Below are 103735 nucleotides of genomic sequence, written 5' to 3' on the forward strand. Positions count from 1 at the left end.
ATAATATTTAAATGCATTGCTATGCTGAGTGAAAGGTGATGGTTCCTAAGGAAAAACACCAATTATTTTATCCTAGGGAAGACAGAAAGAATAAAAAATGTCACATGTCCATCAGCACTGCAGAATACATTTGCTCATCTTTTATCAAGCACAGTAAGGTATGAGAAATGTAAAAGGTGGCTTTTTTAAAAAAACATCTTTTCTTTTTAGACATATGTGGCTCAGAAAGCATTGAGTGACTGACAATATGGAAGCACGCCTTCAAAGTTACTTCCCAAAGATTCAAATAAAAATTGATGCTGCTTATGAAATTCCAGGAAGAAGGAAAGTATCTTTTGACTGGTAAATATCATGCCTCAAACTACCTATACCTAGAAATGTCTATATCTAGAAATGTTCCACCAACTGATACTTAAGTGTTTCTTTCACTCCAATCCTTTAGTCTCAAGTATTTAGAATTCAGCCAGAAATTTAACACACACAGATGTACCTACACCCTACCATCAGATTATCACAAGATTCAGGATATTTTTTCTGTTCCTAATTACACAGTATAAAAAAGATGGGTTTGAATTACAAATGCAAAAATAACCCTAAAACCTAACCTGTAAATAGGGCCAAAAGATAAGCCAAAACACACAGATAAGCCAAAAGATAAGCCAAAAGATAACGAACAGATAAGCCAAAACACACAGATAAGCCAAAACCATTACTACACAGTATTAATAGGAATAACTGACCTACCCCATTGCTTTACGTTGCCTTCATATAGATTTGTGGTCCAGTAAATCTGTGTCATGCACAACTCCATTGACCATGACCCAATACACCTGTTATTCCCTTTGCCTCAGTGAGATAAATTTCTTAGCCTTCCAAATATTCTAAGAAAATTATGGGTGAGTGAATCTACACTAATGTCCTTTTTCTCTTATGGGTTTCATGTATATTTTTGCTGGCTTTCAAGTACATGCATTTAAATATGAATACACAAAGATCATATTTTCCATCAAGATGAATGCTTGGTTTGGATGTCAATACTCAAAGACTGTGCTTTCATAAGCACTAGAAGGCTGCTATCAGCTTGCAGTGTTTGAAACAACCCCCACTTGTGTGCATGCAACTTTGTGCATGTACATATTTGTGCAGCTTTCTTGGTGCACTAACCCCTGTAGGTTCTGTTGAAAGATGGCAGAATTTATACATATGACACATATCTGGAGAAATGAGATTTGTTCATGAAAACATATTTCTCACTTGCATATATGCCACATGTCTGAAAATCAGGCACTTAATGTTCCAGTACTCCTGTGCTTGACCTCTGATAGCTTCCAGCACAGACACAGCCCTCAGAAATACTGCTGAGACACTATGACTATGGGGAAAGTATATAAACTTAGCTAGACTAGATAAGAAAGAGCAGTTAAAACCATGAGCTAGGCTTGTGGTTACATGTTCCACACAATTATACAGGAGGTTTTTCCTGTATGGGGACACAATGAAAAGCCTAGTTCATGACTGTAGCTGCCATCCACTTGGTAATGTGCAACCCTTAACCACAAGCCTAACATGTGACTTCCACTGCTTTTAAAAATGTGATCTGTTTTGCTTGGGTATTAGAGGACAAATTATATGTTTCTAATTTCAATGAGTATACTGCACTGCTTTAGTGTGTGTGTGCAAATTCCAGAAGGGTTCGCAGCTCTCATGCACACTTGTGCTTGACATTAAATGTTCAAGGGTCTTGCTTGGTTTGCTCTCCCAACCCCAGTACTGAAAATACTTTATGAATATTTACATCAGTGAATTCTTCTCTTCAATGTTAGTCATTCACATAGCCCAAAGGAAGCTGTCAGATCCTGGCTGTTTATTCCAAATATAGACATAGAAACGTAATTTACTGGGTGCAACCTCAGAAAAACACCAACTGACCTCACAGTTCTTCATGCTTCTTTGAGTTTCAGGCATGCCTAAGCTGGATGCTGAAATGAAAACCCTGTTGTTTTCACACCCATACAGGACAATAAGCCAGGATCACTCAGTTACACCAACAGAGAAACAAAACTGATCGCTTTGACTGAGACAGAAGTGAAAATCATTCCAACTTCATGACAAGGAGATTGATCATCTCCATTTTGTTAATGTAGAAGAGCACAGATAGGTCTAATATTGCATATGTCCATTTCAGGCTTTTCTAAGGTGTCTGATATCATAGCACCTGGCCACCTATGTCATGAATGGGTAGCGGTGAAATGCACAATTCCGTATTAAACTGAAGTACCCAGTGAGGGCATCATGATTCACATAAACTGCCTTCCTAGCATTTGATGCAGGTACATTTCCTAGTCAGTGTAGGGAGACATAACAGGGCTTTTCCACTGCTGATATAGAATAGTGCTTATTTATACAGATCAGGATACAGTGTGTGCAGATGGCATTCCTTGCCTGCTCCAAAACGTAGTTCCTACATGCTGCTTAGGGTCCAAACTCAGTCACCCCCTTCCTGGTGTTTGTCTTAACAATGAGTTATGACAAAATCGACCACTAACTCCAACTCATTTCTCCTACGTTCCTCCCCTTAAGAGTGGTCCTCCCCAGCCAATGGGTCCCATTATATCTCTAGAGAGAGCTACTTTCACCTCCCTTATATCCAGGGTGGATTTAACAAGTCATGTGTAACAGTAAATCAGCAGCACTCAGTTACCATGTTCCCACAGAATGAACATCTACTGAGCGAGTAGGTGTCAGTGTTTGAACCCTACACAGCCTTAGGGATCTGAAACCATCAAGCTCTTCTGAAGGTCTTTTTTTATTAAACCTAACAGGTGAACTGGGAAACAATTTGTTCCCTTTACATACTGCTAAAACTTATCTCCCATCCTGATCGCAGCAATCTCCTGCTCACTGAGCATCACAAAACCCAGGTCTCCCCTCACAGTCCATGCAAAATGCTGCTGCTAAGTTCATCTCTCTTTTCTGCCGTTCTCACCCCCTCTTTGAATGCCTCCTCTCCTAACTGCATCAAGATCTGCCATTCCCAACTTATCCACCATTTTCTCTTAGTGTATCACCCCATTTCCCTGCCCATGGAACCAGTCAATGTTCCCCCACTTATCCCATAACTTCTCTGTGCTTTCTTCCACACTGCCCCCTATGGTTGGAATGACCCTTCCTGAGCACTCTCTAGGAACCCATAGCTCAGCCCCATGCTCTTGGGCAGAATATTTATCCCCATGATTCTTCCATCTGTGGTTCATATATTCCTTTGAAATAAGCCCAATATTAGATAACGCTTTAGCAGCTTTAGTCTCACAAAAAATTCAGGGGAATGTGGAGTAGGAGTAGAGAGGTTATTTTACCTCTGTATTTAGCACTGATGTGCCTGCTGCTGGAATAGTGTGTCCAGTTCTGGTGCCCCGAATTCAAGAAGGATGTTCATAAATCGGAGAGCGTTCAGAGAAAAGATCCACAAGAATAATTAAAGGATTAGAAAACATGCCTTATAGTGACAGACTCAAGGAGCTCAAGCTGCTTAACTTAACAAAGAGACAGTTCAGGGGTGACTTGATTACAGTCTGTAAGTACCTATGTGGGGAACAAATATTTGACAATGGACTCTTCAGTTTAACAGAGAATATAATACAATCCAATGGCTGGAAGATGAATTTGAGACAAATTTAGACTGGAAATCAGGCATAAATATTTAACAGTCAGAATAATTACCCATTGGAACAACTTACTCAGGGTCATGGTGGATTCTCCATCACTGGCAATTTTAAAATCAATATTGGATGTTATTGTAAAAGATCTGCTCTAGGAATTTTGGGGGCTAGTTCTGTGGCCTGTGTTATACAGGATGTCAGACCAGATGATCGCAATGGTCCCTTCTGATCAAGCCCACCAACAAAACCAGCGCAGGAGTGTAGCTAATATGTGCTATATCTGTGGCTTTCACCTAATACCACAGCCATTTCTGAGTGCCAGACACAGGAAAAAGAATGGCAACAAATCCTGCCTCTTGGCAGGGGGTTAGATGAGATGACCTTTGCAGCCCCTTCTAATCCTATGGTTCTATGATTCTAAAATAATTATTTGCATTGCAGTAGTACATAAGAGCATCAATCGAGGTTTGGGACTCCCTTATGCTGGGCACCATACAGACACACTGTAAAGAGGATAGTCCGTGCCCAAAGAGCTCACATTCTGGGTCATGACAAGACATAGCAAAGGAGCGTTATGGGGAGGACAAGGTAACAGTAAAGTGAACAGGTTGTCATACAACAAGCAGAGGTCTCAGCCCACCACTGGTCTAGCCATTAAATGTGAGCATTGCCTGAAATCAGTACGTTTTATCTCTAGGGTTGAGTTATGTAGCAAAACTTGGTGCCTCTTAGCAAAAATGTGGTAATTTGCAAATTTTGTCTTGAGTTTGGTTTTGTACAAAGCCAGAACAATGTGCTGGAAACTCATGTGATCCAAAACCAATGTGTTTCAAACAGCATTTAGTTAACACCCCTCATATTCTCTTGTGACAGGAATCTCAAAATGACCCTAAGTGAATAGCACCTCGGTTTTCCAGCTCATCCCAAACTGCAGACCATCTCTGACAGCATTCTGGTCTTTCATTTAGGATTGAATCAGACATGAGTCAGTGAGTCACCTACTCAGTTTGGACCACCATTCCTGCCATACTGTGGTATCCCCTGGACATCTCTCAGTCAGGTACTAACCCTAGTTTAGTTTGTAAAATGTGAGGGATTTACAGCAGAGGAAGTGAACGAAAGGAAATTTCATTACGATGTATTTTGGGATCCACCAACCTTTTCCTCTTACACATTGCACCATGTTCACTAGATTTCTCAATATGCCCAAATTATCTATCTTTAGCTCTAATAAACTTTCATTGCTGTGTTTTGTGGACTCATCTTGTATTATGCTGAACTCAAGTAGCTCATGATCACTGATACCAGACTCCCCTGTTATTCACATGTTTTCAGTAACTTCTCCTTTCTGGGTTACATTACTTATGATTACAGTAATAATACTTTGCATTTTAATAGCCATTTATGTGCTCAAAGCACTGTACAGCTACTGAATAATTAATTCTCAGATCTCCCCCTTTGAGTTAGGTAGGTAGGTATTGAAATCCCCATTTTACAAATGGGGAAAAAGGTGAAGAGATTTACCCTAGTCTGTACAGTGGCACAGTAGAACTCTTGACTCCTACCTAATGCTCCGTCTCCCACACGTATTTCTTTCTGGCTTCTTACTGTATTCTCTATCTCCCCCATCATGTCACAATTTCAGGGTTAACTGCACCTTTGACTCCCCTCCTGGTTTTCCTTGAGGGCATCCACTCAATGTTTTAGGCTTCCCAGCTGTCACCTCAGATACCCACATCTCTCTGCCTTCAGGCTGGAAGTTTAGTCTTGCAATCCCTCTGCACCTCACTTTGATTTTCCAGCAGGTCTTTCTGGGATCCAGCACCTGTAGTTAACTCTTTCTCCAGAGGCCACTACCCATCAGCCTTCACAAAGCAAACCACATTTATTCTTAGGGCAAAAGCATTACAGAGAAAAAAGATAAAGAACCATAAAAGAACCTACACACATGCTAAAAACTTACCAGAGGTCACCCCCAAATCCAGCATAGAATTCTGATGGGCATCAGTCTTTCAAACCCCACAACTGGTTTTGCCCACTTGGTTACAAATCAGATCAGTTTTTAGACCAGGAACCAGACCCCAGCAGGACAGTTCAGCTCATTCTTTATACACCCTGGACCTTTGAGCTCCAGTCTCCAGAACCAGGTAATCACTAGTCAGATACCCTCTCCTCAGGGGATAACTTGAAAAGGCTGGGACTTTGCATACCTTGGATTGTATAATTTGCATTAAGCACTCCCCAAGAATTCCCCAGGAAAGCCACCTAACACTTCTAGTCCCAAAAGCCCATGCCTGTCTCTGCATTTCAATATAGTCATCTGATCTCCTTATAATTCCCAGGTCCCACATCTGTCACAAATTATTCCTCCCTTTTGTGACCGGCTCTACGAGGGAAGTGGGTATCATCTCTGCGTAATAATCATACCATTTCCATTTTATATCTAAGTTACTTATTTTATATATTTCCTGATGCCAAGCGATGCCATACTGGAAAGTCTGATAACACTGTACCCATTTATTATATAACCTGCCATCTCTTTTCTTTCTGCCCTATTTAAAATATTGTACTTCTATTAAAATTAATTTTAAAAACGTAAAATAGGTCATTCTGTGCAAGGTAGAAGAAACACCACAGTCAACTGTGTATAAGGGGGACCCATGGGGCATTATCCTATGCAGCTGATTTTTGAACAGTAGCAATGTACAACAAACAATCACATTTTTCATAAAAGAGGGTACTGAGGTAAGCAGTGCTTATTAGATACACAGATCATTAACTCCATTAACTGCCACATTGTCTGCCACTCCTGTGCTGGCTTAGAGATTGCACCATTAGGGAATTAAGAGCCAGATTTTCAGATCTGTTCATCACCCATATTTGGTGCCAGATTTTCAAAAGCGCTCAGCATCCACTGAAAGCAATGAGTTGTTGGCCATGGAGTTCTTTTGAGAATTTGGCTATCACTGTTACCATCTCCAGAAGAGTGCTGATCAAAATTCCATTGTTCACCAGAATTATGAATTTTTCATGAATAAGGTTCCCTTTTCTCCACCATTCTTACCCTATCGCAACTATTCTAGAGTTTGCCAAAGGACAGTCAATTTGTAGTTCTGTATAGTTTCTTTGGGTTTAATCACTCATGCTTATGTGCTCTGGCTGTTTTTCCCAAGACATAATTTCGAATCAGTCTTGTCAGATATAGCCCAGAATTGGTATGTCGTAAAACACTTGTAGTCACATTTTAAAGCAATAAATATGTATGTTCTATCATCATCGAGCTAATCCCCAAAGTAACTCATATCACCACACTGGTTTCATTCCTCCCAGCCTTCCTTCCTTCATGTGACAGATAAGACCTGCATTCATGACCCAGGCATTCTCTCTGAAGAGATCCATATTTAAGTTTAAATATTCTGTGCATAGCAACTCTCTTGCTTTTTAATATTATAGAAACTCAGTGCACTTGTTACAATAACAGTAACTGTCATGATTAAATGAATATTGCACTTTGTTACTTAGGTTATGAATCAATAGGTTCTGATGGCTGAGATACAACTTGAGCTAATATGTATAGTGTATACAGTACAAACCAAAGATGCAGATCTTGTACTCCGTCAGAGACTTCCATTCACATTCAGATGGTAGCTCTATATTGCAAAAAAATCCCTTTGCTTGTAAAAGTTGGGTCTTCCTCACTTGTATTGTAATATTGGCCGGCTGGTTGCTGGAAGAGCAACAATGTGCTTGAATGAGGATCCCATTAAAATTTGTCTGATTCTCTTCCCAGCTTGTTGGGAAAGTTAGGACATTTTGCTGATCTCTGCAAGGACAGTTAAGCCTCATGACAGCCAAGAACAATAAATAGGGTGATTAAACACTGAGAGAAATGACACACCGGACCGAGCTCATCCCTGGGGCTACACCACCCAAGTCACTAGAGTTATTCAGGAGGTTAATTTAGTCTATTAAGATTTATTGGTTTTCAGACACTTCACACTTCTGCTATCATCATACCTTATCATGAAGCCCCACAGGATATGTTAATTATGTTGTGAGCAACTCTTTTATTCAAGCCATCTGCTACTTATGTAATTTCAACAATTAGTGCTTTTGGAGGGGCACATTCTGTGCCCCCACTGGGGCCTCATGGGCTGGAGGAGCTGTCATCTCCTGCTGGGGACCTGGGGACTGGAGGAGCATATGCCCTCCCTGCCAAGGCCCCAGAGGTCGGAGGAGAGCGTGCCTTCCCCATGAATGCACTGGAGGATTATGCGCCCTCCCTCCTGGGGCTCTGCGACCGGAGGAGCATGTGCCCTCCTCACCAGGGCCCCAGGGGCTGGAGGAGAATGCGCCATCTCCACTGGGGCCCCTCCAAAAGTGCTGGAATTTAAATTCCTGCACATGCCTCTGCAAAGGGCCAAAGTTGTCCCTAGCATAACTCCACTGAATTACATGGAGTTGCACCAGGCACAACTTTAGAATCCTATTTTAACCACACAATTACAATAAAATTTAAAACATTTGAAACACATTGGCTCTTTGTACCTTGTGTGGTTATTTACAGCTGTGCAAAGTGAGTGCAAAATGGATGTATAGCGCTACCAAATCAGACTTACACTCACACTTTGCACAGTCGTAAATGACTACTTAAAGTACATAGCATGATGACATCAGACTGACAGTCTGTCAGAGATCACATTCATACACACAGTGATAGCAAATATATTCATTATAAATGTAAAGGAAAATTAAGTTATAGGAATATATGAGTGTTGGAAGTTCCCTGATATTTTTCCATTCATTGGTCTTGCTATTCCATCAAGGTTTGAGCTCCAGTGATGTCATATAAGACTGCAAATTATGCCACCACAGGGAAACAAAACGAACCATGCTGCAAGGATTGGGGAGAGGCTGCGGGTGGTTGGAGAACTTCATGTTTCCTTTATTAACCATTAATGCAGAGATCTATACAGGACTAAAGTGCATAAAAGACAAACACATTGTTCCTGGTTTGTGGTCAGGGGATAATACTGGTGAATCATCATCAATGAACCATATAAAATTACTCTTTTCGTCTTCAACTTTTGGGTGTTGAATCAAAACATTTGAGTTAATGTAATATTCATTTTCCTCATAGGGACAATTATAGGGATAGAAACTCATCAGAACATTTAATAGCAACATGTGTTACCATGCCAAATGGCTTCTATGGTATGTGATTTGCTTGTCAGGTTGCTTTGGCTCACGATAACAGAAGCCACAAAAGCCAATATAAAGACCCAAACTCTGATCACTGTTACACTGGTGTTAATCCAGAGTAATTTTTGTGAAATCTGTGGAGTGACTACAAGTTTACAGTTCACTGACATAACTGACCTCACAGTCTGGCCCAAATGGGTTAATCTGACTATATAAACATAGTTGTAATTTTTTTTTAGTGATTCAAAAGAAAGACCAGCTATTGAAACGTCCCTTTCTCTCTCTGAATTGTTTCCCAATAAAATTATAACTGCTCATAGAAAGATAGCCGTAAAATTGTGAATTATAGCCCACTGCAATGTTATCTACTCAAGGAAATATGTCTATTGCTGAAGTGGTGCTGGAAGTGGTTTAACTGCAAGTGTAGACGGGACCTGTGTTCTTGTGCATATATTAATTAATTCTGATAGCATCCAGTGAAACTCTCAGGCTTATTTCCAGCTCATTTCCACCACCACCTATGTTGATTCTCTAGAAATGTTAAAACAGTGTGCAGGACAGGTTCCATATATCTATTATTTGTGTTACTTAAGTGCCTAGGAGCCCTCCCCACGAAGCAGGCAGGGCCCCCACATGGTGGGAAAAACGATACACTTTACCAGAGCCCAGAGGCCCTGGGGGGGCCCGGCCCAGGCTGTAACCCCCCTTACTATGAGGAAAAAAATGTTCATGGCTCATGAGATTGTATGTATGGGATAAGGGATTGTGATGTGTGTGTGTGTGTGTGTGGGAGGGGACCCATGTTACAAGTTTGTACTGGGCCCGAAAAAATTATGGTTGGGCCCTAGGGGCAGGACCCCTCTCTGCTATGTGCTGTACAAACACAGAACACAAAGATGGTGCTTGCCCCAAAGACTTTACCATATAAAAGGAAAGTTATACAAAAGAGTTGTCTCTCTCATTGCTATGGCAGCTAGCCATTCTGTTTGTTAAAATATGGTGGGAGGCCACTTACGCTCTGATTTTCTGAAACTTCATCTCTTCCTGTTTTTGTGAATATATGATATCTTTAGAGCTGATTGTGTGGCCCTTGTCCATGCAGGGTGAGCAGTTACATACGCAGTCCTATTGAAATTAGTGAGACTATTCATGTGAATCACTGTTTACCGGTCTGAGGACAAGTTGCACAACTGCCCCCACCTTTTTTTTTAAATATGGCCCTGGTAGAATTCCCCAGCATAGACTCCTAGAGTACAATGTGCCAGCCAGAACTTCTGCTGTGAGAAAGGAAACTCTGAGTCATGTTCATTGTGACCCTTCTGTGCCTAGGGCAGCCACCTGAGAATCCCAAGGTCAGACTGTAAAACGGAGAGCAGATTCTACCAGCACTGGTGGGTGGCACTGAAGCCAGACTTCCCAACTAGCCACAAACTGTGCTTTTGATTTCCCTACACTGGTTATCAAGAAGCCCAAAATACAAATACATACAGCCCCCTTTCCAGTCTCCGGCTCCCAATCAGCCACTAGGTCCAGTAAAGAGACCAGTTGTTTAAACTCTATGTTCTTTATTAAAAAGGATCCCTCTGACCCTAAAGGGTTAGCCACAGTACCAGATCAATATAAGTTTGGATCTTACCCAAAATACCACACTGCCAGCCAATCCTTTAGTAACTAAAACTAAAGGTTTATTATAAAAGAAAGAAACAAACCATAGGAGAAATGTTAAAGGCTTAAAGCAATCAGATACATACAAATGATTAAAAGTCCATATACATCAGGTTTTTAAAGGAATTGTGGAGTTTGCAGGCTTATATAGTTCCTCTGGTATACATCCAGTAATTGGATGGGTCTCAGTCCTTTGTTTCACAGCTTCAGTTCAGTTGTAGATGAGCTGATCCAGAGGTAGGTAGGTGATTGAAGCTGAATCCCGACTGAAAGACAAAATGGTTTTCCAGGCCTCCACCTTATATACCCTCTGGCACCAGCCACGCTGTCAGTGGAATTTTACAGGAATCAAAATGGAATCCAGAGTCACATGAGCAAGTCCTGGTGACTTATCAGGTATATCTCTGGTTTCTCCCCCGGTCCCTTGCCTCTGTGAAAGTTTCGATGGGCCATTAAGTAGGCGTTCATCCTGCCGCCATCCTGCCTAGGGTGTGTCTCATACAGCACAATTTGAAATACAGGTATATTAAATATATCCATAACTTCCACTACATATATCACACATGAACATAAGTATTATCATCTTACCTAACAGTTTTTAACCTTTCTAACAGAACCTGACATGGCACATCTCACATGAATTATTATGATTTTGACATACTGATGTTAGACCATATACTAAATGCACCCCCTTCCTCCCCCCCCCATCCCATCCAACCAGCGTGACATTCATCTTGAGGCTTTTCTTACTTTCCTTCATGCCATTCTGCTCTCCCTAGGGCCGGGGGAAAGTGAGATGGGAATATCTAGGAATCTTTTATTGGATGCTATTAAAATTAATAAAACCAAACTTGATTTTAGCTCCTAAAATTTCCAAAAGCAAAGGCCCGATAGCATTTTTCAGAATAAATTTCAAAACATTTTTGCCAGTCAGGCTAATAGAAAAAGAATGAATTAAAATGGTGTAACTGGATCTCTGATGAAAGCATATTCCTGTCCAGTAAATTAATTAATCAAAAACAATTGAAAAACTAGAAATGTGATGATTCTAGGTAGAGCTGGTTGGGATTTTTTCACAAAATTCCCCCCCCCCCCCCCTTTCTGGGCCCCTCCATCAGAAATTGATGATTCAGCAAAAACAGAACTTTTTGCAAAAATATATTGGTTTTGATTAAAATTTTGTCAGGAAGGTTTCTCAAGACCAAGATGGAATTTCTGGTCAAAATCAGAGAGAGTGAGAGACTCCAGAACAGTCATTAGAACAGATGCTAAGGAGATGGGAGATCCAGCATCAAGTCCCTGGTCCAAATCAGGCAAAGCAAAGATTTGAATGTGGATCTCCTACATCCTGACTGAGTACCCCAACCACTGGACTATTGTCTATGCAGGAGAGGGATGGGGGGAGTGTGTGTGTGTTCAACCCCTCCACCACTCCCAAAACAAAGGTGTTGGTTTTAGTGCACTTTGGCCAACTGCTGACTGAAACAGCAGTAGGTCAACGTGCATTAGAGAACATTTAGTGCCCGGCAGCAGCATCCATATGGCCACTTACTGCATGGCAGGCTACTGCACTGTAGCTATACACCCCAGTTTACCACACACTGCGTCTCTACGTAGACAAGCCCAGATCCAGAGTTAGGTCCCAGCCTAACTTTGAGCATCTGGATCTCTGTGACTGATTCTGACTATGCCTTATTTGCCAGAGCTTGTAATTAATTTTTGCATTTTTATTAATTGTATTGCCTTAGTGCCTATAGCCCCAGTCATGGCCCAGGAGACCATTGTGCTAGGCATTCTACAGACACAGAATAAAAAGAGGCCTCGTCACCCAAAGAGCTTACAATCTTTATTTTGTCATTTATTTTTAATTACAGTAATATAATTCCCAATATGATTCTATAATGACCAGAGGAAACACTTGAAATTATTTAAAATATGTCAATTCTTCGCAGTTTGATGCATGTAGCCAATTCTAAAAAAAAAAAATCCCAGTATGTAGTAAGTGCTTTCCAGGCAGAAAAGAAGAAATAGTCTTTGCTCCAAAGAGCTAACAGTCTAAGGATAGGTTGACGGACAAATAGGCATAGAATGATATATTCTTTGCCATTCTTCTTAATCTTTCTTTTTTGTATGGTTATTCTTTCTGTCCTCAATTCACAATTAAAAAAGCAGAAATTGCTTCTCAAAAAGAAATTCTCATATAACCGTAGGGTGTGTGTCATCACGAAATAAAGAGACTAGATGTCTGTAGATTATCAAGGAAGTGAAAAATAAAATGTTTAAGATTCAGATCTAGATGTCAGGTAGGTAATGTTTCCAGGAATGCACATCCTGTTGTGGTTTATTGCTTAATTTAATTATTGCAAAAAATACTTCTGTATTTAGGCATTTTATTTTATAGACTAAACTCACTTGCACTGCTCTATGTCCATTAAAACCAAATGACTGCAAACACCGTAAGAAGGTTGTGAACCCATAGGCTGAGAGACATTCTGCCCTATTGCTTAGTTAGTGGTGGCCCAAGTGTTTCTTCACTGTCAGTAGCAGGAGTGGAACCAGAGGAGACTTTAGGGTCTTACTGCTATACAATGTGCAGACTGGAGGATTTAGGGGAGGAGGTGGTCTGCTGGTTATTCCTGAAACTAGGCAGAGGAAGATGCATGCTGATCCAGATCCTCAAGGTATTTAGACACCTAATTCCTATTGAAATCAATGGGAGTTTGGCACCTAAATACCTTAGATGAGCTGGGCCACTGCCTCCAAGGCTTCTGGAGGGAAGGTGTCTACCATAAGAACATGAGAATGGCCATACTGGGTCTGACCAATGGTCCATCCAGCCCAGTATCCTGTCTTCCCACAGTGGCCAATGCCAGGTACCAAACTTTTTTCTGGAAGATAAGCCATGTAATGTAGTAAGTAATGGACGTGAGAGACCAGCATTGCACAATGTCTTAAGTAAAGGATTAAAATCAGTCTTGAACTTGATTTAGTCAAAGCACTATGAACCTATGTGGTTTTGTGGGCAAAACAGACTGTATATAGTTGCTACGCCTTTGTAGCGGTTACTTGGCACCTATGGAATCGGAGTGCTTGTAACTGCTGGCTAACTAGACTTGGGCATAGCTGCAGAAGATAGCTATCTGGAAGCACCAGTCCTTCCCCCCCTTGTGAACCTTTCAGTGTTTAATAAAAGTTAAGGTAAGTGAAAGCATTTTTCCATTTTGAAAAGTTACTATGGCCTGGTTTACACTAGAATATTAGATCAGTTTAATTATGTCAGTCAGAGGCCTGAAAAATCCACACTCCTAAGCAACTTAGTTAAGGCGACCTAAGTCCACACGTAGACAGTGCTAGAATTCTTCCGTCAACCTAGCTACTGCCTCTTGGGGAGGTGGGTTACCTACATCAATGGGAGAACCCCTCTGCTCAGCATAAGTAGTGTACACACTGAAGTGTTACAGCGGCGCCACTGCAACGATTAAGTGTAGACAAGCTCTATGTAAAAATAGCCCCTCCATACCCATCTGTTTGGTCCATCTGTGCAGTCAGAGTAATATTTGCTTCCTTTACTTCCCAAAATACATTTTTACCTCCTTTTGCACCAGTTACCAGTGCAGAACCAACACAGATATGGGAGAAGGAGTCCAGGCTGGCTGCCCTAGCTTATCCATCCCTAACAGAGCTAATTAAGTTCTGTGTGCATATACTTAGCTTCTCCTTCACAGCCCCAGTGAAGACAATGAGATTCTCCAGGTGTAACTGGGCACACATATTGAAGACAATGGTGGTGAATAAGTATAGTAGAGGTTGTCATCGGGCCTGCAGAGTCTTTATTATTAGAGATGATGAGCAAACTGGAAAGAACACAGCCTGTTTCATATCCCGGGGTAGAGTGTGTATGGATGGCAATTAGGAAATTATATATTTACTTGTAGATGGAGCTCCCCCTCCCAGGTCATTTTTTTATTGTTCATTTCAATAAAATCCAGATGGGTTCTTGTGATTCTTCATCATGTAAAGGGAAGCCGAGGCCTGTTAGGAGCTGAAGGATCCTATAAGTTGGGGTCACAATAGTGGGGAGGTTTGCAACTGAGGGTGACAGTTTCCACAGAAACTAGACCTAGGTTATGGAGTTCATGCTTGCAAGAGATAAATTTGACCACAGACTTCCCCACTTTCAGAAAGAAATGCAAACTCATTTCTTTGACTTACATGTTCCCCACAGACACAATAGCACAAACAAACCCAAACAAACTTTTTCTCCTGAAAAGGAAGAAAGAGAGAGAAATATTGTAACATTTTAATTTTAAATACTTTGAATGCTCTCAGATGCTGCCATGATCAGGATTATATAAGCAGATGGCGAGATGGCACCCAGGTTTAAGTTAATGCGTGGGAATTCCTGCGGGGTTGCATCTGATGAAATAAACTTAGTTAAGACTATTTATAGAGCACAACAGAGAAAGTAAATGAAAAATTAACATAACAAGTTCTTCACTTCAGCCTGGGGAGGAAGTTTGAAAATGTGGCACTTTATCTAAGCAATCTTTGTAGGCTCTTGAGTTAAACTTACTTTAGCCTCTGTGGCAAATATTGCAGACACCTGCCTGTAAATATTGGACACCTAAGCCTACTGTGAGTGTTAACATAAAGTTCCACCACCAGGGTCTTTCTAGCTAACCTCTACACTGACAGGCATAAAAGGTGCAGTAAGGTAGAAAGTACTAACAGTCCTTTTCACAAACCATCAGGTGTGGCTGTCCAGCCAAACAAGTCCTTCAAAATGGCAACTCCAGGTATCTCACTTTCTCCTTTAACAGGGGAACTCAGGTCATTGAATTAGCATGCTAGCAACTGTCCCCCACAGCACCTCAGATCGATTCAGTGCACGCAGACTCTAGCAGCACTCAGGTGTAAGGGCAAGCAACCCGAATGAAGCATTAACAGAGCTAACAGCAGCTTCTGTCCTCACTGGGGCTGGCGTACGGCTGGAGGAAGTCTCTTCCTGGGGCCTGCATGCAACTGTATCTCTGCTCCTGCCTGAGCATTAACCAGAGAAATGGCATCCTTTTGGTTGTGCAGAGGTGAACTCTTCCACTTTGATCTGCAGGGCACAGGGAACACACTCTCCCGGCCAGTGGGAGCACTACATGCACTTTGCACTTTCTTCCAAGGTTACCTAGGACTTTGTGCAGGGGTGCTGGAGAAGAAAGGGAGCCACTGGCAGTCCTTCTGGGATCTCGCTTCGCTTTGTGGCTTGCCTCTCATAGAATCATAGAATCATAGAATCATAGAATATTAGAGTTGGAAGGGACCTCAGGAGGTCATCATGATGAACCCATTCTGGAAACCAGACAGGGCCCTATCTAAGGGTAGTTTTTGCCTTGCCCTTATGTAACCATGCAAGACAAATTAAGATTTTTCTACTCTCAGATGGCCAGTGAAAGGGCCACCCAGCATTGCAGACCCTGTGCTGAGAGAAGCATAAGAGCTATTGTAAAGATGGTTTCCCCCCAAAAGCTCAGGGAGAAATTCAGCAGAACTGGAGTAGGGAGAAGATGGAGCCATGCCTCTCTCCTCCCTGCATGCACCAGCAAATAGATCTAGCAGGGCAGAGCAAATATGCTGTACCTCTTAAAAGTGGGGTAGTACATCAGTGCTGCCAGTGCTTCCTCTGAGGTGGTGCAGTTGCACCCAGTGTGTTTTAAGGCCTGCTCCAAAGCTTACCGAAGCCAATGGAAGTTCTTCTGTTGACTTCAGTGGGCTTTGGATCAGGCTCATAATGCATATCAACCATGATTCAGTCAAGATTTTAAGCATTCCATGAGTCTTCTCCTGTTCTTAAAGCTAGATACGTGCCTAATTACTGAATCTAGACCATAATGCATAAGGTAGCCCTTAAGATTCTTTTCCAATACCATTACCTAATTGTAAGTGATTCTACCTCTATTCTATTTTCCAAGGCCAAAATATGTATCAAAGACCAAAATGAGGGGGACAAAAATATTATTCATGCAGGACACTAAAAATACTGTGTGATTAGTTATCTGCTCTTCTTCTATCCTCCCTTTCATGATTCTGCATACATAACAAGTAATCTTCAGCAATAAAAGTGAGGGGACAGCAAATTTGTCATTTGAGAGTTATGGAGATGAGTTTTATGGAAGCTGAATGGAAGTTTTGCTTACTGCAAAACTTCCTAAAGCTTTAGAATATAGGAGCAGATTCTGTATATAGCCTTCATAAAAACAAGGTCACTTACAGTAGCTGATGTTCTTCGAGATGTGTTGCTCATGTCCATTCCACTATAGGTGAGTGCATGCCTCCATGCACGGTTCCCGGAACTTTTTTCCCCTTAGCAGATCCCGTAGGGCCAGCTCCAGCATCCCCTGGAGCCCGTCGCACATGCCGCGGTATATGAGGCACTGCTGGCCCTACGCCCCCTCAGTCCCTTCTTTCTGCCAACTCTGGCAGCAGGGACAGGGGGTGGGTTGTGGAATGGATATGAGCAACACATCTCGAAGAACATCAGTTACTGGTAAGTAACCTTGTTTTATTCTTCGAATGCTTGCTCATGTCCATTCCACTATAGGTGACTAACAAGCAGTACCTTGGAGGTATGTTTCCAGGAAGCGGCACCGTCGCCTGCACATAGCAGAACTTGATGCATGACGTAATCCACGAGGAGATGCGCTGGGTGGAGACAGGTGAGCCTTTCACCCGGTCAGTCACTATGACGAAAAGCTGCGTCGATTTCTGGAACAGCTTTGTACGCTTGATGTAGAAGGCCAGCGCTCATCTCACGTCCAGCGATGACTGTCCCGCCGGGAGTCACTGGACCGGCGGTGTCATGCACGTCCTCGGTCCCGGGTGCTCTTCTGTGCCTGGGACCGCCCTCTCGACACCTCCATCTTGGAGGACGACAAGGACTGCCTCCATCGCCGCAAGCCGTGCTGACGAACGGAGGTGCACTCCGAAGAGCTAGAGGTACCAGAGTGTCATCTCGGTACTGATGATTTACGGTGCTGCTTGCCTTGCGGCCCTGCAGACCCCTTCAGTGACCAAGATCGGCGCCGCTCCAAACTCCTCAATGCTGAGCCGGATTCCAATGACCGGGTTCCATCTCATGGACTGCATGGTGCCGAGTCATCCAAAGGCGACAGGGTTCTGCGCCGCCTCGGTGCGGGTGAACTCCTCGATGCCAGGTCCTCTGACGGTGACCGGGTTCTGTGCTGTCTGGGTACGGGCGAACTCCTTAGTGCCGGGGATCTGGAACGGGAGCTGTCCGCACACCGCCTGGCAGACCTCGACCGGTGCCACCTCCTGACCTGCGCTGCCTCTGGTGCCGGGGATCGACATCGGCACCAAGAGGGAGACTCCACGTCCTGTGTCGGAGCAGATTGGCTCGACGATGCCGACCTGGAGCGACTGCTGGGAGAACATCTCTGCTCTACCCTCTGTGGCCGTCCGGCGGGAGATCTTCCTCCCCGTACCAGGGATCTCCACAGCCATTAAGGGGGACCCAACACGGGTTTCCCCCGTGACACTAGCCCCTTCTCACTCGGCGGAGAGGGAGATGGAGGTGGCGTAGGTAAGGCCGACATGGCTCTTGCCTCCTGAAAAGCCTCCGGTGTCGACGGCGTTGGCAGGGGCACTCCCCTACTCCCAAGAGTTGGGAGAGGTTGCCTAACCGAAGATGCAGGCACCAGAGAAGACTTGACGGGCCGGGCCCAGTGCATCTCTGTGCTTGACCCTGCCTGTACCGATGGCACAGGGGAGTCTCCATGCTCCGCGGGCTGTTTCTTCCTCCTCTGTGCTGGCGATGTTGTGCGGTACTGAATCGAGGCCAGTGCTAGCGGTGTGCTCTGCACCAAGGTCACGCTCGGTGCCGAGGCGGAGCGAGCCAGCTCGGATGCCGGGTGGAGCGCTGCCTCCATTAACAGGGCTTTCAACCGTATCTCTCGGTCCTTCTGAGTCCTCGGTTTAAAAGCCCTGCAGATCTTTCACTTGTCCTTTCTGTGTGCTTCCCTCAAGCACTTAAGACAGCGGTCTTGGGGGTCACTAAGCGGGAAGGCCTTCCCGCAGGAAGCACACGGCTTGAATCCCGGAGACCGGGGCATAGCCCCACCGCTCTAAGTCCCTGCAGGGACTTGCCTTATCTCTAACTACTCTTAACTAAAACTAACTTAGAATAACAAACAAGTTCAAATAAGGGGAATAGTACTTGCTGAGAGCAAGGCTAGTTCCAGCAACCGTCATGGGCGGAAAGAAGGAACTGAGGGGGCGTAGGGCCGGCAGTGCCTCATATACCGCAGCATGTGCACGGGGCTCCAGGGGGCGCTGGAGCCAGCCCTACGGGATCTGCTAAGGGGAAAAAAGTTCCAGGAACCGTGCACAGAGGCGTGCACTCACCTATAGTGGAATGCACATGAGCAAGCACCCGAGGAAGAATTGCATTTTTTTTTTCATAAATAAAAATTTGAACAGTAGCTTTTCCTGGTGAATTTAATGAACACAGATATGAAAACATTCTTTAAAGCAGACTAAATACTCAGACAGTACAGCAAAAAAGGATTGAATATCATCGATCAAAAGAAATTAAAACAGTCTTTTTGTAATAGCAGATACACAGTATAATACTCTTCATAAGTGGGGCAAAAGAAACTTTTCTCATGATTTCATGACTTTTTATGGTAATTCTTTCTTCATGGCATCAACGTACACACTTGAAGCACTCTTGAACTTTTCATATAAGGACAGGCTCAAGTGTTGCCGAAAATAAATTTGTTGAGACTCTAGCTCAATCCTTCCTTCCAAGCACAGTGACCAGTGAACGTTCAACAATGAATCACTTGAGTCTACTTCACTTTTTCACCCAACTGAACATTAAAAACACTGAAAGGCAAAATACAGAAGTCGTCATATCAGAAATGATACGTAGTTCCTAGTTTCACTGTGAAATGCCTACACCACAAAAATTCCCCTCTCAGATGGTGGGACAAGTGTATAAGACCTATCTAAGAGTTGTTTTTCACAGACAGTAAGATCATGAGACTTTTTTATATAGTTTTATGATGTTTCATTGTGTGGAAGCAGCAACCACTATAATTAATATCACACAAGAGCTTTTATTTTAACCTCTTATAGCATTCAATAACTTTCACCTTTGAGGTTGAAATTTCCTGATTTGGGGCCAGATTTTCTGCTGTGCTCAGTTTCTGTTGAGTGCAGCACAGTGACAGGGGTTAGTGAACTGGTTATGGTTCCCTGCCTCTCTGCTTAATTTTTTATCCTTGCCCAGGTTAGAGCAGCCTGGGGGCTGCTCTAATTAGTGATAGCTGATAATGGGCTCATTGACTTTGGACTTTCTCTGATTTATGTGAGGAACCAGATCATCCCTGTGATGGCCCAAGATTGGCAGAGCACAAGGTTGATTACATCAGGATGTCTTTTAACCATCACCCCTTTCTCAGTTGTGCCAAAACACCGCTCAGACACAGGGGTCTTTCTATTAACTTCAGTCAAAGTAGACTGAACTGGGCCCTCGGGCCCCTCTCCTACAGTCACATACATGCTCAACATTATGCATGTGAGTAGTCCCTTTGTGAAACACAGCAGTTGCTTCTTCCCCAGTTACAGCTCCAGATGCTGGGAAAGCGGGAGTGGAGGGGCTATTTCACTTTTTCCTCCAGATTAGGTCCACTGTCACTAAGATGTGCACCCAAAAAGTGACAATAAGCCAATATTTGGCTTGAAGTACCCCGTACAATAAATCCATTGCTTTCTGTAGAATTCCATGGCGTGCAAGAGAGGCCAGTATTTGGCTCAGTAGACCAGATAGATGGTTTGACCCAGTTCTGCTCTCATTTATATTACTGCAACCTCACTGAAATCCACAAGGTTGCATCAGTGTAACCGAGTATGAATCCTCATTCTTTCTGATAAGCATCTGGTTTTTTCACACGCATACCATAGGATAGTTCTAGTCCTTTTATTTTATACCTAATAATCCATTACAGAAATTGTCTCTTGAGAGCCCATCAGATTTGGATAAAAAATATTGAGATGTCCCATAACCTCCTATTTCTACACATAGAAGGGGCCAGATTCTGATCTCAATTACATCTGGAGAAACCCCTCTAACTTCTGTAGATTTACAGTAAACTTCAAGGTAACTGACATCAGAATTTGGGCCAGAAAGCTTAAATAGAAAGTTTTACACTGGCAGGTATCACAAAGTAAGTAGTTTTAAGTGATTTCACTCACACGGCATTAACACGCATTTAGTCACAGCCCCTGCAGTCAATCAATACATGTAGAGTATCGAGCCAGAAAAGTGTTGCAATGTGTGTTAATGGCACCAAGGAAATTTTGGCAAGCTGAGATTGTACAGTAAGTACATTTATTGACTGAGATTAAGCTAACTTCCCTGTGCACCAGTGGTTTTAGCACCTGAATAGCATGAAAGGGGAGATAAAGAAAGATGGCTGCCTGCTCTGTCAGTGTGACATCAGCTAATTCTGTCAACAAAAAGTTTTAGTTAATGTTTCTTCATTTCCATATTGTCATAAAGACACCTTAAAAATGTTACAACAATTAACAAAACCACAGAGGAAGCCTAAAAAAATGACTCATGTAAACTATTACCACACACAGCAGTAAAGGCCTATATAAGCATTACAGCTGTGCTCATTAGACATAGAAGATCTAAGATTTTCTTTTTTTAGCAGAGATCATTCGATAACATTATGCGATACATCCTACTCTGCACTGCACTGTTCTTGCCTGGATGCCTTGCGCTTCCAGTTCCACTTAAACCAGAGCGATGGAGCATCAGCGACTTGAAGCGTCTACAGGTATGGTGCGAATGCAGCTATCTGTCGGGCTGTACAGCTGATCTGTGAATATACTGTTTTTTTGGTTTATGTCTACATTCTAATGATTGCGTTTTTTCCAGAAGAGCATGAGACATCATTTTATTTTTACCCTTGTGTTATGTAGTTGTTAAGTCAGCTCACAAAAACTAGATGGCGTAAAGTACAATTTTCAGAAGCCCCTAAGTGACTTAGGAGCCTAAGTCCTATTTGCAAAAGTGAATTAGGGCCAGGGAATAAATTCCAAGTAAATGGAATCCCTAAAACGAATAGGCCAAATTAAGGGTTAATCTGATGGGTGTGTGTATTTTATGTATATAAACATAGTATTACATAGTTCTATAATATTTCAGTAAAATTAAAATCATATTTTAATAATGAAGGCTTACACTATTTTAGATATGTCAAACTATAGCTATATCCTGCGCTCACATTTCTTCAAGGAGAGGCAAGACTAGTTCTATTTCCCACACTGATTGGACTATTCTCTGGATTCTAATGTCCAGTAAACTCCCATTAAAATAAACAGGACCACTTGATTCAGTGTCTTGCTATTATTGTGCAAGGCTTTCTCTCTATATTTAATCTGTATTATGCAGAGATGACAGGTTGTTCTATCGCACTTGGTAGACTGCAGTGTGGAAAAAAAAAAAGATGTATCCGTGTATCCAAGTATCCATGGTTAGAATATAAAGTAACGACACCACCACAAATAAAATGTTGAGGGAGTTTTAGGGTTGATGATTTCAGCTTATTGCGGGGCAAAATATTAGCTAAAAATATCCCGGATGAGTCCACAGCTCCCACAAACCCTTTCCTTCTGGTAAGACCCATAATAGTCCAATAGTACCAAAAAGGTACCGGATGATTTCACAGTAATGTTTATCAAAAATTGTCACAATGAATGGTGATTTATTGTTATCTTTATTAAGTACAAACAGTATGATCCTTTGTTCCCACCCTCCACCTCCTCTTCCCCTATTTTCAAGCCAAATACTGCTTGGTTAAAAATAATTTTCTGGGAAGTTCAAATATCCCAAGTCAAGCCAGTAAAGCTCACCTATATTTTTTTATTAAAACTCTCCCTCTTTGCCCATTACTGACTGATAGTCTAAGTTTGATCCTGCAAAGTTGCTGGCTGACTGCAACTTCCATTAAATATTAATAGGTATTGCAGGCTCTCTGCACTAGGATCTAGGATCTCAGGATTTAGGTCTCTGATACTTATTGGCCAATTGATTTTTAAAAGTATAATTGCCTCTAAGAAAACACAACTGCAATGTGCAGTAAGTAGATGATAATGGAAATACACCCCAAGTCTAATGTTTCTTTTCATTTTCAGAGTTATCTTGACAGGTTCTTTCCATCAATTAATAAAGCAGATGGTCATACCTTAGAAGAAAAAATTAAAGAGATGCAGAAATTTTTCCATCTGACTGTAACAGGAAAATTAAATTCAGAAATTGAGAAAATGATGAGTATGCCAAGGTGTGGAGTCGCCGATGTATTAAGTTACAGCACATTTCCAGGAAATCCAAGATGGACGAAGAATTTGTTGACTTACAGGTTGGTTATATTTCACTTTTTAATGTATTGTTTTGTTTTAATGATGCCCTCTTATTCCATACCTTAAATGACAATATTTTATTTTCTTGTGTTGCCATTAGGTTCCTTAACTATACACCTGATCTGCCTCGCTCTGTGGTGGAAGAAGCAATCAAAAAGGCTTTTAAAGTGTGGAGTGATGTGACTCCATTGCAGTTTCAAAAAGTTGCCAGACGGGAAGCAGATATCCTGATTCGTTTTGCGCATGGTGGTGAGGCTTTTTTTAAGAATCCATTAATTACATTTTTTTTAAAGCTGAAACTATATTTTAAAAGTACATAGGCTGATGGAAGAACCCTTTCTGTTGGCATAGGTAGTGTCTACACTAAAGTGCTGTAGCGTTCTAAGTATAGCCAACCCTTAGAGATCCATCCACAAACATCCCATAGCACAATCTTCTGATAGCATCTTCCGGGTGATGAATTTTTCACAATTTTCCTGCAAATCCTTGCCCTCTAGCAAGAAATTGTAGCCCTTCTTATAGACAGAAGAGGAGAGTCTACCTCTGGATGAGGATCTGGACATCCCATGCACCGTTACAGGGAATTTAACAGACGATACACTAAACCAGTGTACCAAATGAGGTGCAGTGGTTATCTAAAATCATTCACTTGATGTATTATAAGTGGTGCAAGTGGCATTACCTCTAATTAACATTGCCCAATATTGTCTGTTTTAGGATTCTGTCTTCAGATGCTTTTAACTTTGCAAAGGTTAAGCCATTCAAACTGTCAGCCTCAGGCTGAACTTTTATAGAAAGTTTCAGCTAAGATGATTCAGCCATTTCTGAGAACATGACCTCAATAAGACAGAGGTCCTGTGGGGATAAAATAGTATGCGATCATCTAATTAAAAACTATAGCATAATGCGCACACACACAAGGAGACTAAATTCAACTTGCACAGGCAACCTTAAGTGTCGCATTTCCTATCTTTTGAGTGCAACTTTGCAACCTTAACATAATTTTAGTGTCATTAATCTACAATTATTACAAGTAAACTCTAAACTTCCAGATGTGAAATCCAAAGTTTAAAATGCATCATTCTGTCAACTGATAACACATTCATATCTTTTCACATGCAGCACATGGTGACTCATCCCCCTTTGATGGAAGAGGGGGAGTATTGGCCCATGCCTCTGCACCTGGCTCAGGGATAGGAGGAGATACCCACTTTGATGAGGCTGAGAGTTGGTCACAAAATCATATAGGTAAAGTATTCCATGTACCCGTCACAAGAAGTTCAGCTCCTTCTAAACAAAAGGTGTTGGTATTTGCTTCCTATGACTGTTCAGAAGTTTCACCTCTGTCTCTATACATATATCTTGGGGGGTTCTGTAATTGTAACATACTTACATTTATGTTACATATAGTCCCTATATTCTAAGGAGCTCAAAGCACTTTACAAAGGTGAGCAAAAAATATTATCCTCCTTTTATAGATGAGTGCAGAAAATTTAAGTGATCTTCACATGATCAAAAGGTGAGCCAATAACAATTGCCAAAAGATGAGTCAGGAATAGAATTCAGGTCTCCTGACTCCCATTCCGAGGCTCTGCAATATTCTTACTAAAATATGTGGACATACATATTTTAATGAAATAGGAGATTATGTAAAAATAAATTAAAACTATTGGATTTCATCACAATGGAAAGAAAGATGCAAATTTCCCTGCTTGTGATGCTCAGTTCCATTATATGTTAAAATCTATCATTCATTTCACATAATTTTCTTTTATCTTTTTTCTGTATTTTAGGAACAAATTTGTTCCTTGTCGCTGCTCATGAATTTGGTCATGCTTTGGGACTGGGTCATTCAAAAGTTCGAGGTGCTCTGATGTACCCTTTCTATAGCTACCAGAACCCAAACACCTTCAAGCTTCCCAATGATGACAGACGAGGAATTCAGAAATTATATGGTAATATCAGCGGGAGATGTTAATTTTTATATAAAAAATTACTAACAAAGGTTCAGATTTTGCCACACTTTACACTGAGCAGTACCTTACTTAGCAAACAGCCCCACTGATTTGAATGGCCTACTCTCAGAGTAAGGTACTACTCAACGTGAGTAAGGATATCAAAATTTAGACCAAAACAACATGATTCACTTTATACCTCCCACCTGTCCTTTCTGGAGTCTGAGAGCAACGTCTCCATAGTGCAACAACAGCTAATAGAGTTGGAGATCCTGGCAGACTATGGGTTCCCTGCCCACCAGTGCCTTGCCGAAATCACTAAGGACGCCATTCTGCTAACCTCACTACCACGGAGTAGTACCTTGCTCTCCCAACCAGGCCGTTGAAATCAGTAGAACTACTTGCTGAATGAGAGATGGCTCAATGTACGTATGACAGAATCTGGCCCTCACTTGATCTTTCATGGAGTCAGATACTACTCCAGAGCTACAGTGGCAAAACTGCACCCTAAACCATTGAGCAAATCTTGCATGTGCCAATTGTGTGTGGACATGCCCTTCCATGAGAGACTTCACAAGGCAACACCAATCATGATATATATTTCTCTGTATTTTGTCTCTTAAACAAATACTTTAATATTTCCATATTTCTATTCCACAGGCAGGAAAAAGTGAAAACTTCTAAAGAACCATGATGTGTTTAAAAGGAATGAAGAATTCACATGCTGTTCTTTATTTCACATCAGAAATGTTTCATTTTATTTCTTCGGTGAATTAAAATGCCAAATGTTTGAAGAGCAAATTCTGCTCCTATACATTTACTGAGATTTGAAAACCTCTTTAAATATATTCAATATTTTCTGTGAAAATAAAAATTCTCTCAGCACTATTCTGCCATCCGATATTCTGGTCTGTCCTAAACTCTGGTGCGATGCATTTCACTGGTGGGTTCAGTGACTTCTGTATGTACAATACATATATACAGGAGAAAATTCTCAGTTGGGTGCTTAAAGTGCTTGAGTCCATCGAACTCCATGGTTTAGGTTCCCTGTTCCCAACCCACTCCCTTCTCCCACTCCCTGCTCTGTCCCTTCCCATTCCCTCTACATACATACCCAGACTCACAGTACCCTCCAGAGGGCTCAGCAGAAGTATGTAAGATCATAGAATTATAAAATCATAGCGCTGGAAGGGACCTCGAGAGGTCATCTAGTCCAGTCCCTGCACTCATGGCAGGACTAAGTAATATCGAGACCATCCCTGACAGGTGTTTGTCCAACCTGCTCTTAAAAATCTCCAATGATGGAGATTCCACAACCTCCTTAAGCCATTTATTCCAGTAATTAACCACCCTGACAGTTAGGAAGTTTTTCCTAATGTCCAACCTAAACCTCCTTGCTGCAGTTTAAGCCCATTGCTTCTTGTCCTGTCCTCAGAGGTTAAGAAGAATAATTTTTCTCCCTCCTCCTTATAACAACCTTTTATGTTCTTGAAAGCTGTTATCATGTCCCCTCTCAGTCTTCTCTTCTCCAGGCTAAACAAACCTAGTTCTTTCAGTCTTGCCTCATAGGTCATGTTTTCTAGACCTTTAATCATTTTTGTTGCTCTTCTCTGGACTTTCTCCAATTTGTCCACATCTTTCCTGAAATGTGGCGTCCAGAACTGGACACAATATTCCAGTTGAGGCCTAATCAGCGCAGAGTAGAGCGGAAGAATTACTACTCATGTCTTACTTATAACACTCCTGCTAATACATCCAAGAATCATGTTTGCTTTTTTTGCAACAGCATTACACTGTTGACTCACATTTAGTTTGTGATCTACTATGACCCCCAGATCCCTTTCCGCAGTACTCCTTCCTAGGCAGTCATCTCCCATTTTGTATGTGTGCAACTGATTGTTCCTTCCTAAGTGGAGTACTTTGCATTTCTTCTTACTGAATTTCATCTTATTTTCCTCAGACCAGAATGATCTGGACAAACTGGAGAATTGAATTATAATCCTATCTTCCAAAGCACTTGCAACCCCTCCCAGGTTGGTATTGTCCTTAAACTTAATAAGTGTACTCTCTATGCCATTATCTAAATCATTGATGAAAATATTTAACAGAACCGGACCCAGAACTGATCCTTGCAGAACCCCACTCATTATGCCCTTCCAGCATGACTGTGAACCATTGATTACTACTCTCTGGGAATGGTTTTCCAACCAGTTTTGCATCCACCTTATAGTAGCTCCATCTAGGTTGTTTTTCCCTAATTTAAGAGAAGGTCATGCAGGACAGTATCAAAAGCCTTACTAAAGTCAAGATATACCACATCTACCACCTCTCTCCTATTCACAAGGCTTGTTACCCTGTCAAAGAAAGCCATCAGGTTGGTTTGATATGATTTGTCCTTGACAAATCCATGTTGACTGTTACTTATTACCTTAGTACCTTCTAGATGTTTGCAAATTGATTGCTTAATTATTTGCTCCATTATCTTTCCGAGTACAGAAGTTAAGCTGACTGGTCTGTTCATGGTGAATGCGAGTTTTTTCATGAAGTTGGTAGATTTCTATTTCATACAGCTAAATTCAGTGCCTTCCATGGTGACTGCTCTGTAATTCCCCGGGTTGTCTTTATTTCCCTTTTGGTAGATGGGCATTATATTTGCCCTTTTCCGGTCTTCTGGAATCTCTCCTGTCTTCCCAGACTTTTCAAAGATAATTGCCAATGGCTCAGATATCTCCTCAGTCAGTGCCTTGAGTATTCTAAGATGGATTTCATCAAGATGATGCAGTGTGCACAACCAATCCCTGCTTCCGCACCGGAAAGTCTGTATCACTACCCAGAGTGTCTCCCTCCCAAAACTCTGTGGAAATCTGAGAGGCACATGCTGTTTAGGTACGCCAGGTATATGGCCTCATTCACTGCAGTGCTTGAGTGCTTCCCAAGTATTTAAATATAGAAATCACAATTATGGTACCCCATCCATTCTCCATTTTTATTCAATCCTTACTCGGGTAGGTTCCTGTTGAAGTCAGGACAGGATAAAAAAATGAGTAAGGGCCTCAGGAAATGTCCTATGGCAGCAATCCCAAACATTTGAAAGCTAAGCCACCCTTCAGGAAAAGGAAGTAATCACACATTGTGACACAGAGGCCCTGTCAGAAGACTGGGTCATAGGCAGTCATGCCTAGTGGTTGGAGCAGGAGTCAGACCTAGTCAGAGTCCAAATGCCAGACCCCAATGTCAAGGCAGAGTCAGAGCCAGGGATTGGAACCAAAGATCAGAGGCCAAATGCCATAGCCAAGGCTTGAGACAGAGTCAGAACCAGGAACCTGGGCTGAGGGTCAGAACCGGATTACACAGACAGGGAAGGCAGGAGCAGGGCTGGTTCCAAGGCAGCAGCAAGGCTGAATGGGACAGGACAGGAACAAAGCCAGGTGGAAGGCAGGATCTAGCCTGGAGTGAGGCTGGGTGCAGGGCAGGGTCGAGGCTGGAGCAGTGCCAAAGCAAGTCAGGAGCAGGGCTTGGAGTGAGACAAGCACAGGAAGGCAGAGAGACTCCGTGGGCATCTATGTTGAGCGGCCACTGATCATCTGCAGCTGTTGGGCTTAATAGCAAGCCACCTGACTGCCTTAGCCAATCAGGTGGGTCTGCTGTGGCCCATCTGTGCTGATTAGTTGCCTGGTGACTGGGCAGGCCCAGCTACATGCCCTCGCTTCTGACACACTCATTGGTGCCAGCTGGCAAAGGTTTCACTACTCTATGTCAGCAACTCCTATCAGGCCTGACAAGCTCACTACACCTCACACACTACTTTCATATCCCAAAAGGGGCATGTGCGGTGTCTAATAAAAGCATGTGTCATACCGATCCTCCTAACTATTGGGAGATGTATGTACGGATGACATTTAAGGCATTAAGACATATTTTCAGAAGATATATGTAAAGACTGTGTCCCAAGCAGGGTTGTCAGACAGGTATGCCACGCAAAGGAATGTAAATTCACCTATTTGCACAGGTTCACAGCTTAGGTTCACAAATGAAGCTTTGTAAGCCCACACAATTGAAGCCCATTTTGCATAGGGAGTCAACCGGAGTATGTGAAGATAACTTGGAGCCAGCACCCGAGGAAAGGATCCATGAGGGATGTTGACTCTGAGGACAAAAATCAATGGACTTTGGGGTATAAGAGGAAAGCAAAAAAACACCTTGTTTATCCTTCCCTGAATGCAAAAAGTCTTTTTGCTTCCTCAAGAAAGTTGTATCCTGGGCATGTTGATTAGTGATGCCAGGAGATTGCTTTAGGTGAGAAACTGCTGTAAACATGGATTTTAGCCCGTTGATGTTAAATTTGGACTCTAAGAAGCATGTTATGCTTTTTGGTTTATGTGTAACCAGTTCTGTTTCCATTATCCTGACTCAGTAGCTCTTAAATCTCAATCTTTGATAATAAACTTACGATTGTTTTACTATACATATATCTCAGTAGTGTGATGTTATAAAGGATCTGATCCTGAGTTCTACCAGTCAAGCTGTGTGTAGACTGTTCCCTTGGGGACAGCTCACCTGGTAATTTCTGTGAGTGTCCAGTGACAGGAATCTGACACTACAGGGGGACACTTTCAGAAAGGCATGGGGGCTAGGGTGCACTATTGTTAACTGCAAGGCAAAGTAAGGGCTGCCAGAGCCCTGAGGAGATTGTTTGTGTGAATAACAGACTGGTGGTGTGAGGGAGCTGAAATCCAGTCAAGCACAAGCAAATCTTCCTCTCGCTGGAGGAGTGTGGGGGGGGAGGGAAACAAGGTAATTCAGAGCCTTGGACACCCCAAGAAAGCGACACACATGCCTGTAACCTCCTTTTCCTCCTCCATGTGTCTTTTCATCTTGGCCAAACCTTCAAATATGTTTAAAGCATGTTCAAATACATTAAGGACTGTGATCAACTGTTCTCCGTGTGCATGGAAAGTAGGAGAAGAAGTAATCAGCTTACACTAGCAGCAGGGGAGATGTAGGTTAGATATAGGAAAAACTTTAACTACCCCAGTGGTTCTCAAATGGTGTTCCGCGGAACCCTAGGGTTCCGTGGGCTGATCGGAAGGGTTCCACAAAGAAGCTGTACCGCGCTGCCGAATGTTAAAAAAATCTGGTGCCGCCGATCAGCTGCTTGCGCACTGCCGATCAGCTGATGGTGCCGCCGAACAGCTTCTCGCGCGCCGCCGAACAGCTGATGAGGCCGCCGAAAACAACCCTGAAAGCGCGCCGCCGAATCAAGCAAACACCGCGCCGCCAAAAAGAGGAAGATTTCCTTGACTTTTCGACGGACGGTATGGCATGGGCAGGCCAGGGTTCCGAGGGTGGAGAGAAATTGAGAAACACTGAACTACCCTTATGTTAAGTAGAAACTCTGGAATGGGCTTCCAAGGGAGCCTGTGGAATCCCCATCATTAGAAGTTTTAAAGAACCTGTTAGACAAATACTTGTCAGGAACGGCCTACGTATACTTGGTTCTGCCTCAGCGCTGGACTAGATGACCTTTCTAGGCCCCTTCCATCCCTACATTTCTATGATTCTATGAACTGTAGAGTTTAACTGGCGAGCACCACAGTGAATTGACCCTCAGACCTTCTCACAGCTCTAGTCCAATGTGAATTAACAACAAAATGAGCTGATTCCTGATATAGAGAAGTCACAACACCAGAGAGCACAGCAGGACATACCCTATCACAGATATCCCATAACAGTGATTCCCTTGGAATGCATTGGGGGAAACCAGGGAATCCAATGGTTGCAGCGCACAAACAGGGTCATGGCTTAGAAAAACAGAGGCCTTCCCTCACCCACTATTACAGGCCCCTATCCTAAATCTGCAAGTAAACAGACGCAGTGCACAGATAGCCTTCTACCCCAAAATACAGGCTAGACAGGCGGGTAACTCACCAGAACACAGTCGTTCCACTTACAACCCAGAATTCATCAGCAACATTGAATTCCCAGAAAGACAAAGAAGTGGATATGAGTAAGAACCAGACCTCAGATCACTAACCACAGGGATTAGATCTAGCTTTGAGTGTATCCTGGAAGGGTGGTTAGAGACGCCAGAGGAGCACTGGGCTGAGGTCTTCTTCCATCTTAGAAGAGAAAGGGCAAGGGAGGAAACCGCTGCATCATGGTTACAGTGGACCTTCAGGAGGCCCCATTTTCTCTGAAAGACGAAATCAGGCCTCTGAGCAATTGAAACAGATACTCACTTCAGACAATTTAGTAGGAAATGTGTGTACAGTAAATACAAAAGCTGGGGTTGGGTTATTTACAGTTGATCTTGTTTGTGAGATAGAGGGTCAGCACCTGAAAAAGATATGTGAAAAGTCATCAGCATTTGTACAGTGCCACTTAATAAACACAAACAGAGTGGAGAATACTAGGGAATAACAATATTATAACATGGACCAGGAATGAGCTGTTGTATATGGAACAGAAAGCAATCACCAAAACAGGAAACACTATAAGAATAGGGGAGCCCAAGAGGGCAGGGTTGGGACCCATATTACTTAATATAATCACTTCTGAATTAGCAGAAAGTGTCAATTCAACAGGGGTCTCCACTGATCTCCTTCTGATATTCAAGGTCACAGGGAGATTATCTCCCCATTGAGAACTATAAGCAGGGACATCGCAGACTTCCTCTGCCTTTCACCCTCCTCTGCTAACTGCTGCCTGGTGAATCCTCACAGGCCTTGTCTCCCAGCAACTGCAGTGGGAATTATCTCCCAGCAACTGCAGTGGGAGATAGGATCAGCAGCTCATAGGATCGGGCAATACAAACACAGATAAAGGCGTTGGGTGACTACAGTTAAGCACCAAAATCTGCAATTGGATGCCTAAATACCCCTGACAGCTGCCTGCAGAAATGCCAGGTAAGGCACCTAAATCTCTGTCAGCATCGAGGTGCTTCAGATAGATATCTGGATGCCCAATCACGGCGTTCGGTGTCTAACTTTAGGCGCTCACTTTGAAAACTGAGCTTGAGTTAGTCATATTAAACCTCATGACAGCCCAATTGACTCAAGTTGAGGTGAAAGGGTTTAAAAACAAGGGAAATGACGTTTAAAGGCGTAGTTGGCCTTTGGTTGACATAAGACAACTTGATGCCAGTTGACTGAAGTTTCCAAACCTGGAAACCTAAACTTAGACTCCTAAAAATCACATGTCGGTGCATAAAGGGGGGGAAGGGTTAGTTGTCAAGTCTCCTTTTGGCAGCTAGTGGGCATTGCTGCCCTGTTACAATGGAGCAGGGCAAAGTAGTCATAAAGCTGCCCTAGGAATTCCCCCAGCATGTGCAAATCCCCAACACATACCGAGCGAGCATATATACTGGTGTGCCACCAACTCCAAGCTTCCCACCCGAGCATGTGGGGTAGGAGCTGAAAAGAGACAATGGCACAACAGAGTGGAGTGCATAGTACTCCAGCAATCCCCCCATGCAGTTACAAGACAGCATAACTTACAACAGCCCAGAGTCTAGTGCTCAGCTGTATTTTGGATCTGGGCCAGTAGCTGGCTGTTACTGTAGTCATGACCCTGGAGCAAGCAGTGTAATGTACATGCTTATCACTGGGCTTGTCCAGAGACTGCATGTCCATTAGAAAACGCTTTGAGTAATAAAACCAAGCGAGGCTATTTTACAGGGCCTGGTTCTTCTCTCACTTACAGCATCTGAGCAGTATGATAACTGCTAATACCGGCCAGTGTTGCAGTTGCCTCTCCTTCCCTCTCTCTTGTTCCCATTTTGGAGAGCGGGAGCGCCTTGTTCTCTTTGTCTCCTTTCCACTTCATTCCCCAAGCGCTTTGCCAGATCAGATGTCACTTGTTACCTGAGCTGCCACCAGCTGTACAGTGAGACTCGGGTCTTTCTGCAGCACCTGGAGAGCTGAAATTACAGAGGGCAACACTTTAGTGAATAGACTCTCAGATCACAGCTATGAGTGATCACAGAACCGTGAAGTACTTGAGCAGAATGATCAGACAGAAAAATCTGAAACTGGGCTCAGTCCTTATATTGCCATGGAAAATACAGGAGAGATTAATATGGCTCACTTTTCACATAGTCACCTGTGCCCAAAAGAGCTGGAGACTTGTCACCTCTGAGTACCGGGCTACAGAAGCTCTCCAATCCAAACAAAGATTTAGGCTCCTCCACTGGGACCCTTCCATGCTCCAGGCTGGGGGAGACCCTGACTCTACCCAAACCTCAACCAACTTTGCTGTAAATGGAAGAAGGTCCATTGTCTCAATACTTCCACTTTCAAGTTATTTTCCATCTCTACTCAGGAGCCATAGCCTGAGCTCACACAAACATGGAATTAAACAGAGGCCAGGTCCAAGCTGGTTTATGCCCGATACCGGGCACCCGATGGAAGAAAATCTTCTGGAGGGTAATTTGAAGAAGAAAGTGGCTACAACTTCCCCTCATCTGGGGAGTCCACAGGGAGCCAATGAAGCCCAAAGCACTGGAAGGGGAGATGGCATGACCCAGGACAGCCAGGAGATGCACTGACTCATATCAGACCTGCTGCAGCTTCCTCCTTCAGGGGAAGCTAAAGCTGATCTCTCCCGGGCAATCTGTCCTTTGAATCTGTCCTTTGAATCTGTCCTTTGAATCCTTTGAATCTGTCCTTTGAATCTGTCCTTTGATGTGCGGCTGATGAGCACCAGCGGTTCGAGTAGTGCTTGTCTCTAAATTATTTTATAACTCACTAACAAACAGGACTTCAGCTGCATTTATTACTTACATATCAGCAGATTTTCCATGTCCAGCCATTTCATATGCTGGGTATCCGTGTGTTCCAGGATGATGCCTAAATATATAATGTACAATAAATAAAACAAAATAAAAGAATAATAAAACCTTCCCTTGTTAAGTGCACGCTGATAATATTAGCCCCTAGGCAGGTCTTTGGCTTCTCCTATGGTGGACCTAAGTGTGAGCTGTGGGCAAGAGGATGCTAGAGAAGTTTAGGGTCAGAAATGCACACTGAAGAGAATACAAGAGAAATTTTTTAAAAGAATGTGTAAATAAAAACCCATTGGCTTTAAACAGTCTGCGTTCCTCTTGCCACTGCGGTCAGTTATTGGAGTCATTCTAGGCTAGTGTCTTGATCTAGTGCTCTGAGCAAAGGACTGGAGCCAGGAATAACTGAGTTCTACATCTCACAAGGTGACTGATAGATGACTTAGACCTCAATGCCTGCCTGCCTCACATGGGTGGGCTAGGAAGAAGAGGGCACAGGGCCAATGTCGACAAGATGGCATGGCCTGGAACCTTAACCAGCAGGTACTATGGGGAGATGAGCTGCTTGCCTCCCGGTGAAGAAGTGGCAGTAAGGAGCACTGAACAACACTGTGGGTCGTATGCACTTTGAGCTAGGGGTATCACTCCCAGCTCAATGAGACATGCCCACCCTATCTCCGGTTGAGCGAGCGTGCTAAAAATAGAGTGGCGTTAGGGCAACATGAGCAGAGGGAGGGGCTAGCCACCTTGAGAATAAACCTTTGGGCTTGGATGGGATCAGACCCAGGGTGGCTAACCCCTCCTGCTGCTCCTGCCGCTCTCTATTCTTAGCACACTAGTTTGATCAAGGCTAGTGCGGGAAGGTCTCATCAAACTGGGAATTATACCCCCAGCTCAAAGCGTAGACACACCCTGTGGGACAGGGTCCCAGCCTCTATCACTTGGTCATTGCTCAATGACTGCACCTGGCTTTCCCTGCAACAATCCCAAAGCACTTTATAGCACTTAATGAATTCCTCCTAACACCACATCTGAGAGGTAGGGGAATATTAACATTTCACTTATGCCTGAGAAGCTGCTGAAGCACACAGAGATTAATGGCACAAGTGGGATTTTTTTCTGTTTACCTCAATGGGAATACCAAAAGGGTCATTGGGCATCATCTCTCACCAACTAACTTGGCTGCAGCCGCCCGGATCTCTTCCCAGCTGCTATGGAAGTATGTGATGGTGCTTTTGTACAGGTTCTCCTGCAGCTCTGCATTCTCCTTGGCCTAGAGGAAATCAGGGACACATGAGTTCTCTCTGGCTAGAAGTGTGCTTTATCTATCAGCACATGCTGTTATGAACCACAAGTAAATAAGAGAAAGAACAGGTGACTGGGTAGCAGTGGGAAAAGTGGGAATCTGTGGCAGATTTACATTTCCCATCACCCTCAGTCCTGTATCCCACTCTTACAGTTACTTACATTGCCCAGCACACATTCCCCCACACCTTTACACCACCACAAGACATGGCAGTCAATAGTCTCTCTCAGTTCTACAGCTCACTCACAAGGTGTCTGCATATATCCACCTGGAGCTCTTCAGGCTTCAGCTCTGCTGTGCCACCAAGGTGCTCATTAATTACAGCTTGGAGCCTCTTCCGTCCCAAAAATGGGGCACAGAGATGAAACGTAGCTCTGCACTCCTGGAAAAGAGGGTCGCACCATATCATTATTCCCTACCGAGTCCTGTGTTCATTCAAATGCAGCTCATCTCCTTGACTGCTCATTTATTCCAGGAATAAAAGGAATTCACCTGTATGTAATGGGCAGAAAACATGCAGAAATGGCTCCAACAGAGGGAGAGTATCCACTGAACCTGGAAGTAGCACCAATGTCTTTTTGGAACAGATATATTCATGCAAGTTGCTTCCCCAGGCATAGCCATGGTTTGTCCTCTGTTCTGGGGCGGCAGTGGGCCTGGTGTGCAGACCCATGACCTATTCTGGACTCTGCTACAGGACCAGCCTGGCTGGAATTGACTCAGCAGGAAGGTAATGAACTGAGGGAAGAATTTGGGCCTCCACAGCAGGCAGGAATAGCACCAGGGAGAAGATTCCTTTTGCTTAGTAAATAAAGTCACTGTAGTTCTTACCATTGAAACCTTGGGGCTTGGGTCCTGCAGGTGCAGCAGAAGCGTAACCCAGCTCTGTCTAACCTGGTCAGCGAAATAGGCCTTCCATTTACTCTTTGCAGAGCGGGCCAGGACGCCAAACAGGACAAACGCCAGTGAACGAAGCGTGTCATCCTCCTGCAGCCAAGAAAGCCCCGTAGGTTGGTACCTAAAGGACACTCCTACCATGCACCTAGCACCACCATCTCTTCTAGGCTAGAATAGTGTGATTCCAACTACAGCTGGTCAGAAAAACTTGAATCACTTTTTGGTCAGAATCTGCTGATTCATCAAAATGTTTCTCAGAGACAGCTCACTTTTGACAAAATTCCTACAGAAGCCGGGCAGGGGTCCTTAAAAACCTTGCTGGTTCACCCACCCAGCGCCTTGTCAGCCCATCTAGCAGGCTGATGGCGATCCTGGGCTTCCAGGCCCCCAGCTTCTGAGCAGTCTGTCTGGCAGACTGATAGGGAGCCAGGAATCCTGAGTCCTGGCTCTCAAATTTGCAGCTCACGGACACCTCAAGCTCCTAGAGTTTCCAGCCAGCCCTGTGGGACAGGAGCCACAGGAACTGCTATGCAGTCCTTTGAAACATTCTGGAGACCCAGTTTTGAGCCCCAACCCATGGGTTCTGTTCACGTACATTGTCAAAGTAGGTCCGGATCTGTGTGGTGAGGTCTCTGAAGGAAGAACCTATGTCCTTCTCATTCAGCTCCTTCAGGACTTTGGCCAGTGCCTTCATGCTCTCACCAATGACTTCGGATTTGGAAGTATCATTTGAGGCCCTGATTAGTACATCCAGAAGAAGCTTCTTGTGCTTTTTCACCTGTACAAACATATGACATTAAAAACACATCACTGATCACACTTATATGTTTTCTTTTGCACTTATGAAGCTTTGGGAATTTCATATGTCCCACATAGACCTCTAGCTACATTTCAGACTAGATGCTAGCTACAATGACCCAAACTCTATGCCATATTACATCTGTCTAATCCTATTACTAGATTCCTATTTCCTTAGATTCCAAGGCCAAAAGAAACTATTTTGATCATCCAGTCTGACCTCTTGTATAACACATAACTTCCCCAATAATTTGTTAGAACATATCTTTTAGAAAAACACTCACTCTTAATTTTAAAATTGCTAGTGACAAAGAATCCACCAGAAGCCTTGGTTAATCGTTCCAATGGTTAATTAAAATTACCATTAAAAATGTATGCCTTATTAACAGTCTGAACTTGTCTAGCTTCATTTTCCCCCATTGAATCTTGTTACATCTTTGTTTGCTAGAGTGAAGAGCCTATTATCAAATATTTGTTGCCCATGTAAGTAATTACAAACTGTCCTCAAGTCGTCCCTTAACCTTCTCTTTGTAAAACTAACTAGATTGAACTCCTTGAGTCTATCAATAAAGGCATATTTTCCTATCTTTTGATAATTCTTGTGACTCGTCTCTGAATTCTCTCCAATTTATCAACATCCTTCTTGAATTGTGGACACCAGATCTGGACACAGTATTCCAGCAGTGGTCACATCAGTGCCAAATACAAAGGTAAAATAACTTCTTTACTCTTATTCAAAATCCCTCTGTTTATGCCTTCAAGGATCACCTTAGCCCTTTTGGTCACAACATTGCACTGGGAGCTTATGTTCAGCTGATTATCTACCATGATTCTCAAGTTTTTTTTAGAGTCACTGCTTCCAGAGATACAGTTTCCCATCAAATAAATATGGCCTGTGCTCTTCATTCCTAGATGTATACATTTACATTGGTCATATTAAAGTGCATATTGTTTACTTAAGCCCAGTTTACCAAGGGATCCAGATTGCTCTGTATTGACTTCAAAGAGAGTTTGAGAGAGAGCAGAATTTGTAAACCCTGCACAACTGTTTCCCTTGGTTTCTCTAGTTATGCTGCATTCTATTCAGTAGTCTATCTTACCTTGTCAGGAGCCCCATAGACTAAATTTCCAAGGCCTCTTACAGCCATCTGACGGACAATGCTGTTCATATCATGTGCTTTTGCTTCCAAGATGTGTAAGACAGACTTAAGGAACTTCTTCTCCCTGAGCATGGGATCACTCATTAGCTGAAATAAAATCAACATGTCTGTTAGCTCCAATATGTTCATTAAGACTGAGAATGTAATTTGAGCAGACATGTAATACACAGGAACTTTATTATTCCACACGAATGAGTAATACCTTAAAAACTTTCCTTTTGGGCTTTGAGCTTTCCTTTTGGGCACTGAGCTCCTCTTAGTGGCTGGGTATGGTACTACAGTCCTTTTCTCACCCCTGGTTCCCTCTGCCAGATGACCTTGCTGGGTCTTCGGTGACTCGGTCCTCCGGTCAAGTCCCAAAGTCCAAATGAACCCCTCTGGGGTAGTAAAGAACAGTCCCATTGCTCTCGCTAAGGTCTTCAGCCCTGGCTCTGGGCCCCTTAAATTCTGCCTTTTGTTCAGGCTCTCCATAAGCCTTGTCCCCTTCTTGGGTTTATGACACTGTGGCTGGTAGGGGACCCTAGGCCCGCCCACTACTCTGGGTTCCATGGACCCTATAAACAGCAGCTAGGCACTGATCAATTTCAGTTCATTGCTGATTCTTCCTACTGGGCCACTTTCAGCTTCATCCTCACTTCAGGATTAAGATTCTTAGAGACACTCTCCCTGCAAATCTAGCTTAAGCAAATGCAGCCAGAAACAAATTCTGGCTATCCCTCGAGCTCCTGTGGCCAAAGAGCAGCATTCTTCCTTTCCCATCCAGTTCCTTCCAGGAACTGACCTGCTAAGGCCCTTTTATCTGAATCTGATGAATTATGATTGGCTGTTTCCATGAGGCCTCTCTTGGCAGGCCTGGAGGATCCACCTTTGTGGTTCCTTTACTGGGGTAGGCTGTAGTAGGACCGCACGGCTGCCTGTAAGGAGCTGCAAAGCCCAGATACTGCCCTCCACAGGCACACACAGATTATTTTGCTTAGAATCAGATGAGCCCCTAAGATAGTTGTTTAGCGTAAGTGGAAAATACGATGCAGATGTTAGAGGAAGGATGTAGAGAGGGAGGATGGCCGAGTAGTTAGCACATTAGCCTAGGACTTAGGAGACCCATGTTCAATTTCCTGCTCCATCAAAGACTTCCTGTATAACTTGTATAAAATGGGAATAATCATGCTTCTCTATCTCATAGGAGTGTTGTGGGGGATACATACATTAAAGACTGTGAGGTACTCAGACACTACAGTAAAGAGAACCTAAGATGGATGTTAATATATTTAAATGTTGCTTGTTTTATAATATTAGGACTCTGGGTTCATTCAGAAGATCTGTTGAGTTAGAGCAAAATCAGGAGCTGTTGGTTAGTATCAGCACTAGGACTTGTCAGAAGAGGTTCAGTCATTCAAACCACATCTAAATCTCTCTCACTTTCCCTCTCAACCAGCATCAGTTGCTGTGTAGCTAGCATGGGCAATGACAGCAATAAAAATAACAGAGAGAGAATAACTCAGAAAGGTGTTGTGAAGTTCCTTGTGAGGTTTCCATATCAAGGAGCACCCATTTTACTATCTAAAATAACAATTACTCCTATGAACTCAACTGTACAACTCCCCAAAGAACGGTATACCACAGACAACACCTAATGGTGAAATTGCTCTTCTGAGCACTGTGTCTTACCTGGGCAAAGAAAGCTGTGCTGGTAACTCGCCAATTTTCTGTTGGGGAATTCAGCCATGGGAGGAGGCTCTGTATGATCTCAGGTGTTATTAGTTCAGATCTTAGCAGAACACTGGAAGACAAAAGGAAGCACTTATGGGATAGATTGCTCACTTCAAAAACTCGGCTGCTCTGATCTTACTACTCGCATATCTATGAGTGGGAGCTGTGTGTTTCCAGTCCAGGGCAACCCCCACAAAGTTATAAACTGAAAGTTCCCTCTCAGCCACTCTATTTGTTACTGATCCCCAAGAACAAAATGACACCTCCTAGATCTCTTACCTGACCAGCAGACACACCCCCTCATGGTGAGTCTCGGGATTCTCAAGAAGAACCCAAGTTCTCTGATTCCTGAGCGTTCTCACCAGTCTCTCATTCACACCCTTGAAAAGCACGGACTCTAATGCTTCGATAGAAAGCCTGAAAAAGAGAGGCACAGAAATGCAGCAGTCAATAGTAAGGTGCAGCCTGAGCAGAGTCAGGAAACCCTAATTACTTGTCAGGTGCGCTGTTCATTGACAGTTCATCCATTGACAGTAGCATGGAGACCAATGTCCCAGGAAGGACTCAAAGCCAGGAGGAAAGTTTCAGGCTCATAAGACTTGTTTTGCTAGGGACAACATTTTACAGTCATTTTTCCCCTATCTGCAAGGAGTATGGGCATTAGCAGAGTTCAGTGATATGGAAAAGGTATATGATCAGGATCCAAAAGCTGGGGGCATAAAGTGTAATGATCACAAGTGTGATGATCACTATGGACCTTTCTGGCCATATCTCCAGATATGATGTGACAGAGTGCTGAGGGGGACTAGCACTTGAGCCAGCACTCTGGTCACCATTAGTACAAATAAGGTCCCACAGAGAAGGCCTGCTTGGACAGAAGTGTACCTGCTTACCAGCCAGATAGGGGCTAGTGAGTCAATGAACCAATTAGCCCATTAACAGGGAAACTGTATAAAAGAACATAGGAAGGAGTTCTTTGAGAGGAACAGAAAAAGAGAAACAAAGAGACAAAAAGTTAGGGAAGCCTGACAAGGGAATTCTCTGAGGGGAAACACCTTGTGCCCCTGCTCCCTCCGCCTTTTGGAGAAGGGGTTAGAAAGTTGAGATACAATGTAAAGGTGCTTTGCATTGGTGGGGGGATTAAATCACTGTAAACAGACTACACAGTGGTGTTTACAAGCAAGAAAGTCTCAGAGTGGTCTGTGTTTGTGGAAGAGGTAGGGGTATACCACACCACTCTGTCACAGTTGGGGGCTCATCTGGGATTTGCCTGCATCTATGCAAGTAGAGAACCTGACGGAGAAGATGGTGTAGAGATTTTGCAGTTCAGGTGATAGAGGGAATGCTGCAATGGGTGGTGGAGCAGTAAAGAAAAATGTAGAAGACCCTGCAGACATTCCAACACTAATTGTCTTTGCTTCCCTGGTAGACTTAGCAGCAAAAGAGCCTGCAGGAATTTATACAGAAGCAAGCCCAGGTATAGCAACAACTCCTCCAAAGTTTGAGTCCTGAGCCAGAAAATGGAAATCGGGTACAGAGGATAGGACTCTGTAAGACGGAATCTGCAGACAATGCTGAGGCAATTTTGGTTACTTTTGAAAGAGCAGCTGTAGGACTTGGGTAGGGACCGAAAAATGTGGGCCATTTGACTAGCACCCTATTTAACCGGGGAAGTACAAGTCCCATATATGGCTCTCAGTTATGAGCAGGTGAGAGATTATGACATGGTTAAGGCATGCTGGACCACGTGGAGCCTGTCCACAGAAAAATACTACCAGAAATTTAGAGTTGACGGATTGACTGACGGATTACAGCTCTGTGCATTTACACAAAAATTAACAGATTGGGCCACTCATTGGTAAAGCCGGATACCCAAATTGTGTGGGAGATTATAGACTCCATGATTCTGGAAGTTTCTTCAGAGTCTCCCTGAGAACACCCGAATATGGATTAGGCAGAATAAATCAATTAATTTGGACACCACAATTATATATACAGAGGAATTTGCAGATATTCACAGGGTGAGTCAGTGGTTTAAGGGACTAGATCTGAGGAGAAGGACCAGCTGGGAAGGGCAGTGAGAAGAGGAGGGAGGAGCCCTACACTGTGTTTCCAATGTGGATGTGAAGAACATCTAAAAAGAGTTTGTCCATAAATGGACAGTGGGTTTGCACAATTTTGTGGTTGGGATGAGACCCCCTGACAGGGAAGAGGAAAGAAAATACCTACCATCTCAGTAATGGTAGGGAGGAGTCATCAACGGGACTAGTCAGCACAGTTTGCCAATCAGGCAGGAGTTACTGAAACCCCACTGGACACTTCCCAGAGCTTGGGTTGAAATTGAATGTGTACATGGGAACAAGAAATTCTGCGCCATGGGAGAGGTGCCCCTGGAAATCAAGGGGAAGTTTAGGCAGAAACATGTAGGGATAGTGGATGGATTGCCCCACTCCCTTCTACTGGGCACAGACTGGGATTCCTTCCCAGCAGGGAAACCAAGGCACATACAGGGGCCCAGGAGGGTGGAAATAAAACCTGCAGGGCCAGGTAAAGAGGAAATAAATGTAAAGGGGCTGGAAGAAGCCAGACATGAGATTAGAAACCACTGAGAAAATGAGGACGGAGAAGTCCCCCAAGAGACAAGGGGAAGGAGAAAGAAAACAAAGGTTGAGGGGTAAGGGTGATTTAAGATCATCCATTGGAGTCAAACAGTCATCAGAGACCTTCCCCCAGGATCTCAGGAGCAGGCATCTCTAGAGCACTTTGGAGGGACAGGGGAAAGAGAGGCCCAGGATAACCAGGAGGCAAAGGGGCAAGAACCGACCCCACCAATAAACAAAGAGGGCATAGGCAGGGAGAATAGCTCAATGGGCTGCCCTTGGTGTGATGACCTGCGGGCAAAGACCAAATTATATGGACCAAATGTGATTTTTGTGGGTGGAAGACGGATGGCCACTATAAAAGGATCCAAGATGAACACCCTGCAGGCAAGGAGGGGCAAAGGCCTAGTAGTACCTCCAGAAAAGGAGGTAGGGGAATAAACACCTTTCCTCTGGGAAATGCGGAGAGGTATGTGACAGAGTGCTGAGGGCTAGCACTTGAGCCAGCACGCTGGAGACTATTGGTACTAATTAGGTTCTCTCCCTCCTTTCCCACTGGAGAAGGTCTAACTGGACAGAGGTGTACCTGGTCACCAGGCCAGACTGGAGCTAGTGAGTCAATGAGCCAATTAGCCCACAAACAGGGAAGCTTTATGAAAGGACACAGGAGTGAGTGCTCAGGAAAGAAATAGAAGACTAGGAGAACTTGACAAAGGGAGTTCGCTGAGTAGAAACACCCTACCATCCGCCCATTTTGCAAAAGGGGTTAGAAAGTAGAGATGCAATGTCAAGGTCTGGAGACACGGGTATGTTTTGGTGGAGGGATTAAAATACTGCAAATAAACGTGCTTGTTTACAAGCAAGAAGGACTCAGAGCAGTCTGTGTTCATGGAAAAGGCCAGGACATAGCACATTGTCCCATCACATATAGATACCTAAAACGGGCCTGCACATGGGCCCACAGCATGAGCAGAATATACACTTGTGTCTGCAAAGGCAGCAATCACATAGCTAGGTACCCACCCAGGTGAACACATTCAAGTTTTGTGGATATAACTTAGGCCCCCATGTTTGAAAACCTGGCTCATTGTGGCCACTGCATAAAACGGTCTTACTGGGTCAGTCCAGTGGTCCATCTAGCCCAGTATCCTATCTTCCAACAGTGGTTGTTACCAAATACTACAGGGGAATGAACAGAACAGGGCAATCATCAAGTGATCCATCCCATCATCCAGTCCCAGCTTCTGGCAGTTAGAGGCTTAGAGACACCCAGAGCTTGGGGTTGCATTTATGACCATCTTGGCTAATAGCCACTGATGGACTTATCCTCCATGAACTTATCTAATTTGTTTTTGAACCCAGTTACTTTTGGCCTTCATAGCATCCCCTAGCAATGAGTTCCACAGGTTGACTGTGTGTTGTGTGAAGAAATACTTCCTTATGTTTGTTTTAAACCCACTCCCCTGCCACGTACAGAGTTTAGATCCTGGTTTCTTAGGAAAATTCAGAGACATCATAAAACCATTAAATCTGTCATTTCAGCACCTTGTTGGCACTGAATAAAGAAACACCAACAATAATAGAAACTAATAATACTGTGAGATTGGTGGGAAACATACATTAATGAACTACCAGAGCTGAAGTCAGCCGACGACTCAGGAATCTCTTAGTGCTAACTGGCAAAGGGCACAGAGTGGGTGCAGAGGGGTCTGGTACGTACATTCCAGTTTACTAAAATAGTGCCATGTGAGTTTCAAATAAAAGCTAGTGTCACACTGGTCATCAATATCACTGTGACACTCATGTACGGATGTCATGTAAGGAATTACATATATATACTGAAGATTGTGTTCTTAAGGTCTGTGTCTAGAGACTGGTCACCAGAAAAGGTGAAAAACAGGTTCTCTTTCAGGCAAGAAATGTTAGGTATCTGTCTGTGTACATCTCCATTAAGCATTGTATGGTACACAATGGGCCTCCCCTCACAAGTCTGAACTGAATGCTAATGTGAGCACTTCAAAGAAAGGAAAGCAAAAGGAAGAAGTAAACAGGGGGTGCGGACCGTATTTTGAGGTACACATCAAAGGTTTGTTCTAGTATATTTGGGGGACGAAGAAGACACACTGGCATCCTTCACCTCGGAAGTAAATGGACAGCAAGTTTGCTTCTTGAAAGATGGGTCTCCCCTGGCTTGGTTGAGAACTTTGGGTGAGAAACTTCTTTAGATAGGAGGCTAACCTGTTAGTTAAGTTTAGTCTTTAGGAGTGTGTTATGATTTTGTTTTATATATAATCATTTGTTTCCAGTGTTCTTACTCATGATCACTGGAATCTCTGTTCTTTGATAATACATCTAACCTTGTTTTCACTATAAATATACCTAAGTGCTGTGTATTTTGCAGAGCTGTATTCTAAAGTATAACTAATCAGCTGGTGTGTAATGTTACATTGGGAAGAGCAGGTCTGGTAATTCTGTGGGTTGTTCAGTGGACAAAGGGCTGGACACTATACAGAACAGTCAGAGGACTTGGAAGTTGGTGTGTGCCTATCACTGACCTGTACAAAGAGAGCAAGGCCTACAGAGACCTGGAAGGTGACTTTGTGTTGCCAGAGTCCGGTGGTTTCTGGGAGCTGACCCATAGCAAGCACAGAGAAGAGCTCCTTACGCTAAGGGCAAATGGTGTTGAGTGGTGCCTCACAAACCTGGAAATCTCTGGAAAGTGTCACACAACCCTACTGGAATTCTCTTTCTCTCCCTTCCTACTAGTTACCTGCAAGGGTCGCCCACGCATAGCTGTTGTCCTTTTCGGAATAGCCTCCTCCGGCTGCTCATCTTGGGCAAAGGCATCTCTTGTCCTAGGGTTCGGCTGACCTGCTGCAGGAGAACAGCAAACAACTCTGGGAGCAGCTCCTGCACGGCTTTGCTAGATTGCAATGCTGACACCACCTCAAAGATGGCACATGTTGCCTGAAAGGAGAGCATGGTTTAAAAAAAGAGGTCTCTTCTCAACACCGTCACAGCTTCTTCCCTTTTGATATCTGCTGTACTAAATTCTCACTCCTGCCACTAACTTGCTGAATGACTGCAAGCAACCATTTAACTTGTGCCTCAGTTTCCCACAGCCATAAAAATGTGTATGACCTACCAAGGCATTTTGTGAGTCCTAAGGAATATTTGCAAAGCACTGAGACATCTGGTTCAAAGACTGTCTAATTGCCAGATGTTATTAAGTAAATCAGCCATGTACTCTAAAGCTGTTCCACAGAAAGCAGAGCTGGAATCAGGGAAACAGTACAAGAGAGGAGAAGTACCTGCATGGCTTTCCATCAGCAGGACTGTCACAGGATGGAGAAAAGCCTAAAAGATGTGTCTGTCATCTAACTTACTGTGAGAGGTTCAGCAGCTGCCAATTGCCTGTCAGTTTCAGTCTCTGAGTTGATGCTGCCTTCTTGGCTTGTTGGGTTCTTTATTTTATCTGTTAGGATCTGAAGGACCTGAGTGGTGAACAAGGAGTCTCCACCCAGAGATCTCCACAGCTCAGTGGTGTCACTGCAATTTAACAGAAGTTACATGTGACCCCTGGATACTCTTGTGGCTCAGATTGAATGCATCATATTTAAGTAAAGATCACATTTTCTCCTTTATGATGCGTAAGTTAGGAGTGTTGTCCTCCTTATACACTCCTTATGTTTAAATATTGAATGTCCATTTACAGAACTAGGGAGGTGGTAGAATCTCCCCATCCTTAGAAGTTTTTAAGGTGAGGCTTGACAATGCCCTGGCTGGGATGATTTAGCTGGGGATGGTCCTGCTTGGAGCAGAGGGTTGGACTAGATGACCTCCTGAGATCCTTCCAACCCTAATCTATGATTCCATAACTAGGCTAAATGACATGATCTTATTACAGCCTGACCATTAATACTAGGCTTCAGAAGACTATTTATATATAAGGACAGGACACCAAGCCCCAGCCTCAGTTCTTGTTTTCCCACTTCCCAGTAAATATGGAATCATGAGCATGTGGCTCCCAAAGATCTATGATTTGGGAGGCAAGTTGATGAAAGAAAAAACATATTCCTACTAACCGGACATACAACTATGAGAACGAATATTCATGGCCATCCCATGTACCCTTCACAAATGTTGCAAAAGAGATACTCAGACAGAAACAGGCTAGATTCCGGCACTGATAACTCAGTTAGGAATCTTTGAATGAAATGATGGATTTGCTTCCAATTCAGTTTTTAAGTAACAAGGATGGCAACTCCATCTACCGAGTGAAGTTCTGATAATAATATTAGCCATATTCTTTCTAATCAGCCAGGGATTTGGACTTGAAGTTGTCATGCTACCAGGAAACCAACAGCCACTGCTAATTTCCAGGATGAGGATCAGGTCAGGTGTCTAGAAAGACATCTGTTTCCAGTTATGCCACTAAGATGGGTGTTTAGGATGCCAAAGCAGCTATTAATTAATGGAAACAGACTGACACTTAATTTCTCCCCGCCCTCCACCTTGACATGGTCTTGGACCTTTCTGCAGAAAGACTCAAGCTGTTAACCTTTAGGAATTATCCCAAACCATCTGCTGCTTAAACGAAGCCCTACATCTCCCATTGAAGCTCTGGAATCCATGTAAAAGTTTTACCAAGATGAAGAGGGTAGGTAGCGGTATATACCTGTCCATAGGCAGACATTTGCTGAGAAGGCTGGAGATCACTGCCTCGAGGTGATGGTGAGCTAGAATGGACACTGCCTCCACCAAGAACTGCCTCAAGCTGCCCTGCTGGACAGTAGGCATGCGGATATATATTATACCCAGGATATCTGGCACCTGGAAAGAACAAAACCAGAAAAAAGTGTCCTTTTTTTCATTTTCTCCATTCATTCTGCAGAATCAAAACCATTATTCAGCAATTTAGCAATTTGCTGCTTTTTTTAGAAATTTTTCTCTTTAAGAAATAAATATTCAAATGTGGCTGCATAACTTTAACCCACAAAACTTGTACATACCTCTGCCCAGAGCTGGCTGTAAAAATGAATATTGGCACACAGATATACATACCAGATAATTTAATGTGGAGGTGCCCAGCTCTGCATTAAATAAACCAGTTTGTGTGCACAAAAGAAAGCGTTGCATGCACAGATTTTGCAGGTGTGTTTTAAGCAGCTAAATCTGACCATTTGCCTCGAAGGATGCACAGTTCATAAACAATGACAAGCACAAAATTTGCAAATGCTTTAAATACAATGTGCCAACGCCTGGAACTATGAACAGGTGACTACTTCTAATATTCAATCCTAGCCTTTATCTTCAAAACACTGTGCAAACATGGCAGTTCTGCTGCGCGGGTAGGTGCTGTTCAGTGTCCTCAAGCCATTCACCAGCCTTGTTAGATTTGTGAAGTGCTCCTTTCATCTAGCTCTCATGCACTGGGCTCCAGAAAAAAGCATAAAAATAGTGGATCCCAAAGACACTATAGCTTTCTCCCTCCCTCCTTCTGTTCTTAAAGGGTACATCTACAAAGCAAAAAAATCCCACAGCAGTGAGTCTCAGAGCCCGGGTCAACTTAGACTCATGGGACTTGCCCTACTGGGTTAAAAGTATATATGTTCCCTCTCAGGCTGGAGCCCAGACTCTGAAACCCAGCAAGTGAGGGAGCATCACAGAGTTCAGGCTCCAAACTGACTGGGAATGCCTACACTGCTGTTTTTAGACACATAGCCCTCAGCTGTAGGCATCCTAATATCTGGATACCTCCGAATGCCAGTCATTCTGTCTTGTTGTATTTTACCCAGAGTCTGTTTCTTCAAGCCTTTCTTGGCTGAAAACTGTGGCAACAAGCTAGACAAATAAATTACCAACCATCTTTCTTTTCCCTTAGATTATCTCTATCTACTGCAGTTGATTCTGCCATTGTCTATCTCAGGATAGGAACCGAGATGGCATTGACTTTATTATGTCCAAGAGGGAGAAACAGCAAGACTTCTGTTCACTACACATGAGGGCAAAGATTTAAAAGCCCAGATTTCATGCAGAAAACCTTTCCAGCTTCTAGTTTTACCTCATCCAGCATGGTATTGCCACACTCCTTCAGGATGGTCTTCATCCACAGACCAGCTGCTGTGGCACAGGTGGGGCTAGTGGACAGCATACCATCCAATATGGCCTCAATAAAGTCTGTGGCCTGTTCTGAGGGAAAGTACTCACTAACAACCTGGAAACAAATCAAAAACAGGAGAGAGAGTGCAATAATATTCTGCTCCAGTACTTTTAAAAATGGAGGCCTAAGATCGATATGGAAAAAGATATATGCATCAGCAAATTGTTAATTAGGCTCATGTCTAGCTAACCATTTGCGATTACAGGCTACCCCAGGATAAAATTCTCTCTATAGTCTATATGGTTGCTACATTTCTATATTCTACAGATTTCTATATTGAGATTAGACACAAAGTCTCTGTTGCACAGTTAGCACAACATACTACTGGATATACAGGATGTAAATTTCCAATTTTTGTATTCTATTATATACTGCATCTTTTCACAAATATAAAACTATATAAACAGAGGCAAACGCACAAGGTGACAAAGTGAAGACTGGGTGGTTTATCAGCTTGATGTTCCACTAACACAGTTTTTCCCCCTGGATGGATGAATGGATGGATAGATAGATGTGTGTATATAGGGGTATAACATTCTGTGGCATCTGGTTTTTATATGGCATTCATAGCATACATCTATGTAAAGCATCTGACTGATTACTAGCAATGAATGCCCTGCTCCTACAGCTCACTCCAAGTATGGAGAGACATCATGAAAACGTAAAACAATGTAAAATGAATGGTGCCCAGTCACTAGGATATCCACACAAGCTTTTTGAGTCAGTTACCTTAGCCATTTTGGAAGATGCCTGAAAGAGAGCCTCAGAGTCTGAAGCTGTTAGTGCCTCACGGAGACACCTCAGTTCCTCCTCTGCTGACCCCAGGTTCATGGATTGGCCTGGAATAGAGAAAAGGAGAAAAAGTACTGTAACGATTTATGAAACTGAACCTCTGCTCCATGGATATTCGTAGAGGAAGATCCACGCACTATGTTATTACCAACATTATGTGTGTAATCTTGGCCCCACTGAAGTCAATGGCAAAAGTCCTGTTGACTTTAATGAAGTCAGGATTTCACCTAAATATCTGAAAGTTAACAGCAATGGTAAGTTATTATGACTGATACAGGATTGAACAGGCACTGTATTCTGCTTGGAGCAGCTCTCTCTGTGTGTCTGGTTTCAGTAGCCTCTCTGCTCTCAGTATGAGGTATTTAAATCTAATCTAATATTCAAGCACAAATCCCACAGTTTGATCCGAGGTTCTAAATTGGGGGGAATCCCTGCACCAAACTTTCATTGTAAAAGAGATGGGGCTGGACAAAATCTTAAACAGGAAACCCCAGCTCGTCACTCACTTCTAAACAATGATGGAATTACTATTTCGTACACTCAGAGATTAAATTCCTTTATTCTACTTCTTAATCACCAACACTGTGTTTTAGGACTGATTAATAATAATAATTGGAAATGGCCTTAAACCAAAACCAAGATCTATCCCTTTACATCTAACCACTGGATGTGCAAAGAATATCCTACTCTTTCAGAAAGGGGAAAATGGCCTAGACTTCCTCCAACAGCTTTGAATGCTCATGACAGATGGCTCCTGGAAGATCTTCATTTCACGGAATTATCACAGGAAACCCTCACAATACAGCCAGTGGGAGGGTAAAGAGAGTGAAAATGGAAGGTGAAAATATCAAGGACTTGTCTACAGAGAGATATTCAAGAAAGCTAATCCAAATTACCTTTCAAAACACATTAGTTAAACTTTATTAAACACCTATGGGGATACACTTATTGAGAATAAATGTGGCCTTAATTCAGTTTAATTTAATTCATTTATTCACTAAAATGAATTAAGACTATTTTAATTCAGAATAAGAGAATCCACATACGTGTTTAATGCCATATAACTAATGCACTTTAAACTTATACCTTTAGTTAATTTTGATTAACTTTCCTGTGTCCCCCTGTGTAGACAAGCCCTAAGGAATTTGGCAGTTATCTACCTTTATGCAAATTATTTAATGAATAATTATTTGTACATTTCCCAAAAGTGTGCTAGGCTCTTTACACAACATAATCTTCTCTTCTAGGTAGGCATTGACAAGGTGCCCACCACTCTGTTATCTAAATGCCACTAGACAAGACAGAAAGAACAAGATAGAAAAATGGACATTACAACAGTGAAAGAAGGTGAAGAGTTACTTATACCTGCTCATGGTGTCCTCACCTTGTATATGGAGAAGGCAGCTGATACAGTCAGCTACCCACTGACGGGACGTGGCCAGTGAATCACAACTGTATGGTGCTAATAGTCCAATCAGAGATCCAAACTGATCAAAGTTTTCTTGAGTCTAATTAAAAAAGAATGAAAAAATGAAAGTTCTCTGGCTGTCCTAGACATCACTTGCCATCCTTATTGTGCCTCTGACTCCTGCACTGTACCTGGGTAATGCACATTGGAAAACATAATCCCAATTGTACATACAAACTGATGGGTCTAATTTAGCTGTTACCACTCAAGAAAGAGATCTGTGAGCCATTGTGGAAAATTCTCTGAAAACATCTACTCAATATGCAGCGGCAGTCAACAAAGCCAACAGAATGAAATGAACCATTAAGAAAGGGATAGATAATAAGACAGTAAATATAAACATGCCACTATATAAATCCATGGTGCATCCACACCTTGAATACTGTGTGCAGTTCTGGTCCCCCATCTCAAAAAAGATACGTTAGAATTGGAAATGGTTCAGAGAAGAGCAACAAAAATGATTAGGGGTATGAGACAACTTCTCATACAAGGAGAGATTAAAAAGACTGGAACTGTTCATCTTAGAAAAGAGACAATTGCGGTGAAATATGATAGAGGTCTACACATTCATAAATGTTGTGGAGAAAGTCAATAAGGAAGTGTTTGTTGTTTAACTTTTCATATAACACAAGAACCAGGGGTCACCCAATGAAATTAATAGGCACCAGGTTTAAAACAAACACAAGGAAGTACTTCTTCACACAATGCATGGTCAAGGCACTGTGGAATTCATTGCCAGGGGGATGTTGTGAAAGCCAAAAATAGAACTGCATTCATAAAAGAATTAAATAAGTTCATGGAGGATAGGTCCATCAATGGCTATTAGCTAAGATGATCAGGAACACAACCCCATGATCTGGGTGTCCCTAAACCTCTGACTGCCAAAAGCTGGGGCTGGGACTGTACAACAGATGATGGATTACTTGATAATTGCCTTGTTCTGTTCATTCCCTCTGAAGCATCTGGCACCCACCACTGTCAGAAGACAGGATACTGGGCTAGATGAATCATTGGTCTGGGGAATCCAGGATGGCCATTCTTATGTTTTTTTGTTCTTATCTGATTAAATAGAAATTCAGCTTTGGCATGCTAGAAGCATAAGAACCAAGAATTATTTGTTACACTGGCAGACTAGTATTTGTTACACTGGCAGACCAGTGCATGACCAGTGCATGACCCATCACAACTTAACAAGAGGCACTGCAATTGTATCAAGACAATTCACTTGTATGTGAATTTCAAGAAATGTACTAGACTAGCAATCATCAGTTCATTTATTTGTAGTAATAGAAATCAAGAGTAGATGCTAAGTGTATTTGTCTGCGTTTATCTATATCATTTTAGAAGTTTAACAATGTAACCAAATTAGCTTGTAGATACTAATTCCCTTTCATGTCTTAATTATGTATGCAACTGTGTCCAGTTAACCTTAAAATCAAAAACGTAAGATACTGCGGGAAACTAATAATATTATCTACATAGCCTTCAGCTTAACTATCTGTGTTATAATGAAAGGCCAGCTAATTGCCTTATGTGAATGAATATAACTAATTTACTTGTGTATGCATCGGAAATAGAAGATTAGCTTCAAAGCAAAAGACCACAGGCCATCTGCTTTGCCTATTCTTCCTCAGGGGAAGGCCCTGCTATGACAATTTTTGTGAGAAGGCATGTCAGCCTTCTAGGAAAGCCATAAAAGAGAAGCCTCGGCCTGATGCTGTCATCTCTACTCTGCCTAAACTTTGAACAGGGATAATGTAAGCCGTAGGACGGAGATCTTCCAAATAATTATTTGGAATACCCTGGAAAATGCATGGAAAGATTAGCAGACTTTACATCTAAGCTCTCTTTGGATTCCGACCTATTGGGATGATTCCAGAAAGACTTTTACAAGACAGCATTTTATTCCTTTACTGCTGTCTTGTAAAAGTCTTTCTGGAATCATCCCAGTAGGTCGGAATCCAAAGAGAGCTTAGATGTAAAGTGAACTGAACTGTGAACCCTGAAAGTCACTTGTATAAATATTGATCTTTTAACCATTTGTAACTCTCTTCTTTTTCCTTTTAACAATAAATCTTACATTTAGTTATTAAGGATCAGGGGCATAGTTACAGGTGGGCCAGGGCCCATCCATTTTGAAAGTGGGCCCACCCAAACTCTGCTTAAACTACCTTGGCAACTGGAGCTTTCTCGGCTGGTGGCTTCCCAAACTTCCTGCTTCCAATCACATGACTGGAAGTTCAGAAAGCAACCGGCCAAGAATCACTAAGCTGCCAGACACTCCAGTTGCCAAGGGCCAAGCATTTGGCAGCTTAGTTTCTCAGTGGTGGCTTCCTGCTTCCAGTCAGGTGACTGGAAGCAGGAAGTTTGGGAAAGTGCTTGTTATTCAGCCGGCCGTCTGTGTCAGCCACAGGTCCCACCAAAAAATCACGTCTGGTTATGACCCTGTTAAGGATTGGCTGACTGCAAGCATAATATTTGGTGAGACCTGAGATTCATATTGACCTGGGGATAAGTGTCTGGCCTTTCGGGATTGGTGAACCTCACATATGGTGAATCAGGTTTTCAGTAACCCCTCACTATATTAGACGTGGATATCTAGATGGGAGCCAAGGACTGGAATGCCTAAAGGGGCCTGTGTTTGGCTTCCTGTTAACCAGTGTGGAAGCTCTTTTGTTACTGGCTTGGTGAATCTAATTATAGAATAAACCACCAGTTTGGGGAATTGCCTGCCCTATTTGTTGCAGTCTGCCCAGAATGTGGTCACAGAACTGTTGTGTAAACCTCTCTCTTATGGAAGCAGAGGGACCTTAGTCACCTTGAGATCCCAGCTGCAGCCCTGGGAGAGTTTCTCATGCATTCACACTGAGCAACAGGTCTGATATAGGCAGGGAAGTCAGCTCCAAGAAGAGTTAGACTATACTCACTGTGCTATTAACTGTCTCTTGATAGGCAGTCAGAAGCTGGATGCTGGCCTGCAAGGCCCTTTCTCTCTCCCACTCCTTCCCTGAACTGAACCATGTCTCTAGTAGCTGTTGATAGAGCAGGGGAATGGACAGAGTTATCACCAGAAAATCCCTCCTAAAAGTTCCTTTTAAACAGGTTTAATTGTCACTAAAATCCCTCTCCAAAGCATCTGACCTCCATGTAGCAAAGGATTTACATGCCTAATGAAAGAACCCCTTACATATACAAGTCCCAGGGGCCAGATTAACCTCTGGTGTACTATAACTCCACGGAAGTCAAAGGAGTTGCATGAGAGATGAATCTGGCCCTATGTATATAATATCTGCTGTAAACTGTCGGGTGGGAGCTGTCGAGCACATTCACTATATTGCATGCTGTTTGATGTTCTGCTGCTTTGTTCTCTTCCCTGGGCAACTTCGCCCATGCTGAGTGGCACAGTGACAGAGAGGAGTGTTTCTTTTTATTTATTTTAACAAGTGCAGAGAAATCCCCCAGCCCAGCCCAGCCCCTTTTATAACTTCATTTTTTATATTGAAGGTGCATCAAACTCCCCACCCCTCCCTTCACAGATATTCTGCTCATGTCCGAGGAACAAGAAGTCTCCTCTGAATGAGTTTTCATACCTAGGACTTATCCCAATTAATTCCTCTTAGAAGAGGTGACCTGTTTCAACTTGTTCTCTTGGATTTGGCTACTGTAGTGGTGATTTTCTTGCCTGTCCAAGTCGAGTTAATTATATTGCAAGAACATGATCCTAATCCAGCCTCGGCATAAGAGGAACAACTCCCATGGATTTCGAAAGGACAAACGCCCGCTTATCCCAGGATGAATTTGGGACTCTCGCTCTAAAATTCACCCAGTTGTGGAAAATTCTTCCACAATGGAAGCTTGAGCCCCTAAATCTCTGACCCTTCCCTATTGTCACGAGAGAAACAAATCTCCACCACAGAGCAGTGAGCTACTCACATGGAACATTTCCTGGAACCAGTCTGGAGTTGGTGCTTCCTCAAGCAGGATCTTCATTAGCTCGCCAAGGGCTTCCAAGGACCACTCGTACAGCAACTGAAACCAGAAGAGAAGGTGTGAGGCACAGCTCCAGATAACTTGTGTGGGTGAGTTTACCATAACTGTGCCGGGTGACTGCCATCACCTCATGTATGCTGAGCAGAGATCACAGTGGAAGATGCCAGAGGAGAATTGTTGTCATGTACCTGTATATGCAGAGCATCCTTTGCTGTCTCCCCTTCCTCTTTCATCTGCTCCAAGGGAGGAAGGGGAAATAAACTCTTCAGACACTGATCGAGGAGGTCACGGTTTTCCTCCAGGGTCAGAGATGGTTTGAGTTTGCTGGCAGAAGAAAGAGAGAGAGAAAAGTCATATGTTAGACTCACTACCATCTCCAAGTAAAAAATCCACAAGCTTCCTTCCCCTTGCCAGCTAGCCATATACCTCCCTCCCCATCAGAACTTTTCTCCATACAACCACACACCCCACAACCTCCACTCTTCTGTCTTTCAAGGACATACCTCCAAATGGACATGACACATTCAAACCCCCATGAACCAAACACCAAGGCTCTGCTGGTGAACACCACGTGAGCCAAACCCTGCAGGCTCCAGATTTGCTCCCAACCTGATACTCATGAATTAACAAATGAGAAGACATCACAATGCCAAGAAATGTGTCAGGAAATAGCTACCTCAGATGTCCAATGGCAAGAATTGCCTTGTAGCGAACCGGAGACGCCAGAGAGTCCAGTGGTTCCTTTTGAATGAAGTCCTGAAATGCACGAACAGAGACATAAATAATGGGAAATGGATTTGAAAGGCAGAGAGGCCTCCCCCTCACACACTGAAACAGGGCCTTATGCCAGGCCTGTAATAAACAGACACAGTGTTTCCACCCCAGTAATGGACCATACGGCCATCTGCAGGCTCTCCAGAGGACAGAAAGCTGTATCCTGGTAACCCACCAGACACAACGCATTCCTTCCAGTTACAGCCCACAATAGGTCAGCATCCCTGCCAAGCTCAGAGTGGGCCCAGCACTCTGGGAGCCATGCAGGTAGCTCATGAGATTGCAATAGTACAGTCACAGCCAATGGATAAAATGACATCTACCTGGAAAACCAGTCTCATTACATTACAACAAAATCCTTTATAGTTCAGTCTTCAAAACTCCTACTCACTCACCAGCATGTGCCCGAGGAGCTCCAGTTTGTAAGAGAATTCGAACGCCTGGGAGTCTTTGGTCTCCAGAATGGCGCAGCTAATCTCTGTGGCACTCTGGATCAGGGTTAATTTTAGGTACATGTCCTAAATTTCCAGAAGGAGAAACAAGAGGATCCATATGAGAAACTGAGAGAAGAACCAGAGTCCAGAAGATTAAGATTAGGAATTAAATCTAGCCTCAGGAGAGGAGAAATGTCTGCAGACCCCAGAAAGCAAAAGACCCTAGCTCTGCACTCATTTCAGAAGAGAAAATCAAGCTTCAGCAAATAAACCCATGTCTACTTACACTGGAGCAGCTAGGTTTCCCTGCTTGATGTAGCAGGGAAATCAAGTTTCGTGCAATTTAAACAAGAAACTTTTATATAGTAAATGCAAAAGCTGAGGATGGATTATTTAAAATTTACCTTGTTTGCAACACTGATGCCCAGCACCTGCAAAATGAAATGCAAAACAGCTATTTATACAGTGCCACACAACACATCCTAAAAACGTCCTGGATGGTGAATATGGAGCAGAGAGAAATCACTATAGTTAAATCCTCCAAAAAGCAGGAAATGTTAACCAGAGTGAGTATATTGCAATGGTCAATATCAGGGGCCATCCTACTAAGTATTTTCATTTGTGAACTCCTGGAAGATGTCAATTTGGTTCAACTGTGATCAATTTTTTTGACAATGGCTAAATGAGAGCCTTAGTTATACAGGGCAGAATTGAATGGCACAGTGATGTGGAGAGATTAGAACTATGCACTGAGACAAGAGTCAGTACTAGCAAAAGGACAGTCATACACCTAGGAAGCAGAACTAATGAGCACACAGACAAACAGGAAGACAGATATGGGGTAAGGGAATTTGAGAGTCCAAGAAATAGAGTTATAGCAAATAAACTAAATACGAGCTAGCGCTAGTCTCTCTTGGATAGCAAGAGATAGAACTAGACACACACACATATAAGTTAGTGTGATTGCTTCTGAAATATTGGGTAGCTGTGCTCTAGAGGCTTTTGGAAGAATATAGAAAAAATAGAGAAAATACAAAGAGCAACAAAAATGATACAACAAATGAGAGCCCCATGCTTCGTTCATTGATATACATGACAAATTACTGTTCAGAGGAGATTTTTAAAAATATAAATCTTCTCTCTGTAAATTCAGGTTCAGTGGGGCCATTGCTGTATCTTCAGGGTAATACCCCCAACACCTTTCATGCAAAAACTCTTACTTGACAACTGGTTCTGTAATGGTGAAGGATGTTCCCTGTGATGTCTGCTTCCACCCGAGAGAAAAGCTGATCTTTTGGAGCGTGGACAGCCACACTGCTGTATGTCAGCATCAGGGTGCTGCGGGTCTTGCCTCTTTTCCCATGGTGGTAGTCCTGGACAATTAGAAACATCACTAGAAACAAATGCTGAACTGCTGCTGACCAAGGCATTGCTCACAGCAGCAATAATAGCTTGCACTTGCGAAGCCCTTTTAATCCGAAGATCTCAACACACTTGCAAAAATTATTCAAGAAAAATAATACCTGTGTGAGGTAGGGAGGTATTAGCATCTCCATCGTACCCACTGGGTAACTCTGACACAGAGAGCCCAAAGTGCTGAACCTACACCAGTCAAGTAAATGGGAGCTTTGTCACTGACATTGATGGGTGCAAGATCAGGCGCTAAATGACTTGCCTAAGGCTGAACAGTAAGTAAATGGCACAGCCAGCAATGGAGGCCAAGAGGCCTAGTCTCCTGCTCTATCCTTAGATCAGAGGTTCCATAGTTGTCATCCATAGACCACTGGTGGTCTGCAGAGAGCGGGTTGGTTAGTTACATGTTTGCACATCACCTCCTCGTTTCCAGCTGCAAACCTGGATTAAAAAACAGCTAACAATACATTAACTACTTTTCCATGCAAGCAACTGAGGTAGTTCCCACACATTGTGCCTGGGAGGGACGCTCATGCCATCAGATGTGGTCCGTGCTAAAAATCATTTCACAGAACCACAGCTCCAGCCTGTGCTCCTCTCTACTTATCTGCAGGCATCATGTAAAGCACATCCATTGGGGGACAACATTAGCTGACCAGAGCAGACACTACCAAGGGGCTGCTGTCACTAGTTTAGAGAGAGAGGAAGTTTGAGAAAACCTTCTGGCTCCTTTACCTTCAGGCGGCCAATGAACCCAGAAATCTTAACCTTATTCATGGCAGCCCCAAACTCCTGAAGTGTGTTCAAGGTGAGGTCCAGGTGACTCTCGGCAGAGAATGCGAGGATGGAAATGATTCCCTGTCACCCAAGAAAAATATTGGTTAGTGAATCTGACCAGGTGCCTGATAGACCCATTCCTTTCACCTGATGTGGTGTAAAGTGCCAATCAGGCCTGAGATACGAGGGGAGGAGGCACTGAATGAAATAGCTATGAAGAGGACATGAAGCAAAATGGCATCTGTCACAGACCAACTGAGAACTAGGGAGCATTAGGGAGTACTTGGTAAAGTGTGTGTGGTGGCGGGGGGGGAAACAGGGTCCTCACCTGTCTCTCTGGAGCTTCCATATAATCCGTTGTCTTCAGAAATTTCTGAATCTGTGATTTAACGTGGACCAGGTCCTGACAAACTGCCAAGGAAGTTCCTAGAGCCTTATATAGGAAACTCTAGAAGAAAGACACCAGCACCAAGATATCAGTAACACCACAACATGCCTATCAGTAAAGAACCAGCCCAGCAACACACACTTCCACGAAAGGAACAACAGAGCCAGGTGCAAGCACGTATGCAGCAGAAACATCCGATCATCTAATCAAGCCCAGCCATGGAACCAACAATTCAGTACAAGAAACAGCCTTTCCAAGCAAATATGTGCATGTGTATGGGCAAGGGAGCAGGGAACAAATAAAAGCAAATTTTATATGCAAAATAAAATATAAAATAATGAAGCGCTGAGAGAAGCCTGGTGCAGCCCTCCAACTAGAACTCCAAGGGAAATGAACTAGAAACTAAGCTTTAACAGAGAACAAACCTTCTCCTTGGAGGGGGTGGCATAGCCGGCCATCTGCTGGTTCAGCGCAAGGCTTAGCTGACTGGTCCAGGCACTGTCATCTATCATCTCCAGAGATGTTCTTAGAAACTGTGTGTAAAACAAGAGTTAAAGCAGATGGTTGGTGACAAGAATTTTTGGTTTGGGGGGGTTTTTTACTTCCTTGATCTCTGTTGTAACATTTCCAATATTCAGGTGTTATAGGAAGATTACTTCCCTATTGAGAACTTTAAACAGCGAGAACCCAGACTTCCTCTGCCTGTTGTTCTTTAACCTTCATCTAATGATTCCTCTCAGTCCCTGAACCCAGAGGGACAGTGAATTGGAAAATGAAATGGAGCCAAGAACTCTGACCTTTGAGGAGTGATTTTCTTAGTGGGTGGATGATAGGTCTAGTGAACTTTGAACAAAGGGCCATGTACTACAAAGGGCCAGGCACCTTCTCTGAAGTGCTATGGACCCTTTGGGACACTTCTCAAGGGAACTCAGGGTTGTGAGGTATCTCACTACCACTTGGCCTTAGCATAAGAAAGCCTCCTCTGTGCCTGTCAGAAGTCAGCTCCTGTCTCTATCAGCCAGAGGAAACACGAGCATGCTCTTTTCACCCCATCCAGGCTCCACTGCACATCCCCCAGAATGTCGAGTGTCTGTTCCACTGAAACACTAACAGAATTCACAGATTTGCTACACACCACCTTACCAGTTTCACCTCAGCATCACCGCTCCACTTAACACACATATAGTGAAAACAAGTAGGAGCTCAATTCACAAAGAACAGAGATTCAAGAAGTAGCAAGTGGAATTAAAGTACACAGATGGTTGCCTACAAAAAATCATAACACACTTTCTAGAGCCTAAACTTAACTAACAAAACATTCCCCTGCCTCACAAAGGATAGCTCCCCTAAGTCTCTCTCTCAGCATTAAACAGCCAGACCAAATGTGATCCTCCATTCATAAGACAAGCCAGCTGGTAGTTTGTCCCTTAGGTGAAGGATACCTAGTGCAGCATACCTCTGCACCCCCAGATATAGTTCCAACCATCCATTGTCTTCACTTGTAAATAGGATACCCTCTATTGCTTGGTTTTTTCCTGTATAGAATCTCCTCTGGGACTTTGCAATCACTTGATTAGCATTTTGCTCAATTGATCAGCATCCATGGCAAAGTATACAATTATTCAGTCTCCATATAGTCAGACATGCAGATAAGCATCTCCTGCCTGAAAGAAACTTGTTACCACCTTCTGGTGACCAGCCCCAACTCACAGACCGTCAGAGCATAATTTTTAACATACATACATAATTCCTTACATATTATCCATCCATATATTTTGCAATGATTATGATTATTAGTATGGCATAGGGCTTCCAGTAGAGACCTTACATGATAACCTTTGGTGAACTATTATGTAGAGATCAAACCCATCGGATCCTTGTAACCCTTTGCACCCCAGTGCCCTCTGCCAGCGGACACCCAAAGGTCCCTAGATCACATCCTCAACTCCCATTGAAGTCAGCGTGAGGTTAAGAACCCTCAGCACTTTGCTGTATCAGGCCCAAATTTTGAACAGGAGCCAGGAAATACCAGAAACCTCACAACAAAGCCTAATCTTATTTGATTTTTCAGCCCAAAGACTTTCAAATGAGGCTGGTCTGTAATGGGAAATTCTGGAGGGTAATCCAAGCACAAATAGAACTCCAAACCTTCTGAGGCTTATTTATCACTATGGTCTTTCCTTTCATTTTGAGCACTTGCCACAAAAACGTTCCTTGTCTGGATTTACATGAGGTTGGAAAGTACCCTTTCCGACCACGCAGGATTCTGCATGAGATTCAGTCACCAAACCTTGTCTTGTCTCTTCTCCCTTCTGGGTTTCACATAGATTTTATTTTTAGTGGCAGATAAAACAGAAGAATCCTTTTTTATGTCCCTCTGTCATGCATTAGCACGCCAGTTTTCCAGTTAAGATCTGTGTAATTTCCAGTGGTAATAGGAAGTTATTTATAACTCGAGCTGATTGATCAATGGTAAGGCTGTTTCACAAAACAATTGAAAGGTTTTTGTTGTCTTGATTTTTCAACACACAAATGAAAAGTGAAAAACGAAAAATATTTTGGCTTTCAAAACCAAAAATGACCATTTTTCAGATCTTGGTTTTCCCCCTTTCCCTCCCTTTTTCCCTCATCTCCATCTCTTTTTTCCCTCTTCTATCTTGTGAGTGAAAAAATGGGGTAAAAGGGAGACAAACAAGAGAGACAATTGAAAATAACAAAACCAAATCAGCTTCAGTTTAGAAAAACAGAATATTTTCTATTTGGGTTGGGGAGCCTTTTTGTTTTTTGTCAAAAAAAATGAAAAATGTTGAAAAAATTGAAAATTTCCCATGAAAATTTTTTCCAAAAAAGCCATTTTTCATCGAACAAAAGTTGCAAATGAAATTGTTTGCCCAGCTCTGCTTATAATGAATAATTCATAATTAAATTTTCTCCTCGTTGATACATTTGAGGGTCCTATGACAATATATCTACAAGCCACCCTGTACCTGAAGCAGTATGCGCTCCCACTGTGCATGGTCCAGGGAATTCTCTGTGTTTCCTATAAAGCAGGAGGCAAAACAATAACATCACTTAGGTTAGCAAAAGGAGTCGTCCCAGGTATCTCCTTTGCAATCAATCCTCTTAAAACTCCTGGCCTACCAACCTGTAACATACATGGGCTTTCAAGGTTAAAAGGGGCCTATGCCAAAATTCTTTGTTGGACCAACATAAAGTATCATGTTATGCACCCTGTGGAAATTCTTTGTTGGACCAACATAAAGTATCATGTTATGCACCCTGTGGACATTTTTATTTAGGATCCAGTCAACCCACCAGTAGTGAGAACATTCCTAATTCCTGTTGACTTTAATGGAAGCTGAGAAAACTGGGCTTAATATGAATACAAACTTTTCCTGCATAGTAAGAGATTCCAGACTTGATCCTAAGCTGGTGTAAGTTGGTTTAGATTCATTAAAGTCAATGGAATTTACATCAGCTGAGTATCTGGCCCTGTTTCTGAATGTCCAGCCCTATCCTACCCTTCTTTAAATTCTGCAGAATGTAGTGCTGGGGACTTTGCACAGCAATAATAACGAGGGAAGATACAGCTCATATTAAATACCTTTTTTTGAATATCAAACCCCCTTAAACATTGTGGGATCGAACATTCAAGTGAAATGTGTTGGGTTTGTGTTCCTTTAGGGTATTTCATAAACCACAGAGACTATAGTGGCATAGTTACACCATGTAGCTATGCTATCATAATCCCGTAGCGCAGACGCAGCCTACACTGACAGAAGGGTTTTTTCCACTGATGTCAATAGCTTCATACCACTGTAAAACTGCTGAAAGACATTATCAGGCCCACAATACCTAGATTATACAGGGGGCACCCACTTGGCCAACCTAATTTTATTGGGACAGGGGTGGATTCTAACCCTAATATATGGCTCAGATTTAATTACAACAAGAAAAAGAACGGGTTTTTTAACTGACTTACTCTTGAAAGTAAGCATGGGGTTTAATATCCAGAAAAATTCAGTTTGCAAAATCAAACTATATTTGTGAACCCAAAATATTGTAGGAGAGTTTCACAAACCTCCAGCTTCATGAGTATTGCCCTTCATAAATAATAACCTAGGAATGGTGTGGGGGGAAACGGCTGTAAAATTGCCATGCAGATGAAACCTTTCTGGCCTGATTCTACTCTTGGTGAATTGGCCTCAGTGGTTCTACTCTGGATTTATTCCAGTGGTTCACTGTTATCCAAATGAAGGAAAAGTGAGGTGCCTAGAAGCCCAGTTTCAGTTCCACATTATTCCCACGTACGGCAACAGGAATGGCTCAACACATGTCAATACGAAGCTGCATTTTCTGCCTTCCCTTCAATTCTCTGTGGATCACATCCCTCCCTACTAGCACTTTACCTTCAATGTACTGCAGCAGAGATGGGATCTTTACTGTCCACGTCTCACCGACTGCTGCATGGATATTTTGGTGCAGGGTCTTTAGCAGTTGCAAGGCATCACATCCGTGTCCTTCTCTTTCATAAGGGGATGAGGCTACCACCTGTCAATGAGAAAGAAAGCACAGGCTAAGTTCTGGTAGCACAATACCAGCAACTTGTTCCTGAAGGAGGGAATAGTTCAAACTCTCTCTCCCTGTGGAGACCATAAAGCAGAGCTATTGCTTCTACTAGCTAGTATGAGGGTGCAGAACAGTGTGTCTCCATATGAGTGGGAGGGGGCGGAGAGAGGCTACAAGCATGTAGTTATAAAACTGTTTTTTATACTTAACTGTCCCACCTCACATTTATCAGAAAACCTGCTCTCCATGGATTACTCACCAGAAGTCGTGCCAGCAGTCCCTGAGGTGTAGGGAGTTTTGCTGGGAAGAGAAACAGAATATCATTAATTATAGCAGGCTTTGGAAAGACCTGCTGATGTTATTCACCTATCCATTTCCAGTGTGCCCACCAATGTTGTTAACAGCTGATGATAATTTCCATTTCCATATTGCTTTCAGTCTGAGTATCTCAAAGGGCTTTACAAACATGAACAAAATGAGGTCGGTATTAATCAGTCCTCCATTTCACAAGTGGGGAAGCTGAGAGAAAGATCAAGTGATTTCCCCAAGGTCCCATCAGAACTTTGGGGGGGAGCTGGGGATAGAATCCACGTTTCCTAGCTCCTTCCCACTGCCATGTGTTAATCACAGGACCATCCCTCATTCCTGTTAGCCTCCTGATTGCGCATGAGAGAACTGTAGCAGTGCTGTTCATTTCACAGTGATAGGAGAGAATAAATGAGTTTCTGTTATAAACCTCGTCTACTGTAGTCCAGGCAAGCAGCTTCTTCTCCTTCCTGCTGCTTTTTCTCAGCCAGTTCTCTGAGGCATCTGCAGAGTGGCTTCAGAGTGCCAGTGTACTGAGCTGGCACCACATACTCTAGAAGTCTTGGCCATAACACCTGCAGAGAAGAGTGAGGCAGTTCAATATTTAGCTATTTCTATTCCCCCATCTCCAGTATCCTGCTGTCTGAATCCATCCCTGTCATGTAGCTTCCCCTTTTATTCATCACGGACCATTCCCTCATCCATTACCTCATCTCTCTCCCCAGTCATCTCACTCTATTTGTCCCGTTGCCCCTTTGCTTTGTCTTTTCGGAACACTGCCTTGTTTGGTGAGCATTAGCAATTTGGCTCTCACCCAGAGATGACTCCTTGTTCCCTTCATTGTAGCATTATGAAGATATTTAGATAGCACCAGAAATTCACCCAGCACTCAACAGACCTACATAAGGCACAGTCCCAGCCCCAATCTCTGTGCAAATCCAGGATTACCAAGTCTAAATTTCACAGGTATTCATGGGGGATATAACTGGAAATTGCATTCAGACAGTGGAAAGAATTGAGAGAGATCTCTGCAACACAATTCCTTCCAGTTAAGTTGCTTTATATTTTTTCTCTAATGTGAACTACTTATTTCATGATTAAGGGTTCAAATCATCTCTGACATGAAACTGACATGCTGTACCTCCATTATGCTGACTGTGCAAGACATTTCCTTGTGAAGTGATACAGGGGACATATGGAAGAGCATCCCTATTTCAAGAAGCAAATAAACAGATCACTTACTTGTGTCATTCCACTGACTGAGGTGTCCAGACATTGCAGGATGTCAATGCACATAGTTTGGATAGCGCTTTCTTCCTGAGCATCCTGGGTGGAAAGGTTTGTCTTCTGCTTTGAGATAGATATAGGGAACTTATTAGCTAGTAGTAAGACGCTGGCTATAGAATCAGTCTCCATTTCTTACAAAGCCATCTTGAACATTGACCTATTAGTGCTTTTATACTGGAGTACACAAATATTTGGAAGCAAGAGAATAATAGAAACTCAGTTCCCAGGTTTATGAAAACCCTACAGCAAATTCACGGGACACAAAGTGTTTCCCCAGAAGTGTTAATTTTTTGAAAATTTGCAAAACTGTTTCTTCTTTTTATCTCTGAGGAGAACCATTCAGACATCACCCAGTGGAAATAAATATGCAGAACCCAGAGGGATCCGCTTTATTTGTTCCGATAGCACAACCAGCTTAGTCATTCTGTGCATAGTGATTGTGATTCTATCAATGGGTCAGATTCTGCTTTTACTTACACCAGACTAAATAATGACTGATTCTATTGACTTCAGTTTAAATGAGTGCAAAATTGGCCTGATGAGAAAGAGCAACCTTACACCTTCTTTATGCTGGATGGGGTAAAAAAGGAGGCCCTGGGTGTGTATTGTCACAAAGTAATGGCCCATGAGCTCCCTCTTTGTAGAAAAAGGGTCGGGCAGAGCTGAGATCCTTAACAACCTTACTGTAAAGTTGAACTGTTTGTGTTAATACATATCATGAATCCAGTCAAGGAACACAAAGTGTGTGGAGCCCTGGCTATGTCCATGGCTAGAAATACCTCCTGAAGAGATTTTAAAATTGCAAATTCTCTTTCAGGGGAAGATCGCAAGCCCCAAACTAGTACACACAGAGCAGAGTATGTAGTGAGGGGAGATGGTATAAGGAAATATGCGGCAAGCTTTTCCAGGCTCCTGACAGTCTGTGATGCAACCTGCATACTCTCAGTGAATTGCTGATATTGCTGTATTCTTCAACATTCACAGAATTGAGCACCACTATGCTCCTGGAGAGTCTTTTTAAAACAAAAAGATGCACTTCCATGTAAAAGAATGTTTCACTAAAAGATTGTGTTGTTGGAATTTTCAATGACTCAGAGTTTAAGTAACATAGATCACTCTAACTGTTCAAAATAAATACCCAGTGTCAGATTCTGATCTCTGTTACACTGGTATAAATCCAAAGTAACTCCACTAAAATCAATGGACTTACCCTGGCTTTCCACCAATACAGCTGATCAGATGATGGCTCCAATAATTCAGTCCAGCTGTGCTTGCGTGTCCAAAACTCCAACTGAAGTCAAGGATAGCAGTCAGCACGCAAGAACAGCAGGACCGAGTCCTAAGTGTTGAGAACTCTCCTTACCAGTTTGCTGGTGGACACGCTGAACTCATTGAAAACATATGCTACCATATCCCACGCTGCACAATTCTCCACACTTCCCGAACTGAGCAGCCTCCTGATGAAATGGAGAACTGCATTCCTTACCTGCAAGGGTAGAGATTACACAGAAGAGTTTTTATCATCCCTTGTGCCTGAACGCAGGGAAACTGCCACTGAGCAAATCCAGCCCTCTGACCTTATAAAATATGAGATAGTATATGACAGTCCTTACACTTTTGATTTTATCTCCCTGTATTATAAACATGGACACAACACAGATAGGAGAAGGACATGCCTTCTCTCTTCAATAGTCTGTTACCAGGATCTGAGTGAAAGCTCCACCTGCTCACCCATAACATTGAAAAAAGTGTAAATGTTTCACTGAGTCAGTCTCTATCCCCCTGGCTACAGAGCCAAGAGTATGAAACTCTCTGCACTGACTTTCCTGATAATGCGAATAGCCAGGAACTTTTTAACTCTAGATTAGATCACAAAATCTCAGCCTAAGAATTTGTTGCATTGCCAGACTCACCATTGAGTAAAATACTTCTCATACATTCACAACACTGCCTCTGATCCACATACAATCTTACCTTAGTACTCTGATCATTGAGAGTGGATTTCACTGCTTTCACAATCAGAAACTTTTTAACTCTTGTCTCGGGCACTGAAAAATAGAACGGGAGGTGTACAGTAATTCTTTGTCCCAGAAACTCATACTCCACATTGGGAATGCATCCTGGATTTCCAAGGGCCCTACTTAAGAATAGTACCAAGTTTCTCTCATATACAGAATCAGTGCGAAAAACATAGGACCAGACTCTGATCTCAGTTACACTAGTGTAAATCTGAAGTAATTCCATTTCTATAGATAGTGCCATTAAACTACCATGATGGACATATAGAGAATTAGATAGGCAGAGGTCAATGAAGTTAGTCTATGTTTACACCAGTATAACTGAACTCAGAATCTAGTCTACAGTGTAGAATACTTACAATTATCCAATCAGGAGTGCTATTTTAGTTTTATCTGATAATTATTTATATGCATCAGCTCCAAGTTAATTTCTGTATTTGTACCTTGAAAAATATCTTGGGCTACATTCAGCACTTAGTTAAATCTATTGATTTCTGTGTGGCCACATGGGAGTAACTCAGGGCAGCATTTGGTCCCTTGGATGTGCAACCCACTGGTGAGCGTGTGTTACAGATCCTCTGTGTACGATGTGCAGAGGTGGTGAGTCTGTTACAGCCCTACAGTATCTACAAAGCCTTGGTTTGTTAGCTCAAGATGTAGTAGCTCATGCTTTTAGTGCTAGATGTCCCCAGCTCAATCCCCAGCATGTCAGCCAAGATGGCAACGGTCATAGTTGCTTCTGTGTTAACTTACTGTCAGCACTAACAATAGCTCTGAGCAGATTCAAGGATGCCACACGAACAGTCTCATTCTCAATCTTCAGCTGTGAATGCAGAAATGCTATCAGATCATCAGGAGAAGAATGGGCTGCAAGGGAAGAAATCACATCCCCATTGACAACACAACACTCATTTTTACCACATCTTAGAAAGGGAAGGTTTCCTGTTACAAGGAAACCACTGTGTGAACTAGTCTCTTCTCCTTACCTAGCAGGAGGATACAATAGAACAGCTCTACATGATTTTCCATGCTGAGCTGCTTAGCCTGAGAACAGATCTGTGGGAAGAAGGGAAACGAATAAAGAAAAACTAATTAGAAGCAACTGAAAAGAAAATGTTCCCTTACTTTCTGAACTCCCACTTCCTATTTGTCCAAAGAGAGCTCTGAACCCCAGTGTAGATGATACTGAATGCACAGCCAGGATCCCAAGCACAAAGACCAATGCACGGGATAACAGAAGTTCCTGCTTTCAGAGTATTTTTAGCAGCAGATCTGATCTAATCAAGACTCAGACACAGTTTTTACTTTATAACTCCTGATAATTGGCTTACGGTGAAGTTGCTTTACAAACTGAGCTGGATTTTAGCTAAGAAAATGGGACCACTACCGGCTTACCCTTGAGCCTGCTGATACCAGTAAGGCATGAGGAGATCCCTGGGTTCTGCAGATTTTTATTGTTAATATGCTTCAGATCTGCTGTGCCTAGGTTCAAGTGATACAAGAACAGCCTCCCCTCACCTGGTGGTGCAGAGCACTGCAGATGGCTTGAAACTTCCCTTTGGGTAGAGGGATCTTATATGCACCAGAGACCTCCAAGAGCTGGCTCAGACTCTACAACAGAGGGTGAAAGTTAGATGGTGGGCATACAAAGGAGCAGTATGTAGTGACTGAAGCAGCTTCATGGATTTATAGATTTCAAGGCCCAGAAGGGATCACTGTCATCATCCAGTCTCACCTCCTGTATACCACAGGCCAGAGAACTTCCCCAAAACAATTCCTAGAGCACAGCTTTTAGAAGAAACATCCAATCTTGATTTTAAAATCATCAGTGATGGAGAATCCACCTCAATCCGTGGTAAATAATAAATGGTTCTAATGGTTAATTACTCTCACCATTAAAAATGTACGCCTTATTTCCAGTCTGTATGTATCGAGCTTCAGTTTCCAGCCATTGTATCATGTTATAACTTTCTCTGCTAGATTGAAGAGCCCATTATTAAATCTGTTCTCCATGTAGGCATTATAGATTGTAATTAAGTCACCCAGTCACTTTCTGTTTATTAAACTAAATAGATTGAGCTCCTTGAGTCTACCACTGTAAGGCATGTTTTTAATCCTTTAATTGCACCAGTGCCAAATATAGAGGTAAAATAACCACTGTGCGCCTACTCAAGATTCTCCTTTTTATGCATCTCAGGATCACATTAGCTTTTTTTGGCCATAGCATTGCCCTGGGAGGTCATGCTCAGCAGATTATCCACCATGAACCCCAAAATCTTTTTCAGAGTCACTGCTTCCCAGGACAGCATCTCCCATCATGTATGCATGACCTTTGCTCCTAGATGCATACATTTACATTCAGCCATATTTAAATGCATATTGTTTATTTGCACCCTCATTACTCAGCGACTCAGATCAGTCTGAATCAGTGACCTGTTCTTTCCATTATTTACCACTCTCCATTTTTGTGTCATCTGCAGACTTTATCAGTGATGATAAAGTGATTATGTTCTCTTCCAGGTTATTGATAAAAATGTGAAAATCTCATTCTTTCCTGCATCTAAACATTTTTCTTCTTTGCTGCTTCAAGCTTCCCGAATGTCTCTGATGCCATCTACAGATTTTACTATATTTAGGCAGTTGTGCAGTGCCCTGATGATATCAAATGAATCCATAAGGCAGTAGTTCCCTCAAACTCATGGGTATTCCATCCCAAAAGTAACCACATACTCTGGAGCAGAAAGCTCCAACCAACATAGACTGTGAGTAAATATCACTACCAAGAAGTATAGCTGTCTCGTGACTTCATTTACAAGCCGCACTAAAGACAGAATGTGGCCCCTTGCCTCTTGCTCATGTGATACAGAGGGTAGATGAAATAGAGAGACAAGGTAGGTGAGGGAATATCCTCAAGTGCATTACCTCACCCACCTTGTCTTTCTAATATCCTGGGACCAACAGGGCTACAACAACACCGCATATAAGGATAGATGAAATAGACAGGCAATGATTTTATATCTATCTAGTTATATAATCCAAAGTAATGACCCTCAGGCTTCCTTATTATTAGTTTTCAACCACTGACAGTTTGCTTGGTACTGCCCAGAGACAACATAAGACAGACCCTTCTCCAAGGAGCTTATGATCTAAAAGAGAGACACAGAGTTGACAGGATGCACTGGGAAGAGTATCTTGGGAATTGGGGGGTTGTTTCTTATCTTCTTATCATACTCCCCAAGAAACAGAGGATGCTTTTCATAAGAGGCAGTTACCTATAAATCTTGTTGCCTGTGTCGCCATGTGTGTAATCCCAGAGCTTGTGTGTACATTTATTATCTAACAGTCATTATCTAGACCAGGAAACCCCACAGCTAGCAAATTCCTACTGCAGTTCACATATGTGCACACACAGACAGTTACTTTAATGAGTGGTCCCTTACCTTTGTGACGTGAAAAGCATCGATGTCCTCCTTATATTGCTCAAGGAGCCAGGAGATCTGTTCAAATATCTGATCTTGCTGCTCCTCTTTATGTAGAAGGAGGCTCATCATGGGACCAAGGGCTTTGATGATGACCTGCTTGAGCTTCAGAGATGAGAGACAGAATTTATGTTCCAGGAATTCATTCAATATCATCCAACAGGCACAACTTTTCTACTTCTAAGGAGTGCAATTTCACTTGTTCCACTGTAGGAACAGTCCTATCTCAATATTTCCTAATAAAAAACCAGAACTCGCAGGATTGTTTTCAGCATTACATTCCACTGCACCTCCCAACTACAACGGGCAGGATATTTCCCCAGATTAGTATGCATATTAGGGCATCTCATCCCTGCTCTATCTCCATTGGGGCTGAATGGACTTATACCACGAATGAATATAGCCCACTGTCCTGTGTTCCTCTGCACTTTAGGTGCCTAAATCTTGAATCCCCGTACACTGGTACAGACAGAATTTCCATGATGTGATGACACTTTAAACTTATGGGTTTTAGGTGTTTTATATGACACACTGTTCCAACCAAAAGGACCTAATACTAAATGCCATCATCACACAGAGTGCCAGACACATAGAATTTAACATTACAATTTCTGCTAAAGGTCTAGAAAGCCAGCAAATTCTCACCTCCAGCTCCTTGCAGGTCAGCCAGTTGCTGGTCACATGACAATAGAAGGGAAGAATTTTATCACAGAATTGGGCCTCACCCATTCTGGGAAATGGACACTTTTCCCAGTTACTGAAATACACATTTACTGCCCTTGAGAATTTTTCCAGAACTGCATGGAAGGAGAGAAGACAGGCAATGTGAAAAGGATGTATTACTGTAGTAATGAGATGTTGCTTATCAGTAAAGAAACCAACCCTGTAGCTTACTACAATTCCATGGCAGCAACTGCTCAGTTCAGGACCAGATGCTGAAATCCCATATCAGTTTTGAGCTATTTCTCTTCCCCTCCTCCCCCCATTCCATTTCTTGTTTCTCTTCTGTATCTCTCCATCTCTTTTCAATTACCCATCATTTGAAAACATATTTTTTTCTCTCTTCCTTGTTACCTTTTAATTAGACCTGGTTGAAAAAGCAGTTTAAATTAAATTTTAAAATGTTTACTGTTTTTTTTTCTTCAAAATTTCAAAGTAAGAAAATCAATTAGATTTTTCAAAAATAAAAAATAAAAATAAAAATTCAGCCACTTCTTTAGCTGCTCATAAACACTGAATGCATTGTGATTACAATTGTCATTGAAGATTTTCAGGTTTATTTTTCATCAAATTTGGAATTTTTTTATGAAAAATATATTCAAAAATCAAAATATTTCGATCAGCTCTCCTCTGAATGACTCACATCCTATCCAGTTATTAACTTATTTAATCCTGAAACCCTGTATGATTTCATCCTGAATTACAGTTTATCTGAAAGATATTCAGTGCCCCTAACTTCCATTGGCTTTAATAGAATTTGAGGGCAGTGTGGAGCACTTTGCCCTAAAATTAGATGTATCTATAACCCTTGCTAAGGAGAATTAGGGCCTGATCCTGTTCTCTGTGAAGTTGATGGCAAAATTCTCATTTACATCAATGACACAGGATTAGTCTCTTACTGAGCAACACCAGAAGAGCAAAGGAAGGGAAGGGGGAAATGCAGAGGAAGAGAAGACTGAGAAAGATAGTGAAAGGGGATGATGAAAAAGAAACTAAGGTGGAAGGGTGGGAAACAGGATATTTTTAATGTAATTAAATATGCTCCCTTCACCTCCTCCCCCAGGAGCCTCCTGGCAATTGGGCAGCTTCAGCTTTTGTGTCTGTTTATTTTAAATAATAGCTATGAGTCATAAAGAGCCTGAACTTACAAATGCTCAGCAGCTCCTGCAAGGTAAGTGCAATGGGAGCTGAGGGACCCAGCACCTGGTACAGTCCAGGCCAGGGAGCACAGTTTACGGCCTGATGACAAACTTGGTTGGTCACTTACATCTGTACTGAGCCCCTAAATATCCATTTTGAGCACCTACATTAAGTGCTGGCACTTACCACCACAAAGTGCTTGCTTCATCCTGCTGTCCTTGGCTAACTGCAGCATGGAGCTCATGACATTCAGGGTCATTCCCACAAAAGGGATACACTTCAGTGCTGCAGAGAAGGGCCAAAAGAGAGGGAAGACAGACGCTCAGCTAACTAACTTCTTACTAACACACTTAGAAACACGGCTGGGCTGGATGCTCTGGGTTCTTAGGCCATTTTGTGCTGGGTTAACAGTGAAGAGTGACCTTAAAGCAGCCACAGAAAGCCAGTGGAGGAGTCCCCCTGAGTAGGGGACTCCTCCACCAGCACACAGCTGTGCCTTCCTCCCATCCCACTCCCAGAGTAAGGGGAGAGAGCAGGTGCATTGGGGAGCGATGGGAAGTGGGGAGTGGAATGGAGAAGAGCTCCATTACACATGATCTTCCACATCCTTAAGGAATGTCAATCAGGGGCATAAGTTAGAGCTTGCGCCTTGGACTGAGTAGCTCATGATCTGGGAGCCAGAACTAGCCTCTGTTGCAGGCCACAGCAGACCCGGGGTGTGGCCCACAAACAGAGCTCAATTTAGCTGTAACATTTGTAGGTAACCCCCTGTCCTTAAATGAAAGATGATAACTTTGAAACAAAAGATGGAAATTATTATACCATAGGCTGATGACAGGTTGCCCAACGTGATGAATGTAAACTCTTCAGGCAGCTCCAGTGGTTTCAGACAACACTGCAGCTCATACATCACCTCATTGAAATAGCAGCGTGCCAGAGTTACTAAGGTGTTGCTAGCTGCCACTTTCAGTTCATCTGTTACTGCCTAAAAAAAAAACCCAAGAAAAGTGAGACGGGGGCGACTGAAGCCTGTTGCAGTAGCACTAGCAACTAGTGATGCTCATGTGAGTCAAGTCCTTATTTCTGTGTACGAGTTGCGAATGAACCAACCCAACTTTCTGTGGATAAATTCGTCAGTCATAAATATTCACTGAGCCACGCGGCTAAACAATTTTCAGCCTCTGAGTTGTTTGCAACCTGCTTAGTTACACTGTTCGCTATTAGCTGCTTGTGGTGGAGGATTGGTCACCAAAGTCACGTGAAATTTTCCCCTGCCCTTCCCTCTGAGGAGGTAGTGGAACACAGACTGGACAGCTTCAAGATATTCAGAGAGCTTTTCTGGAATAAACTATCTCCAAAAAGGAGACTGTAGTCTGACTTCCTTGGGAACAGGAGAGGGATTTTTCCATGGCTTTTCCTGCTGGCAAACTATATCCTAAATCCATTACTGCTTCTTTTGGAGATAGCTCAGATTCTATCTTGGGGCTTTATGCTGCCATTTATCACTATAGTATCAGAGCTCCTTCCATATAAAATCAATAGCAATAATGAATTACCTAATGGACTCCAAGAAAGACTTGCTTGTTAAGAAACTATAAGCATGTCTCTGTCTCCGAAATCATGTCTCTCAGGTCCTGATCCAGCAAAGCACTTAAGCACGTGTAACTTTCAACATGTGAGTTGTCCCATTTTATGCATATGCTCAAGTGCTGTATTGGACCTGGGCTCTGGTCTGGAGGAAGGTTCTGCCAATGTGGAAGGTATGGGCCTCCAGCAGTTGTTAATACAGGAGAATACGCTTTAGTTTCAGTATATATTTTATCCAAAGAAAAAAAAAAAGAGAGCTTTGATTAGGATCTTACTTACCTGAGTCTCTCTCATGTGGTTTGAGGCTAATGTTATTATTTTGCTCAGTAGCCTTCTCTCTAAGCCTTCGGTATCCTGCCGTAATACTTTCTCTAGGACACAGTAAATGTCTACTCTGTTTTTCTGGGGACAAAACATAAAAGAGAATAATTGGGTAAAGTTTTTCTTGATGGAAACCCAGTCACTAGGGACTTTTAAAATTAGTTTGGCCAAAACAGTGGAAAATGTAATGCTCCTGCATTAGCAGGCAGATAGACTAAATGATCCAATAGGTCTTTTACATCTCTGCCTCCTCTGAGTCTATAAATCTATGAATGCAGACAGCTGAAGGTGTGAGCTGAATCCTAAGGTCATAAAGCACTTAGGAATGTTCAAAGCCAATCAGACCTCTTGGCTGGCTAAACATTCCAGTGGTTCTGCTTTAAAGGGAATGGTGCTGCAAACTGCAATCATAGACTGCTCTACTGGTGAAAAGCTTCTTCCATTAATTTTTAATGTAAGGAGGATTTTTTAATTGAAAACTGTCATTGATAACTTATGAAGCATGGGCCCCATGCAATTCAAGTGAGACAGAACTGAACTGCTTGTCTTGGCCTGCTGGTACTCTAATTTAACTGCCTTCTGTGATGGCCTTTAATAGAGAAATAGACTTTGCTGGATGCAAGTATTAATAAATTAAAAAAGGGGTCTGAATATATATAGATAAGGTCCCTTCAGAGTTATATCTCAGTACTACCGCCTCCTATTTGTAGGAAGGTTATTCAGGAAATGGAGGACTGTTGTTTGGGTTTAGAGCAGGGTGTCAGCACTCCTGGATATTATTCCCCATTCTTTTACTAATTTACTGTGTGGTGTTGAGCAAGTTATTTAATTCCCTGTAACACAACTCATCTCTAAATGGGGAAACCACCTACTACTTTCACAAGAGTACTGTGAGACTTAATTCATTAGTATTAGGTAAGTGCATTGAGATTTTTGGATGAAGATGTTAAAGAAGGGCAAAGTATTACGACAAGAGAATATGGCTTGTCCTATAGTGCACTTTCGTCATATACAGCCCATGTACTCCATTGCATGTAAAAGGGAAGAGCTCATCTGCATGTCCCTTTATACACCATTTTATCATTCTGATCTGTCATAATAGCGTTTTGCATTATGAGTTTTTGCATGACAGAAGGGTGAATGCTGATTACACTGAAGGTGGGCCAGGCCAAGTGCTATACTGAATTACCCCCATGCATTCCTCCATTAAAGTCAGGCGGAATTTGGAGTGGAAGCATTGAAAGCAGAAACTGCCCCTACCTCATCCTGTTGCAGTTTCTCTAGAAGAAGAGTCACAACAATAGCCAGCTTGGTCTCAGCTATATGGGCAATCCTCAGGGCAATTTTGTCCTTATCTTGGCCATCCATATATCCCAGGAGGGACACAACCTCATTGTAAACACCTGAAATTAAATTAAAGGATTCTGCTGGTTATCACTGATAGTGGGAATTGGTGCTGGCCTCTTCAATTCACTATCCAGGAAAGATTCTGTAGGAACCTAAACACTGGTGAGAAGTGGACCTGGTTATCATGTAAATCCTCTTCCTTCCTCATGGTGGCCAGGTCAGTTTGCTGAACTACCCAATGTGTTAGGCTCCTAAATCCGCTGTAGACACTTCCGTATGAATTTAGAAGCCTAACTTTAGGCACCCAGATTTGAAAAAAGGCTTTGGTCTTAGTTTATGGTAGTTTAACTACTTGCAGAGAATACTCATCGAATAGGGGCTCATTCAGTTGCCTGCAGGGGTCATAAAGGAATTTATTCCCCAATGCACAACTGGCTAGGTGTGTCCTATGGGTGGAAGGAGGGTGGCCCCCCGACCTTCATCTGAAGCATCAGGGATTAACCATAGCAGGAGGTCGGGCAGCAGATGGGGTGGACTAGTGCTCCAAGAAGGTTCAAAGAATCTGTTTCCTTGGCGGCCTGTCTACTGAGTCTTGTTCACATGCTCAGGGTCCAACTGATCTGCAGAGTTGGGGGTGGGAAGGCATTTTCCCCAGGTCAGATTGGCAGGAACCTTTCAGTGTGGGGGGTGGGAGTTTGTCTTCCTCTTCAGTATGAAGTACTGATTGCCTGCTAGGATCCATCTGGGCATATCTGACCTTAATCAATTCCATAAATTGCAGGGGCCTCAGGCTTTGGTAGCACCTCAGCCTCTCCTGTCCTCTGCCTATGGCAAACAATTTAGTCTCCTAAAGACTGAAGTATTTTAGTTCAAGACAAATTATTGGGTTCAGTGTAGGTTTGCTAAGTGAAATTTAATGGCCTTTGAAATACAGGAGGTCTGACTAGATGATCTAATAGTCCCTTCTGGCCTTAAAGTCTATGAAACTATGAAATAACTGAAGTATGAATAAAAATTAGGATTTTATCTCCCTGTATCTTTTAGTAATGGGCAGAAATTCTCCAGGAGAAATATTTAACAAGAAATCTGCCTCCATTGTAACAACATTCCAAAGCATGGAGGAGGAACTGATCATATTTCCCCTGTCCCAAAAACCTGAGTAATCTACTTGAGGTCATGTGATTGTCCATTGTTTATGCAAATTGAACCGTTTCATTCTAACATGCAGATGCAAACAATCAGAACTGTAACCTACACTGCCCATTCAGCTGCAATAGTGATGGTATGGGATTTTGTTGCTTAGAAATATGATCCCATGTTTTTTTATCCTGCATTTAAGATATTAGTGGAGCTTCATGCAGACAGCTAGAAGAAAAATCCTTCTCCATTTTTTGTTTTAATTTTCCCCAACTCAGATTGATTCCACAGCTAGATGTTGGCTCCATGGATGCAGGAGACACAAAATAAATATAAAACAACTGGAGAAAGGAAGGAAGACCTTCCCCATAACATTCAGAAGAAACTCAGATTTTCAGGAGTTTCCAAGGCTGTAGATCAGATCCTCAACTGGTGTAAATCAACACAGCTACAAGGAAGCCATATATATGCTGATATATAGCAGCTGAGGATCTGGTCATATAAATGGAGAATATCACAGTTAATCTATCTATATGACTATGCTCTATGCATATCTGTGTGAATATAGATTGGATATAGAGAATACACCTTACCTCGGTCGGTTACCTCCTGTTCACTAATGAATTTATTCATGTTTTAGTCTTTCCTCAACACTTCCTCCAGTCCTTTCTCCAAATATCTCCAATACTGACAGACAGTTGGCCCCTCAGTCTGTCAAGTCCAGGGTAGCCAGTTAAGATTATGCAAGCACTATTATGACATCCATGTGACTGTGGCATACCCCATAAACTGCTGCTGATTAGGTAAGTGCTTATTACATGGACTCTCTCACTTTGCTAGAGAGGACTATGGCCAAGATCCTTAAAGGTAATTAGGTTCCTAACTTGCACTGAAATCAATATAAGTTAGGAATCTAAATACATTTAAAAATCTGGGCCTATATATATAAGCAATCCGATAGGTGGCTAAATTTGCTCCACTATAGAATTTCTCATGCTCTCTAAATCACTTTGAATTTTGGTTATGTCACTCTATTAGTTTGCCACACTTTCCAATATTGGTTTTAGCTGAAAATCTGCTCATGGTTGAATTTACATCAAATAAAAGCACTGAACAAAGAAAGAGAAGACACTGTCTTTATGCTTCATTTCCATGGCCTGCCAAGCTAATCAACTAAATTAATTTTTTTATTGCACTTAATAAAGTGTGGTATCATATGGCATTTAAAGCCAAACACTCGATGTTGGAAGTTATGTTGCTTTTAAAGCACACAGAATGATGACACTCTTTTCAGTAAACCATATGGTAAAAGAATTCCAGTTTCATTTGTCCCTTGCTAGGTGTAACTCATTTTGTGTCTTACCCTTTCTGATTTTTGTCCCTACATGTATGTGCTATTCTTTTGTACTTCCCCTTAGTAATTCATCCATGTTTCCACTTTTGTAGGGTTGCTTTTTGATTTTCAGATCATTACAGAACTCCTGACGGAGCCATATTGGCCTCTTACTATTCTTCGTATCTTTCCTTTGCATTGGGACAGTTGGCAGTTGTGCCTTTAATATTGTCTCCTTGAGAAACTGCCAGCTTTCCTGAACTCCTTTATGCCTTAAATTTTTTTGCATGGGACTCTACCTACCAACTCTCTGAGTATGTTGAAGTCTGCTTTTTTGAAGTCCTTCATATTACTTTTTCAACAGATGTCTGGACAGGTAAATCCCCCATTACTATCAGGACTTGTTTACACAGAAATCTTAGAAATGTAGAGCTGGAAGGGACCTTATGGGATATTTCTGTTAATTGTTCTAGAAATGCCTCATCTCCCTCCTCTTTCTGATTTGGTGGTCTATCATAGATCCCCCCCACCATGACATCACCCCTGTTTTTCCCCCTTTTATCTTTACCCAGAGACTTTCAACTGGTCTGCCTCCCACCTCCTTCAGGACCTCAGAACAAGTGTATGTATGTTTGATGTACAATCCTCCCTTTTTTCCTGCCTGTCCTTCCTGTCTAAGCGTACCCCTATATACCAATATTCCAGTCATGAGATTTATCTCATCAAGTCTCTGTGATGTCAGTTAAGTCATAATTGAGCTTATGTATTATTACTTCCAGTTCTTGTTTATTCCCCATATCCCTTGCATTTGTGTCTAGACAGATAATATGTTGAGCAGATTTCCCCTTGGATTTCCTTTTGTTGTTCCTATAACTTTACTGTAATTTTCTATGTCCACCTCTCCCCAAACATCTAGTCCTCTGTTACGATCACCTTTTTTTATGCTTACCTGTGGACTTTTGTCTCCTGCCCTCTCTGAACCTAGTTTAAAGCCCTCCTCACAAGGATGGTGAGTCGGTGCGTGAAGATGCTTTTCCCCTTCTTGGTCTGATGTACTCTCTCTCTTCCCAGCAAACTTCTTTCCTGCAACAGCGTCCCCTGGTCAAGGAGGTCAAAGACCCTGCTCAACACCATCTGTGCATTTTCATAACACTTTTATATGGAAATGCCTACCATTGAGTGTAATGAGCAGAAAGAACACTCAGTGCATGAAACTAGGGGACTGAGTTTAACTGTAGCTGTCAAATTCAGCTGCTTCCATTTTCTGTGACTAACGCAGCTGGATCTCTTGAGCCTGCGGGGGTGACCACGGTACAAAGCAAAAGTATTTCTATAGAACAGCATATGATTATCTGTATTGCAGTACTGCCTCATAGTCCCAGTCACAGACCAAGATCCAATTGTTCTAAGACCTGTACAAACACAGAACAAAATGTTCCTTAGTTGTCATTAACACCTGTTAGCACAACAAACAGGCAAGAGGATAATAAAGCAAGCAAAAAAGCCCCCTCTCAGTTGGTACCAGCATATAGCTAGTATAATCCTACATATTTAGGGAACTTTCTTCCTGATTCATGGTCTGATGTGACTAAGCCCCAGTTACATAACCATTGTGTAAAATGCAGACTTGTACAATTGCACAAGATGGAAAGAACACAGCGGCACACAGTTGAGGCCTACTCCATATTTAGTACACACGTACAAGGCCACTTCCACAAGACGCTACGGACATGGTCAGTACAGCGAGTCTGCCTGTTTGTGTGCGCATTATTCATCCCATACTGTCTACACCTGCTGCATGAAGTCAGGCCTTTAAGAACACAGCATCATGTATGAGCACAGATAATTGTAATAATGCTTGTTTGTTGCAGCTGTTAACATCAGGGCAAGGCATCCACATATCAGTCCACTACGGATGGACCAGTAGTAGGAATAGTGTGCATGTATATAATAAATAACACGACGAATTATGTAATGCCACAGGACATATTACAGATCAGTAACAGAACAACTCTATGTGTGGCAAAGTCATGGCAAACACTCTGCAGGCATGGGGATCTCATAAATTAGCATATCAACACCCAAACACTTCTTCAGCTTGACTTAGATCTTGGTGCAATAGTAGATATTCAAAAGGAGGCCACAGCCTTACACCCAGGGTCACTGTGGTGTGAACTGGTTGTATTTTATAAAGGTAAAAAGCTGGATCATAAGTTGACTTTTAGTGGCCAAGGGGGCAATGCTTTCACAAAAAAAGCCCTGTGCACCCCCACAGAATTCTGCAGCAGTGCAAGCTGTGCTGCAGCAATGAGCAGTGGAATCCTGCCCATAGCAAGTCCTGGGCTTGCAATTCATACACTTGTCTCACGAGTGAGGATCAACAAATCAGCCTTTACTGAATGTACTTTGACAACACGCCATCCCTTAAAGCACATTACAGTCAAAGAGGAAGATAAATATACCACTTACTCACATGATGTATGTAACCCCTCTTGCCAGACAGAGCCAGCAGCAGCAAAAGGCCAGGTTCTATACCTAGGTGTCAATGATACAACACCAAACCAGCTGGAGCCCCCACTCAGTCACCTGGGCGCCCCCAAAAGGCAATATTTCCCCTCTCGCAAGCACAGAGTCTGAGTGTAGAAAGTAAGCCTTTTAATAAAAAGGAAGGAAGTGTTACAGTTTGGGAAAACAGTGCTTTAGGAAAACAATGCAAACAGAATTTATTAAAACCATGAACCGAACCCACCCCACCCCACAGTACATGGGGTATGTTCTTTGCCTCCCCCTTCTCGCTTTCCCCTGCCTCACAGACCGTTGTATTTGCAGTGTCCACCTCTCAGTTGGGAGGGCTCAGCCAGTCTCATTCTGCTAGCTCCTGCCGGATGCAGGCTTGATTGGTCCCCTCCGCGGTCTCCTGCTGTCCGCGGGCCCCCGACCACTGCTGGCTTCTGCAACCTCCGGGCCTCACCGAGTCCCCTCCGCTGGCTCCTGCCATCTGCAAGCACCAACTTCAAGGTTTCCCACTTCCTTTAGTGATGTCAGCTCTTAGCTCTCATTCATGGAAAACCTTCTACTGACACAGGAGAAATGTCCCTTGTTTTTAACAAAACAAAAGACTCCAAAAGGGATCATTAATTCTACCTTTAAACATTTGGGAGGAGATAGTCAATCCATGCCAGAGGATAGCCCTTTGTCAGCGCTAATGCAGCTTCTGCAGGAGACCCCACAACCCTTCCCACTGCTCTTACAATGCTCATGCACCCTTCCGCCACCCTTGTTGAGCTCTGCTTAGATGAGTGAATTTTTCATCAGCACAGCCTAAACACAGTCTGCTGCCATTTGTTCATACAATCGAAGGACAACATTCAATTACCCCTGTAGTTAGCACAAAAGTGATTTGTAACCTAATACCAGTCATGCTAACCATTTCCCATCATGCTCAGCACCTAGGTGTGCTTATGCAGATACAGAGAAATCATGCTAAGTACATAATTGTACTCATGCAAATACAAAGCCCATGCAAATAAAGTGCCCCCCCCCCCCTTTTTAGCTGGTTGAGCAAGGGGAGGGCCACTCAGACCTTGCTTACAGGTACAAAGTCCGAAACATCTGACGACACAAGAAAAACAAGAGTGGTAAATAGAGAAAATGGATTACTGCAAAAATCGCTAGCCAATTGACTCCTGCTAGCAAGAAGCTTCTTTACACTGTACAGTAAGATATAGGGCTTACCCCAGTTTAGTGCTAGTTTGAATTAAAGTCAGACGAAGTTTTGTCTGAGTAGGGTATGAGGCCCAGGTCCTCAAAAGGTATTTAGACTCTTAACTTCCACTGAAATCAATGGGAGCTAGGAGCCTAAATACCTCTGAAGATCTGAGTAGGACTGTAGAATTTGACCCCAATAATAATAATAATTTGCATTTCTAGAAAGATTTTCTTTTTCAAGGCATTTCACAAACATGTTTTCTAACTCTCTGCTTCAAATAAAAGCCTTTATTAACAGACAATTATATTTTTCCATCAGATCACAGACATAATAGGAGATTGAAGATAATGCAATTTATTAAAGGGATTTTAAGCAGGCTCTTTCATGGAAAAAAATTAAAGATCCTGCACTCAATAGATGGCTCTGCTTAGCTGTGTCTTATGGTTTAAAGCAGAATTCCAGGAACATTACTTTTCTTTATGAAACAGTTTCTCAACAAACAACTCAAAATATCTGCTTCCACCTACTGGTGTGGCTTTGCATAACCTGTGTTACCTATATTCCATTTTAGATATCTTTGCCGAAATGATAAAATAATACATCTGAATCCACACAGCATTTTATGAGACAATTCACACTTTTGCACAAACAAACCTCAACAGCACTAAGAATGTATATATTTGTTAGTAAATGGGATCATTAGGGACAAGGAAAAGGATAGCCTCTTGCTGGAATTTTCGCTTTCTCCTTCACTCTATTCTATATAGGTTCTTATACTGGTATCGTCCATGCAGTATCTGAGCACCTTCCTCCAGCACATTAATAATATGACTAACATTTGTCATGGCAATATCTTTTATTGGACTAACTTCTGTTGGTGAAAGAGACAAATTTTCAAGCTACACAGAGCTCTTTAGCTTCTCAAAAGCTTGTCTCTTTCACCAATAGAAGTTGGTCCAATAAAAGATATTACCTCACCCACCATGTCTCTCTAGTAGCCTGGCTACATCACCACTGTAAACAACATCTGTCATATCCGGTTCATTCTCTCTCATCCTCACCTCATGGGGAAAATTCTGTGTGCTGTGGATTGTTTAGTTTTGCTAGGACTTTGATTTTTGGTTTGTTGTGGTGGGGGTTAAGTGTACACATTGTTCTGTATTTATATTAGAGAAGCCAAATTGAAGAAATGCACCTTATACTGGGAAAGGTGGTGAAGTTTGTAATGGTCCTTAGTTCCTGTAGGAGTTTGTTCCACTGTCACAGACTGTCCCCTGAGAAAGCTCTGTCTCCTGCACAAACAAACTTCACCCTTATAGTAGAAAAGTGCCTGGGGAATAGGAGCTGTCAACCACAATCCTAATCTCAGGGATTTATCTGATATTTTAGATATACTGGACCCTGGCCACAGAGCACCTTGAAGATAAAGACTGTGACCTGGAACTTGACTTGATATGTTCATATTTCAGAAGTATGTAGACAAGTGCACAGTGCCTGAAGGCAAACAACAAACAAATTTCAATTACCATTGAATGAGGGGGCCTGTGCAAATAGTACAATTGTGTAATTAAAGACTGTGAAAATGCATGTGCACAGTGCTCAGACTACCTGAATTCTGGCATTTCCTAACTTTCCATTGCTCCATTTTGAAAACTTAATAATGTTCTTTCAATTCAGTTTTTTCTCTAATATTATTTTGTTTGCCATGTAAATATATAGAAATACAGGGATTGATTCATATCATTTTAATGGAAACATCCCCATTTCTTTATTTTTGAGTAAAAAAGCACAGGACTAGGTTTCAGCAATTTTTATATTCAACTGTAAAAAAAAGAATATTTTAAAGGGTTTAAAACTGTAGAAATAGAGGCACAGAGATTGTCTAACATACGGAGACACAGGTGATGCAGTACACACTTTCCTGAGCCAGCAGAGTTACTGCACCCCAAGAGATTCCCCCTCTATTTCTGAGTCTACCTTTGCCAGAAGCCAGCAGACAGAAGCGCAAAAGAAGCTCTCCCTTTTAATAAAGATTCTTGTAACTTCATAAGTAAGCTATGCCATTCTTTAGTTGACTCTACTACTCAGGTTCTTTTCTGACTAGCAAGTTTGAAATTTGATATTTCTACCTCCTGGCCAGTCTTTATCACCTCTCTTCTAAATTGAATATGCTAATTCCTCAGAAAAGACATACTTGATTGTTTTTTCCTGATTCGGCAATCTCTGCATGGTTATAGCTCTGGGGATTGGGCCCCAATTTAGGTACCTTTGAAGATGCCCCCCATTCCTTTATTTCATCTATCAGAATGTTCAGTGAAATGTAGCTGCTCTCTTTGAACTCTATTGCTGGTTGCTCTTACTTTGGATTCCCTTATAGAATGTGTGGCACTGGAGTAGCTGTCTCCTTAATCCAGAGGAGTATGTTGCCCCCTGAGTAGGGCCTGCACCTGTGTAAATGAGAGTAAAGCTGGCCCCTAGGGTGTATTGAAAACTTGCAACTGCTTGTGTCTTCCAGCAGATGGTGATACAAGTTAGTGGTATTGTTCATGCTGTGGATGTAGTACATATCCTTGACTTTGGTTTGCGCTGCGATAAAATAAATATATATTTGTTATCCAGGCCAAACCCTCAGCTAATGTAAGTAAGTCAATGGAAATTTGCCATTTTATCCCACCTCTGAATCAGACCTTTGAAGTTTAATACTAATTAAGCCCTTTCTATATTTATAAGAGAATCATGTTTCCTGAAGTGGTTTTAAATCTGGTGTCAAACTATTTTCAAGTTTAAATTTGTTTAACGGAGATTAACTGGTTCAGTGAGGAAAGGGCCAGGTATGTTAAAACTGTTTAAGAAGGGTGGTTGAGTCTCGATTTTAAAGATAGTTCCAAACATGGACCACAATTCAGGAAACCATCCCTATTCAGCATAGCACTTTAATGATGTAAGCATGGCCACATTTTAAAAAAAATTCATTGACATGGCTGGAGTCCATCCACATTTGAAACAAAGTATCTTAAAACTGTTCTAGCCTGAAGTGGTTTGAAACTGCTTCAGGAAATGTGGCCCTTCTATAAGTGTAGATGTGAGGACCGGTCACATGTATGGTGAAGCCATGTATACAGAATACATACTGATTTTAATCAGACAAATTTCCTAAGCATTTTAACAGACTATTTAAATTGCTTATTTTTAAATCCTAATCAGAGAGAAATTAAAATGATTTGTGCAAAAAATTGAATTTTAATATTGTGTAACAATGAATACCTTTTCTAGATCTACTGAGAGCTAGCTCTGAGCAACAAAACAGTATGTTTAGTGTTTATGGTTCTTTACTGAAGCAGGTCTATTCTTTATCTAAGAACATGCAATCCAATGAATTCATAATATTGTTATCTCGGTAATTCCCACACATTGACTTGTCCGCTTTCCTAAAGATGATCACAATATTAGCATTCTTTAGGTCAGGTGGAATTTCCTCATTAATCCAAATTCTAACCAGAAGTTGATGAAGTTTTTGTACAAGTGCTATTCCATCCAGTCTGAAGACCTCACAGGGATGCCATCTAGGCCTACCACCTGGTTGTTTTTAGTCTGAGTGATGACACACCAAACTTCCTCAGAAGATTGGGAAGGTCAGCAAGAGGTTCTATTACTGGATACTAAGGAATGGATTTGACGGTGGCAGCTGAGACTTCAGATTCACAGTTCAACGGAGTTTTGAAATACTCCTTCCAACATTGCTTGAGGGCTACATTGTCCTTAAGAAAGATGGAGTTGTCCAGGTATCGCAAAGGGGTTATGCCATCTGAGCTTGGCCTGTAGATGGCTTTTGTTGCTTGGAAAAAAGCTTCTCATGTCATGATGATCAGCGAACTCTGGTTCTCCATGGCCTTTGCTTGCCACCACTGATTACCTTCCTCTCCATTGCCTAGAAGATTCTTGCTCGAATTCTTTTGAACCGTCTCTTTCCTCTTGCTGAAGACATCTTTCCAGAATCCCAATGTGGTTACCAACTGTCTCAGGGCACCAACAACATGATTTTTGTTGCACGACAGATCCAAGAGAAGTGTAGAGAACAACACCAGCCATTGTTTATGGCATTCTGTTGACCTAACTAAGGCCTTTGATTCCATCAGTCATGAAGCATTACAAAAGGTGCTGTTTAGGTTTGGTTGTCCACTGAAGTTCATTCATGTTCTCAGGCTACTTCACGATGGAATGACCACCACCATCCTCTGTAATGGGTTAGAGACAGACCCATTCACCATCTGTGCTGGTGTTAAAAGCAGGGCTATGTTATTGCCCCAACCTTTTTTTCCATATATCTTGCCATAATCTTGATTCTTATTCGTGACCACCTTTCCTCTGGAATTCGGATTAAGTATCACATGGATGGCCAGTTTTTCAATCTGCGGAATCTTCATTCTAAAATTAAGGTCACCAGGACTGTTATTACCGACCTTTAGTATGCTGATGACTGTGCTATCCTCACACATACTGAGGCTGACTTGCAATACAGCCTAGATCTCTTCTCAGGCACCTAGGCCTAGGACTCCCCCTCAACACTGGGAAAACAAAGGTGTACCACCAGCCTGCCCTAGCACAAACTGCTCCTTTCTCCCACAAATAGTCATCAGCAATGAACTGCTGGAAAACGTTGAGCATTACCCTTACCTTGGTAGTCACCTCTCCCAGACAGCCAATCTTGGTGTGGAGATTGAACATAGACTCCACTGTGCCAGTGCATCCTTTGCCAAGTTGCTCCATCAGGTCTTTATTGACAGAGATCTGTGGATGGAAACCAAAATCCTGGTCTACAATACAGAAGTCATCCCCACTCTTCTTTATGGGTGCGAGACATGGGTGACATATCAAAGCCATCTTAAGCGTCTGGAGTGCTAGTAGCGCTGCCTTAGGAAGATTCCATGTATCATATGGGAAGACCGCCGCACCAATACTAGCATTCTCTGCTGCTAACATCACCACTGTTGAGGCAAAGCTTTGCTGGGCTAGTCATTGTGTGCAGATGGCTGATACTCATCTTCTGACGCAAGGCCTCTTTTCTCAACTTAGTCATGGTAAAAGGACCTGCTGGGGACAGAGGAAATGCTACAAGGATACCCTGAAAGTATATCTTAAGAAGGGAGGCATTGACCACACAAATTGGGAAAGGCTGGCTGGCAATAGACTGCAATGGTGTCACATCATACATCAAGCTTCAATCCGTTTTAAAGAGAATTGCCTTGCTCAGATACAGCAGAGGAGGAAAGAAAGTGTACAGCATCCTGGACAGTAGTTGTGCTCTCTCCAAGCAACCACCTGTCACATATATGGAAAAAATCTGTAGAGCATAAATTGGACTCCTCAGTCATCTTAAGTCTCATCAATGACTTTCCCCTTGACAGACATCATTCTTGTATTGAGAGATAGCCAATGATGATGAATATTGTTATCTCTTTTGACCCAAGCAATTTGCCAATATTCAGGGTTTTGAGAGTTGTTTCCATTGGGGAGAAATTGAAGATGGATTCAGTTATTCCTTTGATGCAATCCTGTTTATTTATAAAGAATGTAGACAAAGTCCTATTTCCCTAAACATACTAGGAAAAAGTTTCTTTGCTCACAGTTCCAAGTCTCCTTCTAGCTGGTAGTCTACCCAAAAGCTCTCTCTCTCAGCTTTTTCTGAGGATCACACTAAGTATTTCTCTGGAGTTCCTTTTATGCTTTCTGTGTGCTTCTGTAGTGTCAACCCAACCTATACCCATCCCCCTACATTTGCATTCAGACCCTAGTGAAAGCCCCGTAGACCGCATGGTTCAACTCCTTTTCCAACTTTAGATGTGGCCCGTGGTGTCTTCTATTGTTTCAGCTATCTCTTCCACAAAAGAACTTGATTGTTTTTACATTTATCCTGAATAAAAGGACAGCTATTGTGCCCACCAGCTTCAATAAGGCTTCATCCAACCCCCTACATAACAATAGGTTTTCCTGTTTTCATAAACACTTCAGCAAAACCTACTTCTTAATTTTAATTTTTAATAACCTGAAACAGGATATTGAATGCATAATTTCAGTTACACCAATGTAAACCTGTAGTAATTCACTAGAATTATTCCAGATTTATCCGGGTGGCAAAATAGATTTGCAAGCGACAAGAGAAAGTATTAACCATTTTGATAATCGTAACAGACCTATCACAAGCCAGAGAACTAGAGATAATTTTTGGTTGGAAAATGTTAATGAAAATTAAACATTTTATGAAAAGCTGTTCCAGTTTCCTAACCAGCTCAACAAATAACCTTCATAGCCAAAAAACCTAATCTGCATTCACAAGGGCGCAGACTCTAGTAAAAACTGCAGCTCCAGGAATTTAACAGAAAGGACATTGTATGGTATTAAAATCATGGGGATGTATTTCTAAGGCACTTAATTTCCAACAGATCTGGACTCAACATGTCAAATACAAAGAGAGTGTTTACAAGTATTAGTAAAGGTATTGCTACATGGATATCTTCCAAAGCAATTGCATTGTCCATTAAATAGTTATTCTCACCCTTGCCTCAACCAGTGTTTCAAGACGATAAGTTGAGGATAAACATCTCTCTCTCTCTGACTACACTAGAGAGATTTCAGAAGAGAGCAGTATTTGTAAGGGACGAAATTAGTTGTAAAGTGATTTGATCCTATTGCTTTAGTACCTAGCTTTTGAGGTTCGATAATAATCAATGTCCATATACATATAAACACCAGAGTTGGGTACCAACCCAGCAGAAGCAGCATCAAGAAGATAACTCATGACCTTTGCCTCCAGAAACATAATAAGTCAGTGAGTACCTCCACCTTTCAAGGCCCTGACTGAGCAAAACACCAGCATGTCTTATGCACCCATTAACTTTAAATGCACACTTAATTCCATCCTTTTTCAGCACTGAATGGGATTTAAGCACAGGGTTAACTGCTTTGCTGAATTGGTGCTTTAGCCAGGAGATGGAAATTGAATACATACAAGCAGGTCTGAAGATCTGTATTCAATTCAGTACAGGGCAATGGAGCACGTACAAAGCAGTCAATCTATTACAAAACTTCTGGGAAAAGGAGGCCAGCAGAGTCTTCCTGGACGGAGTGATCGGAACTGAAATTTGACAATACTTTCAATAATTATTTCAATCCCAAAGCTGTTAATAATTAGAGGCCTGATTCTGCCACTCTCACTTACATCAAAGAGTACCTTGCTTCACGAATTGTGCTCATGTAGTAAGATATTTCCATGTAAGTGTGATGGCCACCATCTTGGCAACCTCTAGCATGAGCTGCTACAGCTTAAGCCAAAGAGCCACAGCTCTGTAGCTGGGGGCTGTCGCAGCTCAGATCCTCTGTGGATCGGCACAAAGTGGGACCTGTAAGACACACTCACCAGTGGGTTACATAAGGGTGGGAGAACCAGGCCCCATGACCGGTTGTGTGGGTGTGCAATGGAAACAGAGGATACAAAAAGCCTTTCCTCCCTCTTGTGTATCCACCAGTACAGCTGAAACAGCTAGGAACTCAGTCTTCAAGCCAGTGCTTAATTTGTGATAGGGCTTGCCAGGGCTGAGCCCCAATACTCTAGGCTTGGCACTTCATAGCCCTGGTACGTCAGTCATGAAAGTAAAAAAATCGCTTGAGCCCCAGCACCTAATTGCTTGAGCCCCAATGCCTTTCTACACCAGCCGGCGGGTGCAGCCAGTATACCCAGCCCTACACCTCCAAAAACGAAGTGCAGGAGCCACATCTGAACTCACAGCCAGATGACATTCAGTCACTGCCCCGGTGATATTCCATCTATTTATGTGCTCCACCACTGGAGCCTCTGATTCAGCAAGCTACCACTATTCAGCAAAGCATATGTTTAATGGCTTTTTCTTAAATCCCATCAAAGTCTATGGGATGCGAGTGTAACCTTTCTGCCAGACAGAGTTGGCAGCAGCAAGGGCCAGGCTCTATAACTAGGGGTCCCTGTCAATGATACAACACCAAACTGGCTCAAGCCCCCATTCAGTCACCTGGAAAATCACACACTATCCCCTGGGCGCCCCAAAAGGCAATACTTCCCTTCTTGCAAGCACAGAGTTTGAGTGTAGAAAAGTAAACCTTTTAATAAAAAGAAAGAAGTAACACAGCACTAGTTTGGGAAACACTGCAAACAGAGTTCATGAACACAATGAGCTGAACCCAACCCAGAGGATGTGCAGCGTCCTTCGCCTCTCCCTTCTTGCTTTCCCTGCCGTGCTGACTGTCTTAATTGCAGTGTTCACCTCTCGGTTGGGGCTCAGCCAGTTCCCTTCTTCTGGCTCCTGCCAGACACGGGCTGAACCGGTTCCCTCCACTGTCTCCTGCCATCTGCAGGCCTCAACTGCTGCTGGCTCCCACGGCCTGGGACCCTCTCTGCTGCTGACTCCCACCATCTGCAGGCCCTGCCAGGTCCTCTCTGCTGTTTGTCAGTCAAGGTTTCCCAGTTCCTTTAGCAATTCAGCTCTTAGTGAATTTCAGCTCATGGGAAAACCTTCTAACACAGGAGCAATGTCCCTGCTTTTAACAAAATAAAAGACTCCAAAAGGAAACATTAATTCTACCTTTTAACAGTGGGAGGGGATAATCAATCCATGCCTGAGGGTAGGCCTTTGCCAGGGCTAGTGCAATCTCAGCAGAAGATTATAGAATCATAGGGCTGGAAGGGACCTTGAGAGATCATCTAATTCAGTCCCCTGCACTCATGGCAGGACTCAGGCTAAGTCGACTTACTTAAAATCGACTTTTACCCGCTGATTTTCAAATGTCGCTGGAGCATGTCCACACCATGCTTCTTGCGCCAGGTTCGTGCGTCCACACTCGCCACGTTTGTGTCGGCTTTCAAAGCAGTGTACTGTGAGTTGCTATCCCACAGTGCAGCTAGCCGCAGTGGCTGTTGGGATGAGTTTCATCATCCCATGATGCACTGCTTCTTCCCCCTCCCTTCTTGCCCCAAACAAACAGGAAACCGGTTTTTGTGCCATTTGTTTATGCCACACGCTCGCCATTGCTGTGGAGACATGGAGCCAGCTCAACTCTGCACTATTATCGTGAGCATCACAAATGCATAGTGCCTTATCATCGAGTATTTTCGAAGGAGAGCAAGAAGCCGAAGCACAGACAACAGCGATGCCACCGAGGCTGCCCTGCTACAAGACATCAAGCGGAATAATTCCCGATTGCTGCAGGCTGTTCCACATCATCTGCAGTCTGTGGAGCGCCAGTTCTGGTCCCGGGAAACAAGCACAGACTGGTGGGACCAAATCATTATGCAGCTGTGGGATGATGACCAGTGGCTACAGAACTTCCATATGCGAAAGGCCACTTTCCTTGAACTTTGCTCAGAGCCGGCCCTGTCCCTGAAGCGCGTAAATACTCGCTTGAGACAAGTTCTGACGGTAGAGAAGCGAGTGGCCATCGCTCTGTGGAAGCTGGCAACCACTCGGTTGGGAATCAGTTCAGAGTCGGTAAATCTACAGTGGGCTCTGCCGTGATTCAAATGTGCAGGGCCATCAATAGACTTCTGCTCTGAAGGGTAGTGACTTTGGGAAACGTGCATGATATAGTGGACGGGTTTTCCAGGATGGGGTTCCCAAACTGCGGGGATCATTGATGGGATGCACATCCCTATCTTAGCACCTGCCCACCTAGCAACAGAGTACATAAACCGCAAGGGTTACTTTTCCATGGGGCTGCAGGCCCTTGTTGATCACAGGGGTTGTTTTACTCACATCTGTGTGGGGTGATCTGAAAAGGTGCATGACGCGTGCATATTTAGGAACTCGGGACTGTTCTCTAAGATGCAGGTGGGCACTTTCTTCCCTGACCAAAAATTTCACATCGGGGATTTGGAAATGCCCATAGTGATCCTGGGGGATCCTGCTTACCCCTTGCTCCCTTGGCGAATGAAGCCATACACCGGGCACCTTGACAGTGACAAGGAGCTTTTTAATAACAGGCTAAGCACTTGCAGAATAGTGGTGGAATGTGCATTTGGGCATTTAAAGGCTAAATGGAGATGTCTCCTTACTAGGCTGGACATGAATGAAAAGAACATCCCATCAGTGATATCCGTGTGCTGTGTTCTTTGTAATGTGTGTGAAGCGAAGGGGGAAAGGTTCCCCCAGGTTGGGCTGTGGAGGCAGAAAGACTGGCCGCCAATTTTGAACAGCCAGGTGGCAGCAATACGCTCAAAGTCAACTGCAGAGCGCTTTGCCTTCAGGATTCATTGAAAACCAAATTCTGCAATGAGATGCAGTCATGTTTTCTGTATGTTTTGTGCCTTTGCTTACATCCCCCCTACCATCGATATCAGTTCCCTCCAAAGCCCTCCCCCAAACAAGCTGTGAATTAATAAAGAGACATGTATTGAAATGATGCAAACTTTTATTTATGAACATTCAAGTCGGTGGGGGCGGGGGGCAAGTGTTCATTCACAGTCTCAAGGGGTAGCGTGGTTGCTTGCAGGACAGCTTTCAGCGGAGCTGCCTCTGCTTTCTGCTTGCCTCCACCGGGGTGGAGTGCACCACATACTGCAGCCTGGCCATTCTCCTCCAAGACGGCTTGGGAATGGGTGAGGACAACAAAGCCATAGGCGGAGGAGCGTTCTGGAGGGGCTGCAGTGGGACTCTGTCCAGCCGTCGCTCCTCCTGAAGCTCCACAAGCCCCCTGAGCATGTCTGCCTGGTCCCACATGTTTCACAACATCTCCTGCTGGGTACTGCGATCATGCTCCTGCATGGCTCTTCGATTCTCCCTGTCCATGTCCACATTCTGGGACAAGGTCAACCGCCACACTCGGAGCTCTGTCTCAGCGGCCGTGGAGGCATTCATGAGCTCGCCAAACATGTCGTCCCACGATTTCCCCCCTCCCCCTTTCTGATCTGTGATAGTCTTTCCACAGCAGTTCGGGGGGGGGGGAAGGCGCCAAGGCCAAGGTGTCTACAGAACAAGAAATGCACAACGTTGCCATTGCTAGCAGACCCAGAAAACTGAAGCAAATGCAACAATGTATAAAATACTCCCCTTAGTCTGCACAAGGCTAAGCCAGACCCGCATTCCATTCCGAGCATCTCAGAAGGGTCGGCTCGCTGTGCCGTTACAGAGATCGTAAGCCAGGAGAACTTTACTCTGCAATTGAGAGGATTAATGATCTCTAAACAGCTCATTTCAAATGTCCTGTATGAGAGGGATGACCAGGCACCACAGTTTAATTAAGATGACCGTTTTGGGACGAGGTGGCCACTGTATAGCTGAGGACAGCAAGTGCGGGTTAATAGTCTCGTCAGATACCTTTGGAAAATTATTTAAGTGACTCAGTAGGCCAATAAAAAGGGGACTTGAGAGGTAGAGGGTATCAGCTGTATAGCTCAGGTACTTTAAACATGCGCCGCCTTCTCTAGGTGACCATGAGCAATATCAGTCTCCTGAGGATAACGCATGAGGAAAGGGAAGATTTGCTGCATGCAGCGGGGTACCGGCCTGGTCCTTATGCTGCTATGCTGTGTTCCACCATGATTCCGCTCACTTGATTGCAGCGTGGAACAGAAAAGTATCCTACCGTGGAGGAAGAAACAAGGCAGCCCTCCCCAAAACCTTGTGCAAAGGATAACAGATTACCTACATGAAAGTTTCCTTGAGATATCAATGGATGATTCTCAGAGCATACCTCTGCACATAAATAATCTGTTCTAGGAGTAAACACCCCAGTAAAGTCCACTAAGCCTCTGAAATCCCCTTCCACCCCATTTAAAAGGACATAACTGCTTAGAAGAAAAAAAGATGTGCCTTCCCTGGGATCATTATTGCTGTCCTGTGTGTTGCTGGACTGCTCTGGGGTCAGGAATAGACCTTGACTGTCTGGGAGAACGGACACCCTGCTCTCCTGCACCATGTTCTCCTCAGCCGCCTCCTCTTCCTCCTCGTCTACAGAGTCCTCATCATTCTCCCTGGACTGAGATTCAATGGAGGTATCAATGCTGCGTGGTGGCACCGTGGTGGGGTCACCGCCAAGAATGGCATGCAGCTCCTTTTAGAAGCGGCATGTTTTGGGCAAGGAGCCAGAACAGCTGTTAGTTTCCCTGGCTTTTTTATATGACTGCCGTAGCTCCTTGATCTTCACGCGGCACTGCTGCGCGTCCCTGTTGTGCCCTTTCTCCAACATGCCCTGGGATATCGTCCCGTAAATGTCCAAATTTCTTTTGCTGGCTCGGAGCTGAGCCATAACGGACTCCTCACCCCACAGACCAATGAGATCTAAGACCTCTGGTCGACTCCATGCTGGAGCGCGTCTGGGCCTTGCAGTCGCCATGATGAGTTCAGCTACAAAGCTCTCTCCACGCTAGCTGCACAGGAAAAGAAAATTCAAATTTTCCCGGGGGATGAGGGGAGGCGCAATTTCCAGTTTGCGTGGCCATGTAACAGCAGAGCGCAACTGTCCAGAGCGGTCAGAACAGGGCATTATGGGATAACCTCCCGGAGCTCATTAACGTCAAATTACAGTTATGCTCTGTCTACACTGATGCAAAATCAACCCATGAAATTCGATTTACACACTACGCCACTTGGGAAGGTGGTTTTATTACATTGACTTTTGCCGTGCTTTAAGTCGACAGAACTATCGTGCCAGTGTTGATTCAGGCTTTAGGAGATCGACATAAGTGATGTTACATCGACCTCCATTGCCAGTGTCAACCAGGCCTAAGTAATATCTAGACCATCCCTGACAGGTATTTGTATAACCTGTTCTTAAAATTATCCAATGATGGAGATTCCACAACCTCCTTAGGCAATTTATTCCAGGGATTAACACCCTGACAGTCAGGAAGTTTTTCCTAATGTCCAACCTAAACCTCCTTGCTGCAGTTTAAGCCCATTCCTTCTTGTTCTGGCCTCAGAGATTAAGAACAGTTTTTCTCCCTCCTCCTTATAACAACCTTTTATGTACTTGAAAGCTGTTATGTCCCCTCTCAGTCTTCTCTTCTCCAGACTAAACAAATCCAGTTCTTTCAGTCTTGCCTCATAGGTCATGTTTTCTAGACCTTTAATCATTTTTGTTGCTCTTCTCTGGACTTTCTCCAATTTGTCCACATCTTTCCTGAAATGTGGCGCCCAGAACTGGACACAATACTCCAGTTGAGGCCTAATCAGCACAGAGCACAGTGGAAGAATTACTACTCGTGTCTTACTTACAACACTACTGCTAATACATCCCAGAATCATGTTCGCTTTGTTTGCAACAGCATTACGTTGTTGAATCATATTTAGCTTGTGGTCTACTATGACCCCCAGATGCCTTTCCACAGTACTCATTCTTAGGCAGTCATTTCCCATTTTTTACATGTGCAACTGATTGTTCCTTCCTAAGTGGAGTACTTTGCATTAGTCCTTATTGAATTTCATCCGATTTACCTCAGACCAATTCTCCAGATCATTCTGAATTATAATCCTATCCTCCAAAGCACTTGCAACCCCTCCCAGGTTGGTATCGTCCGCAAACTTAATAAGAGTACTCTCTATGCCGTTACCTAAATCATTGATGAAAATATTGAACAGAATTGGACCCAGAACGGATCCTTGCAGAACCCCACTCGTTATGCCCTTCCAGCATGACTGTGAATCATTGATAACTACTCTCTGGGAATGGTTTTCCAACCAGTTTTGCATCCACCTTATAGTAGCTCCATCTAGGTTGTTTTTCCCTAGTTTGTTTAACAGGTCATGTAGGACAGTATCAAAAGCCTTACTAAAGTCAAGATATACCACACCTACCACTTCCCCCCATCCACAAGGCTTGTTACCCTGTCAAAGAAAGCCATCAGGTTGGTTTGACGTGGTTTGTTCTTGACAAATCTATGCTGACTGTTACTTATTACCTTATCATCTTCTAGATGATTGCAAATTGATTGCTTAATTATTTGCTCCATTATCTTTCCAGGTACAGAAGTTAACCTGACTGGTCTGTAATTCCCCGGGTTGTCTTTATTTCCCATTTTTGTAGATGGGCACTATACTTGCCCTTTTCTTCTGGAATCTCTCCTCTCTTCCAAGACTTTTCAAAGATAATCACTAATGGCTCAGATATCTCCTCAGTCAGCTCCTTGAGTACTCTAGGATGCATTTCATCAGGCCCTGGTGACTTGAAACATCTAACTTGTCTAAGTAATTTTTAACTTGTTTTTTCCCTATTTTAGCTTCTGATCCTTCCTCATTTTCACTGGCATTCACTATGTTAGACATTCAATTGCCACCAATCTTCTTGGTGAAAACCAAAACAAAGAAGTAATTTAGCACCCCTGCCATTTCAGCATTTTCTGTTATTGTTTCCGCGCCCCCCCACCCCATTGAGTAATGGACCTACTCTGTCCTTGGTCTTCCTCTTGCTTCTAATGTATTTGTAGAACATTTTCTTGTTACTCTTTATATCTCTAGCTAGTTTAATCTTGCTTCTCCAACCTCTCGTTGCTGTCTTACAATGCTCAAGCATCTGTATGCCACCCTTGTTGAGTTCTGTTTAGATGAGTGAATTTTTAATCAAACAGTCTAAACACAGCTCTGCTACCATTTATCCACAATCGGAGGACAACATTTCATTACCCAAGCAGTTAACACAAAAGTGATTTGTAACCCAATACCAGCCAGACTGACCATTTCCCATCATGCTCAGCGCTTAAGTATGTTTATGCAGATACAGTGCAATTATGCTGAGTATTTAATTGTACTCATGCAAATACAAAGCCCATGCAAATAAAGTGTCCCCCCTTTCAGGTAGTATTTTCTGGCATAGGATTCCAAATACTAAAATTAGAAGGAAAATTGTTTGAATACATTAATCTCTGGCCAAATATTGCAGATCCTGTGGGGGAAATGGCAGAGCTGATTGAAAGTGCATGTTTAAAGTACATATCTACTCAAATGATGTATGCTCCAGGAAATTAGGCTGAGAAAACAGTTAACGCTTCCCCCCAAAAAAACTTCTTATAAGGGTGGTAAGAAGTGGAGGCACCAGAACAAAGTGGAGGCACCTAGCCAAATTCTGCTTTCAATCACACCAGTGACAACAACAGAGTAATTCCAGATTCACACCAGCATAACAGAAAAAAATTTGACCAATATTATTGATAATATATAACATCCTTACCTGAAATTTACATTCAGTGTTCTAATCTAACGTATCTTACACCAAAATATTTTTTGTCCAGAAGTTGGTGTAATTTAAACATTAGTGCAATACAATGTGTAATTCTCTTCTCTCTTGACTTCTTCCTAGGATCAATATACTAAACATTTCTACTTTCAAAGAAAAAGGATAACTACTATGCTAGATATTTTTCTCCCTCTGGGGGCTACAAAATATAAACCATTAAAACTTATGAAGCTATGAAAAACACGTTGGTGCATCAAGTGGAGATCTGCATTGTTTTTCAATCGGTTCATTAAGAGTCTGATTTTCAGATATGCCAAGCTCTCAGACCTCCAGTTCAAGTCAATGGGAGCTGCAGGTACTTAGCATCTCTGAAAAGCAGGCCTTGTGAACTCCAAGGCCAGGATTTTCAACAACTGGTGCCTAAAATTAGGTTCCTAAATCCATATTAAACAATAGGCATCCATTTTTGAAAATCTTATCCTTACTGCAACTCATTTTTAGAATAACTGTAGCCATTCAATGTGCAGAAGTCTCTGTTAAGGAAAAAAAGGAAGAAGATTATTGACATTTCTAAGTGTATTTCTCCAAACTGAAAGTAATTCTTTTTTTTATTTGACTAACAGCAGATTTCATAAACAAGAAACTTCTGGTTTCTGATGTTTAGAGCATGCTGTGCTAAACATCCTGTGCAGTGAGCAATCTAAATTGCAACTGGCTACAAATATTCTAGTGAAGTGTCTTTGAAAATGAGTTAACGGCTTGAAGTGAAATATTAATTATATTAATACCTGAAAATATGCACTCTCATTTTGGAAAAAACCTATTCCTATACTTATTTCAGAACATTACTGTAATAAATAGGCTGCTTTGATTTATGTTTTTTATTGACAGTTTTTATGACTCAAAACTGAATAGTATTTCCTGTATTTTGTGCGTGTGTGTGTAATATTTCCATTGCTATGAGATCTCTCTCTAGTGTCTATAATTTTTCCCCCAAGAAGAATCACTACATTAGCCTCAGTCTTAATGACATCTTGTAAAACAATAGATAACGAAAAGGGTGGCATCCTGCCTCGTAATGTGAGCCTGTCAGATCTCAGAAGCTACAGCAGGTTCTGTCAGAACTTGGACAGCACATCTCCAAGTGCTGTAGAAAATAGCATTGCCATTTCATTAAGTGGAACTCTTCTGTCTGGGCCAGTATGGAATTGGTGCCCCAGAATGTGGCAGGGGTACTGTGCTGCTGGCTGTGTCATCTATCAGAGGAGAGGTAAAACTGAGACCTGTATGGTCATTAAGGATCCCATGGTGAATTTTGTAAAAGTAGGTGTTTAACTCCAGTGACCTGGCCAGGCTCCAAATCAGCTAATTACATTTTAATCTAAATTTCCCTGCAGTTGCAATCAGATAATGTATTCTTCATCACTTCCAGCTGTAGCTGGAGATTTTTGTTTCAAACTATTTGAATCTGCTAGGCAGAATACTCAGGTAAAAGGGGTTGCAGAAAAGCCTCAGAAGGGGTTTCAAATAGTAACAGAATAACAGTAGTTAATTGGATAGACAAAGAGTGGTATCAGTGTTTGGGCACTCTGTGGTATTTAAAATATTGATAAGTTTTAGGAAAAGGATCTTTAGGATAAAAATTAGCAAGTGAATCTGGCATTGGCAATTAGAAAATAGCTCTCCTTCCTGTTTGGTTCGCCCCAACTCCCTCTTCGCTCCTAGCCCCTCCCCTATCCATCGTGAGGTTCTCACTCCTGATGTAACCCTGCTCTTCTAATTAGCATGAAAGGCGAGGCTAGTTAGCATATTAGGTATTGATTGGCTTAAGAGCCTTTTGAGCTCAGAACCTAATTAACATGGCAGATACAACCTGATTGGAATACTGGGTAGCCTTCAAGCTGATTGGCTAAGCTTGGGTGGCCTTTGGATGAGCTCCCTCCTAACAGACCCCTCCCCTATCCATTTCCACGTTCTCACTCCTGACGTCCCCCCTTCTCCTACCCATTCTGACAAGCTCCATATGGACAAGTGTCAGCAAGCCAGCTCTACAGAGAGCTGAGACCCAGAAAGAGAAAGAAAAAGAGAGAAGATCAAACCAAGGAAAAGGACATCAGAACCAACTCACACAATGGTGCGCTTTAGTTTTTGGACAACCACGCTAACTGAGTCCCTGCTTTATGTGCAAGCCAAGGTAATCCTTCTACTCGGAAACAACACAGGTGATCCTGGGTTTACAGGCAACCAGGCTAACTGAGTCCCCGCTCTATGTCTGGGCCTAAGTTGATCCTTGTGTCGGAGAGCTGTGTAGGTACTTCTGGGCTTACAGGCAACCAGGCTGAGTCCCCCCCGTGTCTGAGCCTGAGGTAACTCTCCTAGTGATTTTGGACAGAACAGAAGGACGTTCCCTGATGAAGAGGGATGCTTTAAAGGTTGTGTAAGTAAAGGCCATCTGAGTCTGCGTGTCAGCAAAGTTGGATGCTTGTGGTCTGGGTGAGAATCTCTCTCTCTACCCATCCAGCAACCACCTACCTAGTGCTTGCTGGATGATAGATTAAGGATTTTTAGTAATAATCTATGTATAGAGTGTTAAGTATTGATGTATAAGATCAATGTATTGTTAAATTAATAGTGTTAAGTATTATAAAGTTAAGAAAGTTTTTCTTATACCATATATGTTTTATTAGTCTAAATACTATTTTCTGTACCGTATATCTTCCAATAGTTGTAGTGTGAGATATAGGTACAAGTCATGCTTGATTTCTTTCTTTCTATTTAATATAATCATTCACTTCTAAATTAACATGTTATCTGTTCTCACAGTATCACAGCTTATGTGTTCTATCTTGATCGGAGGGCTGTATCAGTGTCCTTTCAAGGGAGGATTTTCTCCCTGGAAATTCCAATAGAGCGAACTATCCTACCAGTAGTTTTGTTGTGCAAAATTAAGCACTCGGGACTTTTTCAAGGGGAAAAGGCAGTATGCCGCATTTATTGACAGAAACTAAAGTAATAACTAACTTAAACCTACACATATACACACACACACACACACACACACACACACCAGAAAGCGTTCTATAGTTATATATAGCTACCAGTCCTGATTGTGGCTTGAGATCGTAGCTAGGGTTCGTTGCTGGAATTCGTGGCTCGTGGCAGCTACCTGGCCAGGGAAGCTGGGCACGAGGAGAGCAGGGTCCTTGTCGGGCGCGCACCGACGCTCTTCTTTAGATGATGTGTAGAACGCTGTTTTTCCCCCCAAAGCCTTGAAATCTCACCCAGTCTTTTATAGGTTTTTCAGTTCTGCTGTGTCACGTCGCTTCTCTGTGACCCTTGATTGCTGGTACAATAGCAGACGTGACTTTCAGCTTGTTCTTTGATGTCTTTGATTAAGTTTGATTAAGTTTTTCTGGGGTGGATCCTTCTTTGCTTTTTGGGGCTATGTTCACACTCTTCAGCCTAGGATGGACTTCACACTTCATCAGGACAACTTCATCAAGACAAGCTGGCAGTTTGGGTCTGACTCACACACACATACACCCTCCATTCATACCTTGTTCAGATAACTATCTTATTCATCTAAAGGTTTAGAAAGGTTTGACACAAGATGGAGTACATAGGGTCAAAATGGGGTTTTTACACAAGATGGAGTACATAGGTCAAAATGGGGTTTTACATTCACAATATGGAGTATGACTGAGAGAAGTTCAAATGTTACATGATATCAATAATAACCATATAGAGGTTGACACAAATAAGGGTATGAATTAAAAGATATGAATTAATCTACAGGGTTACAATTACAATTAAAAGCTATGAATTAAGCTACAGGGTTACAATTACAATTTTATTCCTACAGTTTTGGGGGTAGAGCTCTCTAAATTCTTTCTAGTAACACTGCCCCAAACTGTTGTGCTATAAAACAATTACACCCCATCTCAGAACCAGCTGTATTTTAGTGGCCAGGAAGTGACCCCTCAAAGGCATGTTGTATAGAAAGATTAAGCATCACATGATAGGGTTTTTATGCTGCCTCCCCCTTCTCCCACATTACCACAGTATTTGAGTGCCATCTACATATGATCAGCAACAGAGTCCCTAGTGGTCTTTACATTTGTAAAGTGTTTTGATCTTTGGATAAAAATTGCTACATAAGTACAATGGGTGATATTTTTAAACAACAACAAATCAAGACACCATCACAAGGAACTGGCTAGTTCTAGTGACTGGTTTTATGGAGCCTTTCACCTCTAAATTACTGGTTCATATCAGGTGAATAGTGACTGAAAGTTGTTCCCTTCTGATGACCAATGGAATATATTAAAATTAGCTGGTGGTTGCAATCTGTTTCCTAGTCAACAGATAAGACAAACAGGCTGAAGACAAAATGAGTAGGGAGACTGAGCCCTGTATTTAGATGTGGCCCCTCCATTTCATAGTTGGCAGAGGAAAGTTGGAGATACAACTTCCAGACTATACCTGTTCTCTAAAAAAATAAAATAAAATAAAAAAAAAAAAAGACTCCAGCCTTCAGGGCTGGTGGTCTGGCACCTCTCACCTGTACTCAAGTGACAATCAGGGCCCACGCAGTACAAATTTGTAGCATGGGCCCCCTCCCACACACATACCACAATCGGTCATCCCATACATACAATCTCATGAGCCATGAAAAAAGTTTGAATTCTGAAATTACTGTTACATAGTCTAAATTTCTGAAAAATGCTCCCCTTTGCTATTTTTGTTTAACATAACACCCAGTCTGAGAGTCCTACAAGTTTGCTGACTATTTTTTAACATTTTGGTCATTATAAAAGGTATTATCCTATCAATGTCTTGATTTTTTTATTCTAATGGACCAATGTGACTAACATTTTATAATTAGGCCAATTAACTTTAAAGCTTTATTTTTCTGGCCTTTTTCATTACAAAATCATGAATTAGCCTCCCAAAGTCAATTTCTCTTTCAAGTTCACACTCAATAGGCAAGATAGCTAGGTGGCTTAACCATTCTTTTCAGGCCACAAGCTTTGTAGCTTTTCAGGCCACAAGCCTGGATCATTGAAAAGACAAGAATCAGATAGTGTAGCACTACTCTCTCCCCTGCTTCTTGTAAGCCTTCTGAATGTGGTGGTGCTAACAGTGATACTACCCCACTACCTTCAAGCATTAGATTGGAGTCACAGGATGCAAGTTTGGCAGCTTTTCTTTGTCATCAATTGCCAGTGCCACACACACAGTCTATACTGAAATCATTTTCATCTTGATTTTGTTCATCTGCTTCCCTAGTTAGTATGTTGCCTGACTGCAGAAAGGCCTTGTCCGATTTGAAAAACTGGAGGCTAGATTGGTGTCCTTTAGCTTCTTTTAGTTCCCTTTCTTTTACCTCCTTATGTTTCTGGTTGCCTGATTTGTATTTACAGCCACCTCCAGACATGGCAGTATAGGGTGGGTGTGTGACTGTGAGTGAATTAGACACTTACTCATATATTCTGGACCTGCAAATCCTACTAGAAGCAGCAGCAGCAGCACTGGCTCCCACTGTCTTATGGTGCTTTGCCACGCCCACCAGCTATCCCTCCTTCCTGCCTCTGCACAAGGAACTCTGGGACTGGTAGTTCCTGATCTTGATATGATAGACCATGTCACAGAGAGGAGCACAAATCTCTGTCTCAAACTACAAGTCTAGTTTAACTGCACAAGCACCCACTCTCCCTAGTCAAGAGAAGGGCCTGGGTTGGGCCAGCAGGCCCAGCAACTCACTGTTCAGAATGTTACTTGAGACTGCGCTAACACTGCTTCTGATTGGCTGCAGCAAATCTCACAAGATCTGGACAATAGATACATAGACACAGGGAAATACGTTTCTATAAATATTCTCAGGCAAGAGCTACAATTTAGCCTCAATTTTTTCTTCATGGTAATGGGGGTTGCAGCCTGGGTCGGGCGCTCCAGGGCCTCCGGGCCCCAGTAAAGTGTACTCTTTCCCCCCCCATGTGGGGCCCTGATGACAATCAGAATATTCCATACAACTGCAACTTAAGAGAGAGGCCCCAGCCACAATATTCAGTAGGGTATATTTGGTCAAAGATTTCACTATAGCCCATCCACACATGAGCTTTAATCACACTGTAACTTGAAAGTCAGCTAGGGACTCAGTCACACAGAGGAGTAAGTACAATATAGCAATAAATGATGTACAGATTGAACTGAATGTAAAAGCCAGTTAGGAACAAAAGAGCTCAAAGACTTAAAGGCCTTTTACAAGATAAATTCCAAAGCTCTTTCCGACTGGAATTTCTGCGATCATCATCAGATTTTCATCATAAATTGTTCATTTGAAGGTCAGAGGCAAAGTTCACACAATTGCACGCATGCATTTATACTGTACTAGTTTTTGGCTGTGTTTGCTTTAGTTTGTCTTCTGCAGTGCCAGAGGTGTAGTGGAGTTGGAACAGCAATCTGGCACTTTTGCTGTATGGAGGATGCCATTTCTCTCTCAAAATGGCATCCTCCACACAGCGTGACTGCCCATGTGTGCATGCGAGGTCAAGCCAGTGGGGGAATTCCAGTAGTGTACAGCCCATTCAGATCTACACCACTGGCAGCAATTGCAATCCTATACTCGGATTTCCTTCTAATTTCATTTTTCTTAAGATCCTTCTTCTTTACACCCATCATCTTTCAAAGAAGCCTCATCTCTACTTCCTCCAGCCTTCTGATGTTTGTTTCATTTAACGCAGCTACTCCCAGACCATGGAGGTATATTGTTAATACACTAGTTTGATAAACTTTAATGACATTATGGACTGATAAACATTGTTTTGTACCAATTTCTATGTAGCACCAATAGCTAAGGCACACCTTTTTAACTTCCATTGGCACTAGTCAGGCTTCCTGGATACATACAAGATTTTACTTGTTCTATGACTTCACCACTGATGCATTTCAACACTACCTGTTGTTCCTTTTCCAACATGCAACCACTTGATCTTCTTGGCATTTATTGCAAGTTCAAGATGACTATACCAAAACTCCAAGATAGAGAAGAGAATGATTAATTCAAACAGTGAAAAGTTCCAGATGGGTAGCCGTGTTAGTTTGTATACAGCAAAACCAACAAGTCCTGTAGCACTTTAAAGACTAACATTTAATTTCTGCAGGCATAAGCTTTCATGGGCTGTAACCCACTTCATCAGATATGACAGCCCACGAAAGC

General features: G+C 42.7%; 2 protein-coding genes and 1 long non-coding RNA gene across 3 annotated transcripts; 2 read left to right on the forward strand and 1 right to left on the reverse strand.

Annotated features, from left to right (window-relative positions):
* The first annotated feature begins 21267 nt into the window (after positions 1-21267).
* LOC137165939 (matrilysin-like) lies at positions 21268-23761 on the forward strand. The gene is made up of 4 exons (XM_067567479.1): positions 21268-21382; positions 22743-22966; positions 23068-23216; positions 23685-23761. Exons 1-4 carry the CDS (start codon positions 21275-21277, stop codon positions 23759-23761), a joined length of 558 nt encoding a protein of 185 aa, XP_067423580.1. The 5' UTR covers positions 21268-21274.
* Positions 23762-23829: 68 nt separating this feature from the next.
* Positions 23830-25752, forward strand: LOC137165745 (uncharacterized). Its single transcript, XR_010923480.1, has 3 exons — positions 23830-24215; positions 24761-24922; positions 25583-25752. It is a non-coding gene; the product is annotated as an uncharacterized lncRNA (long non-coding RNA).
* A 5408-nt stretch (positions 25753-31160) lies between these two features.
* Positions 31161-86304, reverse strand: LOC137165945 (maestro heat-like repeat-containing protein family member 2B). The gene is made up of 44 exons (XM_067567489.1): positions 85999-86304; positions 85238-85337; positions 75059-75201; positions 73757-73879; positions 72713-72875; positions 72077-72175; positions 70676-70827; positions 69992-70135; positions 68070-68162; positions 67538-67607; positions 67305-67418; positions 66508-66581; positions 65897-66019; positions 64489-64596; positions 63686-63821; positions 63200-63240; positions 62781-62922; positions 61359-61411; positions 58797-58904; positions 58312-58431; positions 57942-58064; positions 57014-57166; positions 56198-56224; positions 55755-55877; positions 55262-55341; positions 54774-54909; positions 54529-54624; positions 53523-53627; positions 50512-50635; positions 49065-49174; positions 48237-48389; positions 46851-47005; positions 45559-45721; positions 44943-45139; positions 39852-39989; positions 39531-39642; positions 37803-37949; positions 36500-36682; positions 35839-35994; positions 35255-35389; positions 34872-34974; positions 33703-33768; positions 32622-32840; positions 31161-31258 (listed from the first exon to the last, which is right to left on the reverse strand). The coding sequence occupies exons 1-43, from the start codon at positions 86302-86304 to the stop codon at positions 32767-32769; spliced, it is 5271 nt and encodes a 1756-aa protein (XP_067423590.1). The 3' UTR covers positions 31161-31258; positions 32622-32766.
* Between the last annotated feature and the right edge of the window lie 17431 nt (positions 86305-103735).

This window comes from Emydura macquarii, unplaced genomic scaffold, assembly GCF_026122565.2.
Source record: "Emydura macquarii macquarii isolate MOO-44397 ecotype Brisbane River unplaced genomic scaffold, CSIRO-AGI_Emac_v2 contig_318, whole genome shotgun sequence".
NCBI lineage: Eukaryota > Metazoa > Chordata > Testudines > Chelidae > Emydura > Emydura macquarii.

What these genes read in the sequence shown, in the direction of transcription:
- LOC137165939 (XM_067567479.1), top strand. Translation starts at nt 21,275, where the DNA reads ATGCGATACATCCTACTCTGCACTGCACTGTTCTTGCCTGGATGCCTT. An exon ending in AAGAATTTGTTGACTTACAG is followed by an intron (nt 22,967 to 23,067) that starts GTTGGTTATATT and finishes TGTTGCCATTAG; the next exon opens with GTTCCTTAACTATACACCTG. An exon ending in GATTCGTTTTGCGCATGGTG is followed by an intron (nt 23,217 to 23,684) that starts GTGAGGCTTTTT and finishes TGTCTGTTTTAG; the next exon opens with GATTCTGTCTTCAGATGCTT.
- LOC137165945 (XM_067567489.1), bottom strand. Translation starts at nt 86,304, where the DNA reads ATGTTAGCAGCAGAGAATGCTAGTATTGGTGCGGCGGTCTTCCCATAT. An exon ending in TCAATGATCAGAGTACTAAG is followed by an intron (nt 66,020 to 66,507) that starts GTAAGATTGTAT and finishes CTACCCTTGCAG; the next exon opens with GTAAGGAATGCAGTTCTCCA. An exon ending in TGCGTGGGCGACCCTTGCAG is followed by an intron (nt 39,990 to 44,942) that starts GTAACTAGTAGG and finishes TCTCTTTTTCAG; the next exon opens with GCTTTCTATCGAAGCATTAG.